The following is a 144,179-nucleotide window of genomic DNA, read 5'->3' on the forward strand; positions in this document are numbered from 1 at the left end:
GATACCTGCAATTCTGAGTCTTTATGCTAAAACTAAGCTATTGCTGCCTATTGACATACTTAGAAATATGAAAACTAGATTTATGGTGGGCTGAGGGTGTATTTTGTGCTATTGTGACCAAAACACCCAATAATAAAAACTGAGAGGAGGAAAAGTTTAGTTTGGCTCAGTTTCAGAAGTCTCAGTTCACAGGTAGCCAACTCCATTGCTGTGGGCCCAATGTGAGGCAGCACATCATGGGGGAAGGATCCAGTGGAGAGAAAATGTTTCCTTCACAGCAGCAAGAAAGCAGAGAGAGAGAGAGGCAGAAGGGGCCAGGGGGAAGATGCATCCTTCCAGAGCACACCCCCCAGTGACCCACCTCCCCCAGCCATGCCTCACCTTCCTACAGTTACCACCCCGACATTCAAACTAGGATGAACTGATTAGGTTCAGCACTCACCATTTAATCGTTCTATCTCTGAACATTCCAGAATTCATACAGGGGCTTTTGGTGGACACCTTGGATCCAAACGAAAGCAAGCTCAGTGGTAGGATGAGTGCTTATCCTGAACCCAGGCCTTGGATTCAATCCCAACACAAAAATAAAAGAGTTAAAAAAAGGACTCATGGTGTATTGATTAGATCATGTCATTTACAAAAATGTACAAAAGATATATTTTCATATACTCTCTGTTTGCATGATTATCTTCCTCTCTATACTCTTAACTGATAGTTTAGTTTGGGATGAGACTTTCATTTGGAATTCTTTATCCTTTTACTTCTTAGACCTGAATGTTGAGCCCTGTTGGACACACACCTTTAACAGAGCAGAAACTGTCTACAGCAGACTGTAGGATGAATGGACCCAACCCCTGCAGCCTGCCTTGGTATGTATGTGGCACAGGGCCTGGTATGCAATCACTCACCTGCTCCACCTTCTTCTCCAAGGAGATGGGGTTATTAAGATGCTTTATCACTTCCTTGTTTCCGGTCACATACTATTCATCAGGAATGGATAATTGACAGGATGTATACAGATTTATGAGTAATACTTTTTCTCCAAGAGCATGTGATTTTTTTATTTGGTTGCCGTTGCCATATCACCAGCATTTCTTACTAGGGCAAAAGGTGACAAATTTGGAAGGAAATGAAGTTTCAACAGGGCAATACTTTAATTCCATTTAGTAGGAAACTTAGGACTTCAGAAAATCAAAGTCTGCAGAGTTTCTGAATATTTAGTTACACTCTCACATTTAAAAATATAACTTTGCATAAGCAATGCATTTGCACACCATATGTGATATGCATATCCATTTCTCCTCAGTAAATAGAAGGGGTGGCACATAACCCCTGTACTCTTCTCCATCCAATGATTCCATGTGCACACAAGCATTTTGGAAATGGAAATAATTAATCGTAGAAAATTTAACTATCATATCACCATTAAATGTGTCATTTAAGTCATTTAAATCTATACAGATTTTGCATTTACTCTTCAAAAACAGTAGTCCAATATCAAAAATTACATTTCTCTTATATGCAAATAAATTTGGAGACTAATTGATAGAAGAGACTTTGCTGCACTAGTGCCCAGTGACACGAAACATGTCTAGCTGAGCCAGGTCTGACCAAGTTGCATGCTATAGTTTGACCTTCCTCTGCCTTCCTGAACTTGCCCTGGTACATTTTTCCATTCCTTAGACTATTTATAAATCTCCTCCTCCAGTTTTTAACTTCATAGTGTTACATTTGGGAATTATGGAGTTCTTTGAAAAAAGCTGAAAGAAAAAGAGGGGGGTTCCCTTTACCTTTTGTGTCATCTATCTCTCCTGCTTTTCTACCCTTGTCATCTCTTTAAAATTGTTAAAATTATTTTATGAAGTCTAAATACTTGAGAAATTGCATACTTTGGGTTCTCTACTTATGCAAAAATATGTAATCATTAGTCAACTGGTGGGACTGAAAAATATTACCCTTTTTTTCATTTTTTATTTTTCTCTTCTGCCCTGTAAGTTTCCATTGCAATTTGGGTTACAGCACAAGGTGATGCACAGGGCATTAAAATTGGTGTTTGGAGACCAAAGTTTGAATTCCTTTTAAGCCTATAACTAGGTTTGACAAGTCACTTAGCCTGCTAAGAATTCCTTTCATGTTTACCCATTTCAATTTTGTTATGCAAATATATACACATATAACACCTATGTAACTATGCACATATATTTTATGTGATTATACAGTTGCTATAGTCTTCATTTGCTTCTTTTGCTTTATTCAGTGTAAATTGATAGAGACTTAGCTTGCTCAAAGTTTTACACAACTGAAGATTTTTTTGAGGATATGATAATTTTTTTTTCATTTGGCTTTCAAATAAACAATGAACATTAGGAAACAGAGATCCATTATATGGATAAATATGTGCTCCTTGTGCAGGGATGTCAGATGTATGCTAACTCTTTTTTTGTGTGTAAAGAGATCAAGTCTAAATCCCTTGAGTGGCTGTTCAGCTAAAGTTTAGAGTCTCTTAATCTTGTATTTGATGCTAAACCAAATAGGCCCTTAGGGAAGAATTAAGAACAAACCAGACAGTATAAAATTCTTATTTGTTAAAGTTGAATAGTATTCGTCACATTGGGTATAACCAGGGTAATTACTATAAGGGCTAGTTGAGTACACTGTCTACACACAAGCCCTTTAAAGTAAAAAGAAGGGGATACAGAAAGACTAAAGAGATTAAATATTTTTTCCTTATTATTTGTCAGAGTATTGCCCTTTCAGTATGTCAAAATGTCATTCCGATGAATAGATAAGGCCATGCCTCAAAAAATGAGTTGAATAACACACATTGACCTAAATGCCATGAAACTTCTTTTGTATTCTTGAATGTTAGATTTTTGTTCATAGAAACAAGAATATTGTCCAAAGAACAGGATGTTTTGAAAAGGTTCATTAATAATTAGCAAAACTTGAGGAAAATTCAAATAAACATAAACTCTTATGAAACACTATGATTTTTAACCACTAACTTTAGGCCTGCTACTGTGATAACCTAAAATATGTTTTTTCTTCTTGGAAAAATAATTATATATGAACACATTTTTCTGCTAAAACAGATTTTTACCTAAAATCTAAGTCAAAATTAAAGCAACTTCAATATTGTTCTTTAAGGGTATTTAAGCTATTTAAAATTGAAGGTTACATTTACAGTATTTCTTGCTCTTGCCACATATTCAGAGTTTGTTCTTATACTTATTTGGGAAGAACATTATTTTCCCCTGTTTTAGGTGTCACATTGCTAGATGCTTCAGTAATAATCAGGCCTCACCTTCACTTCCAGGTAGTGTGGAAGCTTCTATTTGGTTCCATGGCTCCCATGACTGGCTATGATGTGGTGCCCCTCCATACTTGGGGCTGACTCTCCATGTGCCTCTGCTACCCTCTCCACTCTGCCAACCACAACTGCCTCCCATTGCCTGTTTTCATCCCAGATACCTGGAGCCTATACAGTAGATACTGAGATACAGAACCCTTAGGGGTGGGAGACCTGGGTGATGGGCTGTATAATATTCCTTGTCAAAGTAGAAAATTCTTGGCTGCTGTTAGTGCCAGGCTTCATGAAAACTGGCTCAGAAACTATGTGTTTTGAAAATCAGCTATATTTACTGTTACTTATTTGTTATTCTACTTAGACTCCATTCAGAATAAGATTCAAGGCTGAATCCATGTGGCTGGACTAGAGGACTGATCTGAGAGGCAGACACATCCATCTTCTTCCTGGGTCACTAAACCTTCCATCTAGAAAGAGGCGAAGTCAGCCTGCCTGTCCTCTTTCCCTTAATACCAGTTTGAAGCATGCGTGTGGTTTTCCTCTCTAGGAGATACTTCTGTGTTCATAGAAATAGTCTGCTCATTGCCTGGCCATGTTTGTGTCCTGGAGTAGGACTTTAGATGAGTTTTAAGGTGGCAGGACACTCCAAAAAATGCAAATGCAAACTCTCCCCTGAGAACAGCAGGTAAATGCTCTGAAAAGAGGAGAAGAGAATATTCCAAACCCCTTACCTAATCTTACTCCTTGTAAACTTGTGTGATAATATATGAATGGCTAGCTGGGCATGGTGGCACACACTCGTAATCCCAGTGGCTCAGGAGGCTGAGACAGGAGTGTCTAGAGTTCAAAGCCAGCCTCAGCAAAGGCAAGGGGTAAGCGACTCAGTGAACCCTATCTCTAAATAAAATACAAAATAGGGGATGTGGTTTAGTGGTCAAGGGCCCCTGAGTTCAATCCCTGGCATCAGCATCATCATCATCATCATCATCATCATCATCATAATAGATGCAGATGGCTAATTCTCACCTGTTGCATATAGTCATAGGTTTTTGTCTTCTCTGTGCCTTAGTCTCCACATCTGTAAAGGGAGAATAATAGTAGAATTCAACTCACAGGGCTTCCCAGAGGCTATAAGAAGTTAATATATGTTTCATGCTTAAAAAAATGCTTATGTGTAGTGACTGCTATTTAAATTTTAGCTACTACTAATTTTTTTTCCTGGCAGTTTCTAATTCATTCTCATTTCCTGCATTTCATTAGACGGCCTAGTATCTTCCACAGGTGACCTCAGTTGCTTATTTTCTCTTTTACATTTTTATTTTGGTCTCCCCACTTCCCGTGCAATGATTGTTTTTAAACATCCTTCCTGCTTTTGTGTAGAATTTCTGATGCTGTTGGTTTTCTGTTTATTTAGCTGTTAGGTGCATTCATTTTTCCTCCTTACCTGAGGAAAAGGGAAGGTAGTGGTACTTCAGAGTCAAATCAAGGACAAGTGGAAAGGGCATCAAGATCCAGATGAGAGGGGTATAGCAGTAAATTAGCTTGGAAGAGGAGAGGAGGCAGCTGGGAGGAGAGTTTTCAGTGCTCCTCTAAGCCCCCTTCAAATTCAGATACCACATGAGCCTTTCATGACTTGATGGAGAGTCAGAAGGCAGAAGACCAGCCTTGGGCCTAACTCATCCTGTAAAGACAGGCTGCATCCTTATCCAAAATGCTTGGGACCAGAAGCATTTGGGATTCAGATGATTTGGGGGCAGGGGGGTCAAATTTTGGAATATTTGCATATCCATAATGAAATATCATAGGGCGAGACCTAGATCTAAGCACAAAATTCATCTATGTCTTATGTGTATATATATTTACATAAATATATAAATATATATATATGTGTGTGTGTATACATATATATAATTTATATTTGTGTTTTAATTGTATTCATTGATATTTTATGCACACATCACCTAAAGTAATCTCACAAGCTCCAGTACTCCAGCACTGACCCATCTCGTAAGGTGAGGCATGGAATTTTCCACTTGTGGCTTCATGTTGGTGCTCAGAAAGTTTCAGAGTTTGGAGCATTTGCATCTCAGGATTTCAGATGAAGGATGAGGATGCTCCACCTGGGGAGGCTGCCGTGGACTCGGCATGCTCGGCTGCTCTTGCTCTCCAAGAGCAACATGCTTCTCAGATCCTGGATTGAGCACCATTTTCCTCTTTCGGAAAACCATACTCCACCTTCACCACCCAGCTTGAAGCTCCAGTCTGCTGTTCTTGGAGAAGCTCTTCCCTTCATTGTCTGGTTGTCAGGTCCCTAGTTTTGTCCCCACTGTGATTCCCTCTCACCATCAGCACTGAACTGAACACAGATCCTCAGGGCACTCCTGTGTGCAGCAAAGGCCTTGCACATTGGAATCACTCATAATGGAGTGAGTGAAAGAAGAGGGAGAATAAATGAAAGACAAGAGGAGGAGAGACTGTTGATGTGAAAACAATAAGGACCTAGATTCCCTCTAAGGCCAACAGAATAAAAGATTAGCATGCTGTAAGAAGGAAGAGTGGGGTAAGGCATTTGTAAAAATATCAATGTCTTCTCTTCTGTGAATGAGACGCCTGACTGAACCTTACTGTGAAAATCCCCATGTACCTGGCTGGTCCAGCTGAGGCTTCTACACCTAGCCCTTATGACTTGAGCATGGCTAAAGTCAAGTTCATCACTTTGCATTTGGTCCTTCCTGACTATGCTGCAGTTGGCTTATCCCAGAAGAATGAGGGATGCTGGGAGTGGAGTAAGGTCTAAGCCTGTCAAGTGTATATTGTGAGCATCAAAGGCCAGCAAAATCAGCTGAACCCCTACTGCCAGGAGAGTTTCCCCATCACTGTGCACTGTTCTTCATGCTCAGCCCAACCACACCAATGGCTTTCAGAGTCCTTCAGAAGCCAGGACACTAAGCCCATGCTGCAAGCAACCCACTTGCCAGGCTTCAGGTTTAGACCCACCAGCCTTACTCTGGCTAGATACAAGGTAGCCTGTGACACCTCTGTGAAACAGTTGTCCCTTGGAATCCTCAGGAGATTGATTCCAAGAACTCACCCCCCACCCCCAACACATGCACCTGTACCCACAGATACCCAAATCCACAGATATTCAATCCCTTATATAAAATGATGGAGTATTTGTCTATGCACATCTTCCTGTACATGGTCAATCATCACTAGATGATTCACAGTGCCCAATACTGTAAATTCTATGTAATAGCTGTTATACAGAATCACGTAGGGAAAGCTGACAAGAAAAAAGTGTACATGTTCAGTGCAGACACAATTTTTTTCCTAGTATTTTCAGTCTGAGCTTGGCTGAATCCCATTATGAGAAACCCAGATCTAGAAGAGGGAAACCGTAATTTGAGAGAGGGACTGTGTGTTTGAGGGAGAACCATAAACCACATCCCAACCATCACAATCATTATAATCTTCTCTCAGTTGCCAGAGTCTCATCTTTGGAAGTGCTGAGCCCATCTGTGCCATTTCTGAGGCAGCGAATTCTTTAGAGTTCAATCCATTGTGTTGAGAAAATGTGATTCAGCAGGGGTTTGAGGGACAGACCTCTGGGATGCGGTGCATCTCAGTGAATGCTTTAGGTTTGGATCCCCTACTCAGTGCCAGGCAAGACCCTGCCATAGCTTGCCCACCCCTGAACAGTCCCTCCCTTCCTATGGGTTGCTGGTGGCAGCCAGGAGCTTCCTGCACTTACTCCCAAGGGACCTTTCTGGAAAAAGCAACATCCATAGAGCAACAGAAAGGTTAAATTTGATAGAAAAGAATGTGCCAGACTCAATGGGTTGAGAGTCTGCCCTAGGCCCAGCACAGAGCAGAGTGACTAATCTCCTGTTCTCCGGTCGGAGCCAACAGGCTTCCTCCTTTTCTTTGCCCCCTGGTGTGGAGTTATGCTCACATCTACTCAGGGTGCCTCTTATCCTCTGACTCAGGGACCTTGACCTCTACAGGGAGGGAGTGTTACTGAGAAATGTTCCATCAGGCTGACCTCAGCAGTTGTCACCACCCTAGCTTGCAAGGGCATTCAAGGCACCCATTTGTGACCAACGCTGGCTTGCCACCTTCCCATTCACACACACACACAGTAGACAGTTTTCCTAGGAACTCTGCAAGTAATACCTTTTCAGAGACCTTAGCATTTCCCCAAGGAAGTGGGGCTTCTGCAGAGCAGTGAGACAAACCTAGCCAGAGGATTCAGGTACCAGGAAGGGGAGTGCCCAGGAGCAGGGCTTAGGGGATTCAGTGTCACTGCTGGGACACTCTGTAGGATAATGGGACATTTCCTAGGTGACAGGTACCTGAGCGGTGAAAACAGGCTGCTAAGGAACTCTCCCATTCAGTGAGGCGAGGAAGAACACAGGAAAGAGGTGGCCTTGGGGAAGGGGTTGGTGAGGGATGTCTCTTCTCCACATTCATGGTTCTGTGCTAAAAGTCCCAGTATGCATATGAAAACAGAGCCCTCTGAGGGGCAAGGGAAGAGACTGGGTTGGTTCTAAGGACATAATAAGGCCTAGTAATTCAGATGACACCTTGAACAGGATGCTGAAATATTGGGACTTGGCTTGGCCTCCAAGTTATTGCGGAGCCCCATGATGCAGTGGGTGACTTAGATATCCTCCTCTATTTTCCTTCTTATTTTGTATAGATTTAATGGTTTCCCCAATCATCTTCCTAAAGAATACAGAAGGAGCATGAATACTTGAGCAGTGCAGGCATAATGGACACACAAAAAAAATCATAGGAGTTCAGTTATGCAGAAAACCAAGTATGGGAGAGAATTCCTCTCTGGCTGTTGGCCACTGGGCTAGGCCTTCAGGATTGAAGCTCTGCCTAACAAGGTGGACAGGCTCAGAAAGACCATGCACAGTGACCCCTGAGAGCTGGCTAGCTGGGAAGGTCTGTAGACTCATCTGGGAAATTCCACTTGATAGGGTGACTCTCTGGTTGGTATTTTAATATCTTCCCCACTTGTGGAAGATAGAAATCAAGAAAAAGCTAAAGAAAGCGAGAAAAAGATAGTGTGAGAAGAAGAACGAAACAATGTCTAGTGCAGAGGCCTCATTGTCAGGGACAAACTAATGTTAAAATGTAAGAAAATCTCTACCAAAGTAAGCCATTTGACCATCTTGAGATGGCCTTAACATTTCAGGGAAAGGTTTAGCTAATAGATATTCAGAAGAATGGTGCTAAGGAAAAGAGCAAGTTAGAGACTCTTCACTAGGGACCTTGATTAATAAAGGACCTTAATCATTTACATTTAAAGGACTTTAATCGTAAGTTAAGAGAATGGCTGTGAACAGTTCAACCTGCACCTCCCTGTGAGGCCCATGACTAGGCCCTCAGTACCTATGAGCACAGGAAAGGTTAGCTCAGATGCCCCTTGGGACAGCTGAAACAGAGGGGTGGCATCAGACACCTCTGCTGAGAGTCTGTGCTGGCACCACAGGCTGGGAAGTCCTTGTCTTTTGTGCTGAGTCCTCAGCTGGGTCTGGCTAATGTTTAACCAGAACCATTATGTTTAGTTCCTTTACAGGGTGGGGTGAGCTGGTTGTCTAAGGAGGCAAACCTCATATACTGCCAGGCATCCATATGAGGAATCATGGTGTAGTAAAACTTGACAGGAAAAGTAAATTCCAGAATTCCGAAGCCAAACAGTTATGTAAGATATAGGATTGCATTCGCAATAAAGTTCCTTAACATCTGTAGAAAATTCACTGCTACCTACATTTACAGAAACAGTAGTCAGTTTTTTTTTTTTTTTTTAAATAAGGGAAATGGTTTTAGAAGAACTGAAAGACTGGAAAAGACATTAGAAATTATCTTCTAATGTAATGCCTGGGCTGAATTTTTCCAAAAAAAAATGTAGACAGATGATTATTTAAAAAAAAAGCATATTCCTAAGTGATCACAACTCAGTCATGTTTAAGACACAGAAAAATAAAAGCTGTAGCTTTAATCATACTTAAAGGAATTCCAAGTAATTCTGTACTTGGGGAAGGAACTAGCTAATGATCTGGAAGTGAGACCTGGATGTTCTTAACAATCCCTTCTCGTTCTCTCACCACAGTCTGCATCTCCTTTCTTCCTCGCCATCTCCCTCCTACCCTGTGAGAGGAGTCTACACTTCTGAAGAGATTCATGAAAGAACTGGGGGCCACAGTGGGGGCCAAAGACAACATCAAGAATGCCCCCAAAGACCCTTTTCCACTACCCTATTTGAAAGATGATACCTGGCACCTTGCAGTATGGGAATTCTGAGGAAAATGAAGAGAGTTTTAAACGTGAAGGCAGGTCCATGAGATAAAATCCGTGTGAGGAAGGTAAATGAGGGCAGAATTTTATAAATGTCACTTTGTGATATGAAATGAGATTAAAGATTCTTATTATTTCTGTGATTCTCTTCCAGGGGAGTCACCAGATGTTCATCTCCCACCCCCAAAACACAAGCACAGATGTGTAAAATTAGGAAGGTTGGCGATGCCAGGCTACGGACAGGAAATAGTAAGCACTCTCATATGCTGTAGGTGAGTATGTATAATGGTGCAAACACTTTAGAACTCTATTTGGAAAGTTCTAAAAAAGTCAAACTAATGCCTGCTCTCAGAGCCAGTCATTCCACTCTTACATATAGACCCAAGAGAAAAGAATGCAAACATCTGTCCAAAGGCTTGTAGGTGAGAGCTCTCAGCAGTTTTCTTTATAGTAACCTTAAGCTGGAAGCAACTCAGAGATCCATTAAAAGGTGATTATTAATATTATTAATATTAATAATTATGTGCAGGGAACAGTGGCACATGCCTATAATTCCAGTGGCTCAGGAGGCTGAGGCAGGAGGATTGCAGATTCAAAGCCACTTAGTGAGGCCTTAAGCAATTTAGTGAGGCTTTAAGCAACTTAGTGAAATCCTGTCTCAAAATTAAAAAAAAAAAAAAAGTGGGGGGCATGGTGGTGGCTGGTGTTGCTCAGTGGTTAAGCCCCCTGAGTTCAATCCCTGGTTTTAAAAAAAAATTATGGACTATTTATTTCAAAAATCTAGAAGAAAGGATGTTTTCACCATAAAGAAGTGATAAATATTTGAGGATATATATATATAAATATATATATACACACACATATATATCTCCTATATTTGAGGATATATATATATCCTATATTTAAGGATACATACACACACATGTGTATGTGTGTGTATATATATATATGTTTAGCCTGATTTGAACATTGCACAATATGTACATCTATCAAGCACTACATGGTATTTCATTAATAATATAGTTTCTGTGTTTTTATATATCAATTAAAAAAAGAAAAAGAAGATGAATATCACAGACCGTGTTATAACGGAATAGCATTCAACAATAAAAATGAATAAGCTACTGATATACATAAAACATGTCAATCTCAAAATGTTTAATGCTGAATGAGAGAAAAGGGTCTATTTATACCAAATTCTAGAAAAATATAAAGTATTGTGAGGGAAAGCATATCAGTTAAAGAGCATATCAGTTAAACCCCAGGAAATGTTTTTGAGTGATGAATATATTCATTATTTTGATTGCAGCAATGGTTTTATGGATGTGTAGGTCCATATGCCAAAACTTACTAAGGTTTTACTTATTAATTTCATTTATATTTAAATATATGCAGTTCAATATATATACAATTTACTATATACATATATATAGCACATCAAAACATCTGTTGAAAATAAAATGTCCTTTCCATTCTTGTCTAGATTGCAGACTTCTAATTATCCTTATATAAATATATGCACTTATCCATTATATAACTATATATATGTCATTATATACATATATCTTTCCTCAAAACAGCTGTTAAAAATAAAATGCCCTTTTCATTCTAGTCTAGAGTACAGACTTTAATTATGCTTCAAAATTCACTTCTACTGTCAATTCCTCTGTGTCCTTCCCCAGTTCCTCACCTTCCCCACCACATGTACCATAACTAGTAATCTCTGAACACTTCCAGAGATCTCCAGTTATTGTCGGGGCCCCAAGAAAGCCTGCTACATGGTCTTCACTTCCTCCGACCTTTCTGGATGAGAGGAGCCAGGGAAAGTGAAGCAACTGCTAATCCGCCTGCTGTAGGCAGAGTCCCTTACAGGCAGCCCCTGGCTCCTCTGCTGCTCCTCGGCTGCTCCTCCTGCTCCGGATGCAGAGAAAATTGTCATTCTCAGCCAAAACAAACACTTCCTCATCTGGGAGGCCCACGGAGTGACAAGTAGCTTTTGATGTAGACATCACTCCCCCAGAGAGCTATTTGTTGGGAAGCTGGGAGGAGAAGGAAGACACTTGCCCGCCAAGATGCTGTGCTATCATATTTGTGCTTCCTGCAATGCGATCTTCATGACTCTGGGCAGAAATGATTGCTCTGGCACTTTAAAAGGAAAGTTGCTTCTGAAACTAGATTCTTCTGGCAGAGCTCTGACATGCCTTTATCAGGCCCGATGAAATAATCTGCAAGGTGTTCATTCGCTTTGATGGATCTTTCATACCAGAAATGGGGGAGAAACCAGGCAGAGGTCTGAACTTTACCAACTACAGCCGTTAGGAGCACTGGAGTGGGTTCAGGAGGTGCCTTTATCCTGGAAAAGCAAAGAAATTATTTTGGAAAACTAATTCTTGCCGTGAAAACAAAATAGGGGGAAGCAGCTCAGAAAGAAGGTGCCTGTGAACCGTTGTCAAGAAATGGAAGCACATCTTTTAAAAGGGATCCGAATTTGAGGAAACGAAAGAGAGAATCACTCTTCATAAATGGATATTTGTCCAGGGAATGGGGACAGTATTCTTTCGGAATCATAGACAATATTTAAGTGATTTGCATCTGTCTGGCATACCCTTCAACAGAGTGCTGTTATTCTGAATCCTACTTCCTAGGTCAATAAAAAATATAAAAAGCTAAGAGTATTGGGACACCCTCCTCATAAACCTGAAGTGCCCACCAACCTGGCATTTTGACAACATTCAAACTTTAGTAGAAAAGTCTCACAATCCAGAGTAAAAAATGAGCAGTATGGGAAGTTTACAGATGCTTGTTCCCTTTATTTCCAGCTAGCCTTAGTTTGGCACAAAAATGAAATTTGATGTTTTATCTCTCTAAAACAAATTGCATGTGCTGTCCATCTACTTGTCCTGCTTGGTGTTAGGTGCAACCATGACAAGCAGAGGGCCACATGTACCTTGAGAAGGTGACTGTGGAGTCAGCAGTTTGAATTAGGTTTGCTACCTAGAGGGGCAGAAGTGAAGCCTGGTGCAGTGCATGGCAGGAGCCGAGGGTGGGTAGGCACCTTGCACACCTCCTGCATGCCCATCTGATAAGGCCCTGCCAGGGTTTGGAGCAAGGGGGACCTGCAACTTGGCTGGGTGGATTGAAGCCAGTGATCTGAGAAAGAAAGTTCTCCTCCAGGGTTACCAGCTGGGCATCATCATGTTTGATTTGAAAGTGTTTTTAATCAAAGTTATGTGTATCTGTTACCTCTACTTACCTCATCAAGACCCCTTTTGGAGAGGCAGGTAGCATTTGCATGACATGCCTAAGAAAATATAAAAAGCTCCCTTTGAATTCAAGTTTTGATGTTAACAATGGAGCATTGAATCATAAGTCACTCTTGCAGAGGAAGCTGCTCAGGGTAAGAGAAGTAACTACTAGGTAAGAGAAGTAACTATTAGAAGTAACTACTACTAGTAGTGTAAAGGACAGAGGCTTTGCAGATCCCTGGGTAATGGCCCTACCCCATTCCTTAAAAACAAGAGCAACAGCTGCCCTGTGGTGGAGGGAACATTGGATTTCAATACCAAAGCCCTCAGTTGCAGTCAGAGTCCTGTTACTTGCCAGTCAGAACACTGGCAAGTCACTTAGTCTTTCTGAGGCTCATCGTCATGCTCTTTATGTAGGGATAGTGTATGACCTTAAAGGGCTGTGGTGGGTAAGGCATGGGAAAGCACTTTGCCCACTGTGAAGTGCTGTATGATTGGTGGGCACCATTTTTCTAAGCAGTTGCCAAGGTCAAGAACTGTAAAAGAGGCATCATCATTAATGTCACCACAGCATTTATTAAACAACTACTGTACAATCCAAGAGGCCAGGGAAGGGGATACCAAAGTAATTTAGGGTATGGTCACAGCTCTCAAGGGACTTATAGACAACCTAATGAGAAAGAATATGAAATTTAAATTTTAAAAAAGATGTTTCCCAGGTCAAGAATGATCTAGAAGTGAGTGAGTACAGATAAAGGGACACTAGCTTTCATGAACAAAGTAGTACTTGGGCTGAACACTGAAGGACTGCCAAGATGCTCGGGTGCCCATCATTTGGTAAACTTTTGGCCACACACGTTAGCAGAGAACGGAAGGCAGAATCTAAACTAGTTTCAAATTTACCCTTCACCATCAATTTCCCATTTGAGACTTTACCCTTAACCTGTTTTGTCTCATTGTCCCAGATGTGGAACATGTAAAAAATTTAAATATAAGCAGAACACTGTGGCACATGCCTGTAATTCCAGCAACTCGGAAGGCTGAGGCAAGGGGATCACAAGTTTGAGGCCACTCTGGGCAACTTATTGAGAACAAGATAAATAAAAAGGGTTGGGGATGTAATTATGGGGTGAAATGCCCTTGGATTCTATCTCCCATACTGCACACACACAAAGAAAAAGAAAGAAAAAACCCCAAAATCTTCAATATGGTATATAATTATATAATTTGCAATATAATTATATAAAAATAAGAATATGAGAAAAATATTAATATATCCTTTATTAATAATAAGCTCAAGATCATTATTTCCAATCTATTCTAATGCAACTGTGTTGATTTCATTGAAATATGTGCAGAATTGAAAACTTGGGATATAATGGGTTAAACGGTAGGTTACCTGTTTAGCTTTCTCCATATGTCAGAGAAATGTTGTAAGAAGGTAACATAATATTTCAAATGCCAGGCCTTTAAGTCTTTTGAAGCAGAGAAGCCAATAAACAAAGAGACTATTATTATGTCGTTCATTGTTTTTCAATATTTTCATCAGACACCATACCAAAACCTTCTGTTCATGCAACCCAGGGTGTCTATGAATGATAGGTCGCTGGTATTAATGAATTCCTTTCTTGGTGCACAGACCACAAGGGTATGTGAATGAAAACTAGACAAACGACCCGGATGTCATGCCAGTTTCTATTCACCAAACCGAGTGGTGTCTGTTTCCAGCCGCGGAGATACCGCACAAAGCCAAGCCATGGCCATTCTTTCTCAGGGCTTGCTGCATGCTCTCAACAACTTCACTCCAGGAATATTAAGTGTCTCTCTCCTCTATCCTTTCTTTCCCTTCATGGTAACTTTAGAATTACCACAAAGGAGAAATTCCAGACCTCACAGAGCCTGTCCCTGGAATGTGATAATCTCCCACCCACCCCCAGCCCCCAGCAGAGCAGCTCCCAAGGCCCACACCCTGGTGAAAAGCCCTTTTATAGGAGCTGGGTGTTGTTAGAAATGGTCACCCTACCAAAATAACATTCATGGCTGCCCTCACATCTTAACAATGCCTTGGTTTTCTTAATTCCAATGCTGTCTCCAATGGGCTGTTGCCTTTTCAGAGTTGAAACAAAGGGGGCTGCCGGGTGATAAGCCAGGGCCCAGCAGCTGGCCCAGGCTGGGCCTGTCGGCAGGATGAGGGCTGGGATCAAATGTGTGATTCATAGCTGGGAGGAGGCTGCCAACTCCAGCTGCAGGGCGCAGTCTGTACTGGCCGAGAAGGCGCTCTGCACTGTGCCCTGTGTGTGTGCTCTCCGCTGGGAGCATAGCTCCCACCCCGCCTCCCTCCCCAGCTCTTGTCTCCGCAGGGAACCCTTCTGTTCCACTGGCCAACACCCAGCTAGCTCCTTCATTCTATCCATGTTCAATCAGGTACTGGAAACAGTACATGACTCATGCCAGACTCAGCCAAGACCAACAGCACTAGGCTTTCTTTTGTTTAAGAGTTAACTGCAAGTTCCATAAATGATTTCAGTCAGTGGAGTCTTTGTTGCTTACATGGCTGGTCTCTAAAGTCATGGAAAGAGATGGCCACGTTGGAGCCATTGAAAAGCCAGGGCACAGTCAGTCACAAGACCTCATTCTTCCTTAAACCCTATCCTGGAAGATCATCATGAAGTATTTTCCTCTGAGAATTGGCCTTGGTCATGAGGTTGCTGTGAAAGATCGACTAGGTTTCTTAAGGAAGAGTTGAGTTTTAAGTGCAAGGCTAACAGTGTCACTCCAGGCACTAGTAAGGGCCTGCTGATGGATTTTACCATTGAACTTAGGGACCTGCTGCCGGTGCCAGCTTCTGTTTGGGGCAAACCTTAGGATTTCCATTTGAGAAGAAAAACAGTCCTTATCTCCCAGTAGAAATACAATGGTTGGGGGTGTGGTTGTGGCTCAACAGTAGAGCGCTCCCCTCGTACATGCGAGAGACCCTGGGTTCAATCCCCAGCACCACATAAAAATAAATAATTGAAATAAAGGTATTGTTTCCAACTACAACTAAAAAATAAATGTTTTTTAAAAAAACACAATGGTTGTCTTAAGGCATAAGTGGAGATGCAATACCAGTAAAGGATAGTTAAGATTAGTGACTCTCCAAGCAGCTAAGGATGCTTTAACACCTGGGAGGGATGGTGAAATCTTGTCATTCTCTGACTTAAGGGAGAGATCAAGTCATTCTCTTAATACCATTCCCACTGAGGTCCTGCTAATTGAGAAAACAAAGATCTCTTATATGTCTACTGTACTAACTTCCATATAAGAAGGAAAGAGGAAATACTCAGTATCTGGTGGTGGGGGGGGGATTGGTCCAGGACCCCCTGCAAACACTAAAATCCTTGGATGCTCAAGTGCCTTACATATAACCTAAGCACATCCCTCTGTATGCTTTAGTCATCTCTCCATGACTTATAATGCCTAATCCAACCTAAATGCTCTGTTGATAGTTGTTGCACTGTATTGTTTAGGAAATACAAGGGGGGGAAAGTCCGTACATGTTCAATGACAGACACAATTTTTTCCCCCAGATATTTTAAATTCCTGGTTGGTTGAATCCCAGGATGTAGAGGGCCATCTGTACTGTGTTGCTCATTTGTGCAAACAAAACATGGAAGGATGCAGCAGGGGCTGAGGGTAAACTCAGAGGTAGAGGGTTTGCCCAACACAAGTGAGGCCTTGGATTTGAATTTTTTTTTAAATATTTTTTTATTAGTTGTTGATGGATCTTTATTTACTTATTTACATATGGTGCTGAGAATCAAACCCAGTGCCTCACACATGCTAGGTAGGCAAGTATCTACCACTGAGCCACAACCCCAGCCCCCCTGCTGGATTTGATCTTTAAACACACACACACACAAAGATAAGGTTGGTACTGGTGAGTCTGGCTACTATAGGTGGTGAAAAGGCAGGGGTAAAAACAGAGGAGCAGGTGGAAAGCACAGGGGAATGACACTCCTCTGAGTTTTTAGATCATGAAGTATTTTCCTCTGAGTTTTTAAATAGCTTCGACTTAGTACCATGTTAAGGTTCCCATACTCAAAATAAATAAAATCAAAATCTGAAAGGTAGGCAGAGAAACTTCTATTCTTTTTGGAAAACGGGAACTTGTCTATATTATCATGGAGGTGGGAAGGGTCAGGAAAAAAAAAACAACAACATAAAGGGCCCTTAAAATCTTCTGGCCTTTAAAGAATCTGCTACCAACTCTAAAATTGAACTCTGTAATCTAAAAAAGGGAAACAGGCATAGCTTCCTCATCTCTGGAGATCTTTGAGAAGAGAATAGACATTCAGGAGTCTGTATCATCCCAGTAAAGGGCAGGCTGACATGAATGGCCTTTCCGGGATGTGGGATGTCATCAAGGCTGGATCCAGGCTCTGAGTATCAGCAGGTTTTTATCTCCAAATCTTATGTTCTCGTTTCCTGCCTTTTCTTTGCTCTTTAGTCGTCCACTCAATTTCTTCAACCTGTCTCCATGCCTTATCGGAGGTAATAAGGCTGTAAGGCAGGAGTCAAAAAATACCCTGCAGTCTATGAGAGTGCATAAAAGTCCTGGCAGTTTAGACAATCTAGTGTCCAGGACAGTGTTCTTTAAGGAAATAACTATAAGATCCTCTGGTAAAGGAGTTGGAAAGATTTGAATGCAGCATTTAGAATACATGATCAATATATATGTTCAAATCTCCACTGGGATAGTCCAAGTGAGCCTGTTGGCATGCAGAAAAGTCCTGAGTCAACTTGACTTTGCTACTGCTGTAAAGTTGGAAATGGATGCAGTGAAGTCTTGGGAGGAAAGATCTAGATCAGAGAAGATGGAGTACCCTGGATCCAGTAAGGCTTCAAATTGGTCATTGACATCCTGATCTGGCCCCAGTTTCCCCTGATTGATGGTATCATTTTTGGGTTACTCTGGACTCTTTTCCTGGGCCCTAAAACCCAACAGGGTACTTTTAATTACTTTTCCAGGGTGCAAGTCTTCTCCCGGGACATCTCTTACACACAAGCTGCCCCTTTGCCCACATTAATTAGTACTAGAAAAGAGAAAGAGTAATTTGTCAGAACATTCACTCCATGACCCATGCTCCGAACAATTTATTCCTTTTTTTTTCTATTTTTAGCAATGACCTCAGCTGGGTTAAAATTTTGGTTTCTCATGAATCAATTTCATTCATATCATACTTTATTAAAAATAGCAAGTGAATTTACATTACAAATCTACTCCTTTTAGTAAGATTTAGTAAGCTTATCTTTAGCTCTTCAAAGATGCTTAGATATTCAGCAGAGTGGAGTGGGAAGGGCCTGCTTCACTTATTGGTTATGAACTTAAAGAGCAAATTTCAGAGAAGTCATTCAAGTAACTATCTTTCTCCTTCACCATGTTTTGTGTACATGTGTGCATCACTAAAGAGTTTCCTCTAGTCCTAAGCGCTTGAAAAACAAGGAGTGTTATATAAAGTGATAACTACATCTCCCCAGAGCCCAGTCTTTTCAGAGCTAAACCGTGTGTTGTGATAAATACATATTCCCTGAAGAGCCTGTCTTGCTTTTGGCATGGCTATCAACAATTTAGATGGGAGGCATCTTAACTCCTACAGAAAAGAAGATTCCACATCTTGGCATGAAAATGGGAAAGGCCCGTTAACAAAAGCCACATATGTGAAAGGATGTGGGGGCGACTTGTGCCTCAGAGCAAAGAGAAGAAAAATTGGAGATTTAAATGCCAGTAGTTAGGTTTAAAGCCAAGAAAAAGGGGAGATTAACTCACAGCAGAAATATTTTTAAAAAACTCTTTTATTATATTCATTGGATTTTATTGTTGTTGGTGGTGGGTGCTGAAGTCTGAACCAAGGGCCTGTGCATGCTGATCTCACATTCTAAACAAAGCCACACTCAACCTCAGCAAAAGTATTAAATAGCTGGACGCCATGTGACAGTTCCCATGCAAGGGTTCCTGATTACTTCTGATCCTCAGTTCTACATGAAATTATTGCTTCTGGACTTGATCATTTTAGTGCTGGAGTTTTCTGTGAGATAAAGCTGTGCATCCCAGATGTATGAAGTTAACAAAAGACCAGTTATATTGAGCCCGTGAGTTTACTGTGAATGAAGCTATTCGCCAAACCTGTCCTTTATAACTACATGACTTACCATTCATGGCAAAAGCCAACCCATGGGTACCAATAGGTGGCAATTATTCCAGAGAGTCACCTTGACAGAACTGGGAATAAACCCTGCACACTTGGATTTTACCAACGGTGGATATAAGAAATTGTCCTATTATAGAAAAATGCTTTCTTCTTGCTTTTAAAAGTTGTTTTTGATCGATTTTCCAAAGTCTTCAAACAAAGACTCCTTGACAAATTTCCTTTAGAATCAAGTGCTGGGCAAAGGTTTGTTCCTCCTGAGGAGCAGTTCCCTAAAAATCACACAAAAAGAATTCTGTCACCCCTGTTTTCTTTTTCTAGGTTGGTGGGCAGCTCAGAAGTTAAGTTTAATTGCTCTCATTCTTCTCAATCAGAATTTATTGCTATAGTTTCTTCTCTTAACCACCTTAATTTTTCACTTCATTTTGGTTTTTAAAACCATTTGTGCAACATAATTTTGCCCCCAAAGTGGGTGGCATATTAAAGAGGTGCAATTAATTCAGGGATTAAAAAGATGCCTCCTGCTACATGTGTTTCCAAATGGCACCACGTATACCCTTGGGGACATGTTTGTTTCCTCCCTCTCATTGTTTGTTTGAAATGAGAAAGGACAAGAAAACAAAAGCAAATCGAGGGAGGAGGGTTTTGCCTAGAAAATTCCCAAGAAAAAACAACTGACAAAATAACATCCCCTGAAACAGATATCTTGCAGAGGATTATGATTTCCATGCTCAAAAGATTTTTTTTCCCTCTTGTTCATAGCTGGGAGCTAACTTTAGCCAGTTCTTTTCCTCAAAAGCTCAGGCAACGATGAAAATTACAATTGTACCCCCAGGTGAGGTCTTAACCACTGATGCATGAAAATGTAGATGTGTTTATGTGTAACCAGATGCATAAGGTAGAGCTTGCAGAAGAGGTGACATTCATATGCAGGAAGACACCTGAGAGAGTTCCCCATCCTGATTGCTAACCACACAGGACATCTACGCATTTGTTTTAAATTGTCCATAGGTCATTAACAAGGTCTTAGAAATTAATTAGTTCACTAGTTAGAAGATTATCTTTTAGGTAAAAATACAAGGGTCTTGGGGCTGTTTCCTTCCAAATTAATTATTTTTTACTTTTTTGTGTGTCTAGTTTCGAGAATGAAAGATCTGCTGACTCCTAATCTACTCAGAGCACTTTTACTTTTTTATTTTTATTTTTTTGGGTATCTGGAATTGAACTCAGGGGTGCTAAACCACTGAACCACATCCCCAGTTTTAAAAAAATTTTTATTTAGAGATAGGGTCTCATTAAGTGCCTATGGCCTCACTAAGTTGCTGAGGCTGGTGTTGAACTTGCAATCTTCTTGCCTAAGCCTCCTGAGCAGCTAGAATTACAGGCATGATTTGGTGCATTTTTAAGTGCATGGGAACAAATACTGACCTTGGTAGGTAGCAGGTGCCAAGAAACATTTATTCATTTTTTATGATACTGAGAGTTTACCAGGGTGCTCTACCACTGAGTTACATCCCTTTTTTATTTTTTTGCCCAGGCTGGTCTAGAACTTGCCATCCTCCTGCCTCAGCTTCCCAAGTTGGTGGAATTACAGGTGTGAGCCTTCATGCCTGGCTCAAAGCATATGTTAAATAATTTAAGAAAAGGAGACCAGAAGGAACTTAGAACAGCAAAGAAAATACTGGTCTGGGAATTGAAACTCCTGAGTTCCACTCTTGCATTGGCAGTCGGAACAATGGGCTGTTTGGCACATGGCACCCCAATCATTCTCTACTTTCTCCCTGTCCAGGAAGCTGATCCTGCAAACAGCATATCCAAACGTCCTTGCTATGTGGTGTCCTAATTGGTCTGAGCCTGGAGATGACAGAGGGGAAAGAGGGTTACAAAATACATAAATTCTTCCCTCTTCCACCTCTGGACCACAGTGCAAACTCCTCCTGCAGGTGGCATCTGTTCTATAGTAGTTCCAGTTCTTGCTTTTGTCCCATCATCCTTTGTGTGTGTGTGTGTGTGTGTGTGTGTTTATGTGGTGTGCTGGGGATTGAACTCCAGGGCTTGTGCATGCAATGCAAACACTCTACCAACTAAGCTGTACCCCTAGTCCACCCATCATCCTTTTTTGATTGTTCCTTAGCCTTGTCTAGGACTTCCTAAGTGATTCCCTGTTAAGATCTTTTCATCTGAACCATCTGGGGGTGAACTGTGTTTTCAGCCAGGCCTTTGAAAGATGATCAGTTTTTGCAAACTGGAAATGTGTTTGAAGTAGTGGGTTGAACTCCAAAGGACTGGGATCACCCCAGCCATGTTTGGATTCTTTCTAGGAGGCTGCTAGGTGGGAGGATTAATTGGTATCAACACATTCAGGCCTCCATTGACTGCTGCCATTTCATGAGAAGTTTAAGACCAAGCATTTCAAGAGAGCCCTGCTATGATTGTAGAGGTTTAGATTCAATGCTGTCCAGAGATCTTGGTGCATCCAGGCTCATGAGGATAAAACACAACCTTGGCTTGTGACCCAACCTAAAGCTTTGGTCCAATGCTAGTGTTGCTTTTTAAATTTTTTTTTTTTTATTGTTGTTTAAATAACAGTTTGACAAGAGGGTGAAGAGATTCCATAATGGGGTAGTCAGGCCAGAATCTTGGCTTTAGGCTGTTGGCAGAACTTAATTCCTTGCACTGATCTAGAAATTTACATAATTATAGGAGAAAATGGCAGGTGGGGGGGTGGCGAGGAGGGGAGGCTAGAATGGGCAATGATGTCCTTAGTCTTTCAAATTTATATATTATCTGTACATATATTTTACATCCAGGTATGACAGTCGTTTGTACCATTTCCCGGGGAGACATGGATGTTTCCAAGGCAAGGCAAGGGCACAGGGGAAGGCATAGAAGGGGGTAGTAAAAGTGCAAGGTGGGGGCTTTGCTCATAGAAGCTGCAGGAGCTTCAGTGATTGCAAGAGGGCTCCGGGCTCAGCGGACGCCAGGTACTGGCAGCAAAGCCAGTCCTCCAGCTCCACCCCTCGCCGGCGGTCCACCGCCTTCTCTGCAAACTTCATCATCATCAGGGCCCTCTTCATGTCGATCCAGTTATGCAGGGTGCTGCACAGCACCTCCTCAGAGGTGCCTGGTTGCTCCACCAGCTCCCGTCGGGGCCCCCACAGCAGGCATTGCAGCACCCTCTTGGCCTCACCTATACGAATGCGCTTGATGGGGTCAGCCTCGAGCAGTAAGTGGGCCAGCTGCTGCAGGCCAGGCGAGTAGAGGGACAGGGTGGGTAGTGGGGGCAGGTCTTCCCTCCGGTAGTCCTGTTCCCGCAGCTGGGTCCGCACCTCAAAGGGGTTGGGCTGGTGCAGCAGCTCATAGATGAGAATGCCTGTCTGGAACTCATCAAACTTGCTGTACTGGGAGGCAGACACGATCTCGGGGGCCAGCCGGGCCTGGCTCTTTTTCTGCTGCAGGTTGGTAGTGCTTCCTGGCTTCTGTTTGGCCTTCAGGAAGTTGCTAATGATGAGCCTGGGCAACTGCTTCTCACTAGGCACACCCTGACAGGTGGGAACAGTTGGGGGACTGGGAGTGACACTGGCTTGGGGGGCAGAAGGGCTAGGGGATGTAGTGGTGGGAGGGGCGGGGACATTAGGGGAGGGCCCCGGGGAGGCCTGGGGACTGCAGTGCACCAGCAGCAGGTTCTCCAGGCACAGGTCCCGATGGATGATCCTGTGTTCCTTCAGGTGCTCCAGCCCGTTGCACAGCTGCAGAAGCAGGAAGCACACGCGCCGCTCATAAGCCTCAGGCTCAGCCCGATGGCTGGCAGCAGAGTCCCGCACAAAGTCAGAGGCCGTCTGGTGAGGCACCTCTCGGGTGATGACCACCACACAGTCCTGCTCCTGTGCAGGAGGCTGTAAAGGTGGAGCAGGCAGAGGGTCCTTGGGTGCATCCGGAGAGGTGAGCATGCTGGAGGGCACTGAGGCCACAAAGTGGCCGCAATCCTGCTGGATGTTGAAGTGCACGGGCACAGAGGGGCTGCAGTAGGAGGCTGTTTTGGGCTCAGGGGTTTTGCAGATCTGTGGGGAGAAGGAGAAGTGAGTTCAGAAGTGTGATCCATGGTTCTGTTCAACAGGTGTTAAGACATTTGGGAATCTACATGCAAAAAGCTAAAGTTAACCGCTTAACCTCATACCATACATAAAATTGATTCAAAGTGGATTTTATATACTTAAGGGTAAGAGTTAAAGATATATGAAAGAGAATCTTTAAGACCTTGGGTTGAATGCTGATTTCTTAGATAACACACAAAAAGCATGGTCCACAAAAGAAAATAATTCATAAACTTGACTTCATAATTCTAAACTTTTGTGCTTTGAGAGAGAGCATTAAAAAAAAATGGTGGTACAAGCCTGTCATCCCAGTGACTCAGGAGGCTGACGCAGGAGGATTGCAAGTTTAAGGCCAGCCTTAGCAACTTAGTGAGGCCCTAAGCAACTTAGTGAGATGCTGTCTCAAATGAAACAAACAAAAGACTCTAACAAGTGTCTGAGGATGTGGAGAATGGGCCTACCCTTGGAGGAAAGTGTGCATCATTCACATATAGCAGCTCTGTTAAGGCTGACCTGCAGGTCACGCCACCTAGGAGGCAATGCATATTTACCTAGATCTAGAAACTAGGGCAACATAAGAGAATTTGGCCAAATCCTAAAGCTTGACCCCTGAGTTCCCCCCAAAAAGGAGAATTTCATAATTACTGGTGGGAATATAAAATAGTGCAGCCACTTTAGAACAAGGTTTTCCAGCTTCTTAAAACTTCAACATAAAACAACCACATGACCCAGTGTAAGTGGGGCCCCTGCAGAGCAGCCAACAGTGTGGCATTGTGGGATGGTAGGAGGACATTGCCCTGGGGGCTGGATGAATCCTCCTAAAGCCAGATAGGGTTTGCACAGGACTCAGCCTCACTCCACAAACCTCTCATCTGACATGGCAGCTACCTGACAGCTGGTGTGTAATTGGGGAATTTTAGGGGCAGATGCAGATGCAGATGCAGGCTTTAAACCTTTGGGATTTGACCGACTTCTCTTAGGTTGACCTAGTTTTTAGATCCAGGTAAATATGCAATGCCTAGCTGACCTGACCTGTGGGTCCAGATCTAGTGGAGCTGCTAGGTGGAAGCCTCAGGCTTTTCCTCCAAGGATGAATCACAGCAGCTGAAAGAAAACAGTAAGTTCTCCAGGGAACGGGAACCCCCAGTGCCCAAGGGCATCCTCTGAACTGAAGGTAGGAATAAACAAGATGGGTGACCTCAAGCTCCTCTGTGGAAAGAGTGCCTGGGGGATCTGCACAACTGTGTCTTTCTCGCCTCTTCCATCTCTTCTGCTGTATCAACGACAGCATCAGCCACTTGAGCAACACTAATCTTCACTGAGCTGCCACTCAACTGGAGAGTCTTGAGGCAGCCCTAACAGTCCTCTCTCAGGCCTCAATTTCCCTGTAATTACACTGAAAGGGACTGAAGATGGGCCAGTGGTCTCTCTCCGTCAGAGACTGTGCAATCTCACCAAGCCTTTGTAAAAGCAAGGATCAGTGGGTAATCCAGAGAAGAAAAGCACCTCACATCTACCTATAAAATACCATCCGGCCAATAATCCTCAAATAGCCCTTGCTTTGGGCTGCTGCACAAAAATGATTATGGCAGTGTTTCAGAAGCACCACAATGCTTATGGCTGATGTTTACAGAAGTTCTACTGCAAGCACCTTTTCAAGGAGATTTATTTATATTGTAGCTATACAAACCTTTCAGCATGAAACCTCACAGAAAAGAATTGAGCCTCCAAGGAAAGTTCTTTTTTTTTCTTTTCCCCTAAACTAATTGGGGGAGGGAGAAGGTAGCACATTAATTTAGTAATCTCTCTATTATGGAAGCAGAACAGAAATAAAAGGGAAGTATCTTTACCCCAGGCATTGCTTTCTATTGCACTAACAAAAATGATTTTGGAATACATGCTCAAAGGGCATTATTTCTGGCTCTTTCTTATTCTAGCCCACCTAGCTGTCCTCAGGTTTTAAATGGCAGTCTTCTGGAACACTATTAAGCTAAAGAAAACTTGGGGGGGGAGGGGATCTTCAACAAAAGAGTCTTACATATAAATACTCAGTGATTGTGCAACCACTGTCTGTAGTATGCTCAGTGCACATGAGGCAAGAGCACCCTACTACCTTCTCACCGCAGCAGACACACACTGGACCCCTGCACAAGTGAGGCCCTGTGTCAACACCATGCACTTTTCCCACAGTGTCTCATCAAATCTCATTCACCCAAAGTGGTGGATGCTATAACAGAGGAGGAACTAAGGTTTTAGGAGGTGAAACTATTTTCCTAAGATTAGACAACTGGGCAGTATTTTGGTTGTTAAAAGCATGGGCTTTGGAATAAAAAAATCTCTTGGGCTTAAATACCAACTCCATAAACTGGCAAGTTGTTTGAAGCAGTTATGTTCTATTAAGTAGATGGAAACATCAAATTAACAAATACCGAAGCAGGGCTCCTAGGGGAAGTAAGAGGCTGAGGTTTCTGTGGACCTCTAGTCACAATATTTGTATCAACCGATCACTGCATAAACTTGCTTTATGTGTGCTTCAGTTTGGAGACATCTTATTTAGTATATGGTGCTGATCATTAACATTGCCCTTGTGGCCTGAAGGAAGCCTCCGCGGCAAACTCATTTTCTCTGTAAGCTTGTTTTCTCATGTGCTTGCAACCACTAACAGCATTTAGTACTAGATGTGGGGGCCGTTTTAAATAGCAAACTCACTAACACAAAGCACAAAAGTGTAAAAAAACCAGGGGGGTGAACTAACATATACTGCAAAAAGTGCATTTGCTTCCTTTAGTGTGGTACAAGACAGCAGAGTGACTCTACTCCACCTCAGCTGGGAACAAGTACATGGGAGGACTCCTATTTTTGCCTGTCCTGCACATATCCACAAATGACTCGAAAGTGCTCTGAGTATATTATTTGTGGGATTACAAATAACTTTGAGTGGGTAGGAGATTTTGTAAATGTGGAATCCACGAATAATGAGGATCAGTGGTATTTATCTCAAAGCTCACTTTCTCCTTGATTTAACTGCAAATGACAGTTTCATCGTGACAGGACCATTGTGCAGATTAAGTGAAATAATACAGGTATATGGCTTTCAGCACCAGGCCTGGCCCACGGTGAGCACTCCATGTGAAAGGTTGCTATGGTGACTGCCCTTGCCATTTCGCTGAAGCCACGTGGTGGTGCCCTGCAATCCGGAGCTGGCTTGCAGGTATTGTGCAACTCTGAGAAGACAGCTGCCAGGAGCTGGGAGGTGTTTCCAAGGCCCCCTTTCCTCCAGGGTTTGAAAAGCTTAGGCCCAGCAAACCTGGACCAAGAGCTCTAGTTGAGCAACTGACAATCTGCACAGAGATGTAAATGAAGGAGCAGGGTAAATGGCAATTGGGCTGGATGCATTTCAAAATCAGTGAGCAGGGCCTCTGGCAAGACCTCCAACTTCTTCACAGCCTGCACTGGAGAGGGCTGTGCAGGGCATGTTAACCAGTCCTGGGAGCCCTAGGCAGGGCATCCCCTGAGATCATTCTACAGTGCCGGATGGGGGATGGGGGGATGGACAGAGGAGAACAGCTTCTTCTCCACCCCATCCTCTCCTCCTCCACCCGTTTCACTTTCACAGGGTCCTGCCCTGGGTTTTGGCTTGTGAACTTTACATAGACCTTTGGTTTAGCTCAAATTTCCAACTTTTTGCTGAGCCAAGTCTCATTTTAAACTCTGGAGCCAGGATCTCACTGATGGGTGAAAATCTGGGCTAAGTCACGTCTGTTAAATAAAAAAGGCCCAGAGGCCTAACGCAGACTCCTAATTACAAGCTGGAGTTGGAGTTCTGGTTGAGAAATGAAATAGATTGGAAAACACCCACAAGCTAAAGATTTTCCTCCGGCCACATGTTCGAGGAGTCAGTCTTCAAGAGCTGGTTTTATCTCCTGACTGCTGCAGGTCCCTCAGCCCACGGATGGGGGATCAGACATCAGGGAAGAACAGGTGCAAGTCTGCTATTGTTCACTGGGGCTGTGCAACCAAGGCTGCCTCACACTTCAGTGTGGGCTCCCTGCTTAACATGCGCAGGCGAAATGAGCTTGGCGACTCACAAGAGGCTGGCTGGGAAGGAGCCCGGCTCCCCCTCCCTCGGGCTCCTAGATGACTATATTACGTCTAGACTGGAGTGCTAATGAAGTGGAACAGCTGCACGTGTGAAATGATGCTCACAACCCCCACCCCCCAATTACCAGATGAGGCACATTTGCAAATTGATATTGTCATTCCTGGTCATCTGGTTCCAAGGTTCCTATTTTCTGAATATTTTACGCTGTTCTCCAAACTCCACTTTTCACCTTTTCACATGGTAGAGGTGGTCCTTGAGCTATCAAGTCTCTGGGAAAGTCCATTAAAAAACCCCTGGGACTCTCTTCTTTGGAGACTGCGGCTTATCTTCTGGTTTCTTTACGGCTTAGACTTCTAATGAAGTAAGGAGCGATGCTTGTTTTTAACATGCTCTCAGAAATCGCATTTCTTTGCATTATGTATTGGAGAATACGGTTAAGTCTACATTATTATAAAGGCCCTAGAATTCAAATGGCACAGGACAATCACAGATATAAAACAACCCTTTCCTTTGTAAGGTTCAGATCGGTGGCAGAGTCACCAGACGTCCTGCACCAGACGGCCAGGCTTCTCTGCTGTGGTCCCACCAATTTCTATACCAAGGGAAAGAGGGATTAAGTCTCTCTCACCAGACTTTTCCTTCCGCAAAATAGAGGGACCATAGCCGGGTGCAGTGGCGCATGCCTGTAATCCCAGTGGCTCAGGAGGATAGAGCAAGAGGATTTGGGGGGACATAACACCATTGTTAAGCTGATACAGCAGTCATAATAGGAAGGGAAACTCAGATTTCTTTTTTTTTAACTTGGACTGTGGGAGTGACAGGGAAGTATAGCTTATCAAGAAGGTAGCTTCTGGGTTTAGATAATAAAGAGGCAATGGAGTTTGAGAAATAGCAGCCTAGAATCTCAGGATATGTGTGCGCTCTTCCTTCCAGTGCCTGCCACCTTGGCCATAAACTTGATTATAAAGCCTTGTATTCTGCACAATAAACTGGATCTTCCTAGTAGCTGCCTCTCTTTTTTTTTTTTTTTTCATGGTAGGCAGCCAGTAACTACAGACAGCCCCTTGAATATACTAATCAGGATTCTCAATCTCAAATTTCTGAAAAGCAAAATCTCAAAACAAATTCCCTGCAATTTCCTTGGCTAATCATCCTATTTTTAAAAACTTTGCTGATGAGCAAGCTACATCACCAAGGCCATCTCAAGTTACTTCACTCTTTGCATTTTTCTAACTGGAAAAATAACATGTCTTGGGACAGAGACAATGGCAGAAAAAGAGTTCAGGCCCTCTCCTCACTCCCTACAGAAGCCTCCATTTATAGAAGGACCAGGGACCCACCAGGAAGGACTGGAGCCCCTGGTAAAGATCACAGTGTTGCAAATGAGTGTGGGTGATTCTACTAGCTTGCTCAGAGCTGCCTCACTCTGAGAAAGCAATCAGGTGTGGTACCAATACCCATAGTCCAGCATCAAAGATTAAAGATTTGTGTTACCTTGGGCGAATCACTTAACTTCTCTGAACTTTAGTTTTCTTAAGTGGTCATAAATAAATCAGGATTGAAATCCATTTCAGCTACTAAGTAGTTATGAGCAAATTACTTAATCATGTTGAGCCTCAGATTGCCAATCTGTAAAATCTACCTATCCTGCAAAATTACTGTTGGAACTATGAGGTCCTCACACTTGGCCACTAGTCGAGAGTGTATGTATAGCGAATGTTCAATAAATGTTATATCACTAGATATCCCTTGTGTTATTCAAGATGATGTCTAGATCTAAGGGGCTGAAACTCCATTAGAGTTCCCTCAGACTCTAACATTTGAAGAACAATATCTTAATTTTCCATTTCATCCACTAGATTTTAACTCTGTAAGGAATCTTACATTCACCCCTATCTACTGAGATCTTTGCAAAATACCTGGTGTAGAGTATAAGCTTAAAAGTTTGAATAAATGAACGAACTCTGTTGCATTAAAAGATTAACTGTTTCCTTTCCAATGAGACCAGAGGTTCATTGCTGAACGCACAGAATGCATTTTGTACTATAGATCTCATTGCACCATGTCCTGGGCCAGGCAGATAGTGAAGTCATGGAGCACTAAGTATTAAAAGGAAGCTCGAGACCAATACTCCTAAAGCATGGAGAGGTGAGGAGATTCGCTCAAGCCAGGACCAGTAGTCGTCCTGGCACAGAACAGAAGGAGGGGGTGGTACCTACTTTCACAGCATAGGTGCTGCCAGGGTCCTCGGAGCAGGTAGCACAGTAATAAATAGCGTCCCCCGAGTCACAACAGGGCTTGTTACAGGTCAGCTTGAAGAGGGACCAGTTGTTCTCATTGAAGTGAAGCTCCTTTTTCTGGCCACCCATGAAGAGGTCCTCACACTTGGCCACGAGACGGGCCAGGGACTGCGTGTAGAGCCCCCCCAGCTTGGCGTAGGTGCCTTCCTTGCTGCTGATGCTGCTCAGGAGACTGTGGAGCTGCAGCTGGGTGCTGCTGGAGGAGGCCTGGCTACACACGCTGAGCTGGGAGGACGAGTTGGAGGTGGCGGCTTTGCACTGGAGGCTGGGGCTCCCGCAGCTGCCTTTGCTGCCCGCCAGCCCTGGGACAGGGACCCAGTGGCCATTGCCTTTGAAAGCTTTCTCCAGAGGCTCAGAAGAGGAGAAAACGTGGTGATGGCGGTTCCCAGGGCTCAGGGAATAGCTAAAGTGAGTCTCATCATGGACACAGACATTGGTTTCCGAGTGGCTAAGGTTCAGCTTAGGGCTTGTGGTTCGCGTCTTGGGGGAGCCTTGGGTCCAGAAGAAGCCATCAGGAGAAGAGGCTGCCCGGCTCACTAACTTTTTCTGGGGCAGTGGAGGGGGCTGAGCAGGGCCACTGTGGGACACATCCTCAGTGGAGCCCGAAGGGAATGGGACAGGAGCAAAAAGCTTCTTCCCACTGATGGTGGGCGAGTGGGTCGGCTCATAGGATGGACCTGAAAGAGAGAAGCAGGAACTTCAGGGTAGAGGCCAATGCCACTCAGCACCAGATCTTGCCAGCTTTTGTTTTCTCCCCACCAAAGTAATTCAGTTTATTTTACTTCTTTTCTATTTCTTGAATAGGCAATGTATGCACACTTGACAAAATTCAAAATGCAAAGAAGGTATACATTGATCATTAAGTCTTTACTCTGTCCCTGTACTCAGTCCTTCTTACCAGACTATTTCCACAGTTTCTCATGCATCCTTCTTACAATCCAAATAGAAGTGTGTCTGTGTGAGTGTGAGCACACACATTTACACAAAATGAGTGCAAATAGTGCCCACTGTTCAGAATACCATACCATAACCATCACAATGCATGTATCATAATTTAATTAGTCCCTGTTTTTTAATATTTAATTTTTTAGCTTTAGGTGGTTGCAGTATGCTTATTTTATTTTTATGTGGTGCTGAGGATTGAACCCAGTGCCTCATGCATGCTAGGCGAGCACTCTACCACTGAGTCACAACCCCAACCCCTAATTAGTGCCCTCTTGATGAGCCCTTTGGTTGTTTCTAATATTTTGCAAACCTGAATATGTATGGTTTGAATACATTTTTTTTAAGTTAGGTGTACTGAAGGTGCAGTTTACCTAAAGCAAAATTTCTCCCTTTTTATTGTGTAGTTCTTTGAGTTTTCACAAACATCTTGCTGGTTTAGGGGACAGAGTTGGTTCATAGATATCTTGGTAAGAAGATTTTATAAGGAAATGAATCAAAGGAAAGCAAGTCTTTCCAAGGTCCCAGGTTGGGTCCCAGGGTGCTTAACATGAGTCACACTTAATCTGATTGGGAGGAGGTTTAGTCAGGGTCACAGATCTCTGAAGAGTGTGGGGACATTCAGACAACCTGTCTAGCCATCACACTGATAGCAAAATGGACTGCTGAACCACATTTTTTATATCAATGTATGAAATACATATTTCACAATGAAACAATAATTAAAATTAAAAATATATATAAACTGGGCACAAATGCACACTTGTAATCCCAGTAGTTTGGGAGGCTGAGGCAGGAGGATCATAACATCAAAACCAGCCTCAGCAAATTAGAATCTGTCTCAAAATAAAAAATAAAAAGGGCTGAGGATGTGGTTCAGTGGTTTAGTGTCCCTGGGTTCAATCCCAAGAACCAAAAATACTCATTTCCTTCAAAGAACTGACTATAAGACGTCTCCACCATTTTAATAACAGCTTTTGAGGGGGGATAAAAGAAATGTTAACATTATTCATATGTTGTAAAATGCATCCTATTATCCTGAATCTTAAACTGTGAATAAAAACATGGGTCTTAGATTCAAAGCAATGAGTACTTAGGATGTATACCTCATATTTAGTCTACTGTGACAGGTCACCTAAAGGGCAGGACATTTAGTACCTCTCTTTACCTCTGCTGTCCTAGCAGTGAGACCAGGAAAAAAACAAAGAAAATACAGACAACAACAATTAAAAAAAACACAAATCACAGGACTAACAAGGGGAGAAATACTGGGAAAGGAAGCCCCTGACTTTTCTAGGGTTTCACTGAACCTTTTTGGTTTTCTCCAACCCAAATAGGGACATTGGGGGCCTCACTAAAGCCCCTCAGATCAAGACTGGGTCTCCTTCCTTGGGACACTCCATGGAGGGAAGGGGCCCCCTGGGAGCATGTCAGATGCCCGTGTCCTCTGGGCTCAGGGCAAAGAATGCTGACATTCCTGCCCCAGCCTCTCAGATGCGGCATCAGTGTGTGACAGCCTGCCTAGTATAGCCCTGAATGCAAAGTTCACAGGAGGACAGAGCTGGTGCATGCATCCTGTGTATTCAGGCTGAGAACCCCAGCAGTCAAGCAAGCAAGACTGTCAGGCCAGCTGCATAACACCACCCTCCCTGGCTCCATCTCCTCTCCTCTTCACCCACTCCTTGTCGTAACCACTCTGGCTTGCTAGTGGCTTATCATGACCATAGCAGGCGCTTTCCCATTTCTCCTTGCTTTGCTAAGGGTGGGCAGAGCTCCTGCCAGCAAGGCTGAGTGAGTGATTTATGTCCCTTCCAGGAGGACTCAGGTTAATAATAAATCAGGCAGCACAGGCATACTCTAACCAGCAGCTTGACATGCCCAGGAATTTCTCTCTAATAGTCAGAAGAGAGTGTGTTCAAGGAACAGCCCGAGGAAGAGTGGAGACGCCACTCTCTGCTGGTCTCAGTGGGCTCTGAGACCCGGAAGTTCACAGGTCTCCAGTCCCGGGCTTCCCAGGAAAGCGCCTCTGCTCCAAGAGCTTGGTCAGCAGCGTGAACAGATGATTCACTTCCTCTCCCTCCTCCCTCTGCAGAAGAGGCTGAGAAAGGAGGCCCATTTACTAGCTGTCCTAGGCTAAAGAGACCAGGAAGAAGACACCCAAGCACAGAAATCCTCTCCACCCTATGCATTCTCCCAGCTCTGATAAGCAAGAGGGTGGGAAAAGGCAAAAGTACACCATTTCCCAAGTCTTCAGCCTTCTGGGCAGTAGACACTATTCCCATGGAGACGCCTGATTCTCAATTACCATCATGGCAGAAACCAGAAGTGGAGGCTGGGACTGGAGCAGGAGCCCAGCACCCAGTGGGTGCTTTAATCAAGCCTTTAGTAACAGGGTAGTCTGCCCGGGAACAGGACTCCTGGTCTGGAAGAGGCTCTCAAACATACCAGTTTCTTGACTGCTCCCTTCTTTAAGCTTTGTGTTTATTTCCCCATCTTTACTGGTGGGGTCCTGTCAGCTTTCTGGATGCCTCCAACGTGCCCCTTTCTGCATCTGCCCTGATTTGCAGGCAAGTGGCGAATGAACCCTAACCTAACTTGGTGGCCTTACCTGGCTTTGTTTCCTCATTAAAAAAAGGACCAGGTTGCATCATTGGAAAGGCCCCCCCTTGCAGCACTAATAGCCTATAATTATAGCCACTCTCCATTTTCAGTCTCTCCCAACATGCATTTTGTCTGAAAAGCTGGTCCAAAATAAAAATACCTGTAGGCAGATGGTTATCATGCATCCACAGTTCCTCCCTCTATCTCTAGTTCCCACAGCTTGCTGCTGGAAAACTTTTTAATCTTTATGAATAGCAGGCATCTTTAAAAAATAATCTTTAATGTTTCTTATTTCTTATATCACCCAAGAGAATCAAGAACTTCTGCTACAGACTTTACAGTAGGGCCCAGAGCAGTAACTATGTGCTCAGGCAGCTGGAGGAGGGCCTGTCTCCCTTACCCTACGCAGTGTTCTCTTGCCTTCCCGTGGGAACTCTGCTGGCCAGTGGCTGCAATCAGATCTAAACCTGGGAGCTTCTGGGGTCAATCTGGCAAGGAGCTCTAGGTATCAGGAGGGAGGCATGGCTTCATGAATTAACGGTGTTCATTTACATAGTTAATTCATACCATTTTTTTTTCATACCATTTTTTTTCTTTATTTCTTAGATATATACTATGAGCATCTTCCAACAATAACTCCATGATGCACGTACTACTAATCAGAGGACGGCCCCATGTAAGAAATACTCCGCGATCACACCCTTGCTCAACAGAGGGGAAAGCCGGAAATTCTACAAACCTTATTAGTGCCTTGGGGCTCATGGGACATGTGGACTTCACACCTACAACTGGGAATCATGTCTACATATCCCGTATTACATGGAATTTCATATTACATATTACATCAGGATTATTATACTGAAAGGAAGGAAGAAATGAAGGAGGGAAGGAAGTGAGGAAACCCTAGTCTGTTACAAGCACGCCTATCTTCCGGCCTGACGCAGGCTTCTGAACTTCTGGAAGCTCAACTGGTCAGAAGGCTGCAATTCACTGAGAGCCTCCTTCCCCACCAGGGACCTCAGTATCCTGTAACTTCTCAGGTGTTAATATTTTTTGGGCTACTTTGAAACAGATGCTAACATGTGGCCCGTCTGTCTCCACCAGTGACCAGCAGTGGCTGTCTTCTCCAGGATCAAAGGGCACTGTTCTTGACTCTGACTGAGGAACTAATCCTTCATAAACATAGCCATGGGCGAGGCAGGGGCTGAATTCTTACTATATGCAGCAGCTGCTACACTCTGAATTTAGAAAAGCCAGGAAGAGAGAATAAACATGCCCTGACACCGAAATAGTTTGAAATTCATAGGCAAACCACTGGTTCAAAAAAATCTACCAAAACAAACAAACAAAAAAAACACCAACTTTGGCCAGCAGCCAAAAGGGACATCAAACTAATTCATCTATATAACTATATCCTGGTTATGTGTTGCTGTCAGATCACTGTCCCCAAATTCTGGCTTACAATTAAGGATGGGGTGGGGGCGGTGAGAAACCTTCCTGGTAACTATGACTATGTCTTGGTCATCTCTTTGGGAAGTTTTTAACGATTTTGCGTACTAATTGGGTCAGAGGTTCCAAACACCAGTTCCTAAGTTTTCGTTTCAATTCCAATTCTACATCTATAGGAAGGGCCTAGAGAGAAAAGCACTGGCATCTCCTTAGTGCATGTGCTTTGGAGAAGAGACAGCGTTTCTAGTGGGAAACCACCCACCACCTACAGCGCTCAGTGTGGAATCTTAAAAGGGCTGAGGGAAATGTGTACTCGTTTTGTGTTCTTATGTTTAGAAGGCAAAGAAGACTGACTAATCAGGATTTCAGTGGTTGGGAAGAACAGTTTAAACGCAGAGCACAAGTTCAAACGTGGTACCGTGTGGTTTACCTTAGGAAAGAGTCCTCCTTTTCGGGTTTTGATAGGCACTTACATTGCTTCTACAGCCAAATGAGGACTGGGCTTACAGAGGAAGTGGTCGCTGTGTTTTGAGCTTCTGAGCCATATGCATGAGTGCTGGGTTCCCTCTGTGCAGGGTTCTGCTGCCTCATGGCAGCTGGGTCAGAGCAAAGAAAGAGGCAAAAGACACAATCCCCATGGTTTCCCCAAATTCTTCGCTTTTGGTTTGACTCTTCTCCAACTTTGACTAAGATAAAGCAAACCGAATTATTGGAATATTGTATGGATCCATTTTTTTAATGAGGATACCAGTTTGTATAGCAGCAAATGGCTATATAGATTCGTCCACCTATCAGTCCGTGTTTCTTGAGCACACACTAAGTGCAAGGCACTGGGAACAAAGTGGATGAAGGAAAACTTTCTTAGGCCCTGTGGCCTGGTTCAGTCCCCTCACATTAGAGGTGAGGAAACAAGAGCCATCCGTGTAGGCAACCTGCTACTGTCAACATGAAGTGGCAGTCATACAGGTTTCTGCCAGTTCCCTGGGTTTCCCCTCAGGGGACGTGAAGGGTGAGGGTGAGGGGTGCTGGAGCTCCACTTGTAACTTTTTCCTCCTAAGGAAAATTGTGCAACCTTTTGTTTGGGTCTACAGTCAGAACAGGCTCAGCATTCCTTTTAAAAGAATGCTTTGCTTTTTCAAGAAGATAAACGTGGTCTGAAATTGGAAGCATGTTATTAACATTTTACAACTAAATGGAAATGTGGCATTTGTGAGGAATCTCTCCAGACCACTTAATCATCCCAGGAAACAATAATCAAGAGGAGAATGTGATTTACATGCAAAAGATGGAAAGCCAGGAAAACAGGCCCTAGGTACCTCTCAGGCCCTATCTGTAGTTCAACTGTGGTTCTGAATTGTGATCTTTCAATGTCTTGTTTGACTTGATCATTAAGCAGTTTCTTCCAAAAGAGTTAAAAGTTCATTCAAAGCACTTTCCATATATTGTTTTTTTTTTTTTTAAAATATTTATTTTTTAGTTTTCGGCGGACACAACATCTTTGTTTGTACGTGGTGCTGAGGATCGAACCCGGGCCGCACGCATGCCAGGCGAGCGCACTACCGCTTGAGCCACATCCCCAGCCCCCATATATTGTTGACAGAGAGGCAAACTGACGTTTTAGAGGTTAATTTGGTAATATCAATTTGAAACACATATCCACTGTGATCAGTTCAATGTCTTTTAAGAATTTGTCTTACAGAGGTGCTTGCCAAATTCAGCCAACAGACATTGCAGGATCTTATTACAGTCTTGTAATGAAAATCTAAACATGCTTTGGAATAGAAGGGTCTCACCAATTCATCCAATAAAAATATATACAGTGATTTTAAAAAATAAGGTAGATCTCCTTTCTGAAAGACTTCAAAGTACATTAAGTATAAAAATGAGTAGAACTGAATTTTATGATATCCCCAAATATAGATTAAAAACTTCTGGTGGGGAGAGGTAATCCCAGTGGCTCAGGAGGCTGAAGCAGGAGGACTGTGAGTTCAAAGCCAGCTTCAGCAATGGCGAGGCACTCAGCAACTCAGTGAGACCCTGTCTCTAAATAAAACACAAAATAGGGCTGGGGATGTGGTTTAGTGCTTGAGTGCCCCTAGGTTCAATCCCCTGTATGCACCTCCGCCTCTCCAAAAAAAAAATTCTGGGAAAATATAAAAAATGTTCAAAGTGGTAGAAAGAGGTGGGATGAGGGTTCCCATGACTCACATTTCATTTCGTATTTTTTCTGTATTGTTTGAATTTTTATCATATTCATATTAACTTGATTGATGCAATGTAGTTTAAAACTCAGTTTAAAGATAATAGCTTCAGATGAGAATAGTTTAAGATGAAGCGTCACTTTGCTAATATTGCAGCTCAGGACACCAAAAGTCTGACATATACCCTTTCCTCTGGAATATAACCTTTATCCTTCAGTAACAGATTTACCAGAAGAGAATCCATGATTCAGTTTACCTTCTTGGATAAGGTATACCTTCTGTATTAGGCTAAACACCAGTGTACTATATTAGACTCAAACAGTGAATTTAATATTAAGGGCTCTAATAAGCCTGTTCACTAGTTAGAAAATACACTGAGTCTAAATAGAGAGTTTTAGATGCCTTTTCCAGAATCTTCTTTTTAAAAATAGAATTTTTTCTTACCAAGTCACAGATGAGACTCAGAGAAGGGGAGCCAGTGCTTGCTGAAGGTCAAACTGTCACTTATTCTAACTGAGGTCTGATCTTTGTGGACTTCCCGTCTCTCCTTTTGATAGGGACTCCCCCCCTGCCTACCTCCTTCCTGGCTGGATTTCTCCTCCACAGAATTTACTGCCACCTGACTTACCAGCTACTTGCCCCAAGACAGAAGGGACAGGAGAGTTCTTTCCACTGTTGGATCTTCAGCAGGCTGAACTATACCCAGCATATAGTCTGTGTTCAACACATATCTATCGGATGATTAATGTATGTATAGAAATTCTGTTTGGCATGATTGTTGAGAAAAACGAGCTGATGACTGCCACAATATATAATTAACTTTCTCTAGCTCTGGTTTGCTTTCTCTAAAAATAAGAACAGCAGGAGTGCCCTGGCACTTGTCTTTTCGTGGGTTTATACCTGCTCACTGTGAGTCAGACCTCTTTCTTCTCTATCGTGAGTACCAATCATTTCAGTTAAATAGACAACTGTAATTAATCTTATCTCCTGATATCCACAAATACATGTTAACTAAATTTTAATGTCATCCTAAATCAAAGAGGGGAATTATCTTAATGTGACATTAGGCTTGTGTACTTAAAAGAAACAACTTGAAACCGGGCGTGGTGGTGCATGCCTACAATTCCATGGTTCTGGAGGCTGAGGCAGGAGGATTGCAAGTTCAAAGACAGCCTCAGCAACCTAGCAAGACATCTTGGGGATGTGGGATGGGGATATGGGCTGGGGATGTGGCTCAGTGGTGAAGCGCCCCTGGGTTAAATTCCCAGTACCAAAATAAATGAATAAATAAGTAAAAATGACTAATTAAAAGCATAAGAGTCTTCTGAGGACCATTTCTGATGTTCATTTGTCCATCTTCCCTCTCACGTCCACCTACCACAGATAATCTCCCTCTGGGCAGCTTTTGCATGCAGTCTGTCCTCCCAAACCAAGCAGACAAACAACTGCTTAGATGGGTTTTTCCTTCCACAGAGTTGACTCCCTATTCAACCAAACTGCCCCATGGACAAATGGGGTAACAGATGTGCTGGGAGGACTACAAAATCTGATACAAGTAGAAAGAGGTGAAATTAACATTGATTAAAAAAATTCTATTTCTTTACCATAAAAAAATGGGTAAACTCCTGATTTCGAAATATAACAAAGTTAAAGATTTTGGTTGTTTTTCTTATACATTTTATTTTTTTTAGCCACAAAACCTGAGTAGCAGATCACCCGCTTTAAACACTAACCCTGATAATTTTCCAAGAAGTTTATACAAACCACTATGATGATATGCCCCGGAAGACTCTCTCAGCTCACCTAGTCCAGCCCATACCGTGGATATAAAAAGTCAACAAAATTCAGTTCTCATTAGTGAATTCTTACTGACAAATAAATGTACGTGCTAAGGGTATCTTTTCTCTTTACGTATACCACTAGGGAAGTTAAACGTTACATTTTAGTTTTGAGCAATTTCACTGGAACTGACTCTACTTTTATTCTGATCCATGGTCTCAGCTTCACTACCAGGTATCAAGTTGTAATACAAGTCAAGAATAAATATTCTTGGGTAAATATTTCAGCTACAAAGGAAAAGTAAGTAACAACTCAAGGGACTGACAGATAATTGTTTAATACAGACCTAAAGCAAGCTGCCTTGGTTCATGGTGCAAACGTGAATGAAGGGAGAAAGAATACCTTTGGTCTCCTGCCAGTTTCCAACCCTGGTTCTGGTACAGAGCTATATGAAAGAGCAGCACGGAGAAATGGTTCGCCCCTAAGGCTCAGCGTCTGGTGACAAGGTACACATCTCTTGTTGATGTAGGAACCTACATTTTGAAGTGCTTTTCCACTGAATAACTTGTGATAAAGAAAGAACCAGGAAGATACATTCCTTTTAGTTCATGTTATTCAGAAACTAACAAGAAAAACTCTCTTAATTGGGTGACTCCATTGTGGCTTGAAGTCCCCTGCAGCTCTCTATGTCCTACCCCACAAACTAGCTTTGAGAGCCTTGAACAATCCAGTCCTGGCTTCTGTCCAGCCTCACGTCCCATGTTCCCATGTTTCCTGCGCCTGTCTTCACCTCTGCACCTTAGTTGGTTTTCCCTTCCCACTCTGCACTGCCACCCTGTGCTTTGGGTTCCTCTATTGTTTCTATAACCTGAAAAGTCCTCTGCCTCTTGACCCCCACCTCCTCAATCCCAACCATACTGCAGACAGGAGCTGAAGTCCCATTTTCTCAAAAACCCTTTCCCAAACCCTCCCTTGGTGCTCAGCAGGTCTCTGGGCTCTGGAAGCCTGCATAAGCCTTCATGCTGTGGGCAGCCCAGTTTCCCATGTTGTCCGACGCACCCATGTGTCATGTGTTTTAATCTTATCTTTCCTGGCTAGTCCTTAAGAGCCCTGAGAACAGACATCGTGACTTACTGAGAAGCAAAGTGGTGAGGAAGTGAACTCCAGTTCTCATGGCCACCACAGAAGGGACCATTGTGGATCACACTCTTGGAATTGGTCACTGTCCTCCAAAGAGTGGAGCAGAGCTGACTATCACAGGGGATCATGGTTCAGATGCCCAACATTTCAGCGAGTAATCTGCCTCACTGAATGTTTGCACAATGGGATGGGAAAAGGAAGAAGATAGGAGCCCGGAAAAATCTGCATTTTGCTACCTTCCCCCAAAATCAAGACTAAAATATTTCCTGTTTTTAAGTGAGAGCTATTAGAGGTTTCCCATCAGAACACATTATAGTCTGACTTATAACACATGCTTTTATCTTAGCCAGTGCTCATCTTTTGGATAGAAAAATGTTGCCAACAGTAGAATTACAATGGAACCCTCTACTCCAGAATTGCCTACTGGGAAGAAGTACTGAAATAGGAATGAGAAAAAAAGCCATACTAGCACATGTTTAAAACACAGAAACACAGGAGAGGGCACACACAAAGAAGGCTGAAAGGGTGAGAGGTTTTAAATACTACCCATCCATGCCACAGGCACAGAGAATCAGCAGTTCCTTTTTTAGGAAGGTGCCCCATCAAGACCCATTTATTATACTATAAAGTCTAATCTACAAAGGTGGCATGGACCTAATGAAGCCTTCATGCTTTAATTCAGCAAACATTTATGTAAACACCTGCTGTGTCCATGTAAGCTTGTACACGTGTACATGCAAATGAGACACAGAGAGAAATGAGACAGAGAGAAAAACAGAGGATGAGACCAGTGGTTGGTGTGCACCCAGTCCCCTTAGAGCTAACCCTCAGGGGAGGAAGTACACCTGCAGACACAGCTGGCTGGTTACCCAAGGAATCAGGAGCCTTTGTGCATGCTCCCAACTCCAACCCCCTCCCACCCTGTTGCCATGCCAATGCACTTTGGATTAGAGAGGGCAATAGGGATGAGGCGGCTATCATGTATTCACTGGGGAACTAACTGCTCCTTGGAGGAGGAAGCAGGTCAAGGCAATAGGTCTTGCTTAACCCTTTTAAATCCCAGCAGTCAACTCAGACCCGCCTTGTAGATCCAGGGGAATCTGAACCTCTTCACCAAAAGGCCAGTCTATTACCTCCATCACTGCAGGTCCTTGAGTCTGAGGCCAGGCTGTCTGTGGAGCCGGTGGTGAAGCTGATGGGGACACCCCTGAAGGACGGGCTGAGGCTCTCTGCAGAGCTCTGGCTCACTTTTTCCAAATCAGAGCTGCTCTTGTTCATTTTTAAAAGGTGCCTGGAAAAGGTAAGAACAAACAATAAAAATAACCCACTTGGTTTCCATTCAGAGACTAGGGTGATGGGTCATGAACCTCCTATGCTCTTGAAACCTGGCCAATGCCTGCAAGTTAAAAAAAAAAAATATATATATATATATATACACACACACACACACACACACACACACACACACAAATATGTATATACATCTGGGGGAGAGAGAACAGGGATTCGTCTGAAATCTTATGAACATGGATGGCAGATTTCCTGAGTGGGATTAGAGAGAGTTTACAACAAGCACCAAAGTCCTGACTTGGGAGGAACTGCTTCACATTCTGACCCCATTTACCAAAACATTTATGTCATCTCTTATATCATGTGTTGCATTCCTACAAGAAAAATCAAAACATTATCATATAAATAAAGGTACAGAGAAATATGAGACTGGGTAGTTTTTGAAACCTGAGACATGTGAATTGCAAACTAGGTCTCTAAATATGGGATTTCTTCATTTGCCTGGTAGTCTATAACCATGGCATTGAAATGTCTAGGTTGTTCCTTGGAATTAAGGAAAACATTACTTAAATTTTAACCAGATTACCAATGAAATGCTTAAATAGAACTGAGTTACCATAACCCCTATTTCTATTTTTTTTTTTCCTATACCAGAGATTGAACTCAGGGGCATTTAACCACTGAGCCATATTCCCAGCCCTTTTTATTTTTTATTTTGGGACGGGGTCTTGCTGAATTGATTAGGGCCTCTCTAAGTTGCTGAGGATGGCTTTCAACTTGTAATCCTCCTGCCTCAGCCTCCTGAGCCGCTGGGATTACAGGTGGGCACCACCAGGCCTGGCTATAACCCCTATTCTAGAACTATGGAATCTACCCTTTGGCTTTTTGTAAAATCTTTTGTTTTATCTCTAAAACAGCATTATCAACATTCCAGAGATGGGAAGACCAATTTTAAGAAAAAACAAACAAACAAACACAAGACAATTCTACTTGGAGAAAACAGTTCCATTACTAGGTAGAATGTTTAGCTTATTGATTTCTCCTCCCCCACTTTCCAAGAACATGAATATTCACTTCTGATTTGACATTTTCACCAAGAAATGAGACAGACTGTAATCAATCCAGCTCTTTCCCCATAGGTGGTAATGTACATTTGTCTGAACTGATATTTCCTGATGACATTCCTATTCCTACTACAGCAGATCTATACCTCAATATCTGACATAGCAAATACATAATGCAGTATTGATTTGGTATCAGAACTGCCTGATTTAATATGTATGACCTTACTGGCAAAAATGCATTGATTGTTCTTTTGAGTTCAATATTGCTGACTCTAGGTTAGTTTTCATAGTCATTGGAATCCCTTGTTCTTAACAGAAAAGTTTGGAGAAAGTTTGTTTGCTACCATGAAAAGTGCTCTTCAGAAAACATGTCTTTTCTCTAATTCCCAACCCTTAAAACCACACTTTAAAAAAGCTTTTAAAGCTGTCAAATATTATATGACCATAGTCTTTATATTTCAGTATCACTGTTGGGATCTTGGAAATACACTTTAGGAAATGTTACGGCAGTAGATGATTTTAATTTAACACTTGGCAACCTACAGTCATAGAAAGTTTCTTACAATATTTTTATGCTTATCAAATCCATCAATAATGGCTTTTTCAGATGAAGCCAGGATATGAAGCTGATAACGACAATTCCTAAATCTAGGATAGAAGCTGGCTCTAGGGGAAACCAAATACTTTGCCTCTCCAAATCATCTGTAGGGTCTTATCTCCAGGTCCAGAAAGTCACCAAGGGAGAAACTCCCAACCCTGGCTTCTAAACTAGAATATACTATTATCGAGATGCACACCAGAAAGCTATATGAAGCAGTTAGCACTTTGTTCTCAATCCCAGTGACTCAGGAGGCTGAGGCAGGTGGATCGTGAGTTCAAAGCCAGCCTCAGCAACTTAGTGAGGCCCTAATCAACAAGACTGTTCCAAAATAAAAACTAAAAAGGGCTAGGGATGTGGCTCAGTGGTCATCTTTAACTGACACATAAAAATGTAAAAACTGGGAACCATGTGATGTTATTAATAACTTTTCTTAAATAAAACTATGGTTGCACATTTTGCATAAACTTCTTTTACTCTCCATTGCTGGACTTAGTTTTACTAGTATTTTAGGATTTTTACATTTCCATTCAAATAGAGACTAGTCCGTAATTTTCCTTTCCTGTTGTTTCTTTGTCCAGTTTTGATACATTGGTTAAATCAGAACTGCAGAATGAATTGAGTAACTTTTTCTACTTTTAAATTAACTGGTGTAATTGTTACAAGATAAGGATTATGTGATCCCTGAAAGGTCATTAAAACTTTCTATAAAGGCATTGAGGCCCAAGGCTTACCCACAGTGTAAGTGACATCACTAAAGATTTGGTTTTGATCCATCTAGAACTGATAATGCTCTGGCGGAGAGCCAAGAAACAGACCCCATGTATAGGAACTTGTGTGAGAAACAGCACCACCACACTGCTGGGAACAGAGACAGGTCAGTTCCTGTATCTCACACCAGCTATTTAAGACAGAAGTGAAAAAGAGAGCAGTGCCACATCCTATGCCATACACAAGTGTGACTTTTGATTGGAAATATATATATATAATTTTAAATTTGTTAGTTAAAAATATGAGAGACGATCTTTACAACCTTTGAGTAGAAAAAAGGATCTCTCAAATAAGATCTATAAATAGAACCCTAAAGGAAAAATTTCACTACTTTAAAATGTAAAACTCCTGTCTGAAAAAATGTAAAGCCTTATAAAGAAGGTGAAAAAAATAATGCTCAGAGTAGGCAACCTACATTTTTGCAATCCACATGACTGATAAAGAAAGCATCAGTACTCAAAATATAGAAAAAAATGCCTACAAATGTAAGAAATAGACAAATGAGCCATTTTAAAAAGGGAAAGGCAATTCATAAAAGAAGAAACATGAAAGGCCAGTCAACACAAGAAAAAATGATTGACCTTACTAGTAACCAATTATCAACAAAACAAATCTCATTTCACACACAGATCAGACTAGCAATACCAGGTATGGTTAAGGATACAAGAAATGGGAATTTTCTTGTTCCATTTGTGGGACCACAGATTAGCTCACGTGCATGTGACTGCTCTCTCTCTCACACACACACATTCTCACAGAGGCTGACACTTTAATGAATCCTGAAAGTTAAATGTGCACATTCCTGTTACTCAGTGACTCCATTCTGAAGTATATATATCCTTGAAAATACAAAAATAAATAAAGTAAGGATTGTGAAACTTTTGTTTCAGCTGTGTCTGTGTGGGATCATAATATTAAATATGTTTCCTGTAGAAAATATATTAATATTAAAAATATTTATTAATTTATTTGCTATAATATAAATATATCTATAAATAAATGCAAAAATATAATTAACATTATTTATAAATACATTTAATTAATTGATATTAATTATATTAAAGATAGATTTTTGTGGGTCATGTTTTTAAAGAAAGTTTAAAAATCATTACTCTAGAATGAGGATCAAGACTTCCCCTTAAACAGGCAAAAGGTAAGTATTTGAGGCTCATGAACCATATAGACTGTGACTACTTGACTTGCTGCTGTAGCAGGAAAGCAGCTACAGACATTATCTAAATGAATGTGTATGCGTTCCAATAAAACTTTATTTACAAAAAACAGATGGCTGGCCCGTGGTCCCTGAGTTACTGACTCCTGGTCTAGAATGACCTTGTATAGTAGATATATAGTGCAAATCAGTTAAGTAATTAAAACATCTTAGTAGTCATATCTAAAAATATTTAAAAAATAGGTGAGGGTTGGAGATATAGCTCAGTTGGTAGAATGCTTGCCTCACAAGCACAAGGCCTGGTTCAATCCTCAGCACCAAAAGAAAAAAAAGTGATATTAATTTTTATGTTAAAATGGTTATGTGTTTTATTTAACACAAAATTTCAAAAATAGTTATTTCAGCACATAATCAATATAAAATTTTTAATAAGATTTTTCTATTCTTTTCTTCATTCTAAGTCTTCAAAATCTGGTATATATTTTTCATTGGCAGCACACTGAAAATTGGACTAATCACATTTTTAACTTGTGACTACCATACTACACAGTACAAAGCTAGAGAAATTTTCAAATACATGGACAAGGATGTGTTTAGTGTTACAAATACTAAAATTAAAATCATAAACAATCTAACTGTCCATCAAAACAGGAATAGACAAATTATGGTACAGTCTCATAGTGTAATATTATATAACAGTCAAAAATAAATAGAATGGATTATGTGTCAATATGGAACAAAAATCTTAACATGTTAAAACTCAAAAGTAGTTTAAAAAGACTCATGTATAATGTGATACCATTTATATACATTTTCAAAACACATAGTAATAAATATTTTTGTAGATCCACATAACAAAATGTAAAAGATGCTCATCAACTTTAAGTCAGTAATTGCTCCGGGGAGCAGTGGGAAATTAAAATGAGAATTGGGTATAAAGGAATCTTTCACTTTATCAGCAATATTTTATTTATTTTTTTTAAATCTAGGGCTGGGGGTGTTAGCTTAGTGGAGGAAGTGTGTGCTTAGCATGTAAAGGTCCTAGGTTTAATCCCCAACGTGCGTGCACACACACACACACACACACAAATGCAAAATGTTAGTATTGGAAAAATTCTGAGACATCTGAGTGTTAGTTGAACTATTTTTAGAACTTCATTGGATGATTGAAGTACTTGATAAATGAATGTGTCTAGTAGGAATGACTTCACTAGAGTCTGAGTGAGTCCGGAGATGGCTATGCCAATTAATCCTTCATTGAGCTTCTGAAAGGCACAGAGTAACTTGGAGGAATCTCCTCCCACACGCTCAGTGAGAGCCCTGCCTCAGGATGGCCTCGAGAATGGGAAGAGATGCAATTTGTCTGGGACTTTGGGTCTAATCCTAAATCTGGTCTTCATAAGGGAGAAGTCACAGCCCTGAAGATGCTCACTACATGAACACAGACAAAAGCAGTCTCCATTACAGGATATACATTCTCTGTATGGCACGTGTGCACCTGTGTTGGGAAGGCAGAGACCCTTCCCCTGTATAGTTTGGTAAATCTTAGTATCCTGGCCTAGAGTAGAATTCTGGGGATATGACTGCTGCTTCCCTACTGGAAAAGTTCATGAAGCTCAGATTCCCACCAGGCAGCTGAAATTGAACAGGCACTGAGAATGCTCAGGTGTGCACGGGAAGGGAACATGCTTTCTAATACACACTGGGTGACACTTTTCCTTAACAGTAAAATCTTAGGAAGGGCAAGGGGTGTAGCTCAAATGCAGAAGAGGATTGCCGAGCATGCTTGAGGCCCTAGGTTCAATCCCCAACACTGCAAACAGAATCAAAACAAAAGCCAAACAGAGTTCAAGCAACAAAATCTTAGGAGAAATAACTCTTGCATGAACTGCATCAAAAACCTTCCACCCAGCTGGGCACAGTGGTGCAGGGCTGTAATCCCAGCAACTCAGGAGGCTGAGGCAGGAGGATCTCGAGTTCAAAGCCAGCCTCAGTAAAAGTGAGGTGCTAATAAGCAAATCAGTGAGACCCTGTCTCTAAATTAAAAAAAAAAAAAAATAGGGCTGGGGTTGTACTCAGTGGTTGAATGACCCTGAGTTCAATCTCTGGTTATACTCCCTTCAAAAAAAATACCAACCTTTCACCCTGAAAATCTGTGCAATCTGCACTCTTTGAATATTGCCACTCTAATTAGGGAATGAGCAAAACCACATTAAATTTTAAAATGAAAGGAGAGATTGCCATCAAAGCAGAGACTTACAATCAAGATGTTTTTGATTCTTCAGCCTGTGTGTACAATAGACTTAAGAATCCCTGGAAAAGGCTTAATCTCCCAAAGGTGAAGTTTCTGAGCTCTCATGGAGGGTTCCGTTAGATGTGAGGCCAACTAACAATATGTGTGCACTTAACAATGTATAGTAAAAATATACTTATTTTTTTAAATGGCATGTTTCCCTCATCCACGTTAATTTGATTGGTCCCTCATAAAACCCGGGCAAATCCTCTATAAAATAAAATCTGATTGTCATGCAATGAAATCTGATGTCATGGCTTCAATGGATGTAAACCACATGCTCTAGTCTTTCCTCTTCAACTGGGGAATAACATTCTTATCAGCTACAGCAAGAGTATGGCCTCCACAGATGTCTCTGCTCACGCCCTGTGATAAACGACTTCTTGCTCAGACTTCCTTTCCCGCCTCCCACTGTTGGTCACAGGAGCTGTGTGAACCACACGAGTCAGTGGCACAGAGTCCTGCCAATTCAGCCCTGCAGCTGCAGCCCAGGGGCTTTTAGAATGGCTTTTCCCCCCATTGTCCTTAGAGAGCAAAGCTTTTTGAGAGTGGTCTCCATACAATGTTGGTAGAAAGCTGGAAAAAAATAATCCAGCCGGAAGAGCCATCTGCCAGACTTCCTCATTCATAGGAACAAGCCTCATCTAAAAATACCCCCAGAGCTTCCAGAATGTCCGCAATCCTTAATGGAGGCCATGCCCCAGCGTGTGGCAGAGACGGGTATCTCCAACTTCACATGGTTGCTAGAACCCTCAGATGACAGCACAGTTTACAGAGTGGCTGAGGCAAATTTTCATTCTCACTGCCTGATTTTGGTTTAGTTAACCTACACTAGGCAGAGAGCTTTCTGCCTCTGGAGCTAAAGATCTGAAAACACAAATGATACCAGCATGCAGTTTGAGACTAGCTCTTTAAATCCCAGCAAACACTCCCACCATCAAGTCTGGGGATTGGGCAGATTCACTACTAAATTTAATAATGATATGGAGAAGACCTAAAGGAGAGTTTTAAAGAATAACATTAATGCTCTGAAAGCATAAATGAATTAAAAAAATTCTATACATCATTTAAAAATCACCAAGAGGAAGTAAAAGATTGGCTTTAGACTCAAACAATGAATGCTTCAGTCAAAGAATGGGAAAGTCTTACCATCATAGACTCCAGCTCGATGTGCTGTCCTCATCAGTGTGACCTCCCAAACCCTGTGACAGGCTGGCCAGTGACTTCAGGGTCCCGTGGAGCAGCCCATGAGGGTGAAGGGCTAGCTTGAGAGGCAGCCCCTGGGTGTCTGTCAGGCTGCTATGAATTCCCCAGCTCAGAGCTCTCTGTTTCCCCTCAGTTCCTCTCTGACTTTTCTATAAAATGCACTTCCTGCAAAAGCACAGGAAAATAGGAACGGCTCTGCCTCTCTGACCTGCAGCTTTTAATCTCCAATTGTCTTATTTGGCTCCAAGACTAGAAGAAATTCGAACGTTCTAAGATACATTGTTTCTCCTCATTTATTTTCTACTATTTAGCCACAGTTTGCTGGGTGAATAAGAACACCGTTTTTAATATCTCTTATGCCTGTATTAACTGCAATGCGTCTTCCTTCCTCTTTATCCTGAATACCATTCCTGGGTTTTTCAACATTAAATACTGCCTGCCTGACTGCTCCGTGCCAAGTGCTGTGTTAGCACTTAGGGATGACAGTGCACAGAGCTGGCACAATCCCTGTGCTGCAACAGTCTGCAACAGATAACAGAAATATTTATCAAGCTCCTCTAAAAAGAGTTCAAGTGACATCTTCAGAAAAGCTTTGCAACCTTGGGGAAGAGTATCCTGACTCGAAAATTTTCCTAAAATATGACTCTCACCACGATGGCAGAGTCCTACCTAATGCTCCTGTAAAGATACACTACTTTGGGCACTATTTTGGATCAACTTACAACTTCCATGTGACAGAAACACTCATCTCAGATTTTCTTTTTTGGTACCAGGGATTGAACTCAGGGGCACTCGACCACTGAGCCACATACATCCCCAGCCCTATTTTGTATTTTATTTAGAGACAGAGTCTCACTGAGTTGCTTAGTGGCTTGCTTTTTGTTGAGGCTGGCTTTGAACTTGTGATCCTCCTGTCTCAGCCTCCTGAGCCGCTCAGATTTTTTTTTTTTTTGACAGTATCACTTTCAAAAATTCCTCCCCACAGTCTATACATTATAAAAACTGTCTATGCATTATAATATTTTTTTCTGATTTATTAAAAAGAAAGAAAGAAAGAAAAAGCAGCAGCAGCAGCACCATTTTGGTTAATATACTACCACTTCTCACAAATCCTTTGTTCCAGTCAGGTTCATCCGATTGTCCCCAAAGCACCCAATATTCCTTCTCTCTTCCCTCTCCCACTTCAAATTTTCCATCCTTGAGACCCAGCATCAGTTTCACTTACCGACAAATTCCTCCTAACCTATTTCAGTCTTCTCTGACAGGTCCCTCCCCTCTGTAACTCACACTGAACTGAATCACTTCACTGAGCATTTGGTTATAATCCTGGTTAAATTACTCTAATTGTTTTGTGTAAAACAGGCTTATGAACCACACCAAACTTATAAACAGTCTGAGGAGCTGTGTTACAGTCAGAATGTGCTGGAACACAGAGTAATTATTAAATACTTCTTGATTAAGTTTATCTGCCTCTGTTTCAATACCCCAGTGGCATCTGGGAGAATAAATTCTTTCTTTAAGAAAGAATTACACTTGCCAAGCAAAACTTGCAAATGGCAGGAAGGAGGAGCAACTGACAACATCAGGAATACTGATTCAACAGCGGAACCATTTTCATCTCTACAAAATACAAGTCTTAAATACTTGGAATCTGAACAAATCTTATTGTTTAAAGAAATTTCTTTTCAGAAGAAGGAGTGAAAAAGGCAAGTAATGAAACTGGAAAGGCTTTTATCATTTTTATCTTTTTGCCTCTTGATGGAAGATGCTGAGAGAATTATTTTGCAAATGCCTAAGTGCCACCTGAAAGGATTCATGGGACCAGTCTGCTCTGGGGCCATGTTTTCCCCACTGAATTATTTGCATGTATAAAAATAGAAAATCTGTTTCATCTTTGGTCAGGTGACCCGTATAGTCCCCATGAGGCAAGCCTGTTAATTTGCATTTACAGTGAATGCCCCACCAATTCTGCTGGGGCTCCCAAGCTGTGGTTCAATTTTGCATTCAATGGAAACATTTTAAAATGGAATTTAAAAAAATCAATGAAATAAAAATGGGATCAAAGTCATATATATATATATATATAAATTTTTTTTATACCAGGGATTAAACTTGGGGGCATTCAACCACTGAGCCACATCTCCAGCCCTATTCTGTATCTTATTTAGAGACAGGATCTCATTGAGTTGCTTAGCACCTTGCTGTTGCTGAGGCTGGCTTTGAACTTGTGATCCTCCTGCCTCAGCCTCTCCAACCACTGGGATTACAGGCATGTGCTACCATGCCCAGCATAGCCATAAATATTTTAAAAGACAGGGAAACTATGACACCATGAAATATATATTTGTCTTTGCCCAGTTTCTTCGGCACACAGCTTCTGAAATCCTAGGAATCGCCAAAGTGATAGTGTCTTTTTGTGTGCTAATGAGTTGACTGAGGGCTGAAAACCCCTCAGAAGCTTCCAAATGGGGGTCACAGGAAAAACCAGTCAGGATTAGAGGGTTGGGACTACCACCTCCAGGGAAGGAGAGGAGCTCAAAGTTAACTTGATCATGAATGGTGAAGGATTTAATACCTATTCATGAAGCCTCCAAAAAACCCAAAAGGACTGGGTTTGGAGAGTTTCTGAACACTTGGAGGTTCCTGGAGGGTGGTGCACCAGAAACATCATGGTCCCATGTGTCTTGTCCTATTCCCCTCTCCATCTGGGGTTCGTCACTATTCTCTGAAATATTGTTTATGATAAAACCTGTAAATGAGTTAAGCATTTTTCCCAATTCTGTGAGCTGCTCCAGCACATTAACTAAGCCCAAAGAGGGGGTTGTGGGAACCCGGATTTATAGCTTTTCAGTCAGAACTGGCACAACCTGGGCCTTGCAACTGGCCTCGGAAGTTGGGGGGAATGGCAGTTTTTGAGGCTGAGCCCTCGATCTGCAAGGTCCGATGCCATCTCCAGGGATAGTGACAGAACAGAATCGAGTCAGAGGACACCTAGCTCATGTACTCTGCAGAATGAATTGCTTGCTCAGTGTGTGGGGTAAACCCCACACATATTTGGTCACAGAAGTCTTCTGTGTCATTTCAAAATAGAAAGAACAAATATAGCTAGAAAGGAGATAAAAGCAGAGGAAACGTAGACCGGACCTGTAAATCTAAAAGGCCCATGATCAGACTTACTCCCCAAACCTGTTTCTCCTCCAGGGCTGACATTCCCAAATTTATGAGATATTTACGAATCTTAGAGTTATTGTAAATTCACCCCAAATTACCTCATTTTAATTAAAATTAACATTCCTGTTAGCCTATCTAATATTTTCAGGTTAGATGACATACTTTAAGAAACCTATAATACAGGCACATTCCAAACATTATCTAGACAGAGGAGACAATGCCAACCTGAGGTTCCTGGAGAGCACCCAGACACTTGTGACCCAGGATCAAAGAACCGAATTCACCAGACTGACAGCTTCCCACATCCCTCCCATGTGCACCCCTCCAGTTTCCTTCAAAATAACAGCCAAGTCAGGTGGGCTATAATCCTAGGGTCTCTGGAGGCTGAGGCAGGAGGATTACAAGTTCAAAGTCAGCCTGGGAAATTCAGGAAGATCCTGTCTCAAAATAAAAAGTGCTGGGGATGGGGTTCATGGTTTAGCACTTGCCAGTGAGGCTGAAGGTTAAATTTCCAGGACCAAAGGGTAAAGGTCAGGGAGCAGGAGACCCCCCAAAAGTGCTTCTCACTCTCAAGATAGCCCAAATTCAGCTTTGAGAATTCCTGTCTTCACCTTTCACTTTTTTTTTTTTTTTTTTTTTTTGGTACTGGAATTGAACTCAGGAGCACTCAACCTTTGAGCCACATCCCCAGCCCTATTTTGTATTTTATTTAGAGACAGGGTCTCACTGAGTTGCTTAGCGCCATGCTTTTGCAGATGCTGGCTTTGAACTCATGATCCTCCTGCCTCAGCCTCCTGATTTCACTTTCTAATGAAATTCTTTCTTTGTCAAAACCTGAAGCATCCTTAAATTCTTGTCAGTGATGTGTCAAGAGCTAGGCAGGTCCAGAACCAGGAAGATCTGAGTAGAGAGACTTCTTTGAACCCCCTGAACCCTTTTACAATGACAGTTAGGAGAGTGAGAATAACAGAGAAACTGAATGTGCCTTTCCCTATATTTCTAGAGAAACATGCGCACGTGTGTACACACACATATAGACACAACTTGTAGGTTACTAGTTGGTTTTAATCAGGAATCAAAACGTTTAAGTTGGTCAAATTTGCAGACAAATACACTTTGACATTGAGAGCTATAAATATTTGTTAAAGACTGGCCATTTGTATCTCAGAAAACCAATCTTTTATTCATGGTCCCAGTCTGCATGGTTGTGTACTTTCCCAGAGAAGCTCTGGACTGCCTGCTGCAGGGGTGGGGATGGCAAATGCCTAGAGCTTCCTAGGGCAGGCAGGTTTCAGTTGAGGCAAAAGAGAAAGGGGGGGGTGGGGGACTGCGTGCATGCATGGGCGCAACTGCAGCTAAAGTGCAAAGAGGAGTGTTGAAGCCCGTCTCTTCCTCTGGAGATGGCCCACGATCTCCTTTGAATGTGCAATTCTTAGTTTACCCCCCTGAGAGAGTTCACATTCTTCCTTAAATGTCTATCTGCTTTCCTAAATAAATCTGTGTCTCAAAAAAAAAAAGAAAGAAATAGAATTGAAGAACTCAGAAGCTGACCTGTTGCCCAATCCACTACACTTTTCATCTATATCACAATCACCTAAGAACAACGTCTCTCCAATCTGGAGCATGGAAAAGTCGAGGAGGAAGTCTACACCTGTTCACGCGAGAGGGGCAGACGGGCAGAGGAGATGAAAAGAGGGTAACAAATGGAAACTAAAGACCGAACAACTGCAAAGCACTGAAGAATGTCTCCCGCCAGCTGCCTTGGCTATGGGTGGGCACCGTGTGGGCAGAGGCCCAGGAGTCTTTGGAGAGAAGAGCTATTCAAGCAACTGAGAACTTCTTAAACGGATTTCAGAGTCTCCTAGGAAGGCCACTGATGTGGTTAAGAGCATGAACATTAGGGCTCCCTGTTTATTGACTGTGGAAGAAAGCGCTTAATCTCTCTGTGTTATAGCTTCCCATTTATAACATGAAGATAACAAGAATGCTTACCTCTTAGGAAGATTCAGTGAGTTAATATTTATAAATTGCTAAAAACTGCACTATGTGTATGGAAAGTACTAGTCAAGCAGAAGGATGGATGGATGAATGGATAGATGGATGGATAAACAGAGAGACGATTTCAGTAGCCTACAGTAAATGAATGATTCCTTTTGCTTCCTGGATGGAAGCAGAATTAGATAGATGGGCTAGAGACTTCACCTTAAGACCTCTAATTTTTCTTTTGGTACTAGGAATTGAACCCAGGGGCACTCAACCACTGAGCTACATCACCAGCCCTTTTTAAGTATTTTATTATGAGACAGGCTCTTGCAAAGTTGCTTGAGGCCTCACTAAGTTGCTGAGACTGGCCTACTCAGTCCTCCTGCCTCAGCCTCCTGAGCCTCTGGGATTACAGGCATGCACCACCATGCCCAGAGTTATTGTAAATTCACCCAAAATTGCCTCATGTGTTATGGCATTTTAGGGAGCCTGAAGGAAGAAAGATAACCAAGAAGATGATTTAAGAAAATAAAATAAACAGAAAAAGTTGATGAATCCATCAACCAGACCTCATTTGGAATCCGTGTGTTCACGAACTTGACAGTTGAGTGTAGCCTCAGATTCAGAGGCCAACACAATCCTGAGCTCAGGTTGCTCAGCTCTGTCACCCTGCTTCCATTATAGGAAGGTCTAGAAAAGGAACAGTCCCTTAATTGTATTAACCTGCTTTCCCCCTGCAAAAAAACAATTTTCCTTGAGTACCTCCAGCCTTGTAGGATCCCTTCTCCCTTCACCCCACCTACTCACCCGCCAGCATATACCTCTGCTGATAGATTAAATCAAACCACTGGTGAGCTCTTATGAACTAGAGAGTCACTGTGATTCTTTTCCTGATCTATTCCTGTAAGAATTCATCCACCAAGATCACCTGTGCCTGATGGGAATCTTCATTTCTGGACTATTGGTTTTGGTAACCCTGCTTTCAAAAATTCTTGGACCACCTGCCCCTTCTCTTGATTGCTAATATTTCAAGACCACTTTGCTAGACTTGAAAGTCCGGCATGTGAGTCCAACTATGTAGGTTACTACCCTTCATTCCTACCCTGCTAGCTTGGGAGACTACTGGGAACAAAGTTGCTGGAATAAGCTACTTCCCCACTCATCTTGCTGGTTCAGCCTATTCCCCAATTATGGATCAGACCTAGGAGGAAACCTAGGAAGTTTAACACCATCTTACTTCAATAGTTCCATTTCCCTGTTTCCAGCATTTGCTGAAATCACCCCACTCTGGGTAACCCCCCAAAACCTGCTACTCTTGCACCTTGTCAAGCAAGCCCAGTATTTCTCTATAAAGGTGCACATCCATGCAGGCTAATTCATTTGTCCTACCTCTCTGGGCTCCCAGGAAATGCTGTACTTAACCCAAAGAAGCTGTTCCAACCTTTCATCACTTTTATTCATTTTCTTAATGAATTTTTTCCCTCAAGTAAGTCCTCTTTCAATCTCTCCATGAGTCATGATCTCTTTTCCTGTTTGTGCTTCTGTCAAGGGCAGAGATAACCGTAAGTCTCATTTAGTGATACATTTTCACGTTGCTCTGTATTTTAGTTTACCTTTCATCCCATCTCTAATTCCCTACGTCCCCAAATATCTCATATCTACTTTTTGATCTTTGGTTGATATTTTGGATTTATTTATTTTTTTTTAAAGATACAGTGTTAAAGAAGATGCAAATAAATGGAAAGGCATCCCATTCACATAGACTGGAAGACTTAATATTGTTAAGATGCCAACACTACCCAAAGTGATTTATAGATTCAATGAAGTCCATATCAAAATCCCAGGGGAATTTTTTTACAGAAAGAAATTTTATCCTAAGATTCATATGGAATCCCAAAGAACCACAAACAGTCAAAACAATCCTGATGGAGAAGAAAAGTTATATGTCTCACACTGCCCGATTTGAAAACTTGTCACAAAGCTCATCACACAATGTGACACTGGCATAAAGATAGGCATATAGACCAGTAGAAATGACAGGAAAGCTCAGCAGTAAACCTTTCATATGTGGTCAGATCATTTTCAACAAAGGTGCAAAGACCATACTTTTGGTGCTGAGAAAACTGGGTACCCACACGCAAAAGAATGAAGTTGGACCCTTACCTAATATCATATACAGAAATTAGACCCAAATGGATCAAAGATCTAAATGGAAGACCTACAACTATAACTTGTCAGAATAAAACAAAGAAAAGCGTCATGACACTGGATGTGGCCATGGTATCTAGGGTATTGTACCAAAAGCACAAATAACAAAAGAAAAATAGATAAACAGGGCAGAATGAAAATCTTTTGTGCATCAATGGACATAATCAACAGAGTGAAAGGCAACGCATGGAATGGGAGTTTATATTTACAAATTCTACTATCGGATAAGGGGTTAATATACACACTATCTAAAGAACTTCTACAACTCAGCAACAATGACAATAAAATAACAATAAGGAACCAAAAAATGGGCAAAGAACTTAAAATAGACATTTCTCTATAAGAAACTGTCGATAAGCAAATGAAAAGATTCTTGACATCACTAACTATTAAGGAAATGCACATCAAAACCATGACGAGATTCTCCCTCAGAACCATTAGGATGGCCAACTATCAAAAAAACTAAAAACGGTAAGTGTTGGAGAGGAGGTAGAGAAACTGGATCCCCCTGTGCACCATGGTGCAGCAGCTATAGATAAGAGCAGGGAAGAGCCTCAAACAATGAAAAATAAAGTTACAAAATGATCCACCAATTTTACTCTTAGGCAAAGTCTTGAAGAGACTTTTGTACATCCATGTTCATAGCAGCATTATTCACAACAGCCAAAAAAGTGGAAGCAATTCACATGCTCATTGAAAGATGAATGGGCAAGCAAATCCAAGAAAGGAAATTCTGAAACATGATATAACATGGATAAAAGGTGAAAGTATTAGGTACAATGAAACAGCCATTTACAAAAAGACATATACTATATAACTGCACTTATGTGAGGTATCCAGAATAATGAAATTCACACAGGAAATTGGTAGTTGTCTATAACCAGGAGAAAAAAAAACAGGGAGTTGTGTAGAGTTGTAGGGTTTTTTTGGCGCTGGAGATCAAATCCAGGGCCTTGTGCATGAAGGCAAGCACTGTACCAACTGAGCTATAGCCCCAGCCCTAGTGTAGTAGAGTTGCAGTTTTGCAAGATGAAAAGAACTCTGGAGATTTGCTGTACAACATGAGTGTACAGTCAGCCCTCCCTCCCCATGGGTCTGAATCTGCAGATTCAAACAACCATAAATAGAAAACATTTAAAAAAACAGAAATCGCATCTGTACTGAATATCTGTGTAGACACTTTTTCTTGTCTTTACTCCTTAAATGATCCAGCATAACAACTATTTACATAGCATTTACATTTTATTAGGTATTAAAGTTATCTGGAGATGACTCAAAATATCTGAAATGATGTGTGTAGGTTACACATGAATAACGTGTCATTTTATGCATGGGATTTGAGTTCCATGGATTTTGGTATCCTTCGTTTGTTCTGGAATCAATCCCCTGTGGAATCAATGCCCTGTGGATACTATTAAGCTGTACACTTAAAAATTATTAAATCCAGGCATAGTAGCACATACTTACAATTCCTGCTACTTGGAAGGCTAGTGCAAGAGAATTACAAGTTCGAGGACAGCTTCAGCAAATTAGTGAGATCCTGTTTCAAAATAAAAAAACTGAAAGAAAAAGGACCGAGAATCTAACTTAGTGGTAGAGTACTTGCTTAGAATTTGTGAGCCCTTGGGTACAATCCTCAGTACTGAAAAAAAATAGTTAAGATAATAAAATTTTATATTATATGCAATTTACTACAGCTTTTTAAAAAATTGTGTAAAATATCCACAAAGTAGCTTTCCTTTAAAGAGATAAAGTGGTAGGCTGGGGAATGTGACTCAGTGATAGGGTGCTTGCCTAGCATGGGTGAGGCCCTGGGTTTAATCCCCAGAAGAAAAAAAAAATACAGTGCTACTGTGTGTTTAATTTATATTAAATACACTCTGCATGGACCCTCCATCTTCTGTTTCTTATTTCACTCAATACCAGTTTAAGGTCCATCCATGTTTTTGTGCATACTTTTGGTTCACTGCTTCTGACTTCTACTAAGCAATTCATTTCGTACTCATGACATTTTATTTATCTGTTTCTCTAGAGATGAATACCTGGGTTTGCTCTAACTCCTTGCTACTATAAACAATGTTGTCATCTTTCCTGTAACTGCCTCCTTGTGGACCTCTGTGTGGGTGTCTCTGAGGCACACACTCAGGAATGAGGACTGTGGGGACATGGCTCTTTCTCATACTTAATTTTCCTGAGTACTGTCCTATTATTCTCTGGAACGACTGGCCCAGCCTCCACCCTCACCAGCAGGGCACGCACAGCTATTTTCCTTGATCTTTGCCCAAATTGGTATCATATGACTGTAATTTTCATCAATCTGGTAGATATAACACTTCCTATTCCTTAATGTCACATCTGTGATTATTGATGAGGTTAAGTAGCTCTTATTCTGTCATACGTTTTGGTTTCTTCTTTGGTTCACTCTGTCTCTCGCCCAATTTGCTCTTGGTTTCTCGAGATTCCTCTAGTTGATTTATAAGAACCCTTAAATAGTCTCTATATTAATCCCTTTCAGGTTTTTATAGACCTTTTTTAATCTCTCATCTCTTATCTGCCTATGGCACTTCCAATCCACAGAAATCTTTAAATAATGGGTAATACACTAATCCATTAATCATGTTATGGTTTATACTTTTAGGACCTTAAAACTCCTGTGCACATTTTTAAACTAGATTTTTGGTTTTATCTTACACATTTAGGTCATTAGACTATCTGCAGTCCACCTTCACATATGATATAAAGCGGAGTTTCAATGTGGTTTTGTGTTTGTTTTTTTACATACAGTAAACCAGTGTGCTAAGATCATCTAATGAGTCATCTGTACTTTACCCACCTGTGAATGGTAAGGGCCCACCTATACCCAGTGAGGCCCTGGGTTTCAATTCAATATTTACTGAATCAATGAATGCCAAGATTAAAAAAAAAAAAGTCTCAGATCCTGACCTGCAAGGTCTGGCCCACTTATGGTTTGTAGGAAAAATGGAGAAGCACTGAGTAGGATAAGCTGTGGGGTTAAGTGTCTGAGTTCAGCATTCACTGATAGACAATTTCTCTATTTCAAGTTTTGGAGAGGACATGAGTAGAGAAAAGACATTATGCGAGATGTGAAGGGGGGTTACCAAGTAAATATGACACATCAGCAAATATCTGTCCTGGTTTTCTTCTATTATCTCCTAGGAACATGCCTGTCCCCAGTTGAGCATCTCTAAAAGAAAGATGGTCTAGAGGCTGGGGATGTAGCTCAGTGGTACAGTACTTGCCTAACACACATGCACAAGACCTAGCACTGCAAAAAAAAAAAAAATCTACCTTATTAACAGTCAAGAAGTGTTAGAAAACTCTGTGTACTATGTGTTATGAAAACAATAGTTTTGTTCTATTTCCCCAATTGATAATACCTAATTTTCATGCTTAAACTAGCCTTCTAGAGGATTCTGACACACCTTCTGCATCTACCATCTCCTGAACTCACCCTTAATTTTGGACATAGGAAATCAGAGGGACAAGCCAAAGAGGAAAGGCTAAGTGACCAGACACTGCTCAATAATTAGGGACTGAAAAAGTAAATTTAAGTTTGTAAAGGAAAACAATACTTTAAATAATGGGTAATACACTTAAGGGTAGTTGTTGTTTATTTTAATACTGAGTTCTCAAAAGGTTAAAATTCATAGAGTAGTTATAATAATTTCCCTGGGAGGAGACAAAACATTTTGGCATCTTGTCTGAAATGTGAGGCTGTGATCAAAGAGGATGACATCTTCTGCCAAATACTGAGCTTAGGGCCGTGGGGCTAGACAGACCACAGACCCCATCCACAAAGTAAGGGAATTCTTGAATTCTTAAGCTAACACAGATAATGGTTATTGACTATCAAATATTTCACATTTTAAATGGTAAATTTTAGATTTTAAGACTGGATTGCAAGTAGCTGGCACCTGTGCCTGTACCCCTACCTCTGCATGACCTGCAGACAGTACCAATTGATGGTGGCAAACTTTGCTATGGGTGGGTTTCCACAGGGAGCTCCAGAGCAGTCTTCCAACTGATCAGGATTGGCATAGAGGATGCAACCCAACTGCCTTCACGGTTCAAGATTATACAGTCACAAAATCTTATTTTTCTTTTGATCAGTACATATGAAGAATTATATTAAATGATGCAAATTCCAGACTTTCCTTCCCTTTTCTTAGTGATCTACAAGTGCATGTCAGAAAAATTTTTATAGCACATGTATAAATGGGTATGAAATGGGTAAAAAAACAAATTACCTAGGAGTCAAGATCATTTGATAGAGACAGATACTAAAATTAACACAACAGCAAAATATCTGAGTAAAAGGGAAGGTTTTTTTTTTTGTTTTTTTTTTTTAAAGGTAGTCTTCAACCTGAAAGTTCCCCTTATCACTGAACAAAGAAGAATTGTTTCTATTAGTCTGCCTGACAGAGAAGCACAGAGAATAAGCCATCCAGGGTACTGGACACAAACTAATCAAGGCAAGGAATTTTCCAAAGTTTTATGGGAACAGCACAAACACTCATAACACCCAGCATCTTTAGGGATCTGCCCAAAAGTCAATAGAAGAAATAATGAGCAATTTAAACATAGAGAATGAAGACTTTATCTTCAAGGAGCACCTGGCCTATTTTATAGACCTTCCAACTCTGAAACGTATTAGCTGCAGAAAAGGGCACAAATGATTCTTTATAGTTGATTAATCGACCCTGATAGAAGAAGTACAAATTCAATCAAAACAACAATCCAATGACAAAACATTCCTTGGGCCACTAGTAGAGAATATCTCTCACCAATTGGTGACTTTTGTGCCCAAAAAAGTAGGCCAGCCATTCTAGGAACAAAGTCCCTCTGTCTGCATGATAGACAGAGGAAGCGCAATCATATAGTCCAAGTTTGTGTTTTCCAACCCCCCTCAGAGACTATGAAAAAAATCTGTTCTCAGAGAAGCAAAACCACACCCTAGAATTACTCGGTAACTTACTGGGTTAAAGAAAAAAAAAGTTCTTAGATGATTGCTCCCTGAAAGAACATTCTTGTGACAGAGAGGGCTGGCTCTACACACCTGCACAGCTTTTTTAAAAAAAGGGAGGGGGGGCAGTGTAATAAAACCCACTTGCAAAAGTGAAATGTATAATCATTAGAGAGTAATTAATCCATGAAAGTATGTATTGTGCCCATGTGGTGTTTGCCCACCTTGAAGCATGATCAATTATTAACCTCAACTTCTTTAACTTATGGTGACAATGTTTTATTGAGCGTGGACAGCCACAGAGTTATAAACCACATCCAGTGAAAAATCAAATCAAGAAATATTTCATCTATAGTGCCCAATGGCCTTTAAAATTCAATTCTGCATTGAACACCTGTTGGGTGTCAATTTCTGTGAAAGGTACTTTATAGAGAAGTCTAGGAAGAGCTGTGGCCCCTGCATACCCAGAAGTTTACAATTTCTTCAAGAGAAGCAAACATGGACCCATTTTAACGCAACAGAAGACATGCTGTGTTCCATGCAAAAACAGGCATGAACACAGTGTCCAGGCAAGCAGGATGGATCCTTCAGATTCAAAGCCCCACTGGGCTGCTTCTCCCAATAAGTCTTGAGCAACCTATTATGTGCCAAGCCTAAAGTCAGATGCTTTTCTGTAAAATGAAATAAACAGGGCATGGTCTCTGCCTACAACTGTCCCATTTAAAACACATTTCTTGAGCATCTACTCTATGCCAGGAACCAGTCTAGACCTCCCAGAATGGCTAAGCATGCTCTTTATCGTCAAGGGGCACCTGGCCTATTTTATAGAGAAAGAATCCAGATCCTCTGAGAACAGAACTCATCAAAGAAAATCAAAGCAGGAGCGAGCCTTTGGCAGTTGTGCTGCACATCTGCTGATTTAATTCATATCAACTCAACCCTCAGAATCCTTAAGACAGAACCCCAGTAACTGGCGTTTTAAACGCCTTGCACAGAGCCCAACAAAAAGCAGGCAATTGGTAGATATTTGATGAATTAAAGAATCTCTAATTCCTCGCCTTAGACAAGGATGTATGCTCAAAATTAGAATGTCTTACGAGTTCATATAAATTACTGTCAGGTCAGTGATTTTTTTTTCTTGAATATTACAGAACAGGAAGATGGGAATCAATTTCAATGCTTATGGCACATGGACTGTCCCCCATGCTTCCAGGTTCTATCTACAAACTCATAGGAGAGGCTAACTTTTAATTTGCCTCTGGCCTAGCACAGAATATGAACTTGCACTGCTGATAACACGGGCTGTTTCCTTCGCCAGTCTCTGTGTGCAACTGGCGAGGGACAGTAGGGAGGGGGGAATTTCTCCCACTGGAGTAGGCCCAGGATTCATTTCTCTCTGACCAATTCTAGCCTATTTATTTAAATTTGGTCAAGAAGGCTAAACATAGTTAAAGAAGATTATCTAAATACAGAGCTTCCTTATATAAACTGTGATTTTCAAATGCCACACAGATAAGCTCAAGAAGCACCGAAACTATTGGATTTCCTAGTAAACGGGTACCACCCCCTGAAACTCACTTCAGTACAGGGAGCCTTCAGAACAAAGCACCTGGAGCTTTAATCAGATTGGATATGGAGTCTGGAGATAAACAGCCACCTCACTCACTCTATTGTCATCCACGGGCCTCGTGCTGAGTGACCAGGTTACAAGAGAGACCACACAACAAAGTCATTTTGGTTCCTTGGGTTAGCAAAGCGTCCACTTCTGTGAACAGAAAAGAGCTCTGTTTATGACACTGTGTCTACCTGTCTGCCAAGAAGCAATGCAGGAACAACTGTAAGAGGGCGAAAAAGCCCAAGGACATACTCAGCCTCTGCTCCCCAGCATCCTTGAGAGGAAGGGAAGAACTGACCAGGCAGTGAGTTAAAATTAAAACGGTCCTGAGTGATAATTTTAAAACAAACACATCTCTCACTTTCTTGAAGGAAACTATTGATTAGTCTTATCTCCCTGGAACCAGACTATTTGGGAACTAAAACTATATAAACCTGTCTCATTTCTGATTCACCTGTCATCCTCAATTTCACCTCCATGCTCAGGTCTATCATCCTAATTTGGGGTTTCCTTGTGAAACACTTGTCTGCATTAACTAGATGACTCTCCTTTAACTGACTTGTTAAAGTCATAAGTCATTTCAAACTAGGTTTGCATCTGCAAAGAAACAAAGGGCAGAAAGAAATGTCATTATTTTGCATCTTAATTGTTTCCATAGGTACTGCAGCTCATTAAACTGCCCTAAGTCTTGAAGGTGATGTTTAACAGGCCATGCCTCTTGCCTGCAGGATTTCATCTCTTAACCAAGAGTACTTGTCAATCCTCACCTTATAACCTGCAGAATGACTCAGAGATTGGTGTGGTCCATCATTCTAAGTACATGTGAGTGTTCGGGTATAGGAGGTTGCCTTAGCAGCAGAGTGTCAGGAAAGGCCCAAACTGTTCCTTACCTGCTCAGGAAGAGGGTGCACTCTAAACACATCCAGAGCAAGACCCTTCAGTACATTAAATATACCTGGAGGATCTTTATTCTGCAGGACATTACAGCAAGAGGTTTCTCAGGAATGCAAATGGGAGCTTACAGAAGACAGTATCTCAAACATAGACAGGCTACTATCAAACAGTCGAAACCGGACCATAGGAAAACCAAATCATTCTTGACATCTATTTTTTCCCCTCCAGGTTGGAGGGGGATGATAGACAACCCAGAAATTCATTCTCTGTTCTTCCATGGTGGCCCAAGAAAGCAGACAAATCTGTCCATCTCTCCATACTGTGTAAGTGGAAAGTAACATAGCCCTGCTTGAAGTAATTCTTTTTCTAGAGTTCAGAGCGCATAAAGCATACATATATCTAATCATTAGATATAGAAACCATTTAACAGATGGGTCCATGCAAGAAATCGGCTTAACTTCCCACATTGCTTGAAGATGTTCCATAACTTCCATTTTGGAAACTAGACATCAGCCTGCCATAATAACTGGTGCACACTGGTGTTGGTACTGAATCAGCTATAGGCTGAATTCTCACTAACCCTCTTGATTTGCCTATACCTCAATCTGCTAGGTTTGAAGGCTTTAGGCTTCATGGTACCCTCTCTCCCCAGAGGAATTCCAGATTTAAAAGTCAGCTTATGGTCCCAAGCCTTCCCTCTTATCTCTTCACAGGGGAGACATGAAGATTCAAAGGATTATGTCAGCAATGCTTAAATGAAAATGCTTTTCAAATGGACTAGTTTGGCTTATTTTAAATAATACAAGATGCTCTTTGCTTTTTTTCTGTGTTCCCTTAAGTTAATTTTACTTCCCACATTTTTCTCCCAAAGTAAGAACTTTTTTAAATCTTTTTGTTTTGTTCTTTAAGAGCTGGAACCTCTGAGATTCCTACCTGATTTGAGCTAAATTTACTCCAAGGGTTTTATCAAAACATATTGGACTGAAAAACTCTGATCTCAATCCAGATGCTAATTAAAACCCTTCCTGAGTCATGCTGCTATGGTTACTGGGATTTCTCCAAGCACTGTGATTCTCAAGTGAGAAAGTTTTAGTTATTTCCCCAGGCTCAGGTGGCATTTCCGGGACCGGACCAGGCTGGTTTCTATTATAGGGTATGGGTGGTTGCTGCCACACTTAACAGCTCTGGGTGGCTTCTGACTACATACAACTTACCTCCCCCATTAGATTCGGTTGTTCGACTTATTTCAATAATAGGATGTTATGAAAGTATTATCATCATCCCATTTTAGAAAAAGAGGAACCCGAAAACTCAAATCACAGTAAACAGCTTGTGCAAGGCCACTCAATAAAAGAGATGGAGTATAAATTTGGTTTTCTGACACTGACATTGGTACTTTCCACCAGCCTACCAGAAACAGAGGCACACAAATACAATGGGCTGATGCTCCTATGCCTGACCATGTGTCCTGTATGTTTAGGAGCACAGACCTGGGGCTGGACTGCTAGGTATGGTCGTGGCCTTGGACAGGTTACTTCAGCTCTCTATATCTGTCTTGTCACCTAGGGATTGGGGATGGTAATTCTTCCCCTTTAGGGTTGAAGTGAGTTATCATGTCTAACATACCTGAAGTGAGTTGTCATGTCTAACATATCATGTCTAACATACCCTTAGGAAGTATTATATAGATGGGAGTTCATTTTGGCTGGTGAATTGTTCATTCATTCAGGGAGTTAAAATTGTAGCCAAAGAGTCTGCAATCACCTGACGATCTGAAAGGTGTCTATTCTGCATGGTAGGCAGCCTGTGCATTCAGAACAAAGGGATGATGGTCATGAGAACAAGCCCATGTTAGATCACATCACATCCTGAGAGCCTTAACGTTCAAAGTCAAGTGTCACAGCTGCTTCTCTCTGTGGTCAATTCCCTTGTTTCTGACATCAACCTAGGGCACATCCACTGAAACAGAATACTGGCAATGACAGGACTAGAGAAATCTGTCTTTTTTTTTTTTTTTTTTTTAAACAGCAGGTTTCTTTTTTTCCCTGATAAAATCAGTTTTGCTTTTACTGAGGGATTTTTCCCCCCCTCACAATTTAAATCCCATGCACAGTTCAATACCTTTAAAAAGGCATTTATTTTTCTGGAACCTTTGAAAGGTACTTTAAACTGGCAGGATAGCAGCGAGGCTGTGCGAAAAGCTGTGAGATTCAACGTGCTAACATGAAACTACATTTTTTTTTTTTCCTTTAAAAACCACATCTGAGGACTGGGGGTGTAGCTCAGTGGTAGAGCGCTTGTCTAGCATGTACAAAGCCCTGGGTTCAATTCCCAGAACTGAAAAAATAAAATAAAAAAATAAACATCTGAGAGTTACTAACCAAGTGCAAAGCTTCTTCTTTTCTAATTTTAGCCCCAGTACCTAATCACCATTCGGGTAATAGTTTATTAAGCACACACTTGGCTTTGCCTGTTTTGCTTTCTTTAGCCCTCTTTTGCATGCTTATACAAATAAAAAGCTTCAGAGTTCCTTAAAAAAAATCCTGCAGAAGACACTTATAAAAGAACAAAAACCCAGGCCCAGCAACTTGGGAGGCTGAGGCAGGAGGATAGCAAGTTTGAGGCTAGCTTCAGCAAGCCCCTGTCTGAAAATTTTTAAAAAGGCAAAAAAAGGCTGAGAATGTTGTTCAGTGATAAAGCAACCTTGGGTTCAGTTCCTAGTACCAGAGAGAGAGAGAGAGAGAGAGAAAGATGTGGAAGAGAGAGAGAGAGAGAGAGAGAGAGAGAGAGAGAGAGAAAGATGTAGAACAAAAGAGTACCAGGTATAAAACTATGGATACCATAAGGGTGACAGCCTGGCAGGGTTTCTCACCCCCCCCCAATACCATTTTTACTTTTTGTGGTGCTGAGGATGGAACCCAGAGTCCCCCGCAAGCACGCATTCCACCCTGAGCTATACCTCTAGCTTTAAAAGATTCATTCTTTAAAAGATTCATTCCTTAGATGTTTATTGATTTATTCATTTACATACGTGCTGAGAATCGAACCCAGTGCCTCACCCGCTAGGCAAGTGCTCTACCACTAAGCCACAACCCCAGCTCCTTAAAGATTCATTGCAAATAGCCAATCCCTGCAGGGCTCTGCTTGTAAGTTTGTTTGCAAAGCTCCAGCACAAACAATAATTCTTTTTCTCTAAAGGCTGCACTGGGCCTCTTCAAAATTTACATAAAGGCACAATGGCCTCTGGGCAGACACTGGTGCCCAGAGGGGAGGCCTGGAGGTTGGGCCTAAAGGCCTTCCAGCAAGGCAGCAAAGGCCAAGCTTTCTGGAGAGAGGCCCTGGACCTGCAAACAGGTACTTTTCCTTTAGAGCCAAGTTGTTTTCCCAAGGGACACTGTTACTCACCTGGACTTTGGAGGTGGGGGAGGAGGTGAGAATGCCTCCATCCTGCTTCTGTCCTTGGGAAACTCAAAGGCAAAAGAAGCTGATTTGCTCATCCCAGTCCCAGCTTTGCTATTCTGTCCAGAAGAGCCATCCATGCTGTGGAGACGGTGCCAGGTAGAGGAATTTGAATGGTCCATGATGCCATTTTCTGTCTCTCTTCCCCAGCTTTGACTCAACAATTCCTGCTCCACTTCCTCCTCTTCCTCTATCCGGCACTGACGACTCCAGGCACCAGTCTGGTACCTGGGCCGCCTTTGGTCCAAGGCTGAAGAGGTGGCAGGAGGAGGACATCTGGCAGGCTCATTGCTGACAATGCCATTGATCCGACAGGAAGAAGTGGGGTCAGTGGGGCCTTGGGATGAAGGCTGGGGTCCAATGCCACTGCCACTGGAGCTCCCCTCACTGGGGTCAGCCAGTGGGGAAGAAGATGGTGATGCACCAGGGCTACTCTTAGACAGCTTGGGGGGGATGGCAGGCCTTGCTTTGGGTGGGCTCTCAGTCGCATCATGAGGATGGCTCTCACTGGAGCTCGGTCCCTGCCCATCTGAGGTCTGCTCTTCACCAGCCTCTGAGTTCTGGCTTACAGGCCCACGTGGCCACTGCACCCCCACTGCAGAGTCAGGGCTACTCAGGTAGATGGTCCGATGGTCCTCTTCTGGGTGGGCCGCCATAACTGTAATGGTAGCTGACACCTGGGGAGTCCTGTCTGAGCCTTCCCTGTCCTGACTCCAGCCAGACACTGTTTTCTGAGTCCAGACATCACCTGTCCATACCTGGCCCTGGCCCTGGCGTTGGCCCTGAGTAGCTGCTGCCTGTTCTGCCTTGGCCTGTGGCCTGGAAGGCACTGGCACTGGTTTCTTCCTCTTGGTGCTCTCGGCATAGATGGGCTCTGGCTGTACAGACTCCCTGGGGTGGGATGGGGCCTGGGGCTCTCCAGCCAGCCCTGGGCATCTGCTAGAGGTCACCAAGTGGCAGCCCGAGTCCTGTTGCTTCCCAGACTCTGGTTCCTTCACCAGGGAGCAGTAATCACTCTCAAGGTGGGCAGCGAAGGGGCTGCTGGCGCCACTGTTGGTGCTGCCGCAGGACAGGCCATCAGAAGAACTGGCGGCGTCTGAAGCAAGGGACAGCTTCTTGGGCCCCAGGTGGGGCCTGTTGGCTGTGGGGCCCTGGCCACAGCACTCACTGGGGAAGCTCAGAACCCGCTTCTCCTCGTCCTTAGGCCCAGCACAAGTTCCCTGCTCCCAGCAGGTGGGCGAGCAGGTCCCTGCGCCAGGTCTGCCCCGGGAGCCCTCAGCATGAGCAGCATCCTTGGCGACAGGGCTCCCAGGGCAACAGTCCACAATGGAGCAGTATTCTCCGCCTTCACTGTCCCCAGAGGGGGAGCACCTTTGGTCGCTGTCATCCTCAGAGGGCAGGGACTCCCGCAGGGGCTGAGGAGAGGGGCAGGGCCTAGGGCTCTTGGGACAGCCAGATGTCATCCCGGCAAATGCTGCCAATTTCTGGCGGAAGCTCTCCTGAGCCGTGGGCAGCTCTTGGTAGGGAAAGGAGGGTTTCTCTTCCCGTCCAGGCTTCTCGTCGGGGAAGCTCCCAGGGTGGACGGCGATGTTCTTTTCCCCGCGGGCCTCCATGTTGTGCAGGCCCACCATGGCGTAGGCAGGGGGGCAGCGAGGGCCACCATCCGTGCAGGCAGGGGGAGCAGCAGGCTTCTGTATGCCGCGGAAGCTGCCCAGGTAAACTATGGGCATGTTTTCCTGCTTTGGGAGGGGGAGCTTGCCCGGGGCTCGTCTCCAGAGTGCCTACACAGTCCAAGGTGAAAAGACTTATATTAGACCTTGTCAGAGGAAAAAGAGAGAAAAAGTGACAACCAAGTGCCATGACACTGTCAACTGCCTTCTATAGTGCAGTGCGAGCACGTGGGAGCAGGCACTCCAGGACACGCCCCCCTTCTGATATCCCCACGCTTAGGAGCATTGCTGGGGCAACCACTGAGCCCAGCTTCCCACCCAGGGTCTGTAATGCTTTTGGCTTAAGTCTGTGAGATAGGAAAAAAAAAAACCAAAAAACTCACACACCCTCAAAGAGAACATTTTCCCTTTGTCACAAGTGTTGGGTGAAATAGGTCTCTAACAGGCTTGGAAAATAGAGGGTTTGGTTTTAAGTTTTTGCTTTCTGTTGGTTGGCTTTTTGATAACCCTGTCACGGTGCATTCCAGAAGAAACAGAAGTCATATGATTTTTAAACACCTGGGGTGTGTGGCCGGGCAGGGCAGGAAGTGAGGGATCACTCTTAGTTGGGTCCAGGCTTCTTCTCTCCTAGCTGGGTTCTGCCTCAGGCAAAGCTAAAAAGCGGCTCTTTTTCCCAGCTAACAATGGTTACCTCAGCCAGAGCTGCCTAAGTGACTGGACCAGTTGGGCTATGAAAGAGAGATGTGGACTAGCCATTCCCATCCCTGTTCCCTTTTCCTTCCCTTCTAAAGTCCCTATCACCACCCCTTTTAGAAACAGTTTCAAAGTAGGGCCTGCATTTGGCTCCTTTCCCAAAGGATTCAGAACTTAGAGAGTCCCTGGCTTATGTAGGTGAAGGTTGAAGGTGTAGGGAATGGCCTGGCGAATGGGTGTAACCAGTTTAGGGAAAATGGAACAGCCCTGTGAGGGACATGGAACTCATAGCAACCACAGGAAATGCCTCTCTTCAATTAAGCCTCCTCCGATTTAAAATTGACCTTTGTTTTCACATAAAGCTCACACACCCTTCCTGATCCACTCACCACATTGGCTGAGAAAAACTAGAACATGCAAAGAGGTCAACATGGAGCAAGCAGTTCTTAGGAATGTCTTAGACATACAGCCTCCAAGATGTGTCCAAAGTCAGCAGATTCCAGTAGAGCTGGGCTATGTGTCATCTCAATTATTATACCTTTCTAAGAGTTATCTGTGAGATGAGCAGAAAGATCTAACCTTTAGGGATGTAACTGTTTCAACAGATTCTAGATCAAAACTGTTTGTTAAATCCAAGCTTCAAAATTATAAGCTGAATGTAGTGGTGGTATGTGTCTGTAAGTCCAGCAGCCTGGAAGGCTGAGGGCCTAAGCAACTTAATAAAACTCTGTCTCTAAATAAATAAATAAATAAGGGCTGGGGATGAGGCTTAGTAAGTATTTAAGCACCCCTGAATTCAATCCCTGGTACAAAAAGGCGGGGGGGATTATGAACCCTCCCTGAGTATTAGATGATAATAAATAATTCGTGTTAATATTTTAAGTGTGGTAATGGCATTGTTTTTTTTTAATAAAAACCTTTATATTTTAACATTACTAAAACGATATGCAATTGGTGCATAAGGTCAGAGATGAAACAAGATTGGTCATGAGCTGATGGATTTTGAAGCTTACGTTGATGAGTGTTGTATGCATGAGATTCATTATGTAATGACTGCTAATTGTGTATAAATTTAAAATTTTCAGTTGAATTTTTTATTTTTCTTTTTTGGTATGGGGGATTGAACCCAGGGGTGCTTTAACACTGAGCCACATCCCCAGCCCTTTTTTAAAATTTTGTATTTTGAAACAGGGTTTCACTAAGTTGCTTAGGGCCTTGCTAAATAATCAGTTGAAATTTTTAAAAGAGGTTTTTCATTTTTGGTCTGCCCTGAGACAAGTCTCCATATCATAGGAGGAAATCTGAGGGACTGGAGACAATAATTAGCCTAAAGGGACAGATACAAAGGAGGGTGGCAATCGCCAAATAGCAACAGTCAGGGCAAAGCAATCTCTGGGCAAGCCAACGGGCAGCCATCCTACTGGATTCTTGCTCCAACAGCCCTCCCTGGCTGCCAGCCAGTTACCAAGTGTTAGAAAAGAAGCAGCCCCTATTAAAATACCACAGGGGTTAGTCAGCCTCACCTGCTGGACGTCAGCACTCAGGTTGGCCTCTGTCCACACGTCGGAAGTCTCTGAGCTCATCATGGTGGGTTTCACAGCAATCGTGGGCTTGGAGTAGGGTGAGCTGTTCACACCTTCATCTTCCAGGCGGCAATTCTCAGGCCTGGGGGGCAGGCGTGGTGGAGGGGGCAGGCTGCCTGCTCTGGGCTGGGGACAGCCAACTGCCAGCTGGTGGTCGCTCCGTAGGCAGAAGCAGTTCTTGCAGGACCCGGGCTTCCAGATGTGCTCCACAAAGTCACTGCACGCAGACATTTTGGGGCTCTCAGGGTTCAGTCGGATGGTCTGGAGCATCGTGGGCCAGTAGTGTGCTGGTTCATCTTGTGCCCAGCCCTCTGGCGTAGTCTTGTGGAAGACAGAGGTAGGTCCTGGAGCAGTCTCCTGGAAAGGCAGATCACTGGCCTGATTAGAAGATGGGTGTATTAGCAATTAGAGTCTAATTATCTGATTAGGGAAGAGAACAGAGGACACAGTGGGGTAAGGAGGAGCAACAAGGTAAAGACGAGTATTCCATTTATTCTGGGGCCCTCACGCTCTTGTCACAATGTTCTTGGACGCTCTCTAGTGGAGTGACCTTATCAGGAGCTGCAAAAACTAGACACAAAATAAAAGACGATTTCAGGTCCCTAAAACACTGAGTACTTGAGGGTGTGGGACAGTTATAAAAGGGAATCATGGAGTTTGAGAAGGGAAGCCTGTACCTCCTTGATATATTCTTTAAGATACCGCAGAGGGAGTCCAGAGCATAAGGCGCTGCCCTAGAGAAAGAAAAACCTCAAAGTAGTACACCAAATAAAAACAATGGCTTCCAGATGATAACTCACAATTTTTTTCCAGATTTTCTAATATTTTATTACATTGACTTTCTTTGCTTTATCTTTTCACATACACATACTTTTCCCCCTGAACCATTTAATAATTTGCATGTCTAACCACAATACCTAATTCACAACCAGAAAGTAATATTGATTCAATACCTTTACGTAGTTTTAAGATGTTGATTATCCTAGTAACGTCTCTTATAGCAATTTAAGGGCAGACAGGTGGCCTCCAGGACCCAAGCCAGGATTACATGTTTCATTTAGATAACTCACAATTTTTGATCAAGAACTCTATTAAAATAAAATCAGGGCCAGGCACAATGGCACATGCCTGTGATCCCAGTGGCTCCAGAGGCTGAGGCAGGAGGATCCTGAGTTCAAAACCAGAGTTAGCAAAAAGTGAGGTGCTAACCAACTCAGTGAGACCCTGTCTCTAAATCTAATTCAAAAATAGGGCTGGGGTTGTGGCTCAGTGACCAAGTGACCAAGTTCAATCCCTGGCACCACCCTCCAGCCAAAAAAAATAGAAGGGCTGAAATGGGCATTCTCATCCGTATGCCGGACAGGTGGAGGTGGGAATGGTTGAGGAAGAGGTGTGGTGCTGGTCCATCCTCCAGGGGCACCTTGTCAGGAGATTTGACATCTGGGAATTCTGGCCCATCCTCTTCCTTGGGTTCAACCCTGCCTGAGCTGAGTGAGGTCATCAAAGCTGGGCGCTGCAAGCCAAGGAGGAAGACAGAAGAGAGAGAAATGCATGGTCATCACAGTCCTGGCCTGAAAGTGACTGGACAGAATATAAGAGAAGCGATTATTGGATAGTTATTTTCCCTATCGTAGCTCAGGGGTGAAGATCAGCTTCTTGAAAGAGATCAGTTCTTCTGAGAATAAAGCTGGAAGCCCAGTTTGCACCATGCCCCCTGTAAATTCACCCCCCCAGGAGATCAAAGGGCTGCAAACATTAGCCAGTTAATCTGAATAACATCCCATTGGCAGCTGTGATCCCCATTCTACAGGTGGGGAAACTTCAGCAAGGACAAAATCTGACACTCGTCCAAGGACACGGGGTTTGGTGCTTCTGGCAAGAGAAGGCAACTTTGCTGGCAGTCCTTCACCTCACCTCATGGTTCCAGATACTGAGGAAATACTGAGGAGCTTGCTGCTCCCTGTTCCTCATTCCTGTTCTTCCTTGAGTCCTGGAGGTAAACAGATTCTCACTACACAGAGAGGGTTTCTCCTGAGGGTTTCACTCCACTTTGCTCCGTGAGAATCTGCTTGAGGTTGATGTTCTCTAAACAATCAACAGGACTAACCAGGTGGAATGTGCCAGGAGCTCCAAAGAAAATTCCAGAGCCTTTGTGGGAAGCGCCCTCTTTCTTGTCTCCCACACTCACAGACAGAGGTGCTTATACTCAAGGAGTGCTGAAGCTAAATGGAACACTTTTTCCTCCGAAGCTAACAATGAAGCCAACTCCATCTTTAAGCTAAAGGAACAGCCAGAAGAACAGACTGTCAGTGACCACCTAGAGCCTTTGATCCTTTTCTTTAATGATTGCTATTTCAATTCTTCTTCTCCAACTACACCCAAATAGTAGGTTCATTCCCTGCCAAGTTCTCTAGGACAAGTCATCGGCTTCAACAAGCAGAGGAGGCATAGCCCAGGGCTTCTCTTTCCCTTACAGTCTCAGAGATGCAGGCTAGCTGGAAAGTGGAGGGAGTGTTTTGGTCTTCAGGGGAGGGGAGTGGGTTCTTCCTGGGAAGCTGATGAGCCAAGGCTGACTAGACCTTCCCAGTCACAGAAGACACTGCCAGGCTCACATCTATTACAGGCAGAGGCTCCCACTCCCCCTCTGTGGGATGGAGGAAGAGAGCTTGGAAACCAGCTCTGTGTGGGCTCATCAGCTTCCTGCCAGCTCTTGGTCAAGCTGGGCTATCTGAGGAGGTTGGCATCTAACCACTTCCTCAGCGGCTACCACAGATTCACAAAGAAGCAGTTTTGCAAGGCCACATCTCATTTCCTCCCCAGCAGGAACCCAAATTTGTGATGGGGAGGTTGCTTGGTGCCAGATGCCCCACTTTCTAAGCCCCCCACTCACCCTCCTTTATAGCCATCGGCCTGCAATAGCCCTGGGAGTTAGGTAGGCTCGGGATTACTATCCTGCAGGTTTCCTTGAGACCCCCCTCCCTAGTTTATGATGTTGTCTTTGCTCTCAGCGTCAACTCTGAAATTCTCTGCAGGTCAGTTTCAACTTTCACCAAACTTCCCAGAGACACAAAGGTGTTTAAAGGGGCCAGTTGCCCTGGTGCACACCTGCAATCACAGTCCAAGGCCAGGCCCACTGACTTAGCAAGATCCTGTCTCGAAATATAGAACAAAAAGGGCTGAAGGTGTAACTCAGTGGTAAAGCACCCCTGTCCAGGATGGAGGGTGGAGTGGAGGGGTATTTAAAGGGGACACCATTGAATAAGGGGACAATGGATTTGCCATCATCACTAACTATATCCTGTTAAAACTGGTTTTTCAGTCAAAGCAAACAGAATTTACCACCATATCTGTCTGGCCAGAAAGGGCCCTTTTCATATTGCACTTCTTTGCCTGGAAGTACCTCCTATTTGTTTTAAGTAAAAAATGGTGAAGCATGCAGCAAGTGGCGCTCACCATGCAGGAGTGAGCTGACACACCTCACAGGTGCCAGCTCCTCAGCCTGGGAATGGCACCTTCTCAGCCCACATTCCTTACCTCTGAGGGGAGGCGCCCCCAGAATTATGCAAATTCCCCCATTGCAGTGGGAGGCAGCAGTGTAAGATTAGAAAAAGATTTCAACATTCCTTCTGATCTAAGCCATGACAAAATAGCTTCATCTCTGCAAACTTCTGCGCTAGATTTGTGGCTACAATTTACAAGACCAAAGCTGTCAGATACACTCCCACCCCATTTCTTGAACAATCTGAAGAAAATGGGTGGTCAGATCCATAAAATTAAATATCTTGGCTCAAAATACCCCTCATATTTACAGCAAGTTACTTACGCCTTACTCTAAAGTGACAGAATTCCGGAAAACTCTAACCAAAAAAAAATCTATATATGGCAATTAAATTAATGCAACATCTGAAAAAGGAAATACATGTGGATTTCAACACACTCTTGCTGGCGAGGGTTAACCAGGCAGAAGAGAGAAAGTGACAATTGTAATTACCCCCTAACCAACACACACAGAGGATAAGTTGTTATATTCACACAACTTTCTCTTTTCTTTTTTCTTTCTCCAATGCTGTGCAATCTAATCTCAGCAGGAGGAAAGTGGTTCTGCACCCACTACAGTCTAAACTGATAAGAAGGACACCTGAGTTCTACAGGACCCCAAGATAGCAAACTGCAGAATTCCCTAGGGTTTCCTGTCACATTTCCTTTTCAGAAAAGGAAGAAAAAGCGTTGTTAATGATAGTTCAGCCCAGTGATCAATAAAGCCTTTCAAACCCTACTCAGGGCTAAATGCATTGCAAAACTCCTGGCCCCTAGACCTTTGGGCTTTGCTACCGGCTCTGCAAACCATGTGCTGGCTGAGCTTTACCTGGGAGAAATACACACAGTGAGCCAGTGGCCGTTGCTTGCTGCTAATACTCAGGCGGCTCCATTCCACTCACAAGACATAAAGTAGAGAGGTTGTATTTTCCGTGTGTGTCTGTGTGTGTGTGTGCGTGTGTGTTTCGCCGGTTAGGGAAGGGGCAGCACAAGCAAAGGTTAAGAACCTGCTCACTGCATTTAGGGAGCTCAGCTAGGGCTTGGAAAAAGGTATTACCTAGTTGCTTCTCAAGGCCCGCTGCTGCAAAAGAGGTAACTACCCTAACTCCCAAATCGTCTTAGGGAACTGTTCCGAGCAGCCCCAGCGATCTCTCCTTCTCTGCTCCTTTGACAATGCTCGCGGTGGAAAGCGTTTCAGTTTCCCATCGCACACAGCAGCCAGACCAGTAAAACCATCAGAACAGTCGGTTCCCCGCTCCCGGAACTCGAAGGAAAGTTTCCCCCTACAAAGAGCGCGATACTCGAATGAATCGAAAACCACTCCGGCTCCCCAGTTCTCCCCGCTCGGCGCCTCCACCTCCAGCACAACCCCGGGTGCACGCGGTTCAGTCGCTCCACTCGCCGTGATCCGCCGCATGTCACCCAGGGCGACACCGACAGGGGCTTCCCTGCTCGGCGACCGCAGCGCTCTTGCAACCCACCACCACCACCACCACCCCGGGAGGCCACGTTTGCCAGACAAAAAGAGCCCGAATTTGCAAAAAGCAGCATGGACTCACCTCGGGGCTGCGCTCCTCTGGCCTCGCCGTCGGTGGCCTCGCCGTCCGCCACCCGACTGGGCGCCCCGGAGCATTGTTTGGAGAGTGTCTACACGCGGTGCGTGCCCGGCGGCGGGCGGGTGGCCTCTGCCTGGGCCCGGCGGCCGGGTGGCAGCTGTGAGCGCGGCTCCGCCCCCTCCGCCTCCGGTTACGCCGCCCTCCGCGGCTCGCGCCGCACCTCCGCAGTCCCCGCCGCCTCTCCGCGTCCCCCCAGACCAGCGAGCCCGCCCCAGCAGCTACAGCTCTCCAGCCCCCGATCCTTCCAAACTCCACGCCCCGCCCCTCCCTCCTGCTCCCTGCCCACCAGCTTGCAACAGCGAAGCTCCGCCCGAATCCTGGCGCCAGCTGACCCCCGCCCCCCCACCCCCCATCTAACCCCCTCCCCCCCACCCCCCATCTAACCCCCTCCCCCCCACCCCCCATCTAACCCCCTCCCCCCCACCCCCCATCTAACCCCCTCCCCCAGCTAACCCCCTCTTGCCACCCCCTCCTCAGCCACGACTCTGCTCAGTTCTGCAGGGGCAAGCAAGCTTCCGTGTTTAAAGGCTTTCTTAGCCACAGCTTGCACAGGTATAGTTATGGGAATAGGCGCTTTGCATCCATTCATCCAGTTGGCCTGGGGAGACCCTGGTCAGGGAGGGAGAAGGAGGAAGAAAGAAGGAAGAGAGGGGCGAGGAGAGGAATAACCAGGTTTGGGTCTGAGGCTCTGAAAGAGGCGTGGGTACAGTCACTGCCAGTTCCTCTTACCCTGGGAGGAGGGTGGTGGTGCGGCTGGAGGAGCGAGGCTGGGAATCCCGGCTGCAGATTCCAGGTCCTGCTGGGTGCCTCTGGCAAATTGCTTAACCTCTTTGAACTTTAGTGTTCTGCATGTGGAATGCAAGGGTTGGAAGAGAGCGCTGGCCTACCATCGCGCTGGGACTTATAAGTCCTCGGCAGGCCCATATTACACCTGTGTTTACACGAGTTCCAGTGAGTCATTCACCGAGATAGAAAGAGTTCGAGATATTCCTCCTCGGCGAAAAGTCTTTTAACTCCGAGTGCCTCCCTTCCTCCAGCTACCTAGGTTGGACAGGCTTGCACCTTGGCCTGGGTGTTTCCTCAGAAAGCCCAGCCCAAAGTCACCTCCCAGGGCTCTAGGCTGAGAGAAATGGAACAGGAAAAGACCCCACAAAAACGCTGAGGCAGTGTTTGAAATTCCAAATAGGGTCCTTTTCCAGAATGAGCCTATGAGTCACCAACACCACAGGAGGAAGCTGGGTCCTTAGATTCTTTTACTGTCCTCCCTTTGTGGCAGTCGTATAGCAGGAGTGAGGGGGAGGGGATAGGTGGAGGGAACAGAAGGAGAAGACATGTTTGAGACATGTTTGCCTTCTGTGGGGGAAAAGAAATGGCAAAAGGGGACATAGGGAATACTTCCCTGCCCCAATGTCACCAATTTATCCTAAGAGTATGGATAGAATTTCAAGGAAGGTATAGAGAGAGGGCAGAGGAACTAACATTTGTGTAGATATCCTGTGTCAAGCAAGCCCATGCCTGGTTAAAAAAAAAAAAAAGTCCTCCACCCCATTTTACAGAGAAGAAAACTGAGGCTCAGAGGGCCACATTATTGCCAGGGTTTCTCAACTGAAAACTGGAATTGGAATCAAGGGCTGTCTGATTCCACTGACAGGTGAGTTCACAACACCCTCCCCAAGTAGTGATAGTCCAGCCCTATCTCTCTTCCCAGTGCAAGGGGAAATCGTTTGAACAAATATGTAAGGAAAACTTTGGTTAGGCTCTATCAGCATCCACATAAGCTGAAAGATCCAGTCCATGCATCTACCAAGACCCAAGAGGGGAATGTATTGATAAGCAGGTAGGTACAAAGTCATTTACACTAAAGAAATACAAAAGTCACTTGGGAGGTGCATGCAATTCAATTATACTGGAACCTCTATCAAGGTTTGTGAGAAGTTCATGATTCCTAGGATTTAGATTAGCTATTTCACTTCTTCCTTTGTAAGATCCACTAGAAGGGGACACCCACCTTGCAGGGTAAATAAAGGTCATGCCAAACACATAAGAGATACTTTAATTTTTTTTAACCTAAGTGTATCCTTAATATAGGAACAGACTAAAGAACATAATAATAATAATCATAACAATAATAACAATAATAATACAAGTAAAAGTCTTTGCGTGACAAGTCCACTGGCCCTATAGCTTGGGACAGCAATTGAAGTGTTAATCCCATGTTTCTGCAAAATAAACTATTCTCAAGTGGTTTGCTCCACTCACACAAAATAAATGCATTATACTGTAGTTGCTGACATATAATGTGCATCTTTTTATGCCAGCAACATGGCCATAAAGATGGATTCATCTTGCCTAATGAAAAGAATCAAAAGACATTTCAAAAGAATCACTTAGATGCACATAAAATCCCCATCCTCTTTTGCAGTGCTCAGCCAGTGACTGTTAGGTATGAGGTATCCTTCATCAAGCTTTGGTAAACTCATGAACAATTCTCCTTGAACTTCCAAACTGCACCCTGCCTGCAATGCAGTGCAATTTGTGTGGACACAGCATTCTGCTACTTATCAGTCCATTTTCATTACACTTTTAACTGCTGGGCTTGGGCTTCCTGAAACAGATCAGGCCTTTAAGAAGAGTGATTCTCTTCAGTATTTTAGTTTACAGGCACCATTCTGTGCAAGACGGAAGTTAAATTTTAGGAGATTAAGATAAGGAGTTGGGACAGGTAGGGCTTTTGGGTGAGCAAGATAAGGTAGTTTGGAATTGGAAAAGCAAAAAGGCAGAATTAGAAAGAACACACTATTCAATTATCCTGGAAAAATGCAATCTGGGATGTTGGAGAAGGATTACACAGCAGCATATAGACTGGGCCAAGGCATTTCCGTGAGTGATATTTTCCCAGCTGGAGGATAGATCTCAAATAATAGAGAGGAATCTCTCACTTTAAAGTGTGAAAGGTGTTGAATTTTAGTCAGTGGGTATTTATTGAGTGCTTTCTCCTTATGAAGCACTAGATGAGGTTCCACAGGGAAACTAAAGAAAAATGAGTAAGAGACAAAAAAGGTAAGCTCTAGGAAGGAGAGGAAGATGAGCTGGGGACAGAGCAGATTCAAAACAGGAAAAAAACAGAAACACAAGAAGTAGTTTCATGAAAGAAGGGGGCTTGCACCATAAGATAACTACTTGTGGATAATGGAGACTTTCTAGACTGACAGAAGGTTACCCACAATGGAACAGACATGGGAGAGGTAGAAGACTTTTTCCGAGTTCCCACTATAATCTGGTTGAAGACACACTGGGAAATTTGAGGTAGTACTGGATAGGAAGGGCTTGGTTTCAAAGCAAGCCAACAAGAAAGCATTGACATTTCTGAGCAGCAGGGTAATATTATCCATATTAATTAGGGAGTAGGAGAAGAGATTGGAGATAAGGAGACTGGCTTAGAATTTCTATCTCTGGTCCAGATGGGAGGCAGTGGGCTTTGGTAAGAGGATAGTGAAGGAAATAGCAAGGTGGATGGTGTATGGATGGTTTGGAGAGATGTAAAGAGGGAGACTTGGAGAATGTAACTAGGTTACATAATGGAGCACTTACTCTATGTCAAGCCCTGTGTACTCAATAGTTGACGGGGTTTCTCCCACTTAAACCTCACCCAAACACTGTGATCTAAACCAAAACACAGTGATCTAAAAGAGGCCATGAAGAAAAGAAGGGTGGCCCCTTTTCTTCCAGACCTTTCAAACTCCAGAGCAGTCTGCAACAAGGTCTCTTGAAGAGGACAGATAGCCCGAAGGAAGAGGTGTTACCAAGGGAATTCCAGGCTTTAGTTAATGGCATCAGTTTGAGAGTGCGTGACACAAGATTAGGCTCTTAGTTACTTTGTTTATAGCAGCAGGAGGTTGTGAAGGCCCCCATGGAAGAAAGGAGGACAAATGGGATGGCTAAAGAGGGCTTGATAGGGGTGCAAGTAGAGATAAGGAGTATTTTATAAACGGAGAGAGCAACTGCAGAGGAGAGAGTTTAGTGCATCTGCAAACCATTAACACGTGCTCATTAAACACTGGGCTTAAAGCCAGGCCTGTCCTGATGCTATATGGGGTCCTAAAATCACCATGGAAGAAATTGGAAATAAGGAAAAAGGTCTTCTGAAACCTTGTTGTGAGGAGCTCTTCTGGGTTCCTTCTGATCTGCTAGATGGTTGTATCCCTGCAAGCCTGTTAAAGGTTGGTCTAGCAAGCATACAGGGCCCCACTCAAAGTCTTTCCTCCCACAGTGACAACCAGCTCATTCGGTGGCAAATCCCAAGCACTCTCTTCCTTCTCTGAGGTGTAGAAATTCAAGTCATCTTATCAGTTGATCCTGTTCTATGATCATGGCATCACAAATTTGTGTCCCAATTTTTTAAAACCTTATCCAATTTCTTACTCTTCCTTCCTGATTTTAGTCATAGGAAGCCCTTAGGAGGATAAAACATTATAAATAATTTATGGTATTATATTCCAAGCACTGAATAGTTTATTTATTTATTTATTTATTTTTTCCTGCCCAGATGGGAAGGTATTATTTAAAAATAACCATGGATGTCCATGTCTCAGATCACACGGGATTGAGAGCCAAAGGTTCAAAGTCCTTATGATCTTTCTCTGTGCTCAAGCACTATAAAGCTCATGTCATTGCTGAAGAAAGAAAACACATTTTCCCTTTTTGTATATAATTATGATTACAGGTGCATTCAATGTTTATTAAATTTTTAGAAACTTCATTTTTGAAAATCTTACTATTATGGATTGTATACCCTTCCCCCTAAAAAGACATGTTGATATCCTAATGGCCAGTACTCTGTGATCTTATTTGGGAGTAGGGTCTTTACAGACTGAATCAAGTTAAAATGAGGTCATTAGGGTAGACCCTAAAACATTATAAACAATGTCCTAAAAAGAGGAACTTGAACAGAGACAGACACATGCAGAGAGAAGACAGCATAGAGACACTGACAGAGTACACAGTCACATGACTGGTGTGATGCCCCTATAAGACACACGCTGAATGCTAAGGATCACCAGCCATCACCAAAAGCAAGGAGATAAAAGGAAAGACTTCTTTATGGCCATCGGACAGAGCCTGGCCTTGCTGACACCTTGGTTTCAGACTTCTAATCTTCAGAACTATGAGATGATAAATTTTTGTTGTTTTAAGTCATCCAGTTTTGGGTACTTTGCTAAGGTAGCCCCGGGAAAACAATCCTAGTTATCAATACAAAAGCATCTCAAAGAGCGAGATATATATATATATATATATATGATTGCTCCTGGTCTTTTCAGAAGATCAACTCATAAGAATGTGATGTATGGGAGCCAGGTCAATTGATGCCCACCCACTCTGGATGAATTGCTGAACTACTTTGTAATGGGAAGGTCAGGTGTCACTTCCTTCTCTCATTGGGAGCTTTGGCTTGTCCTATGAAGAGAATGGTCATTCTTTTCCCTATAGCTGCTTTCTCCCATTTCAGGGTGTATGGTTAGGAGAAAGGGCTGGTTTGTTTACTGGATTGGCATGTGCACAGGTGAAAAACTCTGCCTCGATACTGTGAATGAGGCATATCGAAGGCATACAGGACCACTCTGGGTCCACAGACCCTTCTAGAGATGCCAGTGGCTAAAGAGGACATTAGAGATCACCTGGGTCTAATCCTTCCCCTACAAATATGGACTCTGAGGCTCTAAATGATCAAGACTCATCTAAGTTCTCATAGGATTCTTCTGAGGCTTCGAAGTTGTTTGGATTAAATGTGAATTTAGCTGTGAGCTAAGGATACGAAAACGGGAAATATTTGAGGAATTAACTCATGACTCCCTGGGTTTGGTTTTCTGTCTGAGCTGAGGTCAAAGTCAGGAAGAGGCAGAATCAAAGGAAAACATAACCCACTTGAAGTTTCAGTTCATTTGCCCTAAAGAGAATCTTCAAACAATAAAGCCTTTTTGGAAAATAATTTGACAATTTCTTTTAAAGTTAAATGTAAGTTTTGTTATATGACCCAGCAATCCTACTACTAGGTATCACCCAAGAGAAATGAAAATTTCTGCACACATAGTTAGGCACACAAATGCTCATATAGAGTCATCAGCAACAGCAGAGTGAAAGCAGCTCAAATGTCCCTCAATTCGTGAAATGAACAATAATGTGAAATACTTAATGCAATTGAATACTATTCCGTAATGAAGAATGTTACAACACGAAAGGAGCCAGACCAAAAGACTACTTATGAGGGCTGGGATTGTGGCTCAGTGGCAGAGCGCTTGCCTTGCCTTGCATATATGAGGCAATGGGTTCGATTCTCAGCACCACATAAAAATAAATAAATAAATAAAAGACTACTTATGATATTATTCCATTTATATGAAATGTCCAGAAATGCAAATCCATGCAGATAGAAAAGTAAATTAGTGGTTGCGTAGGGCTGGGGAGGTAAAGAGGAAAGGGCACCAGGATCAACTGTAAATAGGCCTGAGGGATCTTGCTGAGATAATGGAAATGTTCTAAACCCACCCTGAGACCATTGTGAAACCACTTGACAACTTTATGAAAAATTGTTGAATTGAACATTTAAATGGTTGGACTTTAAATTAAATTATGTAAATTATACCCTGATAAAGTTGTTTATAAAAAGGGAGGAAATGAAGCCAGGCAGGGTGGCACACTCCTGCGATCCCAGTGACTTGGGAGGCTGAGGCAGAAGGATCACAAGTTCAAAGCCAGCCTCAGCAACTTAAGTGAGGCCCTAAGCAACTTAGTCAGACCCTGCCTCAAAATCAAAAATAAAAAGGGGTGAGGATGTGGCTCAGTGGTAAAGCCCCCCTGGGTTCAGTCCCCAGTACACCCCCCCCAAAAAAGTCAAATATTGTTGCCAAGGGCTGAAGTAGGTAGGGGTAAGAAGAAAATTCATGTTTAATGGATACAGATCTTGTTTGGCAAGATGAAATATTTTGGTGATGATACTTTTACAATAGTGTGAACATACCAAATGCCATTGGTTAAGATGGTTTGTGTGTGTGTGTGTGTGTGTGTGTGTGTGTATTGGAGATTGAATCCAGAGGCGCTTAACCACTGAGCCATATCCCCAGCCTTTTTTCAATATTTTCTTTAGACACAGGGTCTCACTGAGTTGCTTAGGGCCTCTCTCTAAGTTGCTGAGGCAGTCTTTGAACTGGCAATCCCCCTCCTGCCTCAGCCTCCCAAGTCACTGGGATTACAGGCATGTGCCACTGCGCCTGGTTATATTGTATATATTTTATTGCAATTTAAGAGAGAGAAAGAGAACACCTGTGTGAATTGGTTTTTAGTTGAGACAAGTCTGAGAAATCTCAATTTGTTTGATTTAAAAAGCCATCAGTCTTTAAACTGAAGGAAATAGATCAACATATCTTTCTATAAAACTACAAAAATTCCAGGTCTACAGCTGCTTGGTAAATCCTAGATGAGAAAGCGGCATATGCTCTGCTGTGGCTCCACGGTCCCACCCTGAAAGTTGTCACCCTAGGTAGCTGTAGTCTGGGTTTTACTAGGTCAGCAGACTCCAACAAGTCCTGGCCTCTGGGCTCTTTGGCTGGCTTCTACCCAAGGCTCCTTTGTAACGTTGCCTTTGACACCTCCTTATTGTTAGCCAAAACCTAGTTGTGAAGATGTTGTGACATGGACCATATCTTAGGATTGCAAAAGGGAAGCTGATGCCCTCAAACAAATATTCCTGAGTGTTGATCCGTGGCAGAAAAAAAAAAGAGAGAGAGAGAGATTTTTATTTATCCAAAAAGAATGTTATTTGCATATGTTACAAGTTTTATAAATCTGTTAAAAAAATCAAATGTTTTCTTTACTTATTCATCCTTGATGCGGGATGGCCTTTTCTCTTTCCCTCCCATTTTTCCTTTTGATTTTCACAGTAAATATGCCCATAAAGAATTTTAAGATAATTCTTTGGACTCTTAGAGCATTTTACTAAGAACTAACACTGAGGAAGTCGCATTTTGATACAGCACAGAAATTTCCAATTTCTGTCCAGGGCACACCACACACCCAAACAAAGCAAAACAAAAAAGACTTGAATGTGCTCTCTTCTTTTGTGATTCTGAGGGCATGAATTCATTCAGGAGAAAGATGTCACCTGATGTCGACATGGGTAGGGTGGGAGTGGGACTTGGTGACACATGGGGAAAAAAAACAAAACCTCCCCCACCCCCCAGGACCTACAGATCCCTGCAACTTTCCTCCATTTTCAGGTCCACAGTACGTAACTGACACAGGTCATCTCTAACCTAGCTACGCCAATTCCAAAGCCTTCTACAAACACTGGCTCTTATTAGCAAATAACCTCTCCCTAAGTCATCATGCATGGAATTAATATTCTCATTTTCCATCCCAGGAAAGTGAGGGAAAGGACTTACATAGCCAGACCATTGAGTAATTAAGCACAGAAGATGCTTAATTTGTCTTCCAGGTTCTCGGTTTAAATTCCCCAATAGCATCTGTCTAATGTCACGGTTGCCACACTTGGGTTAGGGAGAGGAGGGTATGCATGTGGATTTACATTCCTAATGGTTCTGAAGGGGAAGACATACAGTAATGGTGGCTGAGAGGCTTCCAGAGGGACACTGGGTAGAATGTCCAGCGGCCACAGAACATAGCAAGCTTTGCAGTGACCTAAGAATGGGGGTTAAGGGGGGATGTCTAGAAAGGAGGAGGGAAGCAAGAGATTGGACTAATTTACTGGAAAGCCCAGGCCTTGTTAAGGAGTCTTTAAGATAATAGCTCTTTTGACTGGCTGTTCAGTTTTTTTCCCTTTTAGAAGTGGTAGTGGTGGTTGGCTGGGAGAGACGTGGAGAAAGCCGGGTAGGAAGGGGGTCAAAAGACACGTGATGGGGCTGATTAACAAGTAGGCTTTGTGAGCAGGGACTGAGGGACACCTGCAGCGCTGCCAGACAGGCTTGCCCAGTGGGGGTTGTTTGAATGAGAAAACAGCTTCCAAAAAGATGTAGCCAAAGAATATAAAAGCACAAGGAAAATGTGCATTTGCGAGATGAGGGAATGGTGGAGTTTTATCTCTGACTCTCCTTTAAATAAATCTTCCATTATCTATATTCTCACCCCTGGGTCAGCATCCCAAGATGAGAGAGAGAGAGAGAGAGAGAGAGAGAGAGAGAGAGAGAGAGAGAGAGAGAGAGAGGATTCAGAGCCGGGCCTGGGAGCTGGTGTTTTGATCAAAAAAGGAATTCACTTTCAAACAGACATGTATTCTTTAAAAAAAAAATAATAATAAATTAAATAAATAAAACAAACAGAAAATCTCTTCCAACTCAGCTGACTAAGTCCGAGTCGGGATGACAGCAGCATTCACTTGCGAGATCCCACAGAGCTGGGGTCCAGCAAGAAAATAAATGTGACTTTCATATCAGAGCATAGTGCTGCTTTGTTTGTCATCCAATGAAAGGACGGGCATTACAATGCTATTGTATTGCCGGAGGTCATCCGGAGACCCACCAGCTTTGGGGGTGAAATACAGCTAAACCTGTGTTTTGGCAGACTGGCATCAGTATCTCACAAGAACCAGAGGGCTCAGTTCTTGGTTTCCAAGGAGCTAGGTTTGGGTGGGGTGAAGGTGGGAGAGCAACACACACACTCAAAAAAACAAAAAAACCCAAACCTTCCATGGATAATCATCTTAGCCAGATTTAACCCCATATGGCTACCTCATTTGTTGATATTTCCTGCAGTTAATAAAGTCTTAGTAAGCATCAATTGACGGATCGATTTGTGTGTGTGTGTGTGTGTGTGTGTGTATATATATATATATATGTATATATATATTCATATATATACATACATATATATGTAGGGATATAATACATACACAAATATATGTTGGGATATTATAAATATATATATATATATATATATATATATATATATATATATATATATATATATATAAAATATATTTTTAAAAGAGGCTGAGTAGGATGGCACCTTGCTTAATTCCTTCCAAGTCCTGCTTAAACCAAATTTAATTGTGGACCTTATCTGGCAACTTGTCAATCTCAGTAAGGATATAATATATATAATATATAATGTGTGTGTGTGTGCGCGTGCGTGTACATTTGCCGTCATACTCAGCCCCTTTGAAAAGCCTTCCCTGCCTCCTGGAGCCGCCTTGGATGTCCCTTCTTGGAACTTTCATTAGCTTCCATTTCCTTGCCTATAAAATCAGACTTATACCTTCTTCAGGGAATTGTTTTAAGAGATAAACAAGCTAAGTTAGGTGCTGTGCCTAGTTCAGAACCTGACATATACTATGCTCTTGGTAAACATTGGATGTTTTTGAGCATTCATCAGAAGGTGGAATCCATTCCTTCACCCAAAGGCACACTTTTATTGAGGACTCACCCTAAGCCAGGACCCAAGGGGAGTCTGAGTGGTGCAGTGATGAGGGGGACACTATAGTGGGAGGAAGGACAGAGCCAAGTGGGATCACGAGTTCTTTTTAAAATTTTTGTTGTTGTTGTAGATGAACACATACCTTATTTTATTTATTTGTTTTTTATGTGGTGCTGAGGATCGAACCCAGGGCCTCACACAGGCTAAGCAAGCTCTCTACCACTAAGTTATAACCACAGCCCCGGTCAGGAGTTCTTGATGGCAAATTGTGACAGGAGCTCTGAAGGGACCATCCTCTATAAGGCCATAGAGCTAGGGAACTCTGTAGTCCAGGGAGTCAAGGAGGCCTTCCTTGACATTGGATTGAGATTGCAAGGATGCAGTTTGGCTACTTGGAGGATGGGATACAAGAAAGGGTACCTGGTTTGTTGTCATTTAATTTCATCCTTTGGAGGATCAGAATATTTATTGGTGTGCAGTGGGAAGAACTAAATTTCAGGGCGCTTGCCAGGATTTGATTTGCTATCCTTTGGCATCACGAGGGCACAGACAATGCCAGAGAGAAGGTCAGGTGATCTGCAGAGAAACACCTGGGGAGGATTATGGATGCAAACAGGAAGGTGCCCAGAGGATACTCCAGCAAACACAAGGATCCTGGCACTGAGAGGCCGGAGCTGAATTCTCTCCCTGGTCAGGAGAACACTGGAGTTCCAAAAGGTCGTGCATTCACCCAGGGCATGCACCTAGTTGTGGTGGAATTTAGTTTAAATGCAGAGCTGTTTGTTCCAGGTTTTTTGATGATACCACATGGCTGGTCTATGATGGGAGGGTTTGGAAAAAAAAATCTACTAAGGTTCCTATAGGTCTAAAGTACAATTTATTTGAGATCCCCATCATGTCTCCTCAATGCTAGAAAAAGAAAAAAGAAAGAAAAATAAGATGAAGTAAGAGATAAAGGAAAGAAAAAGATACAAAGAAAAAAAAAGAAAAAATTTTAATTTCTATCTGTAAGCTTTTGACTTTATAATATGCTCCATTTAATTATTTCTAGAACATTAAAATCCATGTCAGAACCATCATCAACTGAGTATTCTGTCTCCATTGCTCTTTAAGGGGCACTCACTAGGAGAGATGCAGGGGCTTCTCCAACATATAACCATAGGGTTATTTCAGCCAGTTCTTGATTATCTGTGCCAAGCGCAGGGCAGCCCACAGAGACATGAACCCCTCTGAGGGTTCAAAACTTCAAAACCATTCTGAATCACGAGCTCCAACATCCTTGTAGCTCCCAAAGCAGCTAAGCTGAAGGCTTTTGCTGAGCTCTGTTCCTTCAACCTCTTCCCTGATATCATTTTGAACCTATGGGTAAAAAAACAGGGAACAACACCTTTCAGAGAAACAACTTCCTATGTATTAAGGACACACAGCAAGTTAAACCACTCACTTGAAATTTGGGTCTCAAGGCTATTCTATCTGTGCTATACCTTCTTGTGGCTACTCCAGGTATAAAGACAAACGTGCTTTTCCTGAAAGCCTCTTTGGCATTTCCTTAATCCCTAAGCCACAGTGACCAAAGACACTGTGCCAATGTGCTTCCCCGCCAGCCTCAGTCATATGCACCAAGCTATCTCTTTGCACTTTTGTAAAAATTTTAAATGCAGAGCCAGTTAAATATAATATTAAGGACCCCGGGGTTTTCATTGTTTCTCTACTAGAAGAAAGGAATAAAAATTGTGCTTTGCAATTCTAATGTAATTTAAATATTTTTAACATAAAAGTGGTAAGAGACATATTCTCTCTCCCATAAAAGCCCTCTAACTTTATAAAATAAATAATTTTAAAAAGTAGAAACTTCTTTTTCTGTGGAATAGAAACATGGGAGTGATAGGGAAACTTGTTATCGGTGACACACAGCTCTTAGGCTCTCTGTGGTGTTGGAAGAGAAAGCAAGTAACTAACATTGAAATACCAGGATGGGGTGCGTAATACCAAAATAAATCATCTATCCAAATGGCATATTAATAGTGCACTTATTTTTAACCAACATATCATAAACCAGAAGGCTCTTCTTTAGGCTTACCTCAAAATCTGTTGTTTAATACTTTTCAAGTGCTGGTGGAATATCTAGAAATGTACAGCACAGAAAGTGTCATGGATAAACAAGGTAATAGAGAAAGCAAGGTTCCTAACACAAATTGCTTCAGAGAAAACTGGACACTTTTAAAGGATCGAGTGTTCTTCTGGGGAAACCAAGCTGTTAGAAAACGTTTCTGTTCAGAAAATACAATCTGTAGAATCCTGTTTAAGACATGCAATTGGAAAAATGACTTCATTGGGTCTTGTCATTGGATAGTAATGTTCAGGAATGATTTAAGAAAAGATGTTGCTGTCCTTTTAGATGCTAATACCAGTCAGGGGACCGACACACCCCTGGCTTCTCTTAGTAACCCATCAAATGTGTATAAATTACGAATTTGTATTCATGCCTTTTGAAACAACAACAAAAATATAGTCTATCTTTTAAGATTAAGAAGTCCTATAATGTTTCCAACTACTTTGTAAAGTAATACTTTATCTTACTTGCACCAAATTTTGTCATTTTCTGCCTTCAAAGGGTAATCCTACTTCCCCTCTGGGTTCCAGAGAAACAGTTCACATTCTCTCATCTCATCTGCAGGTTTTCTCCCAATCCCTCTTGTTTGGTCTTTCCTAAGCTTCTGTATATAAGTTCACCCTAGACAATGCTTCCTTAAATATGTCACCATTGACCCCACCAATGGGTTTTTCTTCCATATGTTCTGTTTTAATCAGTTCTGCTTAGAGAGCCCTTTTTTTGGCTCATTCCCCCTCCCCCACTTAATGCTATTCATTTTTCAAAGTTCATCTTAGGTCATACCCTCTGACCTCCATGTCTTGCCCTCTTAATTGAATCTATTTTAAACTCCTTTACCATTTATATCAATGGTTTATTTGCATGCTTTTAAGCATTTTACAGTTTTCTCTCTTGTTCTTGTCTCACCAGCAGCAACAACAACAACAACAAAAAGCCCAGAGATCAGAAATCCTGATTTATCTCATTTTATATGGTCTTAACCTGCAGGGCTGAGTTTAACCATAGGCTGTGTTCTAGAGAATTTGAGGGTTCCTTGTCATTCTTTGTCAAGAAGATGTTTAGTCTAACTTGATCTTGTTAGATCAAGCTTATTCCCAGTTGGATCTCTATTATTTCTGTCTATGTGCAAGAGGATACCTGAAGTAACTGTGGAGGCCAATTATTCCCATAGGAAGAAGGTGATTTAGTGGACTATCATGCTGATGGATGAAGGTCATGCAGTATTGCTCTGCAATACATGGGGGCATTGAGTAAGAATTCCATGACATTTTTGTGTGAAAGAAGAGGAAACGATTGTGTTGAACCTGAACCATTTCTGGACCCTAAAGCAGCCAATGATTGTCCATTGTAAATTAATCCACTCGCTTTTCTGGTGTTTACATATTGTCAATCTCATGGGCTCCTCCTGCCACCGACAGCATGATTGACCTTCAAGGTGCTGACAGAATCTGGTGCTGTGTCCCAGTCTAACCACAAACACTGGGCTTGTTCCACCACTTTTCTGAGTCAAGGGCTCACCACTGTTCCTTATGCAATTTCTATCATCCCAAGTTCAGTGGTCAGCAAACAGCAAAGTGATGGGCTATCTAGAATATTCCATACAAGGAGCCTCACGGCAATGTTGGGCGTGGGGTAATAGCAGAGTTGAAGGTCTAACACAGCCAAGCTCCTGGACACTGTTATCAGCCAGAGAAGAGGACTTGGTGGACTATGATGGTGGATGAAGACCATGCAGGATCCATCTGCAATACATGGAGGCACTGACTAAGAATTCCATGACAGGGAGGGAGTAACAGGATCACAATTTGTCTCCACATGTTAGAAGTCACATGGAGGTGGGACTTCATTTTATGGAAGCTAGGACCAGTGAGGGAGGTTTATCCCTTTAAAAATTGAAGGAGCTGCTTTGTAACATGGTGAGTGAGCTCCTAATATTATTAAGATAGAAAGACTGAGTTCAGATAATTAATCCAGATATTATGGAAGAGATTCTTGTACTGTGCAGAACTAAAAATTGATTGCTCCCCAATGGTACACAGAAATCAATTTTGTTCCCAGGTGTTTCCAGTCTGTGATGCTTATGTCTTTCAGGAGATAGAGTATCACCAATAAGATTCTAGCTTCAAATTAATGGATGAATCAAGATTTTATACAAAGGCAGGATTTGGGGTGGTGTATGGGAAGGGAGAAGGTTTGTCCCAAATCAGTCTTGATGTCTTCACAATAGGAGATCTTTTCTGAAAAGATGGGAGCCATGCAGAAAGCATCTCTAATTTCCTTCCCTCCTTTACATCCAGTACACAATTGAATACCAAGATCAGGATTCTCATTATTCTACAACCTTTCAAAGTTTGAGAAACACTGGTTTCTTTATGTGCGTCCAGATTTCTTTTTCTTTTTGTGTCAATTTATAAGTTCCCAAGCTGCAGATGTAGCTCAGTGGTACAGCACATGCCTAGCATGCTCAAGGCCCTGGGTTCAATCCCCAGCACTGCAAAAAGTAAATATCCAATAATTTGATGTTGGGGAACTTTTTTTTTTTAAAGAAAATGCACCATTTTTTGAGATAATGTCATACTTACTATCCCATTAAATTGGATTATTTATTATAATAATTCAATGAAACAAGCACAATTATTTTAACTTAAGCATTTATAGAATTGGGGAGAGCAAACAATTTATTTACGTTTACATGATCATTAAATTACTGTGCCTAGATTTGACTCTAAACCTGCCTGATGCCATAGTCCCTTTGACAGGATCCTGGAGCCCTTAATTATATTTCCTTCATATTTTGAAAGATGGGAAGCAATGTTTAGAGGTGCCCATTACTGGTTTTTGTTTGTTTGTTTACTGAGGACTGAAAGGGGTACTTTAACACTGGGCTACAACCCCAGCTCTTTTCATTCTTTGAGACAGGTTCTAGGTTGCTGAGGCTGGCCTTGAACTTGGGATCTTCCAACTTCAGTCTCCCAAGTTGCTGAGTCATGCTCCACCATGCCCAACACAGAGATGCCCATTACTTGGGAAAGAAATGACTTTACAAAAATGAAACAGTCTTTGCTTGGGGAACAAGAACTCCAGCTTCGGTGATACACTGACCAACTATCATCTCTACCCTCTAAGTAGCTGAATGTCCTTTGGCAAGTTCATTAACTTCTCCAGGTCTTTGTGTCCTTATCTGGAAAATGGAAGTGCTAATACTACCTTCTTTGTAGCACTGTTTTCAGCAGTAAATTAATAGTATATGGAAAGCACCCAGCACAACATGAACATAGAAAGGAAGTTTTAGCTATTAAAAAGAATACAGAAGCCGGGCGCAGTGGCTCATGCCTGTAATCCCAGAGACTCAGGAGGCTGAGGCAGGAGGATTGTGAGTTCAAAGCCAACCTCGGCAAAAGTGAGGTTGTCTTTAAATCAAATACAAAAAAGGGCTGGGGATGTGGCTCAGTGGTTGAGTGCCCCTGAGCTTAATTCCTGGTAACCTCCCTGCCAAACAAACAAACAAAAAGAATATAGACTCTTTCTTATACTTCTCTATTCTGAAGTTTGCTGGCGGGGGCCAAGAGGCATCTCTGAAGAGCCTAATTATAGAGCAGCACCAGAAGAGAAGCACCACTTATGGTTTGCCCAAGTGTCTCCCGAGAGGCCCATGTGTCAAAGGCTTGATCCTTAGTGTGGCACTAAGGAGAGGTGCTATGAGACTTTAGGAGATGGGATCCAGGGGAATAATCTTAGGTCACGATGGACATGCAATGAAGGAGACTGTGGGACCCTCTCTCTTTTGCTTCCTGTCCATGAAGTGGTTTTGCTCCACCCTACATTCCTGCCAAGATGTGCCACCTCCCTACAGGCCCCAAACAATGTAACCAACTGATCTTGAACTTGAACTTCAAAACTGGGAATCACAAGGAAGGAAGGAAGGAAGGAAGGAAGGAGAAAGAGAAAGAAAGAAAGAAAGAAAGAAAGAAAGAAGAAAAAAAGAAAGAAAAACTGAGGCTAGGGGTACACCCCAGTTGTAGAGTGTACAAAGCTCTGGATTCAACCCCTAGCACTACAAAAGAAGGAGGAGAAGGAGAAGAACAAGGGGAAAGAGGAGGAGAAGGGAATGAAGTTGTTTGAAAACTTAAGGTTTATAAATCAGTAGTATTTACCTCTTCAAATAAACCAAAATCTTTGTGTTTCTTGGTCAAAAAAAAAACTGGGAATCACAATCAACCTTTTGTCTTTGTAGGTTATATCAGGCATTTTATTGTAGTGATGAAAAGATGACCAACCGAAGGGGAAAGGTAAGACAGACAGACTGTTCCGTGGAAACTAGACTTACTAATAACAGCAGCATTCTCATGGACTCAATTGATTTCTTAGATAAGGTTATTCCCTGTAATTAGCTCTGATAGGCTTTTCTCCACTCCTGAAGCTCTTAGCACAGTTGTCAAATGCTGGTTCCTGATTCATTCAGGTGAGTACAATGAGTGGTCTCAGGTGTGGAAAGGAAAGAACACACGCACATGCACACGCGCACACACACACGTTGGAAAAGGCAGCTTTATACGCTATGCAAATATGAGCTCACCAACTAGCCTGGTAATAAAAATAATGGTTTTTGGTTTTTTTATTTGTTTTGCAGATCTCAGGTACGGATTGCAATCCCAATGCAAGTCAGCAATATATCAGGACTAAAAAAATGGCTTCATCACATTCCCCTGTGGGGAAAATGTAGAGAGTTTACTAATGACCCCATTTTGCCGAGAAATAAAGTTTAAAAATCAGCAAATCAGGGGTCTAGTTGGTACTGGGAAAGGAGATATTTAAATTATACTCTGGAGATAGCTCTATAGTTAAGTCACAGTGGGATGCAATTTGAGATTCATTTCAACCCATGGAAACCTAGATTTGCTTATCTTTCAAATCCCTCTTCCCACCCCTGTCCAGCCCCCCGTTTCATTACCTCTCCCCATTCTTATAATAATCAGGGTTCAATTATTCTGCTTCTGCTCACAGCCTGTGATTGTGTCCAAATGAAACATTGGCTGGCACTTTTAGTGGCACGTCGCTGTCCCTGAAACTCCTTGGCTAACTTATTCTGGCAACTCTTCTCCTTTTTTTTTTTTTTTCCAATTCTTCAAGGCAAATGAAAAACACATCTTTTCAGTATTCCTGGTACGACAGATCACTGTGCTGACTTTACCCATTTTCTGGTATTGTGACACAATACCACAAACTGGATACATTATAAAGAAAAGAAGTCTGTTTTGGCTCACATCTGGAGATGAGCTTCTTGTTGGCAGAGTCCAAAGGGGATAGAGAGCAGCATGTGACAAGAGATAGGTAGAGTGGGTCTCTCTCATAAAGCCACCACGATTCAATCATAGAGGCTCCACTCTAATAATCTTATCTAGTTATTAATAATCCTAATCAGCTCCCAGAGGCCTCACCTCTAAACAGCAGTTAATTAAATTTCCACCCCCTCGAAGAGGACAAATCAATTCAAACTAGAGTAGACAAGGTCCAGAAACAGAAAGAAGAGAGCAGGACTCACGAGCTGAGAGTTTATTTAGTGCAGAGAGTACAGCATCTGGGGCAGTGCCTCTTCCCAGGGGCCACCTGGCATCCTCTGTATGACAAAGAAATTTAGACTTGACTCCTGTGTTTGCAGCCTTCCAAGAGGTAGGGGAAGTGTTGGATGTGTGAACCACAGCCCAGGCCAAGCTCGGGCAGCAGGAGAGTCTAGGACTGCATGGGGAACTCTGCTCCACCCCTCCCACCTCCCTTGCAAACCAGGGGCTGGGGCTCTCGGTGGCCCCTGGCAGGCCGGGAGAGCAAGGCTTCCATAATGGGTCATCCTTTTTCTCAGGGACCATTTTCCAGGAATTACTGTCTCTTTCTCCAGACATTGACATCCCCATACATCATTTTTCAGAGGTCACATTTCCCAAGGCATAATTTATGTACGGTAAACTCTTTCTCTGTGTCGTGGTTCTATGATTTATATGCAGTAGATTCACGCGTGTTAGGTGTTACATTTCTAAAGATTCAAACTGATAAAGTCGTGGGACTACCACATTCAAGATATAAAACCCACCCTTCCTTCAGCTTCCCAAGTTCCCTGTGCTCCTTTGTTGTCAACTCCTCCTGCCATCCCACACCATGGCAGCTGCTGCTCTGATTATAGCCCTACTACAATTGTGCCTTCTCCCAAAAGTCATTTAAGTAGAATTAGATAAAAGTGTTTAACATATTAATCTGGCTTCTGGCAGTCAGCATAATACTTCTGAGTTCTCTCCAGGTTGTTCCCTGTAGCCAAACACTTCAGCTGACTGGGCTTGGACAGTCTTATGGTTTATAAATCCATATCCGTTCTTTTTCATTGCTAAGTAATATTCCGCCACAGGAATGTACTACAATTTCTTTCTCCATTCACCAGTAACCGGACATTATGTTGTTTTAGAATTTGATAATTCTGAATAAAAATTCACTTGGAGGTTTTTTGTTTTGGTAAGTTAATTTACCTTTTGTTTGTTTTTGTGCAACTTATAACTTACTTATGTAGCAATTAGCAATTGCATGTTTAGTTTGGTGTGAAATTAAATTGTCTTTTGCACTTTTCATTGTACTTTCCACTGGAGTATTTGTTATGACATATATAGATGAAACATAGATGTCCTAATAGGTGCCCTTCCTTCTGTACTTGTCATTCCAGGCCCATGACTTTCCACATGAGGAAGAGAGCACTGCTTCATGCCTGCTTCAGAACCTCTTGCAGAGGGATCTCCAGTTGAGGAGGCTCAGACAACAGAAGCCACAGGTGCCTGGGATCCAGCAGTCACAATTGCAATAAGAGAAGATATAATCAGGTGTGAATGATTCTTAAAATTTTCCCATAGAAAATTGGGAGCCAAACTTTAATAGTTCAAACAGTTTCATTTTGAAAATTACCTGCCTGAGTAAGAAGAAAAATACTTACAAAGACATCAAAGTGCTAAGGTCTGTAAGTGCTGACTTCTTGTATAGCGCGTGCACCCAAAATGGAATTCGTCTTTTAGATGCATTTGCCTCCGGCATCATGGGGTGGTAACATGCTGTGGTATCACCCTGTAAAAGTACCCGTGTTAAAACTTTTCTTTCTTTTCTTTATCCAACCTCTTCCTCTTTCCAGAAAAAGAGGTTTGGGGGAGAAGACACAGAAGGAGCAAAGGGAGGAGGGAGTGGAGGAGGAGGAAGTAGTAAACCTGGGTAATTATACAGCAGCTTTTATCTTAGAATCTTAAAAGTTGTTTTCAAAATCAGAGTCACTTGATGTTGCATGATTGTCAGGCCGTGGGAAACCAGGAAGGATCTGGAATGAGTTTCTGTGGAAAACCACAGAAGGGGTGATTAATTTGGCTCAGTTATGGGGTGCCCAGATATATGTCAAACATTATTCTGGATGTTTCTATGAAGGTTTATTTAATTTATTTTTTGGATAAGATAAACATTTAAATTGGTGGACTTCAAATAAAGTAGATTATCCTCCATAATGTGGGTGGGGAATAAATTAGAGACCTTAAATTAAAGATTGGCATTCCCTGAGCAAGAGGGAATTCTGCAGCAGTGGCTTTTGGACTGAATTGTAGCTTTTCTCTGGGTCTTCAGCCTGCTGACTTTCCCTGAAGATTTTGGATTTACCAAGACTCCACAATTGCATATGCCAAATCCTCTTTCTTTTTATCTTTCTCCCTTTCTTGCTCCCTGTAAACTCTCTCTCTCTCTCTCTCTCTCTCTCTCTCTCTCTCTCTCTCAGTTTGAAAATTACCTGCCTGAGAATCACATTTAAGAAAATATTGAAGACAATTACTTCTCCTTTGTTCATACATCTCTTCTCTAGCATCTGTCTAAGCAAGCGTTGGACCTCAGCTAAATATTTTCTGACCAGTAACCAGTGGCCACTGAAGCAGCTACTTTTGGACAGCTCAAAGGATCTCCTTTTGTTTGTTTCATGTAGTCCAAACTATTTCCCAATGTCTTCTACCCATTAGTCCAATTCTGTAACTAGGAGTCATGCAGGACATTTGCACACAGGTAGACATTCTCCTCGTTCAATTCATCTCCTTTTGGATGGCAGAATAATTCCAAACTATGAACCAGTTTTCTTTGCGTGTTTGTGTCCACCACATTTCCACGTATCCTTGGCCTTCCTCCATAAATGACCTAGGACATTCAGGCCTCCTGCCCAGCGATGGGAAACAAGCAGAGTGAATTCTGTGACTTCTGGAAGGGGCAGAACAGAAAGAGTGCTGCGTTGGAAGAATCATCGCGGTGGCCATGAGGGGTGGCACACTCTGCCCTCTACGCATGATGACCAAGGCTAGGCAGGACCCTGGGTCTCTCAGGGATCCAGCTTGGTCAAGTGATGTCTGACGACTAGAGGAACCTCAGATCCCACCATGCCTTCCAAGCAAGGACGGATCAAGGATGAGAAATTGGAATGACTGGGTTAAGTCTCTTCAACAAAGGGGGGAGGAGAGGCACAATTTTAGTTGAGTTTACAGTAAAAAATCTAGAAACATTTCATGCCCAGCTGAGTGTAAAGAATGAGTGCCTGCTTTGTCCATCGCCAGGAAGAACCTAGAGAAAATGACTCCTTGCTTTGAAGATAGTCCTCTTCCTGGAAAAGTCTGGATACAGGGTGGGAAATCCTGGTCCCAAGGAAACAACCTGCGACTCACCAACAGGGACTTTCTCTTATACTGGTTCCTTTTCTCCATTCCATCCTGCTACCGATATTCCTTTAAAAGACATTTGCTAAGTCCTTACTGTATGCTAGGCACTGTGCTAATTACTGGAAGATAAAAGTCCCTTGTTCCCAGGAGAAGAGGGAGGAGAACAGAAAACTGTGATCATGTGCAACTAAATGACAACATTAAATTGGTTTTAAAAAAATGCAGGAAGATCCCAGGTCCTTTTCCTAGGCCGATTTGCTTAAAGGCAATTAGTGAATTTTTATCCTTAAAAGAGATCATTAGATGAGCCAGTGCACAGAACTTCCGGGGAGCAGAACTTTATACTAGCTGGGACCACCTGTGGAGTTCAAGATCATGCGGAGTTCATGAGCAGGTGAGGCAGCGCTTGGCTCTCTTGGTGATAAACACAGATATTTTGGTGGATTTCCGAGGATAATGTAAATGAGTGTGACAAGCATTATTGTGCAGTTGTCATGCTTGACACCTATTATTTTATTTAACCCTCCCAGCAACTCCATGAAATCAGTACCATTGTTAGCCTGGATTATTGATAAGGAAATCCAGGCTTAGGAAGTTAAATGACATCCTCATTGTCACACAGCTAATGAGGGGCAGTGTAAACATTCAAATCCAGATCTGATCCAGAATAAAATCCTTTACCCTAGAGGTGTATTATTGTAACCTAGAGGAAACAAACAAACAAACAACAAACAGAATAGGCATTAAAAACTCTAAAAAAGTCAGAAACCTAAATTCTTCTAAAAAAGTTTGTTGTTTTTTGTTTGTTTGTTCATTTTGTACCAGGGATTGGACTCAGGGGCACTAGACCACTGAGCCACATCCCCAGCCCTATTTTGTATTTAAGACAGGGTCTCATTGAGTTGTTTAGCACCTTTCTTTTGCTGAGGGTGGCTTTAAACTTGCGATCCTCCTGCCTCAGCCTCCTGAGCTGCTGGGATTACAGTGCTTCTAAAGTTTTATTGAAACATAGCCATGTCCATTTGTTGACATATTTTCTAGGTTTTTTTTTTTTTTTTTTTCCATACTACCATGGCAGAGCTGTGACAGAAACAGTTTGGCCTGCAGAGTTGACAGTATGTACTATCGGGCCCTTTCTAGAAAAGTTTGTTGACCTTTGACCTCTGACTGGGGAGAATGTTACAGTAATACTTCACAAGTAATTAGACTGGATAATAAGAAACCACATGTTACATATTTATCTTGAAGTTGACCTCCTTGTATTACATTGAGAGAATTTTAGAGACATGGGACAATCTTGCCAGGTCTCTGTGGCCCAGTTTCTCATGTTTGAACAGAGATTAGTCATCCTATGTCTTTCTGAACAGAGTCCTTCTGAACCTATGGAAAGGGTCCATATCACGAGTAGCAAACTTCTCAAGGATCTCATTTTGATTAGACTGTGAATTAGTAGGGTGGCCTCATCGCCTTTGAGAGGACAGAAACAATTACTTTAAAACTCGGAAACTTTTCTGGGTTTTGGAGTGACAGGGTAAGCAATTCTGCAGGCATTATCTTATTTGAATTAATGCCAGTCATGGCAAGCCAAGAAAATTCCCCTAAGAGGCAAAGGGAAACATGCCCCAGGTCTGGCTCATGGGTTTACAGAGCAATGTATACAATGTATATGTTGTGTGTATGTCTCTGGGCCCACAGGCATGTACCTGTACACACACACACACACACACACACACACACACGTTTTGGGTGTGCCAATCTATTCCCTGTGAGCTTTACTTTGATATATCTCCTCCATGGCTTCCAGAAGGCAGGGTTGGCTTTATCTTCACCCCCTTCTTCTTTTTCTCCTCCCATGTGAGAGTGACCACATTTGCCCTGGCCTTTTTCCTCCCGTGCTGAGACCTACGCTGGTGACTTCAGAGTAGGTTGCATCAATCCTGCAAGTCTCTCTCCTCCCCGGGAACTTCCCCTCACCCTTCAATGTCACCATTCTTACTTCTCTTTAAAGCATTTGCCTGGACAAATGTTCAGGCGGTGACTGGGATAGTCATGCACAGACAGCTTGATGATACATCAGGAGGATTCAGGGGGTGCTCACCCGCCCTGAGGGTGAGACCTGGTAGTGGGAACCCAGGGACATCTGAGTTATCCTGGAACAAGAGCTATTTCTTGGTGAAGGTGGTGTCTGATTAGAATCTTAAAGGATGAGTAATGGCTATTCCCAACAAAGTGAAGGAGAAAGGCAGGAAAGAGAGGAAGGGCTGTAGGTGCTCAGGATTCTGGGCCACCACTTGGCCACTGCTTCTGGGTGACTTTCTCTGGATGGAATTCTGCCTCTCTCTGTTGCCCACAGCCACCCTGTAGATGGTGCCGCGGGAAACAGGGGAAATAGGCCTATGGGTGAGGAAGTGTCTTCTGTGGATCCATGAGCCTCTCCAAACCCTCCCTGCTGCCTGTTTCTTCCTCTGGTAACAGTGGCTTAGTCAGTAGGAGACATACCTTCAGCTTCTCCCTCCATAAACTTGGAAGGGTCCCTCACTTGGGGTGAAGCCAGTGCTGCCTCTGTCCCCAAAACACTCTTGGTCTGGACTGGAGCAGAGGTATGAACTGCCTTCGGGACCTTCCTTATTTAGCAAAACTATTGTAGACAAACCAAAACTGCACCCAGACTCACACCCATGGTTGACTCAAGCCAGGTAATGTAAGAAGCTCTGTGTGTATAACAGCTTCTTTCCTTCCAGAAATGGTTGGCTCTCACAAGGGAGAGTTCAGATGACACCCTGGTGGTTTCCTAAGTATCTTCAATTAAGAGTCACCATTAGAAAGCTCTCTGCAGGAGGCAGTTTATGCAGTAAAGTGCAGCGGGGCAATTAGAATTTATATGTAAATAATTTTTCTTCTCGGATGTTGAAAAAATCTTAAATCTGTCTTTCCTCTATTAAATAATAAATAAGAATTTTAATAGCATACTCCTTGCTTACAAATCTTAGAAAGTGCACTGCCAAGTTTGATGGTCGAAAGACTGAGCTGATTGATGGGTTTGGAGCTCATGCCACTATTAATATTTGTTGGTGGCTCTTATCTGCTCCTCATAGTATGGTTTTGTATACTGACACAGGCACTGCCTTACACAGTAATGTGACACGAGCCCATGATATTCAGCATGTTTTGGAGCAAAAGTGTGACACTAAGACCTTTTGGACAGGCTTCCACTTTGCCCCTTGCAGTGTTACAAAGGGGACATTCTTTTTCCAAGACAGTCATTGAGTTCAGCATTATCAGATGATAGTTTGATAGCTGTTTATCACTTTGGTTGATGTAAAATCCAGGCATCTCAAATCATCCACAACTCAAAAAGGACAAAATGTTATCTAAGAAGAAAATTTTCTAAAAGTATTAAAAATTATTTCAGTAGATTTCCCATCCCTTAAAAAAAATCTGTCTTTCTAGACAAATATTAGTCTAAATAATCCAGGAATAGTTAAATCTGATCACTTTTCTAAACCCCTTCTGTTTTATGTGTTTAATATGGAGAAGGCCAGTGGACAGAAAGACTTTCACTGTGTTTTGAAGGATTTATTGCAAACAGTTTAGTGTGTCCTTGTAGAAGGTATTACAAAGAGACGTAGGGACATGATTAAAAGAAAGTTTGATTGAGTCCATTACATCTGATGCATTGACAGTTGATCAAAGTGATCAGGTTTCAGATGCATCTCAGGACAGAAGAAGGAATCTTCTGGAGGTGCTAGCCAAGCTTTGGGAAAGGGGAGGAAGTGTAGAGAGGACCCTGCCTCGTCTGAAGCAGCCTCCTGTCCTGTGTTTCATCGTGAGCATCTTCTGCACTTCTGGCCTAACCCTGGTCGTTGCAAGGAGGTTTCATTATCTGCCTTTTTATCCACTTCTCTCACTAGACTACGAGCTCCTCAATATCAACTGTATGCCATTTTCCCAAATCCTAACCTCGGTAGATGTTCAATAAGCATTTTAGAAGAAAAAAAGGGCTGGGGGTTGGAGGTGTAGCTCAGTGGTAGTGTGCTTACTAGCATGCGTGGGTTCCATCCCCAGCATCACAAGAAAAAATAATAATTTTATAACCAAGTATGATTTACTTAGGATTAAAACAGTTATAATTTAACAGGTACTATGGGCCATATGCAATAAAAAAAATAAGTGCAATACATTTCAAAAGGCTTGAAAAAATAAATATAAATTAAGCGGATAAGTTTTTCATCCTCTAGAATTACCTGGAATATTACCTATGTTTAAAGTAAAAGAGGGAAATTACTGAAATGAGTTTGAGTAAATTATTTGAATAACTATGTACAATCCTATAAACTTTCCCAGGATTGTAAAACCAAACAAGGAAATATTGCTAAAATAAAACAGCTATGCTTATCATCTTTACATGTTATGAAAACAGAATATTTTATTAAGTCTTACTGATAAGTGGTTGACTTAACTCTCTGTAAATGAAGAGGTTTTTTTTTTTTTTTTTAAGCCTAGATAATGTAAACATGTTGGTTAATTATTAGAGGACTCCAAGTCTTTCTTTTTGTCCCACTCCTTGGACAATAAAAAGATCATAAATCCTTAAAGTTGCCTTGGAGTTGTCTTAGGTAAAGTCCAAAGCTGAAGATAGTGTTTCATAAACCATAAACCTCGCCACCAGAATACCTTAGTCTAGCTTCATAAGAGAATCAACACACCCTGACATTCTGGGGTGGTTCCTAATCAGTCTGCATTCAACACACTTATTTAAAGATTCATACATATTTGGCCTTTTCACCATGACCTGTGTAGAGTTTTAAAAAATCAAATATTTTAAAGAGGTTTTAGATTTATAGGACAATTACGATAGTACTAAAGTTCCCATATACCCTATAGCCAGTTGCCTCCATTATTAACATTATATATTAGTATGATAATTAGTGGATCAATGTTGACTCATTATTACAAACTAACGTCCCTAATTTATTCAGATTTCCTTAGTTTTTAACCTAGTATTTTTTTGTGTGTGTGTGTGCCTCATGTATAAATATATAACATGGAATCCCACTCTTATGTGTAATTACAAATCACCAATAAAAATATAGGGGAAAAAAAAGAATGTCCATTGAGATTTACTTCCCATCTTTCTGATGATTAGACAGGGTTGCAGGTTTCTAGGAGGAAGACCTCAGCTGAAGTGCAGCTTTACCAAGGGGACAACTGTCACTGCCACTTACCACTTGATGCTGACCTTGATCTCCTGGCTGGGGGAGTGCCCGTCCGGTTGCTTCGCCCTGAAGTTTCCTTCCTCCCCTTTCTATACTGGGCTCTTCTGGAAGGAAATCGCTTGGCCCAGCCCAGGTTCAACAAGTGGGGAAGTATAGTCATGTCTGAGGGAGGACTACACAAAGTATTTGGAATTTTTCTGCATAGATTTGTCTCATTTCTTTATTCATTTCATCGTTGACATTAGTATAGACCTATGAATACTTGTTTTATGCTTTAAGCTATAATCCAATTCTACTATATTTACTCTGGTGCTCAAATGGTTCCAATTTTGGTCATTAGGAGCTCTTCCAGTTGCTTCAGTCTCCCTTTGACACACTATTACTGTGGGATTTCATAGGCTTTTTAAAGTGCGTCCTTACTTTCTGACCTTATGTGATACTCCAGTCTCCTCTTGTGGATTTCTGGCCCCAGGCTGTTTCTCCAAGAAGTCCTGGTTTCTCTTACTGGAGAAGGGTATTAGAAGCTGTGTGAGGTGTTCTTTATTCTAGCTTCTCTTAGCTGATAAAGGAAACAGATCTATAAATATTTCTACATGTACCTAAAATTCATCCAGACACATTGGTATCGATATTAAGATTAACATAAATCGACAGAGTTTCCAGTTCAAATCCATTGATATATGAATCCTTCTGATCTCTCTTTGCTTATCTATAAACTCCTTTCCAGCTGAGAAGTCTGACCCCACCATCTGTCACCCATTTACTTAACGATTCATTTTCAGAATGTATGTACAGCAGGACCTGAATCCTTACCCTACACCCCATGGGTAACTCCCTTATCAGCCAGAGCACAAGTCTTGTGTGCAGACAGCTTTAGTCTTGCAGTCTTTCAGACTTATGGACTCCACTGGTTTCCAAGGTTACTAAGGTTAGCACGTTCTCCCATCTCCTCAATAAGGTTGTTTCATCTGATACAGTTAGATCAAAATACAGTTAATTGTTCTGTTACTTTCTATATTCCATTCTGGAAATCTCCTAAATTTTTAAAATCTTAATAGACACATAGAAATTGAACAAAGCATGACATTTCAATACATGTATAAATGTGTCACGACAGAACAGGGTAATTAGCATATTAAACACCTCAGACAATTATCATTTCTTTGTGTTGGTAACATTCAAAACTCCCTCTACTAGCCTATTTTGAAATATACAATTACTTATTGTAAACCGTAGTTACCCTATTGTGTTAAGAAGTTATTCTTCCTATCCAATTGTATCCCTGTACATTAGCCATTCTCTCTCTAGTCCTGCTCCCTCAAACACTTCCCAGACTCTGGTGACTACTATTCTACTATCTACTGTTATGAGATTAACTTTTTAGCTTCTACATGTAAGTGGGAACTTGTGGTATTTGTCTTTCTGTGCCCAAGTCATTTTATTTAACATAATGTCCTCCAGTTCCATTCATGTTGCTGCAAATGACAGAAGTTTTTTTTTTTTTTTTAATAGCTGAATAATACTCCACTGCGTACACATACCACATTTTCTTTATCCATCTACCTATTACCACTGAGGTTGATTCTACAGCATGGTTATAATAGTGTTTCAACAAATGTGGGAGTGTAGATATTTGTTTGATATCGGATTTACATTTCCTTTGGATATATTCTTAGAGTCAGAGTGCTGGATCATATGACAGTTATATTTCTAGTTTATCAACGAACTTCCATATTCTTTTCCATAATGGCTATTCTAAAGGGTATATGAGAGTTCCTCTTTGCTCACGTCCTGTCTGGTATTTATTATTTTGGTCTTTTTTATTATAGCTGTTCTAACTAGAGTAAGACAATACCTCATTGTGGTTTTGATTTGCATTTCCCTGATGCTTACTGATGTGGGGCATTTAAAAATATACTGGTTGGCCATTTGTATATCTTCTTTTGAGAAATGTCTATTCAAGTCATTTGTCCATTTTTCAGTTGGATTGATATTATATTTTTAATTATCTTTGCTGTTGAGTTTCTTATATTTTCAGGATGCTAATTCCTTGTTGAATGAATAGCTTATAAATATTTCTCCCACTCTGTAGGTTGTCTCTTTACTCTATGGATTATTTCCTTTTTTTGTTTGTTTGTTTTTTATTTTTTTGGTACCAAGGACTAAGCCCAGGGGTACTTTACCACTGAGTTATATCCTTAGTTCTTTTTTATATTTTATTTAAATACCAAGGTCTTGCTGAATTGCTTAGGGCCTTGCTAAGTAGGCTGAGGTTGGCTTTGATCTTGAAATCCTCCTGCCTCAGGCTCCTGAGCCACTGGGATTATAGGATGTGCCATGGTGCCCTGCAAGCTTTTTGTTTTGATGTGATTCCAACAGTCAAATTTTACTGTTATCCCCTGTGCTTTGGGGTGGGGGGGTACGGGTCATAGCCAAAAAACCTTTTGTCTGGACCATAGAACAGTGTTTTTAAAATTTGAATACATTAAAATTCATTCTTTGTTCAGATTTATTTTAGCAGGAAAAGAATGTTTTAAATTATTTAGCATTCAGTGTAACTAATAAATCAGGGGGATTCATCAATTCAACAGATATTTCCCAAGTACCTACCCCTGTTCAGTCCTAGAATAGCATCAGTCTGTGGGGCTTTATCTCATAGTTTCTAGTTCCTGTTAAATCCTTGCATAAGCAGGGCATAGGCATCCCAGTTTTGAAAGCACTGACTAAGAAAACTGGATTGTGATATTTATAGTCACATGTCTTAAGATTCTAGGATTCCTTAGATCTGTGTAACCAAACCTCCCTCAGTGGCTCCAGAATCTGCAAAAATAATCTATTTGGGGACTATCATTTGCATAAGGTTAGAATTTGTTTTTCTTCTACTGCTCTTTTGCTTTTAGTTAAAAAAAAAAAAAACATCTAAACTGCAGAGGAGAATAATGACTATTAAAGTCAGCAGTAGCTTTTGTCTAATACAAATGCCATCGCACAATTTAAATTATAATCCCCTTTGTCAATCTGGGATTGCTGAAAACAACAATTAAGCCACTCTACAGTTGCAAGTGATCTACCATATTGTTTTTTTTTTAATGGGTTTATTTGTTGCACCAACCACATTGTCTAAACAGCAAATGTAAATGTAAAATTTTGCCAGTAAAGGAAGCAAAAGCAATTGTTTGGAAACAGGAGAGGGAATGAGTTTGCTGGCATTAATAAGTTAACACACAGAGACTCTTCTTTAAGGACACAGATCCTTTGTAAATCTTTCCACCTTCATCTTGCCTAATTCACAGGATGACCATGAACCATATAGTTGCTTAAGGTGGTCTTGGATGAGGGCTATTTCCACAGCTGCCATGGCAAGTGGATCTGATTGAAGACTAGAGAGGAAGATTACTATGGGATTGTATGACTGAGTTGGAAAGTTTAAGAACAATTTACTTAAACTATTAACATTTATGAAATAGGATGCTCAGTTGACCCTGAGCTCTCTGCTTTGATGTGTAAATCACTGCCACACTGGGGGTGGTACACAGTATCTGGGAGGTGGAGCCTTGCCTTGTGGTAGGAGGGACTGTTGGGTAGGATCTTTGGATACGTTAATTATAAGTCAAACAACTGTCCCTTGTTTATAGGAAACTTGGAACCCATGAAAAGAATCCTAGAGCCTCAGGATGAGATGTTATTAGGTGCCTGATAATGTTGATTAGAAATAGTAACAGCACTCTACGACTGATGAGGTAGAAAAATGTTTTCCCAGAAAATTATTTTTGTTCATGGGAGGCATGTGTACTTTACTATCCAAACAATTATTTAAAAAAAAATTGGGAGCCAACCCTAGTTTAGGGAGGAAGGACGTAGTTCCCTGAACTTCTCTTTCTTGCAGGCTGGAGGGAGGAAAATGAGGAGAGAAGTGGCTGGTGGAGCTCACGCCCCGCCAACTGCAGCCATTGCCTGCATGGGCCAGTACTGGAGGCAACATGAACCAGAACTTGGGGTCTGACTAGTCTGGGAGAAGGGCACTCTAAGAGAAAGAAGAGTGATCAGTTGTTTTAGGAGAGGAAAGGGGTTGGGTTTTGGTCTAGGAAGGAAAGTTTCTTTGGAGACTGAATTGGGCTTAGACTATGAGATACCCTGGGGACGCCCCAGTCTTGGGGACACCTAGGTTCCATAGGTATACAGAGGCTGGGTCAGAGCCTGAAATTATAAGTGTATAATTCCAGAAGCAGTTGTGAGCGACACTTAGCTTACAAACAAAAAATACTAGTAAGAGCCTGATGCCTGGTAGCTTATGTACTATATGTGGACATACTATGGGGAGTTGAAGTGACCGTGTTGCTCCTAGAGGCAGAGACAGCTGTGCTTATGATGACAGAGACGCATGGCCCTGGAGTGCAGCAAGAAATAGAAAACAAGGAAGACCCAAACTTGTCCCTGAGAACATCCGTTATGGTGACTGGAGAATGTTGATGGATTCATATCTTGGGTGCAAAGACAGTGCAATTGTCATTGAAGGTCAGAGTTTGGGAACGCCAGGGATGCAAAGGTTGAACTTAGTTTTTTTTTTCCAGCCCCTTAACACTGTTCTATGCATTTTGTCCCAAGAGAGGCATGACATTGCTCATCAGAAACAAATTCCGTACATAATTTGGAGGGCAAAACCCCTAGCATTTAAAAATAGAACACTATTTCAAACATTTTAAACTAATGGCAGCCCTTAGGAACAAGGCCTCCCCTTGGTCTCTTTCACATGGGCCCCAGTGTGTGTGCGCTCACACACGTAAACACAGTCTTCTCTCTCAAACATCCTCCATGCAGGTGGAGGACTGTGTTCTCACAATCCGAAAGCCTTTGCTATAACCCACACTAAAACAACAAAGGTAATAAAATGTGTAAGTGGAAGCTTGCCAAATACTTGTAGGATACTGAATCGTTCATAAAGTACTTAAATGTTGATCTCCTCTGAATAACACTTTACTGTCAGTGTAGCTGTGTGGGTTTCTTTCTTTTTTATTTTATTTTTAAGTAAAGGTATAAACAATAGTTCATTGCAAAAGACGAGGTAGACATTAGCAGCTCCGAGGAGCTTTCTAGCTTTAGCACAAGTGACAACTGTGTTCCATTTCCTTTTTTGGTATCACAGGTCTTGATCTCCAAATAAATACTGAAGTGGGTCTTCTAAGTCTGGGTAGAGGTAAGCTAATCATTGACATTTGAGATGCTCTGTTACTTGACACAAACAATGAATGCCCAGCCACTCTGAGGACTAAATTTCTTTGGTGGCAGAGCATTACCCTCCGAAAAGGCCCATATGATTCTGCCTGGGTGCTTGGCTGTCATCTGTCTCTTTTTTATTTTCTGCATCCCTCAGAATGCCTGGCTCAGAGATTGGCACAAAGGAAGTGGTTGCTGTGTTCTTATAGAAAGAGGAAAGATAAGGTAATTGTCACCAAGGGAGCACTTCCTGGGTCCCATGTGTTTGCCAACAAGTGACAGATTGACTTTTCTTAACTACCATGTGACATGTTGATTCTCATCCTCATTTCACAGATGGGGAAACTGAGGCCCAGGGAAGTTAACTTGCTTAACTTCAAACAATGTGACTGTGGGAGAGCTGGAATTTGAACCAAGTTCCCTTTATCCTATAATACTGTGCTCTTTACTCTTTTTATTTGTTTATTTCTTTTTGTGGTATGGGGGATATGCTCTTCACTCTTAAAAAAATACTGATCAACTTCTGGAAGGTTTGTATTAATCCTGTATTAAAACTGTATTTGTATTAAAACTGTATTTCAAAAGGAATTCACAGTAGCACTTCAAAAATATGTATTTTTTAAAAAAATATTTACCAGAAAAAAACAAAGCTCAAGTACCCCATGGCATGTCACCGTGAATTTATGTGGCTGCGGGGATACGTCTAGAAACCAAGGCTCTGGTCCCAGGTTCACAATGAAAGCCAAGGATGACTTCTGATAATGTACACCGTCTCACTCTTTGATTCATTTTCTTCCAATCTTTCAAAACGTAAGTGACTCATTTTTGCTTCTGAGGTAATTTGAAACTTCAGGAAATCATATTTTCCACTTTGGGGGAGGCTCCTGAGAGAAACGGCCCCACACCTCTGAAATCTCAGCCCCACACTAAATATTCCACCACCATCAGCAACCATCGTCATCATCATCATCTCAGACTTTCCTACACTAGGACAGAGGCAGCTCTTTCTCTTCCTCCTGTGACTATCACATGGATGGTTTTCGTTGTTGTTGTTGTTTTAGGAAAATGGTATTTCCCACAATTAGCCATGCCTGTTCAAACTTCAACTGTTTCAACATGACTTTGACAGGATACAGACTTCCAGAGAGCAAAAACAAATATCCAAGATGCATTAATGGCAGAGGTTGTGAACAAACTCCTTTCTTTGATCACTCAAATTCTTCTTGTTGTTTATTTGGAAGTGGTCAGCCTTTAAAAATGTCTTTGAAGTAAATTTGAATATATCCTTTTCCTAATTCACACCATTCCCGACCTCCTAAAACATACATGCACCCATGTGAACAGCATACGCACACACACACACTCTCTCTCTCACACACACACACACACACATGAGCACACACACTTCTATAAATGCACTTCACTCTTGCTTTTGAATTTGTTATATAAATACAATGCCTTCTCCCATTGCCTGTCCCTCCAGATCTCAGATTTATATGCTGTATGGTTGATAAACTAGGTATCAGACTCTTTAAACACACAGGGGGTCTCGTTCCAATGACCTGTGTTATAAGAACATCTATGTTTAATAACTATAACTAACTAAAAAGAGCTATTAGCATTGATTTTTAAAAACCAGCCTGTTAGATTTGTAGCACACAAATAGGTACTGTCCTTTTCTGACATAAGAACATAGAAATCTTTTAGGCTCAGTCTGAACTGCCTTCCAGAGTCTGTGCCATTTCTTAGTTTATCATAGAAAATTCTTGTTCAACATGCATTTGAATTTTGAAAAAACCCTCCATTTATAGGCAAGCTGTTGACCCAAGTTAATAATCAAGCTGAGAATTAAACTTTTATTTTGATCAAAAGCTTTGACTAAAATATAAGGCTATGATTCTCAGTGGGTAAATGAAAATTCTGGGGATGTATTCTGTGGTGTATTTTGAAAATATATTCATAGTTAAAAATGAAAAAAAGTCTTATTTTCATTAAACAACAAAAATAAATTTCAACTTTAAGTTTTCTTAGAAGATACAATAAGTGATACAGTGGATGGAGAATGGCTGAGGGTCCCCCCGCCCTTAATATCTCAAAAAATATATGAACTTTAAAAAAGGTTAACATATACTGTAATAAGACTGATTTTCTTAAGTGGCTCCCAACTTGACTTTAAAGGAGTCTATAAATATTTTGAAAAATGACAGCTTCATTGTAATAAAGACTTACAGGATGACTATTTTTATTCTTGTTTTGTACTAGGGATTGAACCCATGGGTGCTTTACCACTGAACTACATCCCTAGTCCTTTCTTATATTTTATTTTGAGATAGGGTCTCACAGAGTTGCTGAGGGTCTTGTTAAGTTGTTGAGGCTGACCTTGAACTTGCGATCTTTCTGCCTTAGCTTTCCAAAACACTGGAATTACAGGTGTGCACCTCCCTGATTATTATAATGTGACTATTTAGAAAGTAATTCTTATTTTAATACTAGAGTTGTACTATATTCATTTAAACATTAGATTAATATATGATGATCTTGTCTTTCCTATTCGATTATTTCCCCCCAAGTTGAAGGGCTTTGCGGATTTTAGACTAAACATTTTCACAATCTTTATGAAAAGAGCAAGCTATATAATGTCTTTTTATTAAGTTCTCACGGGTTCTGAAACTTCAGATTCTAGAGAAAGACCAAATATAACTACCACAATTGAGTTGTTGGTTTTTTGGCTAATGCGTAGTTTTTAATGTTATTTTAAAAAAACAAACAAGAAACTACAATCCTGCAAACTTTGTCAAAACAAATGAAAGTATCCTTATTATGTCTTCCTAAAAAAAAAAAAAAAAAAAAAAAAAAAAAACCTCAGAACCATCTTACCAGGACGTTTATGTCCAAATGGAATCATCTGGAATTTTTTGACACCATCAAAAAACACTCTGATTGAATCTGGATAAAGCAAGCCACATCTACGGGTTCAGCTTCCTGTGCCCAGCCCACTTTTAACCTGAGAGATGGGCTGGGCACAGGAAGAAATGCATTGCCACATTCAAAATGAAGATAGCAATGCATTTGCTACTCTGCAGAACTCTCCCATTCTGGACATTCAGTTTTTGCCAATGCCCAAGTTCTTGGGCAAATAAGTAGCCAAGTCACATGTGGGGTCATTAATGACCATTATTTCTAAAATATAAAGCTCTTTGTTTTATTACATTTCCCCAGCAGCTGTGCATGCATGGAAATCCATTGAAGCCAAGTGTCAGGAAGGAATTCCCTGACTGGGCCTAGGACATGATGCATTTATTTTTAGGGTTTCAGCTGGTGTCTCTACCAGTCCCACATGGTCCTTCTATTGAGGTAATTTGGGAGATGAGTGGTGGATGGAATTTTAGTCTTTGCATTATCACTGCTGCTGCTTCATGACAAACAAGTCCTTAGAATTCTTTTTTCTTTTTTGATAATAGAGATTGAACCCAGGGTGCTCTGCCACTGAACTCCATCCCCGGCCTTTTTATTTTTAAAAGTTTGAGACAGGGTCTTGCTAGGTTTCCCAGGCTGGCCTTGAACTTGCAATCCTCCCACCTAAGCCTCCCAAGTCACTGGGATCACAGGCGTGCGTGACACGGGCTCTCAGCAAGTTCTCAGATTTTTTTTTTTTTTCTAACTTGATAAAATCAGGTTGCCTCATCAGGTTCGGAGCTATAGAAAGCTTACGGTAAAATGGACTAGCGTTAGTTGAGAATCGGAGGCCTCCTTCATTTCATTGGTGACTCAAAGAGTGAAACTGACATGAGAACACTTGCATGATGATTTTAAATTTTCACACTGGGTTCTGCAGAGGATGGGCCTCAGGCCACTAGCCTACACCTCTCCTGGGGTACTTGTTAAAATTTACACTGTCAGGGCCTGGGATGTAATTCAGTGGTAGAGAACCTGCCCAGCATATACAAGGCCCTAGGTTTGATCCCCAGCACCTAAAAAATAAAAATAGACCCCACTCAGCCCTTCTGATCAGACTCTCTAGGGGTTAGATCCAATCATTTGCCTTTTTATGGACTCCCAGGTGATTCTTACACCCACTGAAGTTTGAGACCACTGCTGACTGAGGGACCCGAGGCTAGGAGTTGAAAATTGGAGTTCTGAGCTGTCATAACCCCATGGGATTCCCTTCTACACTTTTGTTTAAAGAAATGCTTCTGTGGCAAGACAACAAAAAAGTTAGAGACAACTCTGCCATCATATACATTTGAAAGGAACCTTCTCATGCTCCTCTTCAATGATTACATCTTGCTGGTTAAGTTTACAAATGAAGGCCGGGCTTGGTGGTGCACCCCTGTAATCCCAGCAGCTCGTGAGGCTGAGACAGGAGGATCATGAGTTCAAAGCCAGCTTCCGCAGTGGTGAGGTGCTAAGCAACTCAGTGAGACCCTGTCTCTAATAAAATACAAAAATTGGGCTGGCATGAGAAGAAGATTACCATAAATAGGGAAGAGAGGTGGGAGGGATAAGGAGGGAGAAGGGGAATTGCACAGAAGATGGAAGGAGACCCTCATTGTTATACAGAATACATGTATGATGTTGTGAGGAGAAAAAAAAAATTGGGCTGGGGATGTGACTCAGTGGTTGAGTGCCCCTGAGTTCAATCCCTGGTACCCCTCAACCCTCCAAAAAATATACACATGAAATGTGCAAGAAAGTGATTTTTGTCTATGAATGCCCCCTAAGGGTTTAAGCATCATGGTTTGGAACATAGAACTATGTAACATCAAGCATGTAAACAGCAGAGCAAAACCCACCAAAAGGTATAAAGCTGGCTGTCACTGGCTCAGGTCTGCTGTGTAAAATCCCCATTACCTTCCATTCCTATAGCTGAATTCATCAGAAATGACCAGAAAACCCATCCTACTTTTCCTTTACTCTTAACTCTGTAAACACAGATTATTCTTTTTCCTCTAAAATTTTATAAACTCTATAAAGTTTGTTATCTGTTACCAATTTTATGGTCAGCTTTGAAGAAAATATTTAAATACAAATACACATATGTTGTATGTTATTGTTGCTTTTATTGTTTGTTTGTTTGTGTGAATGAATGCTTTCATTTATAGACTTTAGAGGAAAGGAATAATCTAGGGAATTTATAGAGTTTCAGAAGTGTGCAGGCTTTCCCACTGCGCTATGTAGTAATTGCTCCCGTATCTTGATTTCAGCATATGTCTCTGAGAGGCAAGAATTGAAGGGGCTGTGGGAAATAGTCAGAAACTGAAGCTCTGCTCTTGAAATTTTTATGAGCTGCTGTTTCTTGACATGATTCTGAGGAGATAGCCTAATCTGTTCTTCCACTGAAAACAACAAAAACAGACGCTGGTGTTATTTATTTAACTTCTAAAAAGTAAACCTCTTGCTAAATGAATTCATCAACAAAAAAAAAAAAAAAAGAGAGAGGAAAAATTATTGGAGAGTAACGTTATTTAAAGGGAGAAATGGGTGTAGATAACAAAGCACTGAATTTGGCTTTTGTCCTGGGAATATTTTAAACCATGATTACTTTGAACTTCTGTTTTCAACAAATGTGTAGAGTGTGGGAGACATGAGACAAATCCTTGAACCAACTGAGGAAGACAGTCTGAAAGGAAACCTCAGAGGAGTCTGGGAAAATTAGACAAAGCTAAGAACCCACAGAAAGGACTACCATAAAGGACCTTTTCTCAACCTTGGCAATAGGTTGAAGGGAAAAATATTTCTACTGAGAATTCCAAAGCATCATCTAGTTTTCATAGGAATTTTCAAACCAAATTCACACTACCAACCTAGAATTGATTTTAAAATATCCACTGGCTGGAAGTCCCCTCCTGGTATCAAGTATAAGTAAAGGCATCTTCCTTCTGATAGAACTTCTCTTCAAACAGGACCTCAAAAATGACTAACGATAAAAACCCCAAGAAACATGTATCCATAGTTAATAATCATAATAAACATATAAACAAGCCCCAGACACAAGGTTTGAGATGAAAGAAGGAAAAGAAGTTTTAAGAAAGAAATGAGTAGAATTGTGGGTGTACATAAGTGAATTTTAACGTGCAAAAGAATAATATCCTCTAATAATAATATTACTAAATACATGATGTCATAGAAGAAAATAATTGCAGTTAAGGTGCTCAGAAAGTAGATTGTTTGGGACAATGGTAAATATATTGATTAGTTTTAGATTTTAAGTTTGCATTCAAATCAAAAAATTGACAAGGTGTTGAGCATGGTAGCACACACCTGTAATCCCAGCTACTTGAGAGTCAAAACAAGAGGATCACAAGTTTGAGGCCAACCTGGTTGGCTTAGCAAGACCCTATTTTAAAACAAAAAGACCTCCAGGATTCAGCTCAGTGGTAAATTCAATCTCCAATACTACCAAAACATAAAACTAAAAATAATGCCAAGCTAACCATTGTAAAAGGAACACAATGGTTTCATCTAATCTTTTTATAACATTTTTTGTGGTGTTTTATAATATGCAGACTGTCATCATAAAGTTTTACATATATGCAATTTATGTAATCATAAATATAATGGGGAATATATCAAGCACAATTACTGAATCTGGAAATGTGGCTCAGAGGTATAGCACTTGCCCACCATATACAAAGCCCTGGATTTGATCCCCAGCCCTGCAGCGGGTCAGGGAGAAGTTACCAATGGATATGCAATCATAAAGGATCAGAGATCACTGTAAGAAACAAAGATGCTCTTTTCCAAGGTACATATAAAAATTCATGAATACAGTTAAGATCCTAAACTTTAATGACAGGAATAGATCATAAGAAAGAAATCACCAAAGAAACAGAGAACGTTCATAGGAATGAACAAAAAGGATAAACTATGCCAACCCAACACCAGAGGAAAGGAAAAGGAGAATGGAGAAGGCATTCTTATTATTTCCCAAGATCTTTTTAACTGCCTCTGCCTTCTTTGCCTCATTTATTATTTTTTTTTTTTTTTTGTACCAGGGATTGAACTCAGGGGCACTCCACCACTGAGCCTCATCCTCAGCCCTATTTCGTATTTTATTTAGAGACAGGGTCTCACTGAGTTGCTTAGTGCCTTGCTTTTGCTGAGGCTGGCTTTGAACTCAGGATCCTCCTGCCTCAACCTCCCAAACCACTATTTACAAGCATGCACCACTGTGCCTGGCCCATTTATTCTTTTTTTTTTTTTTTGGCAGTAAAAATAGTATTTTATTCCACCCCCTCCCGCCCTCCCCCCCCAGCAACCCCCAGTACACTTTTCCCCTCTCATTCCCACAGCAACGTTACAATCAGAAAAAAATAAGTTTCAGGGGACAGGATTTGGAGGAGGGGAGGGGATACGGGTAAAAACAGTCAAATCACAATAGGAATTTTTCAAAATAGGTTATTCCACTTAGTCATCGTCTTCTCCCTCATCTTCAGGTTGTCGTTTTCGCTTCTGACCCCTTTCTTCTTCGCCAAGTTCTTCCTCATCTTCCTCATCGTCGACTTCCCCGTCGTTATAACCTTCTTCATCCTCCTCCTCCTCTCCACTCACATCCTCCTCTTCCCCTTCCTCCTCTTCATATTCGTCTTCCTCATCTTCCACTATCTGAGCATCTTCATCATACTCCTCCTCATCCTCATCCTCCTCGTCATCATCCAGACCCTCCACATAGCCCTCAGCATCGGAGTCGGAGGCCTCCTTGTCGTCCTGGTCATAGCCATCAAGATATGTGAGCTGTGGGAGGAGCTTGAACACGTTTTCTCGGTAGTCGTTCAGGTTGGTTACCTCACAATTGAAAAGGTCTAAGCTCTTGAGGTTCTCTAAGTTCTTCAGTGGCTCTATTGTGCTGAGGTCTTTGATTTTGTTGCCACTTAAATTTAGATGCGTAAGGTTCGGACACCTTTCTGCCAATACTTCCAGGCCCCCTGAGATTCTGTTATCGCTTAGTTCGAGCTTCTTAAGTTTGTTTAACTTTGGTAAGTTGGCGACTGAGGTGAGGCCTACGTTGATTGTACTTAGGAATTCCAGTTCTTCAAATTTGTCTGTGAGGCCTTCAATTTTGCCTTCATTCGACCGACAATTGTCCAGGACAAGTTCTTTCACCTGGAGCTCGGAGCCAGCTCGGGAAGCCGCAGGCCGCCGGCGCACCCTCCCGGCCCGCGCGCCCGCCGCTCCGCGCCGCATGGAGCCGGAGCCCGAGCCCGAATTCCGAGCCCCGCGCCGCGCGCCGGCCGAGCCATGGGGGAGGGGGGCCCATTTATTCTTAATAATGGCATGAACCCAACTAATCACAAGACATATATACGAGTTTGTACTTGCCGGTACAATGATTCTTGCAGAGGTCTCTGAGTTGCATACAGTTTATCCTGAACCACCTCTGTGTTTCCTTCAAAGGGAGAATAATGTTTGGCCTTGACCCAAATATTCTGTCTGCTGCCTGATTAGAGAAGTGAAAAGATGAGTTAGGTGAACTTCCAGGGTCCTCTTAAGGCACAGGGTAACTAGTTTTCTTTGAGAAGGTGTTTTAAAATTTGAGATGGTAAAGTCCCTTCCGAGAGGGGAAAAGTCAGAGGGTGGCTGTCCTATAGTAATAGGGTGGAAAGGAGTCCTCCAAGGGTTCTAAAGAGGATGAGAACCTCAGTGCCTTCCATCCCATATCCCTCCCATGGGACAAATAGAGCTGTATGTGCCACCCCAAAATTGTGTAGAAACCAAAGTCTTCCCTTCTTATCAGCTCCTGCAAAGAGTAAGTGCTTGGGCCTCTGAGGCTAATGTACAGGCATACAATAAACAAAGAACAGTCCTTTGTTAGCACCAGGCATTTGCAGAAAATCTGGGTTGGATGAAGAATAGGGGAAGAGTTTCTTTCTTTTATGGTACCACAGAGAGACATTATTGATGGGCTGGGGGCTGGAGTGGGAACAGAATGTATCTAACTCAATTAGTTTAATCTTTGCTAGGTATTGAAAACACAGAAATGAGTCAAGTGACTTCCCTTCTGGGAAGAATTTGCATGTACAGAACTTAGTAATTTGCTTAGCATTTTATGACAAATGGCATGTGCATTTGGATCTATGCACTTATTTTTCTTGGAGAAGTATTTCATAGATTGCAAAAGTTCTAAGATACAAAAGTATTGAAAATGATTGTTCTAGAGATATTAGAAGCCCACAAGTGTTCTTGGGTACCTTTTCCTTCAAGATGATAATTCTCAGAATTAGCAGAGCTATTAAGGGCATGCAAAGTGAAGTATATGGAATTAGCAGATCTTTTCAGAGGTCAGGCCTTATAACTCTTTCCCCATGGCTGAAGGGTTTAATAAAGCATCTGCAGGCAGATAAAGGCATTAGTGATGGTGGAGAATTTTTAAGGACTTCTAGACTTTTTCTATTCCTTTTTTTTTGACAGGCACACAGATGACTGATAGATGTCTCACAACAATCAAAATTAAATCCCAGCATAAGAACTTTGAGTAGGAAAAGAAAGACACCATCATAATATTTAAAACATATTTCTTCTCCTACACATCTTCAAGGAAGAATCTTACAATAAGAACGTGTGGCAGGGTTCTGGTTTGTGAGAAGCTGTCATTTCAGTGCTTGAGGGTACAGACTCTGGAGCCACATTGCCTGCACTGAAGTTCCAACTCCTCCACTTGGTCACTGCTTAACCTTAGTTTCCTAATCTGTAACAGGAATAATAATGGTATCTGCCTCATTGGGCTGCTGTGATTTCATGAGGTAATATTTGCAAAATCTTAAAATGGTACCTGATTCATTACAAATGCTATCTAACTGTTTGCTTATATTCTTAACTATTTCCCCTTTGAAGCTCTTCCTACATTCCAATATAGCCCCTACTCTCCAGTTAATAAAGGACTGCAGTTTTTGATTGTTGACACACAGAAGGGATGTGGCCCCAAAGATCAGAAGGAAGAGAAATGTCTTCTGTGGCTTTTGATTTTTCCAAAAATAGGCTCTGAGGAAATGGAAACATGCAAGATAATGGGGCAGTAGAATATCAGATGAGTGTAGGAAGACACTTGGCCCTTCTCCCCACATATACTGGCTACAATGGGATGCCATAGACCCCATAGAGAGCAGGCTCCATAGGGGCTCTGTGAGAGTATGGGTCCAGGCAGCTCCCTGAGAAAGAGGCTCACAAGTCCCAGTTCCTGTGCCAAATGTTAGGAACTATGGAGGAAAAAAACCAACTAACCACACCGCCCCCACCCCCGCCATACATATAAGTTCATAGGATCTGAGAATTGAGTGACCATGTGTCCTATGTCTTTAAGGTTCTGAGGAATTAGCAATGACTGTCTAGTGTGACTTGGCTGATTTGGCCATAGTCAGCCTACAGAGTTCTCCAGGCCCTCTCAGGGCACCAGCATGGTTTCTTGTCCCCTCAAAGTGGCAGACAGAAGATGGGAATGAGATGCCCTTGGCAGCCACCTAGGTGGGCAGTGATGTTGGGCAAGGTTGGCTTTCCCATTGGGGACCAGAGTGAAAACAGATGGCATGGAGGATGAAGAGAAGGTGCACCCTCACCTTGAGGACTCACAAACCCTCCTGGGGCTTAGATGCCTAGAAAAGGGACAGAAAGGAACAGTGACTCTGAAAACAAATGAGACTGAAGTAGAAATTCAAATGAGTTACAAAAAAAAAAAATCAAGGTGAGTTTCTTTTGCGGATTTGAATTCGCAGATGGAGATTCATACCTGTTCTACCTGTTTCCTCTCTGACTCAGACATTGCCTTCATTCAGGGAAAAATGAAGTAAGTTTTGGCTTGAAAGATCCAGTTCACCACTGGCAACCTAAGAGTCATCAGGGTGTGTCCCCGCTGCCTGCCAAGGCCCAACCAAGATGAGAAGAGCCTGAGGACCTGGGAGCAGCTGACATCATGAGATCACAGTTGTAACTCTTCAGGATGGGGGATGTGCTAGGGACCTCTCCATCAAGGGGGACATGGAAGGGAAATGTAGCTCAGATTGCTGAACTTCATGTAACGCAGGGACTGTGGTTATTTCCTACCTATATAATTGGAATACTGTCATCATATGTCACTATTCTTTTCCAGCTAGAATTCTCCATATAAACATGAGTCTTGCATACTATATTCCAGGCATTGTATTGAATGTTGGGAACATTAGCATGTGAATGAGATGTGGTCCCTGCCCTCATCATGTCTATTCCAGGCTCCCAGGAAGGTCCTTCTCAGGGGCAGTGGCGTAGGCTTGGTGGGAGCAAGAGGAGAAGAGAGTTAGGACAGTTGGAAGGCTCTGGAGTAATTTCTAGAAAAGAGGACTCCTAAGTCTTAGAGGTTAAGTGGGAGCTGTTTATAGCAGGTGAGAGGTTAAGAAGGAATTTCTGGCCAAAAACACAAACCTGAGAAAGAAAGGCATGTAGGTGAGGGGCAGCAGAGTGTGCCCAGAGGACAAAGCATTCAGCACTGTTGGATGGTCAGGTAAAGTTGCCGATGGAGAGAGATAAAGTTGGACATGGCACAAGGCTGGGCCAAGTCACAGAGGGACTTGAACGCCATGATGAGGAATTTAGCCTCCATTCTGCAGCTGATGAAGAGCTAAGGGCTGGTTTCTGGCAAGATAGTGATGTAGCTGGATTTACAATTTACACAGGCATTTGGGGGGTTGGTGAAAAGGGACAGTGAGAGTACTGGCTAAGATTGTCCCAAAGTCTTCTCACTCACAAAACAGCTCCAGCAAGTCCCCAGATTAGTCTAAGGACTTCACAGACACATCTGCCACATCTTAATATAAATAGAGGTTCAACAGCAGCTCAGACCTAATGGAAAAGTCTATGATCAGACCTACCTAACCTAACTGAGCTGAGATCTCAAACTTAGATTGGCATCTAGTTACTTCAAAGAGCAACAAGGCCACCATCTTTGGCTTTCAGACCCCTGGTTTATTTCCCCTCTGACAATCTCACGATCTGGATTCCTCTTTCCTCCCAGCTTCCTGACCTGGCTGCTATGTGGAGTTTCTGGTTCCAGCCCCTATAACCATTCCCATCCCTCTGCAACCTGCCCCACTCCCCCAAGGGTGGCAATTTTATTCCAGGAATGGGCTGGCAAGACATCCAGCAGGTCAGTGCAATGGGAGTGGGCATGCGCCCAGCTTCAGTGCACAGGAGGGGATGAAGCCTCAGCTCACCTCTGAAAGACCACGCGTTCTTCCTTAGAGTGGCATTTTCATAATTGTTTCTGGGGCTTCCACGGATTGCCATAACTTGATATTGCCTCTTGCTCAACAATTTGGCTGCATTTCTGAAATACTGTTCTCAGTTCTGCTGGCTTCGGTCTGGCTCTTCTGATTTATTATTCATGCCCGTGTCTCATATTTTCACTTCCTCACAATCATCAGTGGCCATGCAATATCGTCAGGGAAATGCAAGGGTGGGAAGAAGAGGAGAGTGTACAAAAGGGGAGGGGGACAGAGGAAAATCACAAAAGAAGACCTTGTGGAGGGGGTTGGGAGTACAGAGCAGCGGAGCAGATCTGTGGGCAGTGGAACAACACGTGGCGATGGGTAGGCTGAAAAGAAGTAGGAGGAAAAGAGCTCTGAGAGACCAGAGGACGGGGCTGGCGGGAATGTGCGCTGCCCTGGAAAAGGAAATTATGTGACATGATTGCAAGATCAAAATGCAGCTCTTGCTATTGATTAAATTAGTTTATCTCTGCAGCACAGAATTGAGCTGCAGAAGCAAAATCTCAGCCGGGTGTAAGCAGGCAAATGAGCTAGAAGTGCAGAGTTCTGAGAGAGGAAAGAGCTGGCTTTGCTGTCGTCCTGCAGTTTGCTTAGGAGACATGATGGTTCTTTTAACAATAGTGCCTTCACTCCCAGCCCTCAAACTCCTCATCCATTAGTTTGGGAAGTCCAGCTAATTACGTTGATTGTTTCAGCACATTCTGTTGGAGCTGTGGTGCTAATGATTTAGGCACATAGGACATTCCATTAGAGTATGTCTGGGCAACGTGGATGGCAAAGGAGGTATGACTGAGCCAGTGGGCACCTGTCTATTCAGGAGCAAACCCAGCAGGGTTAGCACGGTAGAGACGTTGGAGGTCACCTAGCCTGGTGTTTCTCCACCCTGGCCATACTAGGCTCAGCTGGGAGTTTAAAAAAAACACATGTCTGGACTCCACCTACTCAACCCATGGGTTTAATTTTACTGGTCTAGGGTGAGGCTCTTGTATCCCCATTTTTAAAAAATCAAATAAGTTGAATGAGCATCTAGAATGGAGACCTCCTGACTTAGTCCAAACTTTTCATTTTTTCAGATGAGAAAATTGCAACTCCCACAGGTAATGTGATGTACCCCAATTGTCTTTTTTTCTTTTATTTGTTCATTTTTATTTAGTGCTGAGGATCAAACCCAGTGCCTTACATGTACTAGGCAAGCACCCTACCACTGAGCAACAATGACAGCCTGTGTACTCCAGTTTTCACAGCTAAGAAAGACGAGGGTCTCCTGACCCCTCAGGCCAATGGTCTCTCTGTTAAGCCAAATGCCTCTCAGCATGAGTGCCTTCATGGAATGATTTTGACCCTTCCTATGAAAAGGTGATGGAAATGTCACACCCTGTCATGTTCATTTGGGATTTAGCAGTCTGAGGTGGGGGTAATTCCTGCCTGTTGAGTGCAATACCATTCAAATACAGACATATAAATGACTCTTTCATGGCAACACCCAAATTGCTACCCCAGGCCCAAGACAGACACACACAGGCACACACAAGCACACAAGCATGCAAACCCACAAAGACTGTTCCTTCATTTGTATTTGATAGCAGGTGGCTTTGTGTATGAAATTCGAACACTGCTAACAGTAAAAAAAATAATGTGGAGTGGGAAACATGAACAAAAGGAGCTGGGCTGCTGGTATTCCATTTCCCTTTGATTCTGGCTCAGGCAGGACATTTCTTAGAAAGCTTTGGACTTTGTACACAACTGACTGGGCAGAGTCAAAGTGAAGAGTGAGGAGGGGACATCCAGCAAAAGGACACCCATGTCTCTCACAGGAAGAATTCAGTTGATTGACAGCGTGTAGAATTTCAAATGTAGAATATACTGTAGAGCTTTCTCTTTTGAATGTTCCTCTTAAATGGCTTTTCCTCTTTCTTTCCTTTATTTTTAACAAATTAGGAAGCTTTGCAGCCTAATCGTACTCGGGATAAATATTCTCTGGTAAAACACAAATAAGAGATTAATTTAATTTCGTACAAGACTGCATTCCATTTTGGAAGATCTTTTGATCACATGAAAGCGCAAGAGGAAAAGAAAACAGATGAAATAGCTTAATGTGGAGACTGCATTCTTGAACATTGGTTCTTATTCATTCTCCAGCTCAATGGAGCATGAGGTAGGATAATGATTTCTCACAACAATGACTTGGGGCAACCCTCCCCCTCAAACACACACATCCTAAACCACGAGAGACGAAAATAGCATCTCATCACACACCTGGCTGTTGGCAGCATTCAGCTCTGGGAGAAATATCTCCCCCACATGTTGCAGCAAGAGGCTTAATTTACACATGCCATGGAATTCATGTGCCTGTGTGTGCCATTTAGGCTTCATTATGTTTAGAAATTTTTTCTGATGAATGGAAAAGTCAATAAACCATCAGAAGGACTGTAGATATATAACCAGAAGAAAAACAAGGACACTACCCATGACAAACGCCATCTCCTCTGTGCAGAATTCCAGAGTCAAAAATGCTGACAAACATTGAGTTTACTTATGCAGTTACATAATGGCATAACGAACAATTATTTATCTGAAAAAGGGACCCTGGTAGGTTAAATTGCATAAAAACAAACATTCTGCTGGTGTGTTACTGAGATTTTTATGTCTTTGGTGCACAATTTCAGCATTCACTATGAAAGTTTTCCAGCTAGACATCTTTCCAAAGTTCTATGAGAAAGAAGAAAGATAAGACAGAGACCTCTGAACCTTAATCAGCACCATTGAGCTTCTGCATTTTCGTTTCTTGCCCTGAAGCCTAGCTTGGCACACTTTCTCACATGCTCTGATTACTGGGACCCTCTTACTTGAAACACCCAACCTCCAAGGTGGGCACATAACATAGCCTGTCCATCTACTTCATGGCTTTAGGCTCATGTTTGTTCTGGCAGTGAGGACATGACCCATGCTGGCTCAATTTACATTTCATTTATGGATTTAAATTTCAAGTGAAAAAATTTTTTTTTCTCTTTCTTCTTGCCTCCTGGGCTCTGCAGTGCCTAGAATGGGGCCTGGCATATGTTGTATCTCTTCTCATTATTGTTATCAGGACATGCCTTCTGAGTGGCTAGTGGCCATGATCCCCTCCACATGGGGCCTGAAAGGATGAGGCCAAGCAAAACCAAAAGCTGAGATGAGCGGTGGAGAGGGAAATCTGCATCATTCATGTGGAAGCTTCCTCTCTATGGTTTGGTTCCATGGACCAATAAATTCCTTCTTGTTGAATCTAATTTGAGTTGATATTCTGCCATTGCTGATTGAAAGTTCTACCAAAGGAGCTAATATGATGTAATGTGTTAAATTCTTAGATGTGGGAATGAAAAAAAGTGTAAGGAATGATACAGGCATGTCTAGCAGGGAAGATGCAGCTTGTGACACATTTTACAGCAGGTGTCAATGAATTTTGGATGATGATTTTTAATGCCAATGAACTCTGGACTTACTGAATTTAATGGTCTTTGGATTGTTCCACATGGACCTATCTATTAGGTGTTTGGAAATATGAACGGAAAACTCTGGGAAGAGATGTCAGATGGAGATACAGGTTTGGGAGTTACTGGATGGAGCTGTATCTGAAGCCCATGACACAGACAAGGTGTGGAGTGAGACTTAAAGAAGGTAAAGAACCAGACAAGGGAGAGGAATAGACAATAGGAGGTAACTGGCCCTGTGACAGAAGGACAGGAAGAATCAGCGTACATAACGTGAGAAGAGTTGGAAAAGGATATTTCTAACATTTCCAAATGACACAAAGAAGCTGAGAAGGATGAGAACTTCAGAGGGGGCTTGGCATTCTATAAGCAGTTTATTGGTATCCCTGGAGGGAGCATTTTAGTCCATTAGCAGCAAATTCCCAACTGCAGAAGGTTGAGAAATGGATGGGAGGTAAGAAAGGGGGAGAGGAAGTGAAGAAAGGAAAAATCGTGTGGGAATTCTAATTGGTGGAGTCGGATGATGTCTTTTTTTTCATCTTAAGTACACTTATGATTTAAGCACATTTGTATGTTGAAGAGGAGTCAGAAGACAGAAGGAAAAGTTACATCTGATGAGTAATGAGTAAAAAGGCAAGTTAAAAGAGGAAGAGATAATGAATAAAGGCTGTAGCCTCAGAGGGGAGAAAACACGTTGTCAAATTCAAGATAAGAGGGCAAGAGAAAAGGACCCCAACGAGCCAGAGAAAGTTGAATGTAGAGAGAGAATGCTAGCTGGAATTCTGTCCAGTGATTTTGATCTCAGGAAGGGAGACGACAAAGTCACATCCCACGTGATAGTGGGCTAAGGCATCAAAGTGTGGGAAAGATCTGGAACCTCTAAGAGAAATTAATTGAGGTATCATAATAACCTCGGAATAGCACTGAAGTTAGAAAGCAAGAATTGGTAGTGGAATGAGTCAGTTGCTACTAAAAGTCCAAGATAAAGAATGGCAAAAACCAGGCGGTGTGCGGTGGCCCATGCCTGTAATCCCAGTGGCTGAGGAGGCTGAGAAAGGAGAATGGCGAGTTCAAAGCCAGCCTCAGCAATGGTGAGGCACCAAGCAACTCAGTGAGTCTCTAAATAAAATAAAAATAGGGCTGGGGATGTGGCTGAGTGGCCAAGTGACCCTAGGTTCAATCCCTGGTACAAAAAAAAAAAAAAAAAAAAAAAAAAAGAATGGCAAAAGCAGAATTACATTTTCCCAGTCTGATGGAAACTCAAAGAACAGGGAAATCCAGGATGTGGATGAGTCTTGCCGAGTTAAGAGAGCACATTTATCTCATTCATTAGCTGGACACCAGATACTCTATGGATGCTGGGTAGCACAGTATCTGGCACAGAAGGAATAGATAATAAAAATTTATTTCACTGGATAAAAAGGCATCCTGTAACTTTTATGAGGTACCCTTTCATCTCAGCTCAGCTCTGAAACATACGAATCACTTTCCTTTGTTCCCCACATTTGTTCTGGCAGTGTGATTAAAGGGAACAAGATGTTTTTGGAATCATCCCTGTGGAGAGATAGGGTGGTGATGGCAATGGGAAAGATGAGGTAGAAATGGAAGAAAAATATATGGTTGTACTTGAGTTAGCATTGTGAGGAATACTGTGAGTGTGTGTATGCGTGTGTGCGTGCGCATATACATTCTTCCAAGCACAAGTGCTGAGATTCTGAGATGAAGCAGTGTCTGAATCATATAGACAGGAGGATTTATAAGGAAAGAAAGAGATGGTGGAAAACATGGGATGACCAATCATATCATTTTGCTTAGGACCGAAAGGTTTCCTGGGACATAGGACTTTCAGTGCTAAAATTGAAAACTTCCAGGGAAATTAGAATGATTGATTACCTTAATATGTGGGGAGAAACATAGTAAAAAAAATTTTCAATATCCATTTCTACTTAAATAGAGTAGTTTAAGAACTCTTAGGGACTTTGTGGAACATAGTATCCTAGGAAATCTTCTGAGAGGGAACATTTGATTTATATCAGAAGACTAAAAATTGCTAACGATATGAACTGTGCAAATTTCTAGATTGAGCTTCTGAGAAGATGTCTAAAGCTTCCAAGTAATTTATCAAATGCTAAGATCATAAGCCTAGTCTCCTGATAACATTTTGTACTATATTGTTAACCCATTTTTCTTTTTTACAATAAAGTCACAGATGTTTATTTTATCATCTCAAGTATTACTTGGGGTCATGGCCACCCTTAAGAATTAGCTGAAGGGGCTGGGGTTGTGGCTCAGTGGCAGAGCACTTGCCTAGCATGTTCAATTCTCAGCACTACATAGGAATAAATAAAATAAAGGCCCGTTGACAACAACAACAACAAATTAAAAAAAAAGAAAGGATTAGCTAAAAACCAAGATTCTTTCCATCAAATGAAGAGTATGCTTCTGCAACCAAATCCAGGGGTACCTGCGTATATGCCACATCCCCTCTTCAGACTTCACATAGCTCACTGGCTTGTGAATTCTAAGGCTAGCTTTTCATTCTGGGTTTGGGAATAGGGAACAGATGGCCTATCCACCATAAATTCTCACAAGAACTAATTTTTACCAATCATATGTGGTTAAAATTCAGACACATACCTACAGATTAGTGAGCAACAGAAGCAACAGAAACCCTTATAATGATGTGACAATTATTCAGTGTGACAAATGTTTGTATCACTACCAAACGTGAGATTTAAAATATAGGCTATCACCTCTGGTACTCCATCATTAGGGCAAAACAGAACAACAACACCAAAACCCCAAAACAAAAAGACAAAAAAGCTTGAGTTACAATACCAACATATAAAACAAGTCCTTGCAAAGAAGTTTTTAGAATGAATGATCCTTAGAAGGTAGGTAACCAATGAAGAAAACCATACATATACATGCCCACTCATTCCAATATTAATGCTATATATCCTGGCTTCAGAAAATATTTTCATTACGTAATAAAAACAGAAAGTAGCAAAGTTATCTGTATACTGTTGATAGGTCCTACTCAAACGGAGTCCTACCAAAGTTGCTGCTTCCATCAGTGACTTGGAAGAATTTGGAAGACTTTTGTTTACATCATAGGGCCCTAAATACATTGTTTGTTCATTGTTGTTTCAGAAACATTCGGCCTCTGCCCTCAAGTCATAAACTCCTGAGAATTGGACCTATACCTGTATTGGTCACTGCTGTATTCCCAGTGCCAAGTCCAGGGGCCAGAACACAATCCATACACACTTCTAATTTATACAGAAGTCAATGCTTAGATACTTCTTATGGATTGTACAGATTATGTCTTCCAAATTTGGACTACCAAATTAAAAATCAGGATTCAAAACCAGGCTGGAGCTTCCACTATGATTTAAATACAATTAAAAACAAGGTAAATTAAATTCAAGTAAAAAACAAAGTATCTATAGAGGTTAACCCAAGTGCATTTCTATTTTAAAGTAATTTATTCCATGCCTTTATATATATACACACTTGATTTTAAGTACAAAGAAAATTTATACTATGCTGTAATACTACTTTGCAACTTTTTACTATAACAATCTAAAATGTATATTCCCAATTTTGTAAAACTTTCTAAAATTTAGGAATACTTCTGCATTAAAAAGGAGGGTTAGACATCAAGATGTCTGTATAGTAATGTTAAGAATATAAAATAAACACTCTCAAAAAAGAAAAATTAATTCCTTTGGATAAACTATGGAAGTCAGACTGAATGTCAAGTGATTTTTCAATAAAAGTGCCAACTGAATCCAATGGGAAAAGGTCTTTTTTTAACAAATATTGCTGGAACTAGATAGCTAATTGGAAAAAGTCAATCTCAACCTGTCTCACACAAAAACTAATTCATGATGGATCATCGGCTCACACCAGAAGCACAGAATTTTAGGGTGAGGGGCACAGGAAAATGTCCACATGAATTCACGGTAAGCAAAGAATTCTTCAGCGGGTGACAAAAAGCCCAAACCATAAAAGTACAAAAATTGATAAGTTAAAATTTTCTACTCATCAAAAGACACCATGAAGCCAGATGTGCACCTCTGTAATCCCAGCAACTCATGAGGAGGACTGCAAGCTGGTGGCCAACCTGGGAAAATACCAAAATTAAAAAAAAAGGGGGGCTGGGAATATAGCTCAGTTGTAAAGCATTCCTGGGTTCAATCCCCAGTACCTGTAAGGCGCTGTCTAGGGATGCCTTCTATCTCTGGGAGCTGCAGGCCTCTACCTCTGGCTCCAAGTCTGCCTTTGGCCTCTGCTATATGAACTGTGCAAACTGCTATAGGAACTCTGCGGAGTCTGGGTTCCTCACAGAAACCTCTAAAGTCCTCCAGCCGGTGAGCTCACCACCACTCATTGCCCCATTTTTGAAAAACATTTTAATTAGCCCCAAGGTTACTGACCAGCTTCAGTATGTTTGTTACCAATGGTTTAGTCCTTTGTCCCTGATGCCAATGCAATAACAAGGACAGGTTGTAAGAAAAGAGGAAAAAGGAGGTTTATTGCTTTGCTAGCAAAAGAGAAACACTGGGAACTCCTGTCCCAGAGGCTATGACTCTGCATCAGCAGAAACACTGGGCTTTTAACATGTGAGTCAAAGGCTACAGTTCCAGTGTTATCTGTCTGGAGTTGTAATTCACTTGTTAACTGGGGAGATAGTCATTTCTGAGGTCTTCTGGTACCACCCCCAAAATCTATATTACTTCATTCCTATGGTGGGTGTGTACTCAAGGACAGATAAATCTGCCTAGGATGGGGAAGAAAGGTAGTCCAGTTTCCCCTGAGATTTGGGAGGGGGAGAGATTAGGGAGGAGCAGGGAGAGAGGAAGAAAAAATCAGTTGCAATGTTAGAGCAGCAAGGGCTATATTCAAAGCATAAAGTAGACTACGGTTACACGTTCATCTCCATACTACTGTAGAACTGACCTGTCCTTCCTGACCCTGACCCTTACCCCCAGGGAGGGCACCAGGTACAATATTTGCACATTTCCCAAACCAAGAGAACAGAAGCCAGAAGGGTCCTTATTAGCTTGCTTTGGTGCTAAATAGTACCAAGAGATAAATAAAACACAGGAACAGAACAAGAACACTGCAAACCAAATCCAACAGAGACACATATGATAGAAACATAATTGTCTTTAATTAGCAAATTCACCTTGGATGGGAAGGGTCTGGAATGAATAGAGCCTCCTCTTGGGTCTTCCCTAGTACTAGCCAATGAACTGATTAACTTTTATCATTCAGGAGTAGAAGCAGTGGTGAGTGGGTAGGGGACCAGTGTATTCAGAACTTCTACGGGGGAGGGGTAGAGAACTGCACAGAACAGTCTAGGAAATAGTGGTGGCAAAAACAAATACAAAATTCCCCGAGGGAAGGGAAGGCTGTACTGCAGCAGATAGATACTGCCCGAGTTGCAGCAGTCACACGCACATGGTATGAATTACTGCTTCATTGAAATTCTTGCTCCAAACCGGTGGGTCTCAAGCATGGCTGCGTGTTGAAATTACCTGAGGAGTTTTAAAAAACACGGTACCTAGTCAAGTCCCAGAGATTCTGATTTACACGATCTCGGAGCTTTGGCATCGGGCTTTTTAGGTGCAGCTGAGACTGGTGACTGCTGAGCAGAGCACTGGAGAAATGCCTCAGCCAGTGGTTCCAGAGTAAAGTGCCAAGTGCCGGAGGGTTTGGCAAACAGAGTCCCTGGAGCTGGACTTTGGAGTTCCTGATTAGTAGACAGGGTGGGGCAGGCATTCTTGCAGTTCTAATAAGCTCACAGGTGCAGCAGAGCCTGCTGCAGGAGAAACTGCATTTTGAGGACTGCTGGCCTAAATGGATCCTACGTTCCTATGTCCTGAGACAACAAAATCACTCAGTATTTTTTGAGGAACCCCTCAGAGGTCAGAGGCAGAGCTCTGAGGGGCCCTGTTTATGTATGCTTGCAGGACGAGTCCCACCATTTATTCACCAGATTCCCTCAAGCCAGTCTAGGTGGAGAGCAGCTTTCCCTTTTCCAAACTTGAGGGACTTTATTCTTTGCTGCCCTTGTTTGTTTCTAGAAGCCATCTGATTACCCTCACAGGTGTCAAGGAATCCTAAGAATGTGTGGGCCTGTGCATAGTTGCATGGAATCCCTCAGACCTCTGGGCCCCCAACCAGCCCAGGATGCCTTCTTTTAGTATTTACCTCCATTCCAACTCACAGCCCTCCCTCTGTCCTCTCAACTTGCCCTCCCCCAACAATTAGGAACCACAGTGCACTGGAATCTCAATCTGGCTGAGGCCCATCACGCTGAGAGAATTGTGGGGGCCAAAGAATAGTAATAAGCCACAGCTACCTTTTTGGGTTACTTGTTCTGCCAGAGATTGTACTGGTACTTTACATACATCATTCAATTTCACCCTTATGTTAATTTTGAAAGATAAGAACTATTACACCCATTTTGTAATTGAGTAAATTGAAGCTCAGAGAGAGCAACTTGGCAAAGTCTTGGTGCCATTAAGGGAGAGAGATGAAATGCGTGGCCAGACCTGGCTTTCCATCACACCTTTCTGCAGGCGTGGACACCAGTGGGAGAGTGTGGGGGAAAGAGTTCTGGATGCTGGCTGGAAAATAATGTAGTTTCCACCACCAGATGCAGATGGTAGCCTTGGACAGGCCTCTTGCCCTGTACCATCCTCTCCCCTTCAGTTCTCAGACCCTCATCTGTATCTCTGAAATGAGGGGATTTGATCAGATTGCCAAAGCCCCTTCCTACTATCTCTGTCTATAAGGCCCTCTGCAACTGATGAAACTGTTCTTCTTTTCCTGGGAATCTGCCCTGCCCAGGTCCAATAGGACACCTTCAGTTCAGCAAATTCGTTACCAGGGTGCACATTCACTCTCCAGGATGATCTAGGTGCAGTTCCGCAGGGCCACTCAGCCAGGGTACTGGACGTTATGTCAACCTCTCTGGGAGCCCCTTGATTACAGTTTATAACCCAGCTGTAAAATGTCCATTCCCTGATGAAACCTGACCTTCAATTCCATGGGATGACAGACGGTGGAGAACTGGTCACCTTGAAACCCCCAGAGAGTGAAGGATGGGAATCAGCTGGTCACCACCCTGGCCTGTGGATCCTGAAACAGTAGCCTTGGGAAGTGGCTTCTAGGGAGGAGATGGAGTGATGGCAGCATGTTTGAGCCAAGTGGAGCTCAGGTCTCTGCAGCTCCTCTGGGGTCAGCACCAGTGGGTGCGCTGTTGGAGGCTGTTCTATGGACCCTCCAGGAAGCCCACTTTCTCGACAAATAACATAGAGGTTTTTATAGCAGTGGTTATTTGTTCATTTTTATATATTTGTTTAAAATTTTTTGTTAAGATACAAATAACATAAAATTTACTCTCAACTCTTTTTAAGTGCACAGGTCAGCAGTATCAAGCATTGCTGCCTCGTCACCTCATCACCTTGTCACCTTGTCACCTCGTCATTGCTACCACCACGAACCATGCATAAAACTCTTCTCATCTATAGATTTTAACTGTGTTAGCGCAGCACTAAAATAACATCCTAAAAATCAATAGTGTTTTGAATTTATAAACCTCCTTCATAGGAATTCAAGGCATTTTATATGCATGATGTTGTTCTCACAATGACCTTTTTGTAGCAGCAAAGAGAATGGAGAGAGTAAGAAAATTAGATGAGGAAAAATAACAAAAATAAGGGGAAAATGCAATTTTGTCTGGTTTTAAAATGATCCAGAGAGGTTTAGTGAATCATCAGAAGTCTCACAGGTATCATGTGGCTGATGATCTTAGAATCTGGTTATTTGAATTTCATTCCACTTTTATTTTCCAGGAAAGACTGTGATACTACTTACTGATGATTGTAGCTTCAACTGGGGAAGAAAGAATACATTTTTTAAAGTTACAGATGGGGATAGATTGCTGTGACTTGGGAGAGGAATTTTCTTTGTGGACATAGGTTGGAATGGGTCTGTCGCTATGAATGGGGACTGGGTAGGGCAGGCATGTTTTGACAGAGGCCAGGCAAGGGCACATGGCCCTGCCAGGTTCTGTAGGTTTCTGGGCAACTGCTAATAAGCTTTGTGATGTAAGACCTGACTTGGTTGGAAGACAGAGAGTGGAGCATTAGCAAGACCCCCAAAGGCTTCATGACTTGGGAATTAAAGCTACATGGCTTCATGCTGTATAGGTGGGGAGGAGGGGCCAGGGGAGGTGGGGTGGACATAGGTACAGGGGAGAAGGAACAAGGGAGAGAAAAAGAGAGCATGTGCCAGGTGGAATTCAGACATAAAAGAAAAAAAATATATTTTTTTAATCCTGGTTGTGGATGAGGGATTAGATGGAAACATTAATCATCAAAGTTAACTAATTACATGTATTTATTTTAAAAATTTGGTGGATTTTTTTAAAAAAAATATTTTTCCTTTGTGGGGAGGACAAGAAAAGAATTATCTTCAGGTAAAGTTGTATTTCAATTAGGTTATGAGTTTAGGCTACTGGAAATTTTGCATTGGAAGTATAGGAGCAAGAAAAGATCAGCTTTTCTGGTAGAAAGTTTGAATCCCCAAGGTCCAGGGACAATCATGTACGAACTTTGATTAAAAAAAAAAAAAAAAAAAAGAGCCTACAAAACAATCCTGCAATTAGAGCCAAGCAAGAAGGACACTGTGATTTAGACTGGAACAGACTTTTTGAAGTATGGAGGCAGAACTAGGCTGCTTCTCAGTGAACGGCGTGTAATTAATTGGTCTGCTGATCTCCACTCATCCAGCTATAAGATTTAATTGGTTTCTTATGGAAAGCAAATGGCAGTGTACAATAGACACAGCTTTGTTGTTGTTGTTATTGTTGTTGCTACCTGCACGGTCAGCCCCATTCTGGTGGATCAACAGGAAGGCCAAGGGTAGTTGGCCTCAGATCTCCTTCCTTCCTTCCATGCATTAGGAACTTGTTTTTGTACCAGATGTTGTGCTGGCAATTGTGGAGCAGTGTCTCATATTTGGCCTTGAAAGAGTTCAGAGTAGTCGAGGGAGTTGGGCATAAGTGTGACTATATCATGTTGTTGCTCCCTGTCATTTGCCATGAAAGAAGCATGTGCAAAAGGATCAATGAAAGGAGCGTCGAGTTTATTTGAATGGTGTGTAAGGAACCAGGGAAGGCTTTGGGGCAGAGGTTGACATCTGAGTTGTGTGTGTGTGTGTGTATGTGTGCATGTACTTAAGGGAATGGGAGTTTTTTCCGGGCAGGCAGAGTTTGAGAGGATAGATCAGGAGCACTGAAAGAAATGGGTGGCAATGGAAATGACAATTCCGACTCCCCATAGATCTTTACCAACAGATTGCCACATGGATGGTGTCACTGGCAATTTGCACTGCCTGGAGGGAAGGAGTGGGTGAGAGGCCATGTGTCCTCAGAAGGCAGGAGGAAGGCGAAGATAAAGAATGGAAAGAAGGAAAAAAGATGAAAAGACAATGAGAAGAGTTGGATGAGAAAGGAGTAAAGCAAAGTGGAAAGGCTAAGAAGAATCTGACATTAAAGCCCCCAAAAGACAAACCTTTTTAGTTTCAAGCTGGGGACACTGCAGCCTGCTTCAGACAAAAATTCTGAACAGAACTAGGTTCATATGATTCCATCCAGGCTGCCCAATCTGCAAAGACTAGAGGCCATAATTTTCTTTTTCTCAGCTCCAGTTTGCACCCAATGCCAGGTGGATCTGCCCCCAGAAGAGAGAGCACCCCTGGATGGTTCCAAGGGGCAGCTACCAAGCCATCTGTCCTGTGTCTACAACTACGTCACCTGCATTCCCTGAGCTGATCATGACCTGGCTCCCTCCAAATGGGTGGGAGGGTCCAGAGTCTCAGAGGCAGAAAGTTCACAGAATCTGGTTACATTGGGAGACCAGTTGTCTGTTCCACTTCCTTCTCTTTACCCCATCTATATTGGCTGAACATGTCCCAAGATGTAAAAGTACAGAACCCCAGAGCATCAGTGTGAGAAAAGAGCCTGAATATTTTCTAACTTAGTGATCTTCAAATTGTTTTGACCAGCTATCTTCAGCCATAAAAATAATTTGATTAAGTGACTTTGATTTATGTTCATTTATTTTTATTACTAATTGGTGCTGAGGTTTGACCCCAGTGCCTCCTTACCATGGATCTACACCCTTAGCCCCCATTTATTCTTTTTAAAATGACTTATACTTTGATGCTAATCTATTTATTTTAAAACATAAAAAATTATATTTAAAAGGAAAAATAATAAAAGCTTTAATATTTTCTTGATGTACCTTCATGGATTGTTCCTGTTTCCATTGGAGGGTATATGAATTCTGTTTTGGAGACAATTCATCTAATTCAGCCCAATGTGTTACTCTTCTCTGTTACTCTCTCCAGAGAGGAAATGTAACCTTTTCTTGAGGGCTTGGAGGCATACTCCATTTTTAGAAACTTTGAGGAGTTCCCTGGTTACCAAGTTGCAGAAGGACAAACTCAGGGTTTCCTTCCAGGGTCACTCCCAGAGTCAGGGCCACTTTTCTGGGCATGGCCAGGGGAGGAGCCCTGGCCTGTTTCTGGCTCTCCCAGGATCTCAGCACAATCTGATCTGCGAAGGCTGCAGGAAGGTCGTCTAACTGCCACTGTAAATATTATCATTGCCTCTGGTATGCAGAAAAGCAAGAGGAACCACATTTGCTGTTGCCAGGTGGCAGACGAACAAAAATGGGAGCAGAGTTGGAGGCCCAGGAGGGATGTCTGGGAAAAGGGAGATCAATAAAGTCTGGCTGGTGCACACTATTTACTATCAACAGCCCAAGGTGGTTTGGGGCAGGGGAAACTGTCAACACGGAGCAGTTCTTTCTCAGGGACTGTGGGAGCAGGTGTTCGTGAGGGAGGATAAAGATGGCAGCCGCAGTGGGATCAGTGATCAGATTGATGACAGAGACAGAAATTAACACTGAGTGTTAATGTGAACCAGCAGCCGATGCCGTGGAGAGCAGGGCTTCCTGCCATGTTCTAAACACACATTTGGATATCCTGTGTTGCCATAATGTGCGAATGCCTTGAGACCATGAACTAGTCCTCAGTTCTTCAGCAGAGATTTTTTTTTTCCCCCAAAGCACACAAATGCTAGTGGAATCAGCTGGGGGCTGAAAAGAGTGCAGAAAATTCTGGGGAAAGTTAAAAAAAAATGCAGGTGTGCTTGCCCTAAAATGTCTCAGACTGTTCAAGGGATCTGATTGGAAGTTCTTCTCTGTCCAGCTTTTTGCTATAGCATCGAGGGAGGTTCTCCTACAACAACTAGGCTGGCATCGGGGGAGGACATTTCCAGCAATTAGGGAGGACCCTTTTCTCTGTTACTGTTCCACTCCGTCTGCTTTTTTTGAGGGTGGTGGGATTACTGGGGATTGAACTCAGGGCACTTGACCACTGAGCCACATCCCCATCCCTATTTTTTATTTTATTTTAGAGACAGGATCTCACTGAGTTGCTTAGTGTCTTGCTTTTGCTGAGGCTGACTTTGAACTCGAGATCCTCCTGCCTCAGCCTCCAGAGCAGCTGGGATTACAGGCATGCGCCACTGCCCCTGGCACTATCTACTTTTGAATGACAGGCTAACTTGGAAGCTAATACCAGATTTAGAATCATGGTGGCTTTTAGTTTGACGTCTTACTGTTCAATACTGGAAGAGCAATATTTCTTTTGGGGTGAGTGCCCCATGTTGAAGGCTGCTCTGGGTTTTGGGGGAGAAGGAAGAACCTTCAAGGTCCAGGGAAAGAGAATTGAATTCAAGTGGGAAACAATTTGGTGCCACCAGTAGTCCATGGATTACATGTGAGTCACCGCGCATGGAAGCCTCCTGGATAGAAACATCTGGCATCTGGGAATGATCTGTGGACATTTTCTCTGGTCAATTGCCCAGGGACAATGTGAATTTCTATCCTGCTCTGCCATGTCCCACACAGCACCTGAGATGAGTGTGGCCTGCCAAGATGCCAGTCAACCTGCTGACTGCAAGACATCAGAAAGCAACACTCCACCCTTGAAACCTTATCCCTGCCTTTGATGTACCCCTTAAATAAACCACGGCAGCCATCTTTCCTTTGTCTAGGTCTAGCTCCCATGTGGACTAAACCTACCAGGGGCTCTGCTTTAGAAATATATTTCTGACTCCTTGTCTTTTGTTCTTCACTAATTATTTTAGACTTTACGTTTTCAGGTGGCTTACACCCTCCTCAGCAAGAAGAAGAACCCCCCAATGAGATGCCGGCCATTGCCCTCTATAATTTGGGTCGTACTTGGGGGTAGTAAACTGTGAAAACTATAATTATTTTGCTTGTTTAGGAAACTTTTCTCGATTTCACAATTCCAGAAATATTGCCCGGCCACCATGGACACAGGCATAAGCATGTTTTCCAGATGTGGCCCAAATCATTATAACCCATCCTCCTGACAATAATGATTGATCCAAACAGGGCCTTGTCAAGGTCTGATGTATAAATGCAAAGTAAGCTTCCATAGTTTCTAAACAGGAGGTTGGGAATTTGGGGCTCTTGGCTACCATGTTATTACCTGGCATGTGGAGACTTGGAAGGAAGCCAAGAGACAGGCAGGCGGCAGAGATGAAAGTTGGATACCTGCATGAGGACTTGTGGGGAGAAAGGGCCCTAGTGGTGTAGGGTCAACCACAACTCTGCTCTCTCCTTGAACCCCATGTGGAAGCCATCAGTGAGTCCTTTCATCTCCACCTTTGAAACAGAACCAGAGTCTGATGATGTGATGACATCTCACCAACTTCACTACAACAACCTTAAGCTGACAATCAAATGGCAGAGTATCTGTCCTGCAAAATTACTGCAGTGTTTGACTTCCTCTCCTGGTTCCCTCCTTTGCCCCAACACAGTCTATTTTCAGTCTAGCAAAGATGTTATTTGATGGTTGTTTACTTGGCTGGAGCATTTTGAAACATTAGTTTCATCCTGTTACTCCGCTGGTCAAACTTCCAAAGGATTCCCACCTTACTCTGAGTAAAAGCCATTGGTCTACAACTCCCTAGCAACCTGCTGTTCACTTTCTCCTCAGAGCTCGGTGTCCTCTTGGCTGTTCCTTGAATAGCACATGCACATTCCTAGCTCAAAACCTTGGAGCTGGTGGTTGTATCTGGACTCTGGGGGTAGCTTGCCCCTCACTTCCTGCAGGGCTCTATTCCATGTTGCCTTCTTGGAGACTCCTTTCCTGACCCTGCCTTGCCCCTCGCCTCCACCATCCAAATCTCTACCTTTTGACCTGGCTATATTTTTATTTTTTTGCACACTCTTTGTCTCTGTTACCATTTTTAGTTGTTTTCATTGCTATATTCCACAATTGAGTGGACCCTGAAACATAAATGAGCACCTTGAATCCCAAGATGGTGGGCTGGTTCCCACATCCCAGGGCCAGCTGCTGCTTTCTGGGGCTGGTTCCTAGAGTGCTTCCTTGCATTTTTCCAGTGATGCCTCAGGCTGTCCGTCTGCCTGAGTCTACAAATTCCTTTTTTTGCTGAGGGTACTTTGAGTTGTGGTGGAGGGATGCTATTTTTTTAAACTTGAGAATTTGGGGCAGAACTACTAAAGATGAAATAAATTGATTCCTCCCAGCAAGCCTCTGATAGAGGTTCAACCTAAATACTCTAAAGGTGCCAACAGTGGAACCCAAGAAAAATTTAGAGCTTATTCAATTTTGTTCATAATGTTTTTTATTCTTAAATTGTGTGCTCTCTAAATATTTTTTGCTGTTTTCTTTTTCTTTTTTTGGTACAGGGAATTGAACCCAAGGGCACTTAACCACTGAGCCATATCCCCAGCCCTTCCTATTTTTTGTTTTGAGACAAGATCTCACTAAATTGCTTAGGACCTCACTAAATTGCTGAGTCCGTCTTTAAACTTGCGATCCTCCTGCCACAGCTTCTTAAGCTGCCGAGATTATGGGGTGTGCGCCACCGCGCCCTGCTGAAGTGACGTTCTTTAAGCAGTGAGCAAGGCCAAAGGTTTAGCTAACTGGAAACACGAACACTCCTCACTGACCCAGAAATCCTTGTAATTCATAGCTTAAGGACATACATTGTAAACATGATCTGTGCTGCTGAACTTTGAAAATAAAAGGAACTGGGAAAGTCTGACTAACATTCATACCTGTGGTTGCCTTGCCCAGAACATCAGCAAGATCCAGCTTTCTGGCCTATGACAAAAAGAAATGCAAACAGTACAGTGAATGGATTGGACTTGATAAGATGCACGCTGAAAACCACCTTCTTTCCTCTGGCTCTGGTGATTTATTATCCATTCTGTAATTCTTATAGGCTGGTTCAGTCCCCAGTGTTGGGAGAATACTCAGGTAGGCCCAAGGACATCATCACGGTTAGTCATAAAATGAGTCCTAAGATAAGTTTCATTGCAGAAATTAAGTATTTCAAAGATGAAAATGGCCCAAATTAAGTGTTTCAATGAAAATGGCCCTCCAATGTAGGCATTCAAACTGAAAACATTATCCAAAGGTCAAGTTTTTCTCCTGTTTTGGTCCTACCTGGGGCTCAAGAGCTGACACTGGGATTTTCCTCCTCCTCCTGCCTCATGACACTGACACTGACTTCTCTGGGGCTGCAGTGGAGGGGAGGGAGTGGTGGGAAAGGACCAGAAGCTTTTCTGATGGGCACAGGTAAAATCAGACGTTGGATCAGATACCAGGTGTGACAGATGATCCCTTCAGCGTCCCTCCCTTTGGGTCACTTTCTGATTGTGGAAAATTATTTATATATATATATATATATATATATATATATATATATATATATTTTGTTGTTGTTGTTGTTGTTGTTGTTGTTGTTGTTTTTCTCCCCAATGGACCTTTGTTTTATTTATTTATATGTGGTGCTGAGAATTGAACCTAGGGCCTCACATATGCCAGGCAAGCGCTCTACCACTGAGCCATAAACCCAGCCCCAGATTGTGGACCTTTTGATGAGAGCAGTTCTGTTGGTCTGGCTGGATCCTGATGATGATTCCTGCCTCAGTCTTGGGTCCTCTTGGTGTTGGAGCACAGTTGCCACAGTCTGGCTGGGAACAAAATCACGAGCCGCTCACAGCCTTGTAGATTCAAACAGCAAGTCTTTATTCCCGACCTCTCACCGGCACTCTACACGCACGTTCTGGGGAAAATTCTCACTCTCCACCGGGCTCTGAATCCCAAATACTCTCCGAATCCCGCGAGAACTCAATGGGAACTCAAGGAGCGGGCTGGTTCCTGAGGCAGCAGGATACGCCCTATTCCCAGCAGGAATCACCTTAAACCTGTATCGCCCTAAACCCTGATCTGCCCTAAACCCGGATCCGCCCTGGTCCTTGAGCAGGGTCACCTTACTCAAACATTCATGCAATGTCACTGCAAATGACCTGGGTCCAAGGCAAGCCCATTTCCACAATGGAGAGTCCTCCTTCTAAGCAACATGGGGTAGGCTGACAAGGAAATTGCCATGTGTCATTCTTACTTAGCTATGGCTCTCAGCACACAGTGTCCTACCCCAGGAAGCTGTCTCTGTCATTTGGGTCTTGTGGCCCACTCAGTACAGTCTCTTCTCAATTCTTCTTGCTCTGGCCAGTGGTCACAGCCTCTGCCATTGGTTTTTGCTAGAAGGAATGAGGACTGGGTCTGTGCCCTGCACATTTTGGGGGACGCAAGTCAAGTTACAAGCTCCGTCGTCACTCTCCACTCTGTTCCTGCAGCAACTTACCGGACCTGATTGGAAAGGTCCGCTCTTCAGGAGGGATGGGAGGAAACTGGTCCCGATGACTCTCCACACACTCCCCTCCTGGCCTCTTCAGCATCTGCTGCTCTGTATGTAGGTGGTGCTGGCACTGGATCTTTCTTAGACCCCTTTGAGACTTCTGAGCCTTGTGTTGACTTGGCACCAAGTGATTTCTTCTGGGCTTTTGGGAGTGTGTGGACTTTCTCTCATCCAGGGAGGAGGTCCATGGAACAGGGTAGAGGAGCGTGTGTCTGCTGAGTCCTAATCAAGACCTCTGAAGACCAAGCAGGAATCAGGTCTGATTTTACTGCACAGTTACCACGTATATATACTCAGGCAGTAGCTAAGGAGATTACAGGCAGCCACCAATGCAATGTCTGCTGACTGTCCTTGCAGCGACCAATCTCGCAGGGCTGTGGAGCAAGTGCAGGGAGTGCAACACATGGCCTCACGCCCAGGGCTGTGCCTATGGGGTAAGCAGTTTGCCGCTCACATGCCTTGCATCGGGGAGTGGCCTGCCACCCAGACGCCCTTAAGGTATGCCACATATCCATGCACTTGTCCCCATATGGGAGCTGTAGTTGGTCAAAACACATCCGCCATGATAAAAGGTCCTAATCCCCATAACCTAATCCCTAATGTTATCTTTTATGGCAAAAGATGTGGTTAAATAGAAGCTCTTGAGATGACATTATCCAGGATGATGGGGGTGAGTTCATAATACAATTATATATATCTCCCTATAGGAGGGTGGTGGAGGGAGAGTTGAAACACATCAGACAAGGAGGCAGTGTGATCCCAGGCTAAGGACCCTGGGCAGCCATCCGAAGCTTGAAGAGCAGGCTCTGCCCTAACCCCTTAGGAGGGCACATGGCTCTACAGGCACCTTGACTGCAGCCCAGTATATTTCACTTGGGACTTCTGGTCTCCAGAACAGTGAGAAAATGATTTTGTGTAGTTTTAAATCACCCAATTTGAGGTAATTTGTTATAGCAACCACAGGAAATTAATACAAAACCCTAACCAAATAGAAAGGCCAAATGAATTTCATTTTAGATACTGTGTTTAAAAGAAACAATTTTTCAAATTATTTATATGTCCCTTTGAAGCACAAGTTATCTTTCTTAAGGATTATCATTGATACATTTAGCTTCTTAATGCATATAGATCAGCTTGAGGACCAGGATTTGACTGTGGGATCTCCACATTGGTGACCTCCTCTGACAAAAAGCCGGTCATCCTGACCCTAGGGGCTTAGTAACTTTTTGGCTTGTGTAATTCTTTCTTTGAAATTGTCTCTATACACAGAACTTTCCTAAGGGTCCTATTCTCATGTGGCATTCTCAATCAGATATGCTTGAAAATATCTTTTTTTTTTTCCTTAGGAAGTTTGATATTACTTCTCCTGCAGGGAGCTCCCAGAGAGATCATGGAACAACCTGCCCTGTGTACTCCCTGCAGAAAGAAAAGGATCCCTCTGCTATACATAAGAGATAAGGATGTGATTGGCAGCTTTGATGTTGAACCAGCTCTCAGTTCTGGCATCCTCTCTGTTGACTCATGGAAACAGAGAGTTGTATTAGATCTTGAGGTTTGTTATCAGCCTCCGGAGTTTGCAGATGAAGCCTTCAAGATCTACTGAGTTCGCTGGATGGGTGCCATGCTCCCAACTTGTGCCACTCTGTCATGCGCTTTTCCTCCCTGTGTTCATTTCCTCATCTCCAAAAAGGAAGGGAAGGTGGGGGTGGGAACGTTATCCTCTCACTCAACCAGCAGATGTTAGACAGCCACCACATGCTGGACCTCCTGCAATGTGCTAGCATTACGGACACTAACCAAACAGTTCCTGACTAATGGCACACAGTCAGCTGAGCTCCATCCTTCCTGGAGCAGATGCCTAGAGTGGTGGGTGGAGATCACGTAACTGGATGCTCCACCAACTTGGTAACTTCTACCCTCTGACACTCCCCAAGGTCTCAAGAACCCTAAGGCTCCTCAGTTTGAAAAATGTTACATTAGAGCCCAGCATAGTGTGGGATCTATCAATCCTGGCTCTGGGGACATTCTATTTGGTTTTTGATGTTCACACTGTTGCTTCCAAGTTTTGGGCTTTGGCACCAATTACTTCATCTCTGTATGTCTCAATATCCTCATCAATAAAATGAGACTAATTTCTAATTCTAATACTACCTAACTACTTGGTCGTTAAAAAAAGATGAAATGAACTCATTCATGTAAAACACCACAGCTCCTGACACAGAGTTAAAGCACCCTAGAAATGTCAGGTGGTGTAATATATGTGTTTGTGAATTGCCTTTCAACTCTACAATCCAACTGAGCCATCCTCATTCTTCAATCAGGGTAAAAGATGGCAATGGAACGTGCCTGAAAGTTTAGGAAAATTCCACTTGACTTCAAAGCTCTTTGATGAATGATCATGCCTGCCTTCAAATGGTCAGGACTGAACTTCCACAAACTCCAGACACTGATTGAAGCAAAACCCAGTCAAGAGGAACAGAAGGGAGGCCATCTAGGGCTTCATCTCACTCTGCCAGGGATCTAACTTCTCTTTGAAAGTTAATGACCAAGGAGTTAAAGGGAAATTAGGAGAGTATCAGGAAGTTGTGGCTTTGCCACTAGAAAGGAGGTTTCCACCAGAGGCAGTGGTGCCATGCCTGTAATCCCAGGGATCAGGGAGGCTGAGGCAGGAGGATCGCAAGTTCCAGGCCAGCCTCACAAACGTGGTGAGACCCTGTCTCGAAATAAATTTAAAAAAGGAGGAGCTCAGTGGTAAAGCACCTCTGGGTTCACACTCATGAAAGAGAGAAAAAAAGAAAAAGAAAAAAAAAGAACAGAAAGAGGTCTTTTAGCCAATGAATGGCAACAGCTGGGGTAGCCTACACTCTAACTTTTGGGAAGGGCTAGGATTTGGGGAAGAGGAGTCAGGAGGAGAAAGGGAGGGGATAACACTTAGCTTGAGCTAAGTATTGAGGTGGGAAGGGGAGGAGGTGAGAAGGCTGAGCAGGTCGACTCCTAAGGACAGCTCATCTTTCTGTAGAGTTGCTGCTCAGGGCCCTGGGGGTCTGCAAACAGATGGGGGCTGGAGAGCCTGCAGAGGGCTCTGGGGAAGACTCAGCTGGTGGCAGATGCTGCTCAGAAGGCAGTCACCACCTGTGCCTTGGCACTCACGCTTCGCACCTGGCTCATTCATGATAACATCTGCTCAGCCCCAGTGGTTCCCCCATCAAGTTCCTAAGGAAGGCTGACATCAGACCCGAGGAAAGAGCACTTCCTCTCAGGTCACATTCCCTGAGCAGCGGAAGCCATGAGGACCCTGAGATCCAGCTGTGCTCCTGGCTCTTGCCTGGGCACCCTATTTTCTATCTCTCCTACACCATATGAGGGAGCCCAGCCAGTAGGAGGAGAATGAGCTAGAAAGCAACCCCACACATGTAGGGGGAGTCTCACAATTATGTCAAACAGGAGAGCATGAGAGGAGCAGTGGGGGACAGACCAAGAGGTAGGTGGGCCGACCGTGCATTGTATGTCTACCTGCTGCAGGCATTAGATCTGGCAATTTACTCCACTTTCCAGTTTATCCTAAGAGAAGAAGCTCCAAGGTTGGAGTTATCACCCTGGCTTCATAGCTAAAGAAACCCGGGCTCCCTGAATCTCTGTTACTTGCCCACCTCCATGTGGCTGCATTTGAATCCAGGCCCATCCCACTCCAGAGAAGGAGTTCTTTCCATTGCCTGAGTGGCTCCCAAATGCTGTCTTTGGGCTGGTGTTGGGAGCTGCTTAAGGGTCCAGAGCTCTAGAAATTCAGAAGTGAAGCAGGGGAATCCGCTTCAGCAAATTTTGTACAGCTCTTCTGATAATTTTGAGACTCAAATGGATCAGGGACCAGAATGTGATGCTGCTCTGACCCCTTCCAGCTACAACTATGACCACTGGTTAATGTAGCATTACTGCTTGTGAAAAGGTTTTTGATCTCTGAGCGTCACAGCCATCAGATTTGCCCTGATGCGTAATCATTTCCTTTATCCTTGATCCCTGCCTTCTGGAAAAACTTTGGAGGTACCTACTCTTACCTGCTTCCTACCGGGGTTCCTTGCACAGCCTCCCTACAGGGGGACCTGGTCTCTCTCTCTCTCAACCTGACCAGGATTTCTTCATTGCAGTCATAGTGCTTTAAATACACAGTCAGTTCTCTATTTGCCGGACTTGTGCTCAAGAAAGTCACAGCAAACACTGAATTAACACATTAACTAATACTGAACCATTGTTTCTGGGGGTAATACAGAACAGTTTTGCCAAGTGACCAGTATATAACCTAGTGTTACTGTTTAAGAATACTTTATATAATCTATTCTGTTGGCTTATTCACGTTGAACTGATGGCTACACACTCTATCTTAGGCCTGAGCAAAGCTGATCTTTTAAACACATACATTTTCTGCATAAGGCACACCACAGCTTCTGCACTTAGGGACACTTAGCCAGCACTTCAGCCCTGTGCTTGGAGACCAAACAGCCAAATCACCAAGAAGTACAAAAATGTGATGAAGACACACTGAACTAACTGTGAAAAAGGACATTTGGTTATAATCCAAGAACTGAAATAAGAAGGCAGAGTGGCTCCTTGTTCAACCACAGCTGGGAGCATATGTGTCTGGGATGCACATTTTTCTCTGCTCTGCACATGTCCACAAATGGCCACAAAAGTGCCAGTTATCGATTTGAAATTTACACATAAATGTTAGTAAGCAGACAAGTTTACAAATACAGAATGATGAATGATGAATTTCAGTGATATTACTGACTCTACACCAGTGGGGCAAGGTAGACACCATGGGTGCCCCCTTCTCAATCTTGATAACCTTCAGAAAAATTTATTAGCAGATTCCAAAACAGTCACTCTCCTTGTAACAGAGGGGGAAAACAAAAACAAAAACAACCAACTGGATTCACAGAGAGGTCAAACAATTTGTCCCAAGTCACACAACTGGTTAAACAGCCAACTCAAGGTTTAAACCTGGTATATGTGGCTCCAGAGTTAACCACATAATTGGGTTGTTTTTTAATGATTGTGATCTTATCTCTGGACTGCCCACCAAAATAACCCTGGTAGATTTCAAAAAGAAAAAAAAAAAAGTACTATCAATATCATTAGACCTGTTGTTGTTTGGATCCCCTTAAATTTGAGTTTCTAACTGTTAAAGGATTCCCAGCTTTAGAATCTATTGGTATAATACAGATTTTCAGAGATTCATTATTCATTATTATCTTGAGGGCTGGGGATGTCAGTCTATGCAAGGCCTGTGGATCAATCCCTAGCATGGACCAAAAACCAAATCAATAAAATTCTGTACTATTCTGAATAACAATTATACAATAAAAAATAACATCAATTTGTCAAATTAGTTCTTAAGGCATTTTTAACTTAAGGTCAGAGTTTTTGTAATTAAGGGAAAAGTGGGTGCAATAAAAATATCGAAAATTAAATTTAAAAAATTGGAATTAAAAAAAAACAACAACA

The 144,179-nt window shown here is 42.5% G+C and overlaps 2 protein-coding genes and 1 long non-coding RNA gene across 3 annotated transcripts; 1 reads left to right on the top strand and 2 right to left on the bottom strand.

Moving 5' to 3' along the window:
- Positions 1-766: 766 nt before the first annotated feature.
- On the top strand, positions 767-12,327 carry LOC131424907 (uncharacterized). The gene is made up of 4 exons (XR_009228543.1): positions 767-869; positions 9,429-9,681; positions 9,768-9,885; positions 11,351-12,327. It is a non-coding gene; the product is annotated as an uncharacterized LOC131424907 (long non-coding RNA).
- A 6,348-nt stretch (positions 12,328-18,675) lies between these two features.
- Positions 18,676-75,553, bottom strand: Prag1 (PEAK1 related, kinase-activating pseudokinase 1). Its single transcript, XM_046463486.2, has 6 exons — positions 75,404-75,553; positions 70,248-70,664; positions 66,308-68,142; positions 40,788-40,945; positions 29,462-30,219; positions 18,676-23,107 (listed from the first exon to the last, which is right to left on the bottom strand). The coding sequence occupies exons 2-6, from the start codon at positions 70,575-70,577 to the stop codon at positions 21,971-21,973; spliced, it is 4,218 nt and encodes a 1,405-aa protein (XP_046319442.1). The 5' UTR covers positions 70,578-70,664; positions 75,404-75,553; the 3' UTR covers positions 18,676-21,970.
- A 38,830-nt stretch (positions 75,554-114,383) lies between these two features.
- On the bottom strand, positions 114,384-115,350 carry LOC124106002 (acidic leucine-rich nuclear phosphoprotein 32 family member A). The gene has a single exon (XM_046463485.2). The coding sequence runs from the start codon at positions 115,309-115,311 to the stop codon at positions 114,535-114,537; it is 777 nt and encodes a 258-aa protein (XP_046319441.1). The 5' UTR covers positions 115,312-115,350; the 3' UTR covers positions 114,384-114,534.
- Positions 115,351-144,179: the final 28,829 nt, after the last annotated feature.

This window comes from Marmota monax, unplaced genomic scaffold (genome assembly GCF_021218885.2).
Source record: "Marmota monax isolate L192 unplaced genomic scaffold, Marmota_monax_Labrador192_F-V1.1 WCK01_AAM20220418_F8-fsc00438, whole genome shotgun sequence".
Classification (NCBI taxonomy): Eukaryota; Metazoa; Chordata; class Mammalia; order Rodentia; family Sciuridae; genus Marmota; species Marmota monax.

Bases quoted from the DNA above. Each gene is read 5' to 3' on its own strand.
- LOC124106002 (XM_046463485.2), bottom strand. From the start codon at position 115,311: ATGCGGCGCGGAGCGGCGGGCGCGCGGGCCGGGAGGGTGCGCCGGCGG.
- Prag1 (XM_046463486.2), bottom strand. From the start codon at position 70,577: ATGCTCCAGACCATCCGACTGAACCCTGAGAGCCCCAAAATGTCTGCG. The intron at 40,946-66,307 runs GTGAGTAACAGT...TACCTTTTCCAG, and splicing joins CCCCCACCTCCAAAGTCCAG to GCACCTTTTAAAAATGAACA. The intron at 30,220-40,787 runs GTAATAGACTGG...TCTCTCTTTCAG, and splicing joins AAGGACCTGCAGTGATGGAG to GTCCATCCTATGAGCCGACC.